Genomic DNA, 120,158 nt, shown 5'->3' with positions numbered 1-120,158 from the left:
ATTTTATTTAAAAACTATTTTAAAAATCAAAATTAAATATTATTGACATTAATTCAAATTTCTATACAAATTAAAAAAATGTCAATACAAAATTGCGACAGTGCTTTTATTTTTTTAATAATTTATAATAATAATTAAATATTTATAAATATGTTCATTATATTATAACTAAAAATTTTAATGAAACACTTTTAATATAATATTGTAATTTAAATTCATTTTATATTTCGTCTTTCTAATTTTATCTTTAATTATTATTTTAAAAATCATTTATTTTATAAATTATTTATTTTAATCGTTATTTTAAAAATTTCTTTTGTGTTTTACCTATTGTAAAAACTTTTTTGTGTACATATTTTACTTTTTCAATTTTACTTATTATTTTAAAAATTAATTATTTTATAAATAATTTACTCTTAACTATTATTTTAAAAACTTCTCTTACTTTTAACCATTATTTTATTTAACAACTATTTTTAAAATTGAAAGTAAATATTATTCATCTTAACTCAAATTTTTATAAAAATTAAAAAATCGAACACAAAGGCACGGCATTGGCTTTTATTTTCGCTAGTAATTTATGATAATAGTTAAATATTTATAAATATGTTAATTATATTATAACTAGAAATTTTAATGAAACATTTTTAAGAGTTAAATATGTTTTTGGTCCCTTAACTTTCAGTTAATTTTGGAATTAGTCAATTTTGAAACTTTGGACCAATTTAATCATGCATCTTTCGAAATACGTGAATTTAATTCTTTTAATCACATTTTGTTAAGTTTATTTGGCATTTCAAGCGTGTTTCATAATAGTATTTGACTTATCATTAAAGCAGAAATGTGTCAAACAATATAAACAACTCAACTACAATCATGAGATGCGTACGAAACATCAAATAAACCTAACAAAATTTGATTAAAAGGATCAAATTCACATATTTCGGAAGATGAAGGACTAAATTGGTTCAAAGTTTCGAAATAGACTAATTCCAAAATTCATTAAAGGTTAAGGGATTAAAAACATATTTAACCCCATTTTTAATATAAAAATTGTAATTTAAAATAATTTTGTGTCCACATATTCTTTTTCTAATTTTACCCTTAATTATTATTTTAAAAATTAATTATTTTATAAATAATTTACGTTAATTATTATTCTAAAAATTTCTTTTGTGTTTAACATTTATTTTAAAAACCTCTTTTGTGTACATATTTTATTTTTCCAATTTTACTTATTACTTTAAAAATTAATTAGGTTTCGGTTCTAATAACAACCAAAACATATATATGTTTAGGCTTCAGTTGTTTGAGAATCAATGCCTAAAAGTTCCTAAAGGAGGAGCCAAAGGTGGCGGACACGACAACAACGACGCCTCAATAAATGAGGAAAAGAAGAGAAAAGGAGGAAGAGGGAGAAGAAGAAAAAAAAAAGAAAAAAAGAAGAATAAGAGAAAAGGGAAGAAGAAGATCAAATCACGATATTTACTAATAACCAAAATTCGTCGATAATTACCAAATGATTCTTTGTTGTCGATAATTATCGATGAATTTTGTAAAACTCTAGAAAATAATAATTTGTAAGGGATAATGGTTTTAAAATAGTGAGACATTATTATTTTAATATTAAAATGTTTTAGTATAAATTGATTTGTTATAAATGAGTTTCTTTATTTTAAAACACACCATCTCTTTAGAAATCACTTTTTTAGAGTTCTCTAACTTCTCTATAGGGGTTCTCCTCCTTTGTTCGCTTGATTGAAGATATGAGACCATAGGAGTAATCTTCATGACGAGTTCTTCAATTTGGACTGATCAGTTTCTCCATTTATGTAAGTTAAGTTTCAACAGTTTTTCTTGGTCTTCTTTCGTTTAACGTTGCATGTGAGTCTTCTTTCACTTGCATGCACCTTTTTAGTCATCAATATGAATCTCTACTGATTAATGATCATAACAATATGTTCTGATCATTCTTGTGATGTTTCTATGTGTAGATAAAACATCCTGTAGAGTTAGTAGCGTTTTGGTGTTCTTAGAACGGTTTGAGTTTGTTGAGCCGCTTTGTCAAGTAAAGGAAACTAGTTTTTCTTTTCTGTATGAGTAAGTTTCATAGAGATTGATATTGACATGTTTGTGAATAAGTTAATTTGGTAATTGTTTCTTTAATTGTATGGATGATGTTGGTTTATGGAATGTTTAATGAATCTTGTATGAATTTGTTTTTAATAGTGAATGAATTTGGAAAAATGTAGAATTTGAGTCATTGATCAAATTGGTACCAACTCCTATGATTTAAAGGTTGTTTTAAACCAATACATAAAGGAGGAGTACCAATTTGAGCTATGAAATAGGTTCTAAATTCCCAAAAACCTTGAGCGTTGGCTTTTACTAGTCAATTGGTGTTGAGCGTTGACCAGGTGGCGTTGAGCGTTATAGACCTCTATAGGTTTGAGATCATTTTAGTTCCCTGATGCTGAGCATTGTATGTTGGCATTAAGCGCTCATTTTTATGAAACAAATGGCACTGAGATCTAGTGTTGAACGTCATATGCCCTATTTTACTTGTTTTGCTTGGTTTGACTAATTTTGGGTGTGCTTTGATTGTTGTGAATCATGCTTAAGGCCTTTATTATGTTAAACTGATTGAAGTATGTACGTGGTTTCATTATGATGGATTGAATATAATATGTGGTGGTGAGCATACACGATAAAGTTTGAAGGATTTCAAGGGAAATTCCTAGTGTAGTTATTGTTAGTGTATGCCTCTATGTAGGTGGATCTGGAAGGAGGTATCTTGCACTCTAATAATCATTTATACTCACATAGAGTAGAATGAGTTATGTGGTGAGAGTAGTAGGAGGTCCTAAACTTTGGAATTGTTCTTCGATCATAGGTTAGGATTAACCTTGTGTGGTTGGGTGATGACCCCATGTGTCTTTGTACTCTACGAAGTCTAGAAACCATCACAGGTGCGTACATTGAACCTTTTATCTATGACATGTATCAGAATAATTGATTTTAGTGTCAACTGCTTGTGATTATAAATATAGAAATGTTATATACCATGTTTGTAAGTTTTGTCATGATTTAAATATATGTATGAATATTTCTTTTGTACACTAGCTTACCCTGTTGTGTATTTTGTGTCTTGTTGTGTTATTCGTCTCCTCTTTTGTGATGATCACTTATTTTGTGGGAGTAGAAGAAATTGTAAGTGTAGAGGCACCTCTGATAGATAAGGATCTATCAGCTAGAGTAGCGGAAGGTCCTAAGGAATTTTAGTAAGTGGTTAGTTTTGCATAGGCTTGTTAGTTCAAATTAAGTGTATAAATGATATATTTTTATAGTTCTATCTTTTGTAAGACTATATTAAAATACTTTTACACTTGATTATCTATTTTGAACACTATGATGAAATATTCGATTTTATTAGTTTCAAATTGTTAAAATTGAGATGCTACAAATTTTCCTATTTGCTGATAAAATTTATCGACGAAAATTTTATTAATAAATTTTTGACCATCAATAATTTTAATTTATCAACGAATTTTGATAATTACAAACGAATTTTGTCTATTAGTAAATCTGTTTTTTGTAGAGTTTTGAAAGTTTAAAAAAACTTTTTGGTAATTATTCTTTTTGTAATAAAAAAATTTCAAAAAAAAATGGTGTACTTAATAAATTGATATGTGTAAATAGCAAAATTCTAAAAGTTTCTAGTGTTCCGATAAAATATGGGATATTGTAATTTGTAATATCCAATCCACAACAAACTAGGAAAAAAATTACAAAGTCATTTGAATTATTTTTATTTACACACAAGTTAATATAATCACCCCATTAATTTATCAAAAGTTTATCACATTGGAATTGGGTATATGCAATCTTAACAAAGAAAAAGTTTTTTGTTGGGAAAAATATTATTTTTCAAAAACATATTAAATTAAGTGATTACCAATTTTAAAATAAATATTAAACTAACCACAGGCTATAAATAAACTTTATACGCAATGTTTATGCAATAAAGTACTGCCTTCAATTTGAGAGTTAGTTTCACAACTTTATAATTAAGATTACTCAAGAGAAAGTGGAAAAGAACCTGTTTCTTAGACTGATATTACATGTTAATTTTAGAATTTATTTTAAACGTAAAAAGTAATAATATTATTTCAAATTAAATAAATTTCATATGATCAATTAATATTTTAAACAACATTGGGAGATATTAAATTCTGCTAAATAAAATAAAATTGTGAACACGAGGATAGCGATACTTTCTGAAATTTCAAAAAATTCAGGGTGTAATTTAAAGTGACGGAACTCTTTTTATTATAAATTTAATAGTAAAGTAGATATTGCAGCCCTTTTTTAATAAGCTCCCCAAATTGAGAAAAAGTCGAATATTTTAGAATTAATGTCAAATTATGTATTCTTCTAATAACTTTATAGAATTACTGCTTAACAGTATCAGATAAGTATATGGGTGATTTTACATTTTTGTAATATTTTAAAAAACTGAAAAAAATGTAAGATAAAAAAGTATTTTATTTTATTTTATAATGAAAGATATTAAAGAATAAGAAGAGTGTTTAACATTATAAATGCTTATTAGTATTTATTTAAATATTACAAAAATATAATATTAAACTAAATAACAAAATTAGTATATTGTATATGTAAATCTAATATAAACCTTTCGTTTTACACAGGATGTTCTGAGTATTTAAAGCGTGAGATGAACTTCCAGTGTACGCGTATAACAGAAACCAAATTTTATTAAGAAAATTAACAAATTATAAGAAGAATTTCATGAATACACAGGGAGTGAAAAGCAGATAGCGAAGGAGAATCATGATAAACTTTGGAGTTGAATTACCAAAGCAAAAACATATATAAAAGGATTATTCATGTAACAACAAATTGTAAAACATTTTTTTCAACGATGTGATTCTGGTGTAGGATTGTTCTAGCTTAATTTGGAGCAATAATAATTGTATTAAATGTTTGAATAATGTAATTTATTGTTTATAATTATTCTATCTGAGTTGGAGAATTTTTATTTTTAATCAGACTGGTTTGATCTATATTAAAAAGATAACGAAAATTGTTAATTATGGTTTTTGGTTGGGTATTAGCAATTATGGGTCAATTTCCCATACTTGTTCTTCATCAACCATTGCATTTTTCTCATCGATACCTTTGTCTCCGTTTCATGGGACTTCTCCATTCCCACGCGCCGCGTCCTCTTCATCTCCGATTCCGTACCCTTCAGATATTTTATGTACCCGGGAACCGAAGTAGATGGCGGCGCGTCACTCGAGCATCGACGGCGACGCATGCTGTCGCACTGCATGCCCCAGTTGCTCACGTAGCCATGACCCACATAATGGCCACATTCAATCTCCTCCATCTTTCTCAGCCCTCGCCGCCTTATTGAGGTATATCGACGGCGGTTACGACGGCGAGACAAGGCTGAGGAGGAGACGAGAGATGTTTTTTTAATTTTTTTTTCTGGGGTGAGGAATAATAGGTGTGTCTTGGGGTTTATATAGAGAGGAAGAAAATTCTAAAAATAACAATAAAAAACAAAGACAATTACGGCTTTAGGATGATTTAGTTATGATTGTGAAATGGTGAAGTTGATATTTTATAAATTTACGGGGAAAAGGGGTTAAGAAACCTTGTTTTAGAAAGACACAACAAATTTAGAATGGAAATAAGAGGGCCTTTGGAACTAGGGCAAGATAAGGGAAGGGTGGACCTTGAATTTCTATAGGTTCATTTCTTTAGTTTCATAAATATTTTGTTTCTATAATTTAAAATGGAAGACAGTTATTCTCTCTCTCTCTCTCTATATATATATATATATATAATATCTATATATATATATAATATGAGCCTTCCAACTGTATATTTTTATTTTATAATAATTAATTAATTAATTCTCGAATGAACTTCGAATGGATGAATTTGTTGAAGAAGCTTTCCAGCTTCTTGGTTTTGCTTGAGTGGATTGTTCTTCATGAAGCCTCTATCTTTGAAGCAAGGAGTTTGAGAAAAAATCGACAGTTTCTGATTTATTGACTATTGGATTTATTTATTTTATTACATTGGAGTATATTTACCCTCAAATTACGTAAATGGATAGATTTGAAAAATATGGGTTAAGTATGTTTTTAGTCCCTGAACTTTGATCCAAAATTGGAATTCGTTCCTGGTCGAAACTTTGATAAATTTTGGTCCCTAAACTTTAAAAATGAATGAATATAGTCCTTTTAATCTAATTTTGTTAACTTTTTTTTTTAGGTTTCAAACGCATTTCTTAGTATATATTGAGTCGAGAATGTGTCAAACGGCGTAAATAACTTCAATATTAACAAGAAACACACTCGACATGTTGAAAAAAGTCAACGTAATTAGGTTAAAAGGACTATATTCATTCATTTTTAAAGTTTAGGGACCAAAAATTTATCAAAGTTTCGACCAGAGACAAATTCCAATTTTTGACCAAAGTTCAGAGACTAAAAACATACTTAACCCGAAAAATATTAATAGTTAGGTAAGTCACGCCTAACATGAATGATTTAATAAGAGAAGACTGTACTTAATACATACAAATTATGGTGGTGAGTTAAAGTCGTGAATAGAAAGGATATGTATGACCTCTTCCCGTAAACCAAAACTGCAACTAGAATATCAATTCCTTTAGTACCCAAATCCTTGTGGGTATTTTATTATTAATCTTGGTTGATGCCTTTTTTGTTTTCATTTGACATTCGTGGATCCGGAATTACCATAATGATGACAAGCAATCCTAATATCATTTAGGCTTAAATACTTTTTTCGTTTTCATTTTGTATTGTTTGTTGCGGATGGTCCTCATTTTCGCAATCCGTGTTTAATTTGGTCCTTTTCTGTGATACTGTTTAAATCAGTAACGGAGCATTGTACTAGTGACACTGTTTGTATTACGTTGTATTAGGGTGTGTTACGTGTATTGTACATGTGGCTAATTAAGGTTAACTTTTCAATTTGGAGGAAATTTTACAATTAGAGCTTGAGTTGAATTGTAGTCGCGCTCTTCATCGTTGGAGGCGATTTCTTCATCTTCGTCTTTCTTGAGTTCGGATTTGTAGAGGAAACAACTAATACTTACCATTTCATCGTTGGATTGCAGTCGCACTCTTCATTTCAATTTTCCAGTTAATCATCATCAACAAGGTAAGTGAGTTTAGGGTTTTCTGGGTTGTGTTTGCTTGTGGGCTAGGATTTTTGTAATTATATTTTTGGGTTTGTTTGTGCTTGGATTATTGTGATGTTCTGCATGGTTTCTAAATAACTTCCATGATTTTGTGTAGTTTGTGTTTGTAGGTGGGGTTCAATGGGGTATTATTTTAGTTGGTTTGTTTGTCGGTTGTCGGTGCTGGTGTAATGGTCCCCATTACTTTATTTGTAATTGATTGTAGCAGTGGTCCCCCATTGCGTTAAAGTAGGCTTAATAATACATCTTTTTTGTCTGTTTAATTTACTTTAGGGCAATGAGTGATGATAGGTTCGATGTTGTTGTCCACCATAATGGTATTTTCGTACAAAATCGTGGGTTGCATTATATGAATGGGGAAAAATCAACGTGGTCATGCGATCCAGATAGATGGAGTTACTTTGAAGTTGTAAATGCAATTAAGGAGATTGGGTATGTTAACATTAAGGGGATGTGGTATGCTGTCGAAAGAGTGCTTCACCTATTGTTAGATGACAATGGTGCTATAAATATGGTTAATGTTGCTAGGCGTAATGGTGAGGTTTATTTATTCGTGGTTCATGGTGTGGATGAAGCAGAGATAGTAGATGGTGTTGATGAAGAAAAGGTAGGTAATAATATGGATGAAGATAAAATTTTATACCTCTGTGATGCACCAACTCTTGCTGAAAAGGTTGGGAAATGGATCCTTAGGTTGGAGAAGATGAAGTTCATGGTGCATATGAGGTTTATGAAGTGCAGGCTGAGATTTGTGAAGAGCAGATTCATGGTGAGGTTGGGGAAATGGATGGTGTGAGGGGAGGAATGAAGGTTGATGGTTGTGAAGAGGACCAGGTTGGAGAAATGGATGGTCATGTGGAAGGAATGGAGGCTGAGGAAAGTGAAGTGGAAGTTCATGTTTGTGAAGTGCAGGTTGAGGCTGTTGAAGTAGAGGTTGGGGATAAGGGTACTGAAGTAGAGGCCCATGAAGAGACTGCTGAAGTAGAGGTTGGGGATGCCAATGGTCTGAATAGGGACAGTGTTGAGGGTCTAGGGCATGTGGACATGGATTTGAATGCAACTAGTGATGTTGAAGTGGAAGGTGATACTGAAGTGGAAGTTATGTCTGAAAGTGATGATTCTAGCAGAGCTAAATTTGAAAATAGAGCACGTCATTTAACTGAGTTATCTGATGATGAATGACATTCAGAAGAGCAGCTGGTCAGGAGAAAAGCTGTTTGAAGTAAGGCATATATCCATGGTTGGAGATAAGTACATAGTGAATGTGGATGCTCAACATTGCAGCTGTAGGAAGCGACTTATGACTGCTATCCCTTGGTGCCATGCTATTGCAGCAATGAATTTCATCAATGTCAATGCTGAGGACTTCATACCAATCTGGTTCAGGAGATCCACCTACGAAGAAATATATCAATCCATCATCTTTTCAGTCAATGGTGAAGTCTTATGTTGAGGACTTCATACCAATCTGGTTTAGGAGATCCACCTACGAAGAAATATATCAATCCATCATCATCTTTTCAGTCAATGGTGAAGTCTTATGAGCAAAAACTCCCTCCACCACATAAGAGGATCTTACCAAGAAGACCCAAGAAAAAAAGAAGGTTGGAAAAGTGGGAGTTGAGAAAGGATAACACACAAATCAGCAAAGGAGGTCATAGAAAAAAAATGTAGCATATGTCGTCAGATTGGCCATAATAAGAACAATTGCCCAGATAAGCCTGTGGATGAGCAGATTGCACCACCTGCTGAAACTGCACCAGATGCCCAAACTGAACCACATGTTGACCATGCTAACCTTGATGAGGAACTGCAACACTTGCTGAGATTGCACCAGATGCCCAAACTGCTGAGAATGTTGAAACTACTGAGAATGCACCAACTGCTGAAACTCCAACAATTGAACCACCAAGGAATGAAGTGGAGAGTCAAGCAACACCACTATCAGCACCAGACGAACCATCTCAGCAGTTTAGGATGAAATTACAAATTAGGAGGAGGCAATGATAGCAGCTACAAACGTCTTTGTTAGTTTTTGAAATTTCTGATGTAGAATTCATTATTGATGTACTGCATTTTTGGAGGAGGTCATGTAGGCAATTATATGTATTTTAACTTTTCTTAAACTTCGTTCAATTTCACTTTTTCAAACATTGATGTACTGTATTTTGATGAGGATGAATTAATGTCATGAATTTAACTTCTTCCAGACTTAGATCAATTTATTTTTTTCCAAGCTTAGATCAATATCACTTACTTCAATGCTCAGATTAAGATGTCATTTTGAACAGGTTGAGACTAATATCAACATAATCAAACTAATTCATTTCTTCATTTAACAATAATACAAAACAAATTGGACTTTAAAAGATTACACACAACAACAGTACGAAAAATACAATAACAACACAAGTGAACCCTATTACTAATTACAGCCTCTTCTCAGCAACCTTCAATGACTTATCCAAATCATTAATCTACCTCCTTTGTGTCATGATGATGACATCCTTTTCATCAACATCTTCTTCACACCACCATTTGAAAAAGTTGCAACCTACATTATTGGAACCACCACTCTGTAAATCAATAAACCAAAAATTAAAACCAATTTATTATTAACACAAAAATAAAAACAAATTGTACACTTAATCTCACCTTGTAATTGGGACAACCCCAAAATTTTCTACCAATGCGAAGTGACGAAGTTCAATCTCTCCGAGATGAAGGTTTTGGTGACGACAAAGACGAAAGAGGAAGAGGAGGCATCATTGAGAGGACACATAAGCTTATTTTCTCGGTCCAATTGTGGAGACTACATTATGGTGTAGAGGTTCTTCAGGGAGAAGGGTTGAGGTTCGTGGAGATAAATGTGGACGTGTTCAACGAGTGGAAGAGGGAGTTGCGAGAGAGTGTAACATCCTAGTCGAATATTACTAATTTAAATAAAATAGAAATTATATAAATAATAAAGTCGCATTGAATAAAACCTTTTTCCCAAAACTGTAGGAAAATTTAAACTTTATTAAATGCATCAAAATTTAAAACCATAAATTCAACTCCATGTTTACATAGTTTAAAATTGATCACATTAATGTTAAAAAAATAATAAAATATAGTCCATAAAAATTCCCAAGCTAGTCCCTCTCCGGCTCTAAGTGACATCAGCTCCTCCTGAAATATCATCTACTCTCGTATAACGAATTACACGATCATTGCCAAATACAAACAAAAGGGTGAGCTCAAAGAATTAAACAATTATAATAATAGCATAAACCCCTCACCCAAAACATTCTTATTTAACAAAATACACGTTCTTAAACCCTTATTACCCAAGGAATCCTGAAATCATTGTCTTATAGCCCATACGAGACTAGACTATTCACTCATGTCATACTCACACTTGACCATGGCCTCAAGATATTTCATCCTTCCAAGAACATGCTCGCTCGTGGTCTCACCTCTACAAACCTCCCCGCTCGTAGTCCAATATGTGTGATTCATCTAATTACGAACCTCCTCATTCACAACAACTCTCAAGTGTGAGCATGAAATATGAAAACTTCCTCGCTTGTATCCTCACACGAAAGTATCATTAATATGAACCTCCCCACTCATATTAATCACTTGTTTCATCACTAATCACGAACCTACTCAGTCATGATAATGTCAAGCATATCTTGGCCCAAGGTCGTCATCTCCAAACATGCAGAACACTAAAAATCATTAACCTCACCTATATGAGATTAACACATACTCAACCATGGTCATAGGGATTTCATATGCTTCCACAAACCTGCCCACTCGTGATCCAACTCTACGAACCTCTCCGCTCATAGTCCAACATGCGTGAACACCTGCTATGAACCACCCCGCTCATAATGGCCTCAAGTGTGAGCACGGAACATATGAACCTCTCCGCTCGTATCCCCACACAAGAGTACATCTAATACAAACCTCCCCGTCCGTATCCATCATGTGTTTCCAACTCCATTATGAATCTCCCCGCTCGTAATTTATCCAAGCATATCCCAAACCAAAAACCATCACAAAGAGCCATGCAAAACACACCACAATGCAAACTGCCACAACACTATCGCCTGGCGCAACCACTACGCCACCAAGGAAAGTTACAACGTAGATCGCCTGGTAGTTCCCATACATCGTCGGGTGCCACATGCTTCAAAATCCCCCTGTTAGTAATTATCGCCTAGTGGTCCAATCCATACAACCAGGCACTACACCAGTAACACGAGTTTACTAAGTAAATTATTGCATAACCCATTTTTGCTATCCCAATTAATAAAAAGTATATTATTATTATACATCTTCGTAAACATATTGACCTTTTATTACACCTTTATTAAATAATTCAATGGCTTTAATTTATTTTTATACATCTAAAGTACGTATTAATATATACTATATATTATTCTTACAAACACCCATATGGTATAAATTATCAAATCTCTGTGCGATATAATATCCTAACCATTTAATAAATATTATAATCTACGTTATGTATAATAAATTAATTATATACGAATTTCTCTAATTGCATCGCACGTAATTACCTCTATAACATATGTATTTTTTTTCAAATATAATAATAATTTTCACCTTATTCATAATGCTACTCATACAATTTAATCTATATCATATGTAACGTATAAAATAATAGAAGTATTTTATACTTTCCACAAGCAATAGTTAATATTTATATAACAATACCTTTCCTTTTATATACACAATTAATTTAATATAAACAAATATCGTACTTACTAGATTTATAGTACAATATATATAAACATTATATTTTAGTATAACTTATATGATACACCTAATAGAATTATCCCGTAGCAAGACCCCTCCAAAAATTAAGCACAACCTAAAAATTTCATAATTGGAAAACTTGAAAATTCAGAAATCACCTCCTTACCATTATATATCATTTTAAATAAACCAAACTAGTGAAAGTGCCACTCTTTGGTGTTGCAACACTTCAACCACAAAATTTCCTTTTCATGCCCAAAACATTATAAAAATCAACTCGCTGTTATATATGAAGAAATCCCAATAACAATTGTCAACATTCTTTTATGGCATTTAATGTTGATTGATGTGACGTGGAAAAATACTAGCTCAAGTGGTTGAGAGTACTTAAATGTGTGAGAGGACATGGGTTTGAGTCCTATGTATATCATTTGTGTGTTATTTAATTATTATTGTTTTGATAATATGCTTGATCATGTGGAGTGATAATATAATCATAAAATTATATTAATCATCATGAAATTGAATTGGTTGTGCATTGATTTGATATTGGAATGGTTAAGGGTTCAAACCTTGGTAGAACCATATTAAGCTTTCTTTTTGCCAAAAAAATCCTTTATGATGTGAATGTGAAGGGACATGGAAACCCTAGCAGGCTTAGGAGCAGCCAAGGGTGCACATGAGGACATGAGGTAACCAGGTTAGGGGAGCTAACTCGATTTTGGGGTTTTATAGGACATTAAGCAATACCAATAATGTTCTCAATTATGTTTGTATTTAGGAACTAATTTAAATATATACACTATATATAATTTCTAACCAAGCCTTTTATTGTCTTTCAATGTAACCATAACAAAACCACAACCACTTCATCTTTATATATATATATATATATATATATATATATATATATATATATATATAGTATAAATTATAATACAGCTGTCACAATCTAAATTGTGCTAGCCAAGTTTCGAACCCATCACAACTCAATCAACAAAAAATTGTACACCATTCAAACAATTAATGTTTCATGATAATTTTTACACATCTAGAATTTTATTATCATGTACCATGGTCAAGCACATTATTAAATGATAGTCAATAATAGTCCTTTCATAATGGATAATGATATTTCAACAAAAGTATTTGACAAGTTTTTTACAAAGGTGACATGGTAGTGTTTTTTTTAAATTTTTATTACGAAAAGGTTAGTTAACACGTGCGGCGGAAAGAGAAAGGAAACTCAAATTAAATGTAAGTTAGAGAGAGAAAGTGAAGAAGAGAGAAAGGGGGAAAGTGAGGCTGGGGGGTTGCGAAGTGAGAAATCGAGAGAGAGAGTGAGGAAGTAAGGTCGCCGGAGTTTTTGGTTCAGTGAAAGCGAGATTCCGGCAAGCATTTCGCCGTCGTTAGTGGAGGATAGTTATCAGTGAAAGCGAAGACTCTCCCTATCATCCAGAAGACGAAGCTTTTGGAGTTGGTAGTGTTTTGCGAACTCTGGGTCCACCTTCCTTGGTTGGCGACAACCATTTGGTGGTCGTGTCCGTTGCATTGTAAGTTTCTTTTGGTCCCATTTGACATTTGCGTACTATGTTGGTTGATGATGAAGTTAATCTCGTTTTCATCAAGTTTTGACTTATTTTGCGAACAAGTTGGTTTGTACATGTTCATTTTTGATGGAGTTGGGGAAAAGTTATTTAGTGGTGTTATCGTTAATGTTTACTGAATTTTTGAGAACCCATTTTTCCTGTTCGGTGTTGTGTGTTATTGAATGAATGATTATTGATCGTAAAAGGATGATCATTGCCAAATGAATGGTCATTTGACAATCCATATGCAGTAATCATAATCATGAACTCTACTCCCCACATAATTTGTCCTAACTCCCCGCTTTGGTTTGAGGTTTTTATTTTGGTTCTTCTTTGGCTACAGTACCGACAAATTAATTGGGTTGGAATTGGATAATTGTAAGGAATATATGTCTGACTGAATCGAATATTAATGATGTATTTACTAAATTTAAAATCATTGTATTGGTTTTTTTTTCCAGCTTTCTTAGAAAATTTTGCCCAAACTCCCCATATATATATAATATATATATATATATATATATATATATATATATATATATATATATGCATAAGTCCCCACATCTGCGTGACATGTTTTAGACATTATTGTGGAGTTGAAAAAGCACAAAATTCAGTGAATGCAGTGTTAATTGGCGGTGTGGACTTCGTCAATAATTTGCATCATTGTTTATGCTCCAATAAGGAGATTTAAATAAAGTTGTATAGAATATGCAAGCAGTACTGATTAAGTTGAACTCCACTCCCCACGTAGGTGCACTTAACTCCCCACTTACCATTAAAGGTTTGAATTTTGGCTCTAGTAAGTCTACACTCCCACCAAATTACTTGAATTGGGATTGGATAATGGAAAGGAATATTTGTTGGGCTAAATCAAAGACGAATGATCTGTTTACACATATTATATTAATTGTGTTCGCTTTTTCTGCAGCTTTGTTAAAAAAGTTTCCCTTTACTCCCCACATATGTATGCATAAGTCCCCATATCTGCGTCAAATGTTTTTTACTGGTTTGTGTAGTTGAAAAAGCACAAAATTTTGTGAATGCAATATTAATTGGTCAACTGCACTTTGTGATTGAGTTACATGATGGTTAATGCTCGATAAAGGCAACTTAAGAATAGTTTTTATTCAATGTGGAAGCAGTATTGCAAAAGTTCAAGTGTACTCCCCATATAATTGTGACTTACTCCCCGCTTTTGTAACAGGTTGTTACTTGGGGTCCTGTGAGGCTACACTCCCACTAAATTAATTGAATTGGAATTGGCTTATGCAAAGGAATATTTTTGTTAAGGAATGAAATAGGAATAATGTTTTTACCACATTTAAATTAAGTTTTTTGGCTTGTCCTGCAACTTTGTTCACAAAACTTTGGTTCAACTCCCCATATACATCGTCCTTACTCCCCACATCGGAGTCAGCTGTTTATACAGTTTAGTGCACATATAAAATCCACATACTTCAGTTAATTCAATTTTAATTGGTCCATTGGGCTTCGTAATTGAGTTACATGATGGTCAATGCTCCAAAAATGAGAGTTAAACAAAGTTTTATACAATGTGGATGCAGTATTGGAAAAGTCGAAGTGTACTCCCCACATACTTGCGACTGACTCCCCGCTTTTGCATCAGGTTTATACTTGGGGTCCTGTGAGGCTACACTCCCACTTAATTAATTCAATTGGAATTGGATCACGCTTGAGTCATGTTTAGTAATTTTTTTCTTAAGGAATGAAATAGGAATAACGGATTTCGCACATTTAAATTATGTTTATTACGTGGTCCTGCAGCTTTGTTCAAAAAACTTTGGTTCAACTCCCCACATACAGCGTCCTTACTGTCCACATCGGAGTCAGCTGTTTATACAATTCAGTGCACATATAAAATCCACATACTTCAGTTAATTCAATTTTAATTGGTTCATTGGACTTCGTCATTGAGTTACATGATGGTCAATGCTCCAAAAACGAGAGTTAAACAAATTTTTATACAATGTGGCAAATGTGTTGGAAAAGTTCAAGTGTACTCCCCACATAGTTGCGACTTACTCCCCGCTTTTGTAACAGGTTGTTACTTGGAGTCCTGTGAGGCTACACTCCCACTAAATTAATTGAATTGGAATTGGATCACGCTTGGGTCATGCAAAGTAATTTTTTTATTAACGAATGAAATAGGAATAACGTATTTAGCACTTTTGAATTAAGTTTTTTGGCTTGTCCTGCAACTTTATTAAAAAAACTTTGCTCCAACTCCCCACATATAGCGTCCTTACTCCCCACATCGGCGTGAGCTGTTTATACAGTTGTGTGTACATATAAAAACCACATAATTCCTTTCATTCAATTTTAATTGGTCAACTGCACTTCGTGATTGAGTAACATGATGGTCAATGCTCGAAAAAAGCGACTTAAGAATAGTTTTTATTCAATGTGGAAACAATATTGCAAAAGTTCAAGTGTAGTCCCCACATAGGTGCGACTAACTCCCGTCTTTTGTAACAGGTTTTTATTTGGGATACTGTGAGGCTACACTTCCACTAAAATAATTGAATTGGAATTGGATCAGGCTTGGGCCATGAAAAGGAATATTTGTCTGATTTGTAAATTTAAGTTAAGTTTTTTGGTATCTTCTGCAGCTGTTATGAAAAAACTGTGCTTGAACTCCCCACATACACATGCGTTACTCCCCACATCGGCGTTACTTGTTTATACAGTATTGTGCAGAAACGAAGACCACATACTTCAGGTAATGTAGTTATAATTGTTGGATTGGACTTCGTTATTCAGTAACATGATGGTCAGTGCTAGAATCGGACAACCAAACACAGACATAAAATGCTCATTCACCAATCATATCTCTCAAAAGAACAAAAATCACCAACAACCACATCCACAGCCAACGAGATCAACTTTACAAACACATCCCCCAATTCATTCAAACTTGCAAAACTAAATTATATCATTCTATACACATCCTCTGTGTAATACGAACGAAATACGTTACCTTTGGGTTAAATAAATTAAATGGGCTCTGACAAAGGTTCGATTGTACGCTCGGGAAGACGAATTCCTTGTTGTCGACGACTTCTTCTACGACCTGTCTTCGGTAACCCACCCAAACGGCGACAATGACTGCAATTATCCACCACTAATCTGCAATGCTTAACTCCTCTCACTCTCTCATTCTCGTTCTCGCTTTATCCCTCTTTCTCTCTATGTTTCTCGCTTTCACTGATAACTATCCTCCACTAACGACGGCGAAATGCTTGTCGGAATCTCGCTTTCACTAAACTAGAAACTCCGACGACCTTACTTCCTCCCTCTCTCTCGATTTCTCACTTCGCAACCCCCCGGCCTCACTTTCCCCCTTTCTCTCTTCTTCACTTTCTCTCTCTAACTTACATTTAATTTCAGTTTCCTTTTTCTTTCCGCTGCACGTGTGAACTAACCTTTTCGTAATAAAAATTTAAAAAAATCGCTGCCACGTCACCTTTGTCAAAAACTTGTCAAATATTTTTGTTGAAATATCATTATCCTTTCATAATAGTCAAGTACCCTCAATCACTTGAACTAATATTATTCTTTATCTTCTCTTTTCATATTAATTGACATACAAATTTTTACCTCATATTTATTAAATAAATATTTATTTATTTAATTAATTTTCCCAAGTTTTACCGAGATACTAGAAACTATTTCTATGCTGCATATTTTATTCAACGAGAAACTGATCAGAAGGCTGATGACGTTGAACTCGTTGCGAAACAGTAGGGAGTTTGACTAGAGAGTGGCAGAGATGCTCAACGGGAAGGTGGTCGATGGAAATGCGTGGTGGCGGCCAGCGTACGAGTTTGATTGTGCAGAGGAGGATCACAAGGACAAGATGGTTGGAGTGGTTAGGGTTCTGCGTTTGAGGTTGTCCTTCAAGAAAGATTGCAAGTAATTTGTGATCGAGAATAAGAGTGCCAATAAATTTCAAAAATATTTTGAAACTAAGTGAAAAATATTAATCCATTAACAATAATAATATTTATTAGGACTTTAAGTACAAAAATTTATTTATAAAAATAAAAATATAATAATATTAGTTATATTATAAAATATGTGTGTATTATGATTTTTTGTTATTAACTTTTAAAAAATAATTTGTAATCTTCTTTTTGCAAAAAATAATTCCAAAAAAAAATTATTGATATACTCTGTGAAAAATATTTTACAATAAAAATTACAAGTATTTTTTGTAAATATATATATATATATATATATATATATATATATATATATATTAAATTTTATAACAAAGTCTGGAAGCACTAATATTAATTATTTGCAAATATTTTTTCACAAAAAAATTTGAAAAAAAAATTAACAATAATTCTAAACAATTCCATAAATATTTTTTATAAAAGATATTTTATAATAAAATTTGCCAATAGTTTTTATAGATAATTCTTTTTCCAGAAAAATTGCAAGTAATAGGTATTTTTCAATTAATATAAGTTTCATTTGTTAGTTATGGATTACAGAAAAAATTATTTCGCAGCTAAAAAAGTTGTTATTTGCGAGGAAATAGTGACGTAAAAACATACATTTATCAAATTATAGCTGATTTATACTTTTTTTTAGTGCTATTTCCTCGTTTGTGAGAAGCTATGTAAGTTTTTTTTATCCTTTGCTAACTAATAAAAAATTAGGAAAAAATATTTTTTATTGTACGTACATGGCCGAGTAGTACTCGGCCCAGTGAGAAGGAAATCTGGCCGGGATCATCCCGGTCCAGATAGGGGCATCAGGCTTGGTTCCAACGCAGCGCTGGCAGCCCACTAAGGACGCGGCCGTGTACTTCCCGTCCTGGTGGCCGAGTACATCCCGGCCTAAGGGGCAGCAGGCTGAATGCGTGTTACAGAGGGGCATCATGCCATCAAAAAAGGAAGGAGATGATACTGGAAAAGTACAGACGGTCAAGAAAGGAAGGAGATGATACTGGAAAAGTACAGACGGCCAAGAAAGGAAGGAATTGATATGTACAGATGAACAAACTCTGGAATGGAAAGAGCTGATACATGCAACCTCAATCAAAAAGGAAGGAATCGATCCTCAAATACAAACGGCCCACAAATATTAACAACAGGTCCATTAAGAAAATAGTATAAATTAAGGCCTAGTGAACAGGTAAAAAGATACTTTTCTAATTAACCTACTATCACTCATATCAAACACTCTCTAACTTGAGCGTCGGAGTGCCTGCAGGTACCCCCACCCTCGGAGTGCAGACGGCTGGGAGGCTCAGGAGGAGTTCAGGAAGGAGCAGGAGGAGGTTCGACACTGAGGATACTTGAGACGGTCTGGTCCCGTACCTAAATAGTACCGATCAGGTACATTTATCGTTACGAAAATTTTTTGTCGATGAAATAACAAGGAATTAGTGAGTTTCTCAATAATTTTCCTTTCAAATTAATTACAGAATCTTTTTGTGGTAATCCTTCACTAAAATATATAAATTAGTAAAAACTATTTTTTTTTATTAATTTTCCTCACAAATTAATAATTTTGTGGTGCAAAATAGTTTTAACACATTTTTTTAGAAATCTTTAATATTGATAAATCTTCATGATTATTGGAAGACACCCAAAAGACGTATTCCTCACAACTTAAAATAAAAATTTGTAATATTTGAGTTGAATACGAAATACTTAAGCGTATGTATCTCTATGATTTGTCTAAAACAATGTAATATTATAAAGGTGTTTTGCATTTGTTGGCGTGAGGCGAAACATTTCATCTATTAGATAAACTATTTGTAACTTTTCATAATTTGATGCTAAGATAAATACTAGTCTCACTTTTAATACTTTGTTTCATAACCCTAATCAAAATAACTTGGAGTGTAACTTTTATCTGATAAATAGTGTATCATATTTTTATTAAAAGTTATTTTATAAATGCATTTAAAATAAAAGGTATTTTAGATATATTTTAAAATATTGTACGTATTTAAATAAAATATGATTGTAATACCAAGTATTAAATTATATTTTAGATTATCATTTTATATATTATCTCTACTGATGATTAATTTAGCCAAATAGTTTAGAGTCCAATTTGCCAGAGCATTCAAAGTGTCTTTCTTCTTCTTCCTCGATATTCTCCTTTATGTCTATCTTTTTGACCAATTGGATTCTCCACCTATTCAATGCTCATCAAATTTCTCTATTTAATTAACGTCTTTTGCCATGTCTTAGACAATTACCTGAGTTATCAACATTAAACTCCTCATCAACCTTAGCCTAGCAATTGGATCGGGCTTTTGACAATTAAAGACCACATCAACCTTTTGGTAGTCAAAGACCAGATTGGACTCTGGGCATTTAAAGATTAGATCGACCTTTGGGCATTTAAAGATCATATCGACCCTAACACTACATAGCCCCAACCTTAGCTTTTATAAAGCTTAAGGCTAAATAAAAATATTCACCATCACACTTATATACTATTTATACTTGTTCTAGCCAAAAAGTACTAAGATTGATTAACTAGAAGCAATCAATATTGATCTCCCAATTTTTGATCTCTTCTTTATATTATGAAGTCTTCTTCGCATCTTGCTCACTTTTGATATGACCTTTCTTACTCATTGGTACTTGACTCGATGTCAACTTGACTTTTGGCCTAATAACACAATCGACATTAGGCCTAACACTACAATACCTGATAATTTTTTTTCCGATTAGATGAATCTTTCTCCTTTTGGATTATACTTGATCATCTTTTTATGCATTTGATTATACTTGATAATCTTAGGATGATACTTGATAATCTTTTTATGCATCTTACTAAACTTGATCATCTTAGAATGATACTAGATAATCATTTTATGGATTTGATGATACTTGATCATTTTAGGATGATACCTTGAATGGTCACTTTCGGGTATCTTCATGTTGCATTTCATCTTCTTCAAGCACTTTGAAAAGTGGCCATTATTTCTTAGGTGCCTTTAAAGGTCACCAATATTTTTCAATCCTTAATAGGTTAGGTGCCTTGAGAGGTCACCTTAATTTTTGGATTTAGTGTCTTGAAAGGTCACTAAGCACCTTGAAAAATTAAGTTCAATACATTAAAAGGTCACCTTAATTTTTTGGTCTAGTGTCTTGAAAGGTTACCTTAATTTTTTAAACGCCTTGATAAATTGCCTTTACTTCTTTTTTAGATGCCTTGATTTAAATTAGTTTCTTCAGCCTCTAGTTGATATAGGTTATTGATTTAAATTGACCTTAGATATGACTACAAGAAACCCATATATACCTAAAAATATATACAAAAAAGTAAAATAATTGTATCATTTATAATTTTCTTGCATTTTACATATGAGTGATCGACATTTTCCCTATTTGCGTTTACAAATAGGATATTCAATATTCTTCTCACATGCATTTTATAAGTAAGGGATCAACATTTTCCATATCTGTATTTACAGATAGAGCCTTTAATTTTCTTATCATATGCATTTTACAAGTAAGGGGTCAACATTAGGCTTTTTGACCCAACCAACATTGGACCTAACACCAATAAGCCATCATCACAAGGAAACATCATTCTTTAACATGCTTGATGATATAAATGACAAAACATCTTTCAAATATCACTACAAAGAAACATATAACATTGAGGATCATATTTGGTGATCAAATCCTGAGAAATCAAATAGAAGAAAAATGAGAGATTGGGAAAAAGGATAATTCGGGTTTAAGTTTTAATGCAACAAAATTGCTTTTACAAATCATTCTTTTAAATAATTAATTCATGGTCGATCTCCTTGAAGTTGATTTTTCTAAGGCTGATCTTCTTAAGGCTAAGTACTAAGGTCAATCTTCCTATAATTAACCTTTGTAGCCAATTTTTCTAAGGAAGATCTCCTTAAGATCGAGTACTATGGTCGACCTCCTTATGAGGGACCTTCCTATGCTCGACCTTTGTGCGTAATCCTGAGATCAATCTCTTAGAGGCTGGTCTTTTTATGTTGAGCTCCTTTTGGTTGAGCTGTATGACCAACCTCCTTAAGGTTGAGAACTGACTACGTTTAATCTCTCTAAAGTAGAACTAAGGAAAGTAGAGCACATGATGATATTGGGGAATAAATCAGGGCGAGAAATGGAAGCAACAAGACTAATCATAGCGGAAACATAATAACCAAGAAGATGTATGAATCAACACAAAACTCTTCTAAGATAGGTAGTAAATCGAATGGCATAGCCTTGCAAGGTGGAATAATGGTTGAAATCGAAGTAATCAAAGTTGGTGGTGTCAAATCCATATTGATCTCCACTAGGGAGAAACGGTGGAATAGATCGGACGTAAAGAGGACTTTGTGGTGATTGCTTGGTTGTTGGAAGCCACACTCCTTTTCTAGAAAATCTTGCCTAATCTCAATGTGGCGTGTCCATGGGAAGCAAAAACACAAAAGGCGTAGGGGCGATAGGATTTGAAAATGATGAGTAAGAGAGGATGGATTAGCAACACATGACAAGAGGGCGATGATAGGTGTTTTACCCCATTGTTTGCGATACTATGCCTTGAAAAATAAAAATCTTGGGCATTGGGAATTGTTTTACCAAAGCCTTACGGTGGACGCCAAAATGTTATAGCCAAAAGGTTCAAAGTCCGACCAGCTAGAGCATTCAAAGTGTCTTTCTTCTCCTCCCTCGAAGTTCTCCTTTATGCCTATTTTTTTGACACCTTGGATTTTCCTCCTATTAAATACTCATCAAATTTATCTATTTAATTTACGTCTCTTGCCATGTTTTGGACAGTTACCTAAGTTATTAATATTAAACTCCTCATTTACTACCTCATACTCTTGTCTTAGAAATTCCACTAGTATTGGTCTAACAACTAGATCGACCTTTTGATAGTTAAAGACTAGATCGAACTTTTGACAGTTAAAGACCAAATCGGCATCTGAACATTTAAAGATAAGATCAAACTTTAGACAGTTAAAGACTAAATCGATTCTAAGACTACAATAATCATATATAATAATATATATTTCAAAAGGAAGTTTGTGAATATTTTATTTTAACTATTATCATCTACCAATATTATTATTACTATTATTGGAAACTATTGTGTATATTTTCTTATAATAATTATTGTAATTAAAAAGTTAACTTTGTAATACTGTTTACAATTAAAAGGTAAAATAGAAAGAAAATGTCAATACTTAAATATTATTATTTATGTATTTATATGCGCGCGAGCGTTAGAAGGAAGAGGAAGCATTATAAACCGCGGGATGCATATAGCGGCAAGATTTGATTTAAGAACGAACTCTTTTTCTATAGAACAAGAGCATTTGCCTCACAGTTATTCGTTCATTCATTTTGTGTTTGTGCATTTTAGAAATCCTGATGGTAAATGAAGGTAGTTGTTTCCCCACGATGGATCTGCTACGGTCGGAGCCTATGCAAATGGCTCAATTGATCATTCCAACCGAATCAGCTCATCGAGCCATCTCTTACCTTGGCAATCTCGGCCTCTTCCAATTCATAGATGTGAGACTTATTTTCATTCCTCATTCTTGTTGTAGATTCCTTTACTATGAATTCTCAACCTACGTTGCCGTGACTCTTTTGATGCTCTCACTCAATTTTTTTTTTCAATTTTGTTTTGATGCCTTCATTTGTCCGCATGTTATTTGTTTCTTACATTGACAACTGTTTGTTTGGATTTATTCTCCAGCTCAATGTAGATAAAAGTCCATTCCAGCGAACTTATGCTTCTCAGGTGCATATCAAATCTCTACCTGTGCTTGCCTTTTGGTTACGTTTTAAAAAATAAAAATCCTTTGCGCATTTGTTGTGTGTTATCGAAGAGGTCGTAACTCTAATGCCGCGAGATTTCGATAAACTGCATAATAGTTTGATGTCCTTGCATTATGTGATGGCCTAATTGAGCTTGTTTTGTCTTCAGTTGACAGTAATTTTCACGATTCACATTTTTGTTGAAAACACGAACGGAATTGTATATATATTGTTTTCTAAATGAAGATATGTCATATTTTTTATTTTGTTTTATTTCAATAGGTTTTGGATGTTCAATTTATGCTATGGTAAGCCTGTAATGACAAATTGATTTCTATTGTTGCTATCTTAAGCACCTTAGAGAATTCCTTCAAAATATAGATTGGTAATCTTAGGACTTATTTATATTAAATTAAAATAGAGTGAAATTGATTCGGATAAAATCAATTTTGAATTGTTGAACTGATTGGGGATGTACTCAAATTGAAGTTGATCCATCTGGAAGGAAGTCACAATGAGACCCTTCTCTCTGCCCTTTCTATTTGTTCCAGAGGTATTGGTGAGGCTTAGTGACAGTGTATTATGTCTTTCAGGAAACTTTAAGCTCCTCCATTAATTTGGTTTTGTATGGTAATGCTAATTAGTGATTAATGTTGCTAAAATATCCCATCTTTGGTACTCCTTGTACTTTCAACAGTTTGAAAAAGTTCGTAAAAGCATACCCTTATTCTGATAAACCATATTTAATGGAAGTGATTTTGATTTACTGAAATGGAAAACTTATCATTTTATCATCTAGATTAAACGATGTGGGGAAATGGCGCGTAGGCTACGGTTGTTTAAGGACCAAATGTTGAAAGCAGGCGTGTCACCCTCAATGAGCACAGCAAGAGAGGATAATGTTGATCTGGAAAGTTTGGAGGTCATTACATTCTATGGAACTTTTGTCACGCGTTCTTCAGCTCATGAATACAGTATCAGGTAATAATATTTTTGTTCATGTTTAGGTTAAACTTGAAGAACTTGAAGCCGACCTCCTTGAGATAAATGCAAATAATGAGAAGTTGAAGCACACTTACAATGAGCTATCAGAGTATAAGCTTGTTCAAGAGAAGGTATGGTTTGCTACGTTCTTCACTGCCACAAATGCCATAATCACTTCTGATACTTTGGGTTGGTTTTCTGTTCATCTTTCTTGTGTTTAAACTCTAAATAGAAATGTATAAGCGTTAGTTTTTGGTATATTATTATGGTTTATTTCTGTCTACCTTTTTATGCATACTGTTAGTCCTTCTTCTTGGGTTTGTAGCGTGTATTTTATCAAATAGCTTGGTCTTTTCTTTCTTTTTCCTTGACTGGATAAGAAAACTGCAGTCAAAGTGGTAATGCCTTTTTTGATTTATCATTTCAGGTTGGTGAATTTTTCTCTTCAGCAAAAAATAATGCCGTAGCTCAACAGAGAAAGCTTGAAGTACAGATAACTGTTGAAAGGTCTATTGACAGCCCATTACTATTGGAACAGGTATACGCTGCAGCTTTGTTTTTTGTATTTGTTACTTTACAGATTTGTTCTCTTTCTGACGCTTGGTAAATTTATGCTCAGGAGGAGACGTCAGCAAAGCAAATTAAGCTGGGCTTCATCAGTGGACTTGTTTCAAGGGAAAAATCAGTTCCTTTCGAAAGAATTCTATTTCGTGCTACTAGGGGAAACGTGTTTCTCAAACAAGCTGTGGTTGATCATTCTGTTCTTGATCTTTCGTCAGAAGAGAAGGTTTAAATTCCGAAATTTAAGTCTCAAGAGTCTTGCAATTAGATATGTAATATATGTACTAGATATCTAAGTTCCTCCTTTTATTTAAAAACATATGAACTAACAGAGACGAACCTGCTTTGACATGATTGTATATATAATTACTTTTTTCTGATTATGGAAATGTACTCTTCTATTGCTACTACTTCTAGTCACTTCTATCTTCTTAGTTTTTTGGTCCATAAAGTCATAGCCTCCCTTTTTTTACAGGTTCATAAAAATGTATTTGTCGTCTTTTATTCTGGAGAGAGTGTTAAAAGTAAAATTCTGAAAATATGTGATGCTTTTGGAGCAAATCGTTATCCTTTCTCAGATGACTTGAGTAAACAACTTCAGACAATAACAGAGGTAAACTTAATCTTTAGTTTTAGATTTCCGCTTAGTTTTCAGTTGTCGTTAAGTTTAGATTTCTGCTTAGTTTTCAGTTGCCTTTTGTTCAGTTTTCAGCTTCAGATTGCTGCACGATAGGTTTAGTATAGTGTACAAAAGAGAGAAAAGATAAGGTAGTTAGTACAACTGTAATTAAACATCTGTAACGGACTGCTATAAATAGTCATAGGATTGAGAGAGGGGACAGGTTTTTCAGGATTAATGGGTAGAGGTTTTGTGTTGATTATAGGGATCTTAACAAAATTACAATTCCTAACAAGTTTCCTATTCTAGTCAAAGAGGAATTGTTAGATGAATTGACTGGAGCAACAATAGTTTTCAAGTTGGATTTGAAATCTGAATACCATCAAATCCTTATGAGGGAAGAGGATATTGAGAAAGCTGCTTTTAGGGCTCATGATGGTCATTACAAATTTCTAATCATGCCATTTGGGTCGACTAATTCTCTGGCCACATTTCAGTCACTATTGAATAAGGTACTCAGGCCTTCTTTAAAGAAGTTTGTGTTGGTATTTTTTGATGTTTTGGTTTATAGTCCATCCCTCGAAACTCATGTTCGACACTTGATGAAAGTTCTAACAGTGCTTCAAGAAAACCAACTGAAGATCAATAAAAAGAAGTGCAGCTTTGGTCAGCGTAGTTTGGGGTACTTGGGACATATTATCTCAAGTCAAGGAGTATCTGCTGATCCCAAAAAGGTGGAGTCAATGTGGAAATGGCTTGTTCCTAAAGATGTTAAAGCTTTGAGGGGATTCTTGGGGTTAATTGGATATTATAGAATAGTGCAGGGGTATGGCAAAATCGAAAAACCCCTCACACAGTTGTTAACAGAAGAAGGGTTTAAATGGACTATAACAGCACAACAAGCTTTTGACACTCTCAAAGGGGCAGTTTCTCAATTACCAATTCTAGCTGTTCCTCACTTTTATAAAACGTTTACCATTGAGACTGATGCATCAAGCAAAGGATTAGGAGTTGTATTGTTACAAGAGGGCAAACTTCTAGCTTTTTGAAGTCAGGTCTTATCTGAAAGGGGTCAAAATAAGTCTGTTTATGGAAGAGAATAATGGTAGTAGTCCAGGCAGTGCAAAAATGGAAACATTATTTGATGTGTGGTCATTTTATTATTGTTACTGATCAGAAAAGCTTGAGTTTCCTTACTGAACAACATTTACTAATTGAGGTACAATTCAAATGGGCTTCAAAACTTATTGGGTTTGATTTTCAGATACAATACAAACCTAAAAAGGAAAACAAGGCTGCAGATGCGTTAGATCCGAAGGAAATATTTTCAGCGATGTCTATCTTGCAACCTGATGAATGGAAGGGCTGGGAACACAAAAATTCAAAAGAATGGCAAATTAACTTCTTTAATACAGGACTAATTACCCGAGTCTAAAACTCATGCTAAATATTAGTTGGGGAGGGAGAGATTATATTATCAGGGAAAACTTGTGCTGCCAAGAAATTTTCATGAATCTCTCCTGTCATTAGAGAATTCAATGAGTTTCCTTTGGGGGACATAGTGGTTATTTCAGAACTTTTAAAAGGACAACAGGAGTTGTGTATTGGGAGGGCATGAAGAAAGATATCAAAGAGTTTGTGATCCAGTGTGACATTTACCAACAAAACTAGAATGAGACTTTATCTCCTGTCGGATTGCTGCAGTCGTTACCAATTCCCACACAAGTTTTATCAGATATATCAATGAACTTTATTGGTGGGTTACCGAAGGTGCAAGGAAAAGATATTATTTCTATAGTCGTGGACAAATTTTCCAAATATGCACACTTTTTGGCACTTGTGCATCCTTATATTGCAAGAGATGTGACTCAATTATTTGTTAGGAAAGTGGTAAATTTCCATGGATTTCCTTCTCCTTTAAGTATCTGATCAAGATTAACTCTTTTTGAGTAATTTTTAGCGGGAGTTATTTAAACAAGTTGAGACTAAATAAAAGTACAATACAACTTACAATTAAGATAAATAAAAGAGACTATATTTAAGAGTGATTGCTAGAGTTTAAAAACTCTCTTCATATGTTCTCATATTTATATTGATAGGATTCTGATACAATGTGGTAGGGAGGATAAGAGGTCAATCATAGATACTTAGGTACAAAGATAGGTACGGCTAATAGGTACTATCATTTTTCCAATACAGCTACTTACTAACTATATTTAATGCTTATTCTAACACTCCTCCTTAAGCTGAAGCAAACAAATTGTATTTACCAAGCTTTTATAAATAAAATTAATTTGAGACCCCTTTAATGATTTTGTTAACATATCTGCAAGTTGCTCATTGGATCCAACAAATTCACTACAAATTTCCTTGGACAACAACTTTTTCCACATAAATTGATAGTCAATCTCAATGTATTTAGTTATCTCATGGATCACTGGATTGGAAGTAATGTGTAGGGTAGCCTGGTTGTCACAATACATCTTCATTTGCTGAATCTCACTAAAAGTTAAGTTCTTGAAGGAAGTGTTTCACCCATATAAGTTCACAGGTAAGAGATGCCATTTTCCTATACTTAGCTTTAGCTGTATATCGAGCAAGTAGATTTTGTTTCTTACTTTTTCAAGAAAAAACATTTCCTCCAAGGAAAACACACCATAGTAGAATGTCTGTCCGTAGGGGATCTTGCCTGGTCAGCATCACAATAACTTGAGATTTGGGTTTTTCCTTTATCTTTATATAACAAACATTATCCTGGAGTCTTTTTGAGATATCTTATGATACACACGACAATATTCCAATGGCCAATGCAAGGAACCAAGGAACCTACATAAACTGACTAACTACAATTGCAAAAGGTAGATAAGGTCTATTGCTAGCAATGTTATTGATATCACATAACGGAAAATATCGGCGACCCCAAAAACCTTTATAAAGTTATAATAAAAACCATAACAGGTTATAGCGGAAGTATTGCGGTAAAAAAATATAATATCACCACATATAATTTTAATGAAAAAGTAATGATATTATGTATAAAAATTCAATTAAAATAATAACATGATATCAAAACACTACAAATTTAAAGTTTAAAACATAAAATAACAACAAATCATAAAATGTATGTATTAAGTTTCTTTCTAATCATCAAATTCTTCTTCAACTCCAACATAATTGTCTTCAATGTCATCATCCAATGGGGCATATCCCTCCTCCTCTTCCCTTCTGAGAGACTCTTGTCAAAGTTATGTAATTTTTCAAACTTGGAATCAGAGCTATCATGCAATTCCTTTTGAACTTGAATTTGAGTCCTCTCTTTACCCTTCTAAGGTTGTGTTAAAGTTGGAGTTGGAGTTGCACCTGGACCTTTCTTAGAAGCATGAGAAGATCCAATAACAATACCATTACTTAATGGTTGCTTTCTTTTATTAGTTGCTTGTCTCCTTATATAAACTACTGGTTTTCCAATACCTGAAGCTTCATAAACAGTTGCCCAATTAAGAGTGGGATCATCATGAAAAACCAAATCATTACCCCCCTCTTCATTATCGTTATCATCATCAACTTCTCCCACTAACCACTCATTACATTCATCAATATAATTCAATAGAATAGGGTCTATTTCATCCCTAATATTGTATCTTTGAGCAAGTTGTTGATTATACTTTATGTAAACCAAATCATGCAACCTTTTGTGGTCCAGTCTATTCCATTTCTTTGAATGAATCTACAATGTGAATAAGTAATATGTGAATTAATTTCTTTTTACGACTTACAACTAAGATAATAATGAAATGAGTCATGTCTTATTACTTGCTCAAAAACACTCCAATTGTGCTTACATCCCGATGAACTACATGTCAAGCTTAAAATCTTGATTGCTAGCTTTTGTAAGTTGGGAGGTGCATGCCCATAATTCTTCCACCATTGAGCTACACAAGCAAAGAAAGTAGCTTAGAATGTAACCATTATATCTTAGCACGATTTAAAAAGTGTTTAAGTGTCTCACCTGGGACTGTGGTTTTCCTTGATTCTTTGGCAAAATCATCACCAAAGAGTCCATTTGCACTCTTATAAAGAGGAAACTCAGTTAAAGTTTTTTGCTACACATCTTTACGTGACACCAACCTCTTGATGCAATCATATAATCCATTTGTAACTTCCAAATCATATTCCATGTTTAGGTTGGAATAAAAGAACTCTGGATTCAAAAAGTGACCAGCAACATGCAAGGGGCGATGAAGTTGACATGTCTATCTGTTATCAATGATTGTAAATACGCCATTGTATTTACTTTCATCGTTGTTGAATGACTTCATTATTGTTTTCTTGTCTTTCTCCATTGCTTCATATATATAACCCATAACTGCTTTTCTTTCCCTATCCACTAGACGAAGCACATGAACAAAAGGAGCCATGACTTTGAGAGTAAATACTACTTGATTCCAGAATGAAGGCATGAGAACAATTTTTGTATCCTCCCTCCCCTCGGCTTCCTTAGATAGCTTGTTATTGCTCCATTCATCAAAGGTGAACATTTTTCTCAAATTTCCCTTCTCTTGATGCAACCTTTGTAATGATAAATAAGAGGTAGCAAACCCTGTAATGATATGTCTTACTAATTCCCTCTTATTTGTAAATTGTCTCAACAAACTCAAGGTACTAGAATGGCTATAGATAAAGCCAACAAGACTAACTCTTCTTTGAATTGTCTTCTTTATCAAAGGAAGCTTTCTAATGTCTTCAAGCATTAAATCTATACAATGGGCAGCATAAGGAGTTCAATAGAGATGGGGTCTTTTCTCTTCTAACAACTTACCAGTCAACATATAATTGCTCGCTCCCATTATTTGTTATAACTTGAACAACATTTTCTTCTCCAATCTCCTCCACAAGGGAATCAAGCATCTCAAATAGTTTTTCACTGTTTTCACAAAGTTTGAACCATTAATGGACTTGACAAACATTGTCCCTGCAAGGGAGCTCACAAAAAAGTTAATCAAGCATCATTGCTTTCGATCAGTCCATGCATCTGACATAATAGAACAATCATGTTTGCTCCATTGCAATTTATGATCTTGCAACAACTTTTCAGTGTACTAACAACTTTTCAGTGTACCCAACTTCCTTGTTGAGAAGTGGAATTTTGATTTCATGATAACTAGGATCGGGTAAATTAGGTCCATAAGCACCTATGGCATCAATCATATCTTGAAAATTTTTTAACTTCACAAGGTTGAATGACAAGCCTGCTTGGGTACCAAAATCGAGCAATATATTGATGAACCAAGGCCTTTAAATTTTTGTCACATGCCTCTTTGATATTTGTAATAGGAGGGAACATGGCGGGCATGAAGGGCTTCTTTAAGATCATTCCAATACTCAATTTCATGTAGTCCTTTTCTCCTTCTTTGGAGGACTAAAAAGGTCCACCAATTAAGAGCATGCCCTTGAAAGCTAAGAGTAGCTAGAGACACATGCCTCTCTTCCTCCACAACATGACTTTCAAAAAGTTGTTCTACTTTTGCAACCCAATCAAGGAAAGCCTCAACATTATCCCTTCCATGGAAATGAGGCAAGTCAATTTTGACTTCTTATGGTGAGGAGGTATGCTCCTTTGCCTTCTCACATGAGGCGATTGTCTGATGTTAATGCGCTCATCTTCCTCCTCTTCAAAATCATACTCATGCCTTGAAGTAGCATGAGAAGGCCTAGGAGAGGCACGGGTATTATGGGTGGGAGGGGTAAGTTAATTGGCAATTAATTGAAGATTGGCTTGCATGGAAGCCATTTGATCTTTGAGGTCTTTAACCTCTTGAGAGAGGTTATTTAGAACTCTAGGATCAACCTCAACCTCCTCATCACCACTTGTGTGGAGGTTGGTTTCATCAACATGTTGTTGATGTTGGGTACTAGTACGAGTAGCCCTTCTAGTGCTCATGGTGATTGAAAGAACTTAGAAACTTTAACAAAGTGTGAAAGAAGAAACCAAGTACAAGTAGACCTCCAGGTTAGGTGAGGTGAGTCTTAAAGACTTCTTAAGTACCAAGGCCAATCCTTGCCAAGATGCACTTGCAAAAGGTTTCAAAGAGCACACAATTGTTTAAGTGCTAAGTAAATAGAATCACTTGAGGCACTAAGCACAAACAAACACAAACAAGACTCAAAGAAAAGAAAAAGACTAACACTAAAACATACCCCCTAAATGGAAAACTTTTAGGGACTTTGGTCTCACAATTTTAAGCCACTAAGCATCTAACTATGCGGCCTAAAAGCAAGGTGAAAAAAAACTTAGAACTTTCAACACACTCACTTACTAAAATGTTGCATTATTGGTATAAAAAGGTTCTACTTAGGAGATGAGATTGAACACCTTTGGCTCCCCAAGACACCTAAGTAGGCCACAAGTTACAATGGAGAACTTTAAAGCAATTTTGGTGCACTAATTTGGTACTCAAAATGAAGCAACCCAAAACCACTTAATATGCCAAATTTTGATGCTCAAAAGAAGCAATTTCTCAAGTAAAGGAAGCTTCAAAATGGTACCAAATAAGATGTCCCACAAAGATGTCAAAAGAAGAAAGAAATAAAGCCAAAATAACAAGCAATGCAACTCCAAAATGTGCTGCCAAATTGCACAAATCCGAGAGCCAATATCTTGGCTTGTAGCCTCCTTTTGAATGAGCAAAAATCACCACCAAGTAAGGCACTTGTAAAGCACCTTAGGCCACCAAATTGAGATGCAAAAACAGCAAAAAAACATTCACGGCTGAAGACAAAACAGTCACACAAACCTGTACCAAAAACAGCAAAGAAAAAAAACTATACCAATCCAAGACGTTAGCACTCACACTCACAATGAAATATGGCTCAAAGCTCACACGATTTAGAAGAAAAAAGGAGGAAGTACTTCAAGAATCAAGCAAACTAAAGTCTACCTTAAACTCCACCTCCTAAAATGCTACCACTAGAATATAAATCATTCATAGAGCTTAATCCCCACAATATCATAGTAAACATAAAGCCAACAAACTTGAATGAAGCAAAAAAATAAAGCAAGAAAAACTAATTAAGGAAGCTAAACTAAGTGGAATTAAAATGAAACATGACTAGAAAGAGAGCCAAGAAATGACAAGCAAGAAATTAAGGAAAGAAACAAAGGCTAGCACAATCAAAAGGAACCTAGAATAACACTAGAATGGAAGAAGAAAGTTTATAGCTCATTTTGTGTGATGTAGGACTTGGTTCTCATCAAGCAAATGCAGAATTCAGCCATATGAACAAAAATGAAGATTAAACAAAGTGCTTAAACATGACTTAAGACAAAACACAACACAATGAACTGAAAATTAAAAGATGTACTAATTAAAATGAAGAAAAACAGCTAGGAATCAAAGAACTAGTGCTGGAAACAAGAAAATGGAACCTAAAAACACATATACACCATTGAGTCAAGGAGTACTACAATTGGAATCAACAAGATTCATGTAGCCTCAATGTCAATCGGTAGAAAGCAAGAAAAACTTGAAGACAATGGAGAAGAAGAGAACAACACGGAAATGGAAGCAAAAGACAAGAATGGATCCAAAACCTTACCCAAACCAAGAGGATGGATGTACCAAGGCTTGGATGGCTCTGAAAACCACTTGATGGACCTTTATGCGCCAAAATGAAGAGGAAATTGTCCATGGTTGCAGCGGAATTGGAGCTGGAATGGAGGAGTGGGCTCAAGCTTGGAGGCTCTTGAAGCAATGACGATGAAGTGGAGATGAAGCCTAGAAAAGAAGTCTTTTCTAGGGAAGGGGGCTAGAGGAGTTTTGGGTAGAAACTAGTCTAGCAAGTGACCCTTGAAGGCAATAGGTGGAATACTCTTAACAACAATTCTATTACCATTCAAAAGTAACCAAATACAAGAGTAAGAAGGCCCCATTTATAGGATTCATGGCCGACCTAATGTAATGTAAATGTATCATGAAATGAATTGGAAATGTAGCTTGGAGAAGAAGCTCAATTTGTGGTCGTGAGATGCAAAGGAGTGAGGGATCAAGAGCCATGTGTCCGCTCACACTCTCCTTGCCTTGCTCCATGAAAAGCATGCGCACTAAGCAATGCACCAAGCTGAAAAATGCGCTCCAAAACTTGGCACAACCATGAAGTGTGCGCTCCAAATTTGTCCTCCCATGCTAGTCTCGGCCAAGTTATTTAATTGGGCTTGAATTAGCCCAATTTGAAGGCTAAATAACAAAGTACTTTAGCATTTTATTCTACAAAAACATGGCGTAACATTTGGCCCAAAATAATTCTACTCTAATGCTTCTACATGCATCCTATCATATTTTGATATCTTCTTTAGCCCATGAAAACAACATATGAAGCCTATGATGATTTTGATCCTCATGAGCAAAGCCCATTTGAATCTTTCTAAGCATCCCTCTTGTTATTGGGCCTTTGAGTGGGCTTGGGCTTTGAGATGCATGTGGGCCTAGAGTTGGGTCTATGATGGACTCATCAACCAAGGTCTTTAAATTTTTGTCACATGCCTCTTTGATGTTAGCTTGCCTTAGTTTTTTCCTTTTTTCTCTTCTCTATTGCAGCAGCTGGATTTCTACAAAACATATCCATTGGTCCTTTTCTTCCACCGCTATTTCTCCCTTTATCATTACTAGCCATGGATATTTCAACCTCCTCTTCGCTCATGGTTATCATTTGCTACACTATATCCAGGATTGACGAAGGAACTGTCTGCTTTTTCTATAAATAATTTCCGAAGTTCTTCTCTCTTATTTTTTGGAGTCTTGGTACAAGCAATAACATTTCCCTTCTTTGCTATTAGATGTTCTTTTGCTCTAGTAACTCCTTCTTTCATAACTTTTCCACAATAATTGCCAACAATTGTATTAAAATTTGATTCATCCATCAGATGACAATGTTTCCAACTCGGGTCACTACCATGAGATGTTCTTGAAGTATCCTTATCATGGGCCATTATTGTTGTTGGAAAATAGGAATATTTTTTGCAAAATAATTATAGTGAAAGTAGAGGAGTAGAAAAACAAAATTGAAAAAGAAAACAGACTTGGCGGTGACCAGTGGCGAAACTTGGACCAAAATTTTAACGGGGCCAAAATATATTTTTTACATATAAATTATTTTTTTTATATTAAAAAAACCTCACATTATTTTCTCTATTCAAAATAAGTACATGTGATAATAGAATCCAAAAAAAATATAATAATAATATACATGAAAGTGTAACATAAAGTTTATTATCAACAATCATATACTAAAAAAAACAAAAGTTATTATAGGTAACTTTTAAAAACTTAAATAATTAAACAAAAATGAAGTTTGTTGTAATATCCCTTGCAATATAAATTTTCTTATTGCTTGCTATAAAAACTTTTAAAACCTATAAAAAAACACTCAAAAAAAGATAAAATATGTTGATGACAATCAACACAATGCCAATTAGAATTCAATGAAAATCAACTCAATTACATGTAACAATGAAAACATTTGAGTTAGTTCACCTGTTTGGTTTTTTACTAAAAAGATAGCACGGTAAACAATATGTAACATCTTTTAATGACGAATACCGAATACTCTAACCATGAAGAAAATAAGCTAAATCATGTGTATTGAAATCTTCTTGGATAACCATCTTTACTAGACAACGAATAATTTTCTCGATGCATTTGATATGGACCCCATTTTAGATAAGTCCTCCGTACCTCATCAATTTGATTTGGTGGGTATTGCCAAATTTGAGGACGTTTACCCGGATCACGTTCTAAAGCATTTTCACATTCATTATATGTAACTCTAAGAACTTTAGAGAGTTGTTTTTCATTTTCTTCAATTTTTGGATTATCGTGAAGTTTTTCAAGTTTAGATGACATAAATGCATTTTTTTCATCTTCATCACAAACATTCCTCTTGTAAAAAGAATCAATTCTTCTACTCTTTATCATAATTTTTCTAATATAAATTTGTCACCTCTAACCTATTTAGGAAAAGATAAAATTATGAATACCCCAAATTAAATCTCAAAACCAAGACTCAATATTTTAAGAAAATTAACACCTTCTAAATAATTAGCTTCCCTTATCTTAAAGTAGATTCCTAATATTGTTCTTCTCTTATACAACTTCAAAAGCTAAAATAGTTCTATCTACACAAAGACAGTTTGATCAACAATTAGAGCATGATTTTATGATCATAAAGATATGCCTAGAGCGTAGAAAAGTCACATACAAGAGGAAAACATATTGTTTGAAAAAAAGGGTCCAACTTTAATGCCATAAACCCTTCAACATCCAATCTTCTTCCCAAGTGGAAGGGTAACTAACTCCCATGTGTTATTTTGATCAAAAGCTTGCATTTTTCTAATCATTAACAAACATGTAATACTTCTTGGTTTCAAGAGATTAATAACGATACCCCTTTTGTAGTCAAGAATATCCTAAGAAGACACATTTAATAACACGAACATAGAGTTTATCCAATCTTGGACATACATCATGAACAAAACATATACAATCAAGCACATGAAGAGTAACATGAAAGAGAATATCGTTTGGATAAATAATGGAATAAGGAACTTTATTGTTGAGAGAAGAGGATGACATTCTATTAATTAGAAAACAAGTAGTTAAGATAGCATCGATGGACCGGTACATTGACGCCAAGCAATAAGGTATGGTCAATCTCAACCAATTGCCTGTTCTTTCTCTCTGCAATACCATTTTGTTGAGGAGTGTGAGGACAAGTAGACTGATGTAAAGTGCCATGTAAACTTAAAATTCTAGAAAAATTAGAGAAGTAACAAGATAGCTAAAGCCAAAAGATGACACATGATCTGGTTCCCAAATATCATAATGAATAATAGAAAAACCAGAATTACACATTGATTCAAATCTTTCTAGAAAAGAAGATCTAACATGTTTACCTAACTAGCATGACTCACATTCTAATGTTTGAAGACTATTAAGTTCAAGGTCCATTTTTTTAATTTTGACAAGTGCAGATGTCCTATACGATCATGTAAAAGTTTAGCAAATGGGGAAGCAAAACTAGACACACATGAACTAGTTCCAAAATAGTACAAACCTCTAGATTCATATCCTTCTACAATCAGTTGTCTTGTATCGTATTCTATTTAACAAAGGAATTAACACCAAAGGTTATTAAATAATTTAAAGGATTCGTTAATGGACTCAAAGAAATAACATTGAAAGGACAAGAAGGAACAAAAAGAACCAATTTTTTGTTTAAGGAAGGAGAAAGTGAAACCTAACTTACTCCTTGTGAGGATATGTTAGAGTCATAGGCTAAGGTTATGAAATGAGGATTTTTTGGAAAAGAAACGGATGACAACATGAAGGTAATATGGTAAGAAGCACTTGAGTCAATTGTCCATGGACTTTGTCCTTCCATGGACTGTGAGATTCAAGCAATTGAGAAGCTGGGATTTATAAATGATTATGCCAAGCTATTAGATTTCAATCTCAAATATTCTTGGTATTCTTCATCAGAGAATTTTGGTTTAACAATTATGGCATTAGATACTGTTAGAAGTCCCACATCGATTAAATAAAACAATTTCATAGCATATAATTAGGGGGTTGCAAACCTCATCTTACAAGCCGATTTTGTGGGGTTGAATTAGGCATAAACTCCACTTCTAACAGGGTATCAGAGCCATACTTAAAAATGGCTGGTTTTGTGAGATTGAGTTAGGCTTAAACAGACCACCCATTAATTGATAGAGTATTTAGTAAGAATGAGTGGTATATTTATCACTATTCTATTATGTTTTATGTAGTGAAAAAGATCAAATTTATGCATTTTAAAGTTATTGAATATTTAGCTTGTATTCATATTACAGATAGAGATAAAGGTAGAAATAAATTTACTCTCAGATTAGAACCATTTTTATTGGTTAGGATAAAGATGTATTTAAACTTTAGGTTAACAAAAACAAAAAAATTTATTCACAGTAGAGATATGGTTTTTAATGGAAGAATAACATTTATGGATAAATATAATATAGTTATTAGCAATTCAAAACCCAATAAACAACTGTCTGTAAAGGTAAGTAATTTTTCAGAAACTCTTGTAATTGAGAGTCCTCAGCATGTCAGGGTATTCTATTCCAGTTCTTATATTATGTACGTGTTCTCGACCTCATATCCCTAATAGGAGATACATAAACTATATGTTATTTTCCGATGAAGGGAAAGCTTGAAACAGTGACGAAACATATAACAACTGGGAGCTTGTTATGAAAGATAAGTCGCTGATCTATAATGAAACTTGAGAATTAAATATGTTATCTGTGGGAAAAAAGAAACTTCACAACAAATGGGTTTATCGGGTGAGGGAAGATAATGATGATGGCTCCAATATAGAAAACAGACTAGTAATATTATTTCAGCAAAAGGAAGAATATTGAAGTATTTAATCCAATTGTGAAGCTAAACACTACCAAGTTTGTCTTGAGCATTGTGGCTAGTGAAAATTGCATTATTTTAATGGTGATTTAGATGAGGATATATATATATATATATATATATATATATATATATATATATATATATATATATATATATATATATATATATATATATATATATATATATATATATATATATATATATATATATATACCAACTTAGAGATTGCTAAGAGAATGGGTAGAAGAATATACTCTGTATATCAAAGAAGAGTTTGTATAACTTGAATCAAACACCAGGAAATAGTTAGGAAGTTTGATGGCTTCTGGCAGAAGGAAGGATTCCAAAAGTGCAATGTTGATTAATGTTGTTTCTTCAAAGATATATAAATTCAGTTATATCATTTTTGTTACTTTATATAGATCATATGCTGGTGGTAAGTTTGAACATATGTAAAATTAAAATGCTTGAAAGTGTAACTGTCAAAAGAATTTGATATGAAGGACTTAAGTACAGTGAAGAAGATTCTTAGAAAGCAAATGACGAGGGATAAATAAAGATGAGTTTTGCAGTTATCTCGGGATACATCAATCGTATTTTGCAAAGTTTTGACATGGAAGATATCAAGCTAATTAGCACATTTTTGTCTAGTCATTTTTTCCTATTCCAGGATAAGTTATCTTGAGAGAAAAAGAGAGTTCATGACTAAGGTTCAATATGCTTCCATCTTAGGAGGTTTGATGTACGCGCTAGCTTGTATAAGACCAAAAGTATTAGCCATCTAATGGGAGTTGTAAACAAGTTGATGTCAAATACAAATAAAGTTCATTGAGAAGTAGTGAAATGGATTTTGAGATATCCATAAAACACTAAAGAAGTGTTTTTATTTTTGTAAAGGAGAACTAAGAATACAAGACTATGCAAATGAAAACTTTGGAGGTGAAGTCAATCATCACAGAAGTACCACTAGTTAAATTTTTACGATTGATACTATAATTATTACTTGAATATTGCTTATAAATAAGATTGTTGTTAACAGAACTAGGATTCACTCAGAAGAAATATACCTTGCACAATGATAGTCAAAATGTAATACATGTGTAAAAAATTCGACATTTCATTCAATAACAAAGTACATTTGTTTTTGTTATCACTTCATCAAATATTTTCTGAAAAATGAGGTGCTAACATAGGAAAAGATTCAAGATAGTAACTATTGGCCTACTGAAGTGTTGGTATGCAAGAATAACGAACAAAAGATGATCGTTTATTGATCAAAGTATGAAGACAAATTAAAATAAGCGTGAGAGAAAAATTGTTGAAAGTGATCAACATTGTTTTAATGTTGAGAGAAATAAGGAGAACAACAAAAGGGAAATAATTAGCAAAGTATTAGGGGAAAAATGTGCATTCTCATAAATATCATCCATTTACTTTGTAAATTAATCAGTTTCATAAAAGAAAATAAAACAAAGAAAAAACATTAGTGAGAAAAAACATTATTTCGTGTATAACTATTCACCATATTAGAGATTTCGGATTTTATGATGCGAGCTTCTTCCCACTGCCCCAAGCCCAAGTGGTTGGTCTACTGTATCCACAGTAGCAGCTCTTCATAGACTGATTACACAAAATGTGCAGAAAATAATAACTGTGTACTATGTTGATAGGTTTCAGGAAGACTTTCAGAATTGAAGACTACAATAGATGCAGGATTGCTTCACCGGAGCACTCTGTTGCAGACAATTGCAGATCACTATGAGCAGTGGAGCCTTCAGGTTTGGTTCATTTTACATCTAGTATCTGTATGAGCAGAGCATAGCCAATATACTATTTTATTCAAGTTTTTTTTTTCCAGCTTTGTTGCTAAGCTTCTGCAATTAATTTTCGTTCCAATGCTAACTTTTCCTTTCTTCAATTTTAACTGATAGTTGAAGAAGGAAAAGTCAATTTATCACACTCTAAATATGCTTAGCATTAATGTGACAAAGAAATGTCTCCTTGCAGAAGGTTGGTGTCCTGTTTTTGCGACAAGCCAGGTCTGCCCTTGAACTATGAATTTAATTTCTGATGCGTTGTGCAGAAGCATATATGCAATGCCGTATTTACCGGTTGGCATAGCTAACTAATTTGATTCAATACTTGACAGATTCACAAAGTATTGCAGCAGGCAACTGTGGAATGCAGTTCTCAAGTTGAGGCCATATTTCAGGTCTTAGAGACAAAGGAATCACCGCCTACCTACTTCTGCACAAACAAATTCACTTCTGCTTTTCAAGAAATTGTAGATGCCTATGGGTAAGTTATGTGGCCCTGAGCATGAGCATTTCAAATTTCATTTCCCCTCTTATTAAAAATAATCCCTAGCAGGTAATGATGATCTGATTTGCACTTTTATCCTCTGGGTCGGTACAACTTCTACTCATCTGTTTATTTGTTTATTAAAGCTGAGAAAATATGTGGAAAGTGAAATCACTACAAAATTAACTTGTGTCATACTTGGTAGCTTGCTGACAGCAACATTTTGTCACTATTTATTCTTTAAATGTGACCGGTACAGATGCATAAAATAACTGGGTATTCATTTGAATTTTTCAGACATATTCTACAAACAGAAAGTTTAATCTATCAATGATTCTTAAAAATAATTTTTTTCAATTAAAAATGGACCTCTCCAATATATATATCACATATCACAACTTAAGCCTCCACAAACTTGTATTTCATCTAATTATTATATATAGTTTATTTTATACATAATAATTTTTGTAACTTTTCAAGACATTGGAACTGCATTATGAGTCTGGGGACTTGTGTAAGTTTATCAACTCTTGTAGCCAACACAAAAATACGCTGCCACCCGAAGTTGAAGTTAAATTTATAGTAGAACATACTTTCAGAAAATCTGGGGACTGGTGTAAGTTTATCAACTCTTGTAGCCAACACAATTTTTACAGACCTGATGAGAGTGGTGACAAATGGATTTGATATGATTAAATTAGGATTTATGTTTTCTTTTAGAGTGTGTTTGGTTAGCCGTTCTAGTAATATCTAATATTGCTGAAGTTTTTTTACCTCAGTTATCACGTTATCAAAGTTCAATAACCGATTCTTAGTTGCTTCTAGCTTTATTGATAATCGACCTGCAACTATAATAATCGTTATTACTTGACAGAATCGCCAAGTACCGGGAAGCGAATCCCGGTGTGTACACAATTATCACTTTTCCATTCCTTTTTGCTGTAATGTTTGGTGACTGGGGGCATGGCATATGCCTATTACTGGCGGCTTTGTATCTCGTAATCAGAGAGAAAAAATTTTCAAGTCAGGTACTTTACTAATGGTCGTGGATTTTTTGTATTCAATCTGAATGTTTCCTCCTATTATATTTTATGCCAGTATTAGTTTTGTTCAATGTTGTTAATAACGGCAGAAACTTGGAGACATAATGGAAATGGCTTTCGGTGGACGCTATATTATTATGATGATGGCACTCTTTTCAATCTATACCGGGTTGATATATAATGAGTTCTTCTCCGTTCCATTTGAATTATTTGCTCCATCTGCCTATGGATGTCGTGATTCTTCATGCGGGTGGTTATCAGTACAGTTTATTTAATATTATTAGATTTTACTTTTCTCTTATGTTATTACTAATTGGTTACATTATTTGTGTGTGCAATATTTATTACTCCATTTTTAGGGATGCTTCTACCATAGGTTTAATAAAAGTGCGTGACACATATCCGTTTGGTGTGGATCCCAAATGGCACGGTACTCGGAGTGAACTCCCATTTCTTAATTCTTTGAAGATGAAGATGTCAATTCTGCTGGGGGTATCCCAGATGAATCTTGGAATCATAATGAGTTACTATAATGCAAAATACTTCGAAAACGATATAAATATCTGGTAACAGCAAAAGACAATTTTAGTTTTTTTTTAGTCTGTAGTGTATGGTGTTCATTGTTTGATTTTCTGATAATGACTCAGGTACCAGTTCGTTCCCCAGATGATATTCTTAAATAGCATGTTTGGCTACCTTTCACTCCTCATAATTGTAAAATGGAGCACTGGATCACAGGCCGACCTGTATCATATACTTATATATATGTTCCTTAGCCCAACTGATGATTTAGGTGAAAACCAGCTTTTTTTTGGTCAACAGCTCCTTCAAGTAAGCAATTTCAGTTTGGATAAATTTGTTTTAGCCAGATACCTCGTCTGAACTTCCTACTGCTTCATTGATGTTAGCTTGTGTTACTACTGTTGGCACTTGTTGCCGTACCATGGATGCTAGTACCAAAGCCCTTTCTCCTGCAGAAGCAACATAGAGAAGTACACTCAACCACTATTTTGTTTCTTTCTTTATCATTTTTAGTAAATCACATTCTAATTTCCATTACCATGCTTCCTCAGAGGCATCAAGGTCAATCTTACTCTTTGTTGTTCAACAAGGATGATCCTGACGAATCAGAGTCACAAAGTGTTCCCTGTGACACTGACGATGAGTTTGATTTCAGCGAGGTTTTTGTGCACCAACTTATACATACAATCGAATTTGTGCTTGGAGCTGTGTCTAATACAGCTTCGTATCTACGTTTGTGGGCCCTCAGGTATGTAGCTGAAAGCATGTGACTCGGCTTTTTCTTCTTGCACCCCCTTTTTTTTTTCAAATGAGCATTTCACCCTCTGTAGAAGTGACTTCCCAATTACATGCGAAATTTTTTCAGAACAGGGACTTTCGGAATAGAATTTTCGGAATACATTCTTAAACAAAGAATAAGCTTTTCAGATATGATATTTTGTGGAATGAGTTTTCTTGAATAAACTTAAAGACATGGGCTTCGAAAATAGCTTTCCATAACGGGCTTTTTCTCTGCAATGTGTTTTTTTCTTTCTTCTTCCTCTCGAATGTTCTCCCTCTCTTTTTCTTCCTCTACAGAGGTGATGGCAGCAAATGTGCAACGACGGTGGCGGCAATGATGTGATACAGTGAGGGGGGTATTTTAGTCTTTTAATATTTACTAGGATGGATTTAGTAATGATGGGGTGGAGGTAAAACCCTATGATTCTAGTGTGTGAAATTTTCTTCCGGTGAATCAAAATTAAACTTGGACATGCAATTTGGGCTTTTTGATGAACTTCCAACTCGTGAATGGGATTTCTTCTTGCAGCCCCATAATCTTAGTGAAATAACTTAGTTACCCTTTATTAAAAAAATTTGCGCAACAAGTTGTCTTCCAAATTTGTATAAGGATTGTACAATTTGGAATTTATAATCTGAAATGTATTTTAAATACTAAATTGTCTGTAAATTTACACGAAGAAAACATGGGAGTGCAGGAAGAAATTTCCTGGCTAATGCAAAAAACTTTGAAATGACTTTGTATTCAAACAAGTATATAGGAAACCATCCTCTCATGATTATACAGATCAGTGCCCTCGTGAATTGAATGCATTGCCCTAAGGTTAGATTGGATCGAACCATTTGTGGTTGACCAGTTTCTGGAAATGAACCTATATCTAGTAAAACCATGAAAAACAGTAAAACCTTATATCTATTAACTCCCTAGTCAGTAAACCCACATTTTCATGGTTTGGTTCATATATATGTGCTATTGATTTGATAAAAAATATTATCAATACTTTGATAAAGAAACGTCGATATTAATTTCTTGTCCTTTGTACTGCACCAGCAAGTTTCAGGATCCAATCCGTTTTATGTAATTTCGAGGGTTGGTTGCTTAGCAATTCTAGTCAGGGTTGTTAAATGAAAAAAGAAAAAAAAAACTGATACGGTTTTATTATCATCCACGCATGAGTTGCAGCTACTTGTGTTCTACAAGATTTTCGTACCATTTTATTTCAATAGTAACTAGTGTCCTGTAAAAATGGAAAAAGTTTTATTAGATACGAAAATATTTAATATATTTGAAATATAATAAATGGCAATATCATTTCCATTAGATGAACTTGTATCTAACAAAAGAGATCTGACCAAGTCACATTCACATCAGATTTGTTTATTATAAAATGGTGAACTAAAGTTCGAATACTCATTTGGAAATGTCTATATGTAGTATTCGACAATGCTTCAATTGTTTCTAAACGAAGCTATTTGTGGGAAAAGTAAACACTTCGACGGTTTAATTAATCAGAAGCATTTAGTACATATTTGATGTTCCTCAACATTTAAGATACTTTTACCTCAACCCTTTGTTGTAAACCGTTCTACTTTAAATAAATCACATTCTTTGATTATAATTCTTTCTTTGGTTTCTTGTTTTGTTCAGCTTAGCTCATTCGGAGCTGTCCAGTGTTTTCTACGACAGAGTTCTGCTTTTGGCCTGGGGGTAAGTTCTTTAGTTGTGCTTTGGAAAGTGGCGAGCCATTAAGAAGGTTGGTTATTTGATGCATTAACCCTGAATGTTTCCGTGACAAATGCAGGTACAATAACACTGTTATTCTCGTTGTTGGCATTTTTGTTTTTATCTTTGCAACTGTTGGTGTGTTACTGTTAATGGAAACTCTAAGTGCTTTCTTGCATGCTTTGAGACTTCACTGGGTAGAGTTCCAGAACAAGTTTTACGAGGGAGATGGCTACAAGTTCTTTCCGTTTTCATTTACATTACTAACGGATGAGGATGATCTGTAAGGTGCCAAATACCAGATGATTTTCTAATAGATCTGCCCTGCACAATCAAGTGGTGTATAGTGTAAAGTGATTTTGATATTCAATTGTTTTGACTCGTTAATTCTAATTGTTTCCAGACCACATTAACATGTCAAATTAATGTAATACACAATTTATAACTGATGTTATGAGATGTTCAGCTTACCTATGCTCTTTTAACAGATATCTTTCGCAGTTTACTGCAAGACATTGGGATGTGACAGCGTTAATGGTGAGGACACAAATTCATTTCATTCAGGTTACGTGCAATAACTATTGGTAACGGTGGGTAATGTTTTGTAGCTAGCACACCGAATTACAGAAAAAGAAAATCGTAAACATGATCATACAGTTTCCTCTTCCATAAACTTATATCATCCAAATTATTTACGTACACACTATACGTGTGCCGCCATCATGGATAAGCATAAGAAGTTTGTCTGTTGTTCATCTGAAGTTTGTCCATCGTTTGATCGAAGTTTGTCCATTATTTCTTCGTAGTTTGTCTTTCGTTTTACCGACGTTTTCATTTGTAGTTTGTCTTTCGTTCTGCCAAAGTTTGTCCATTGTTTGTTCTAAAGTTCATTAGTCATTCTTCTAAAGTTGGTCCATTGTTGGTTCTAAAGTTCAAAGTTTGTCCATCATTCATCCACTATTTTGAAGTTCATCTTAAGCTTGTGGCATTCACCTAAAATTCATCCCTTGTTCATCTTAAGTTCATTCATGTTGGAAATTGAAGTGTGAATTCATTATTCGTTTGAAATTCATTTAATGTTCATTTACCTAAAGTTGGTAGTTCATTCGTCCGTTATTCATCTCAAGTCTGTCCATCATTCGATTGAAGTTCGTCTGTCATTTGTCTAAAGCTTGTCCATCATTCATTTAAACTTCCGTCGTTCATTCAAATTTTGTTTTTTGTACGTTCAAAGTTTGTTTATCATTCATATATAGTTTATCTAAAGTTCATAGTTCATTCGTCCAAAATTTGTCTGTTATTCATCCAAATGGCAATCTCTTAATTCTTCTACTCCATTTGCTCATTGGCCTCGTTCCTAGCCTTAACAGCCTCCTCGTTTTTTTGAAAAGCTCCTCCACAATCTTGTTCACGCGCTTGATGATGTTGTATGCCACCGTTGCCACGCTAGTGTACTTTTGTGACTGTGGAAGCGACATTGCATTGTGGGCGAAGTTGGTCACCTTTGCCGAGATCTTCTCAATGACCATGTGGCTCAAATTCCCAATCTCTAATCCCAGCACGTCGCGTTCCTTCACCGTTTCTTCTAATTGCTTCTTAATTTCTTCTAGTTGCTTCAACGTCTTCTCCTTTCTTCATTTACGTTTCTTTTTGGCCTCGCGCGCTAACACCTTTAATCGGATGAATGAAGTTGTATCGTCCCGTTGTCAGGGTGCGACCTGATACTCAGATGGATGGGATGCCAAACACCTATCTAAAGTTTATCGGCCCGGCCCATTTTAAAGATCATGGAACTTATATTTTGTATTGTATTCATAGACCATATGACATAGGTTAAACATCATTTTGTCTTGGGTGTGTCCTTTTCAATATGTTAAAAAATAGGTTAAAAGGCTTGTTACATATAGTTTTGGTATGAATGTATTCAAAGAGTTGAATTATTATTCAATCTACTTATTTCACTTAAGTCAAGTGAAATCAACAAATTGTACGGACAAATCTACATGTTGAATTCATTTATGACCAAGCTATATAAGCTGATTTTTCAGAGAGATGAGTAACATTTGAGATTTGTGAGCGCGAAAACAGTGATATAAATTTGGAAAACTCTCTCACTCTTTGGATTACACAATTTGTAGCTGGTATTTGAAGATCTTTGTTGGTCTTGGAGCAAAGTTTTGTTTGGTTGAAGCTAGAAGAACACATGTTTGGTTGGCTAGGGAGAGCTTTCATCAGGTTTGGTTGTTTTTGTTCTTTTGCGTTGTTCTTGGTGTGATTCCAAGTTTGTAAGTGGGAATTTTACAATGTTAGGGATAAAATTCTTGTGGGATTCAAGAATCTTGGTTTTTTGCTTTATTCAAAAGTATTATCTTTGAGAGATTTTGTAAAACTTTTGATATAGTACATTATTAGGCTCATGTTGTCTTGATAAATTAGATGTAGCTTAGTTTTGAGTGAACCAATATAAACATTTGTGTACTTATGCTTGTTTCTTGTTTTCTATCCTTGGTCCTTAACATAAAGTTTCAAGAATTTGGGGTTTAATAGTCTTTTAATGGTTCTTGAGTGATCTGACATTATTTGGGTTTGTTTCTGTATTAATTGTGTTGATTGAAATCAATCTTGATATGATTAGAACACTGGTTTTGAGTTCATCTTTAAATTCGTAATTATGCAGAATTCTCAGTATTTCACATGACTGTTTCTGTATTTTAATCTGTTGAAATTACATTACATGAAAAAATCAATCAACTATTTTTTGTTTTAATTGATTAAAAATGTACAGTTCTGCAATACTTGTATTATGATTTCAGGGTCCTTTTGATTAAAAAAAAAAGAGGTTTTAAGTTTCTAAAAGGTAAACAAAATCTTAAAAGGTCAATTCAAACCTTCCTTCTTAGCTAAACTATCCATTTCAATACTTACAACAAATTATCACATGGCTTAAAATCGACATACTAGCTCTAAAGTTTATAGGCTCAGTATATAACCAGTATATAACCAGTTTTAATTTAATTAACCAATCTTATAGTATAGGAGATATTTTAGTAAAAGATAAAGAAGTTTATATATTGTTATTATCTTTGTATTGTAACTGAAATATAATCTTTTTATTTAGAAGATAAATGATTTGTAACCAATTTATTTATAATTAGAAAGACCCACCCAAGAATAAGGCACTTGGATTTTTTGGCTTGAAACATTAGATTATTCAATTTCTATACTTGTCTCCGGTGTAGAGCTCCTAACTTCTGATTGGAATAAAAACCTAAACTTTTGACTTTGTATTTTTCACGGTACTACCCTATTGTCGCTCCTGATTGAGTTCAACAAGAACCTCCGTGAATTTCTAGATGGAGACATTAGTTGCAATAGAGTGTTACCCATAAACCTTATGCCCATCACCATGAGTAGGGCAAACACAACAACCTCTATAAAAAGGACACATTATCACTTGTACGATTGTAATTGAAGTACTCTGGACGAAATTTGTCCGTTTCCACCGAGCTGGTCGCAACCGAAATTTGGTAATATTCAGTTAAGTTGGTCCTAATCGAAATTGAGTCGAATTCAGTCGAGTCACCCTATCAAAATTTGACCGAGTCGATCTTAAACAAAATTTGACTGTATTCGCTTGACTCGACCGCGATTGAAATTTGGCAAAGTAAGTCCTGACCCAAATTTGGCCATATTCGGTCAAGTTAGTTCTCGCCAAAATTTGGTTATATTCGGTCGAGTTAGTTCTGACCAAAATTTGACCATATTAGAATAAGAATGTAGAAATAAAACCTAACATCATAAAAAAAATTGAACTACTGTAGGTGGGAATGCATCATAAAAAAATGAACTGATCTAGGTGGGATGAACCAGGTCCTTGGTGCAACGGAAAGCAAAGATAATACTTGAGAGTCACAGTAGCAAAGCACTGCACAGTTGTCCCTCTCAACACCGAAGTTCATAAATATTCTAAAACAAAAGCTAATAAAGTTTGTAAGCCAAACTAAATACTAGAGATACCAAAGTCAGAAAATTTTAAAGTTTAGTCTATTCAACAACTGATAGAAATATATATCCAATTTAATCTGACAAAAAGAGCATGTTGAACAAGTTTGTTAGACAATTTTATTTCACTTGACCGGTGCATGTGACTAAATCATAATATATTAAACTAAGCCATAAGCACAAATATCATGAAAAGTAATATCAATTATATAACGTATTGACATCACTCTTAACCTAAAACCTTAAAATGATGTGTTTATGGGTTTCTATCTTTATATAATACTCTACTTTCTCATTTCTAATTAATGTGGGACTTAGACTCACTTGAATTCCTAACGGTAAGTGTTAGAACATTTATATTCAGATTTCTATAACTTCTTATTGTTTCAAATTTGTTTGCTGAAGCCAGTCCTTTATAGCTTTCAGTTTTAAAGTATCCATAGCAACACCTAGACCCGACAGAATATGTCCTAAATACTCGATTTCATGCAGGAAAAATGAGGATATTGGAAATCGAGGACACAATTGCTATTGTTCAAGAATATGGAGAACCACTTCTAAACCATGTATATGCTCATTCTATAATGAACTATAAATTAAGATGTCATTGAAAAAATTGAGAACAAATTTCCTCAACATATCTTTAAAAATATCATTCATTAAGCTTTGAAACCATTTGTCATGCCAAAAAGCATGACAAGCCATTCAAAATGTCATGATGCGTGAAAAAACCAGTTTATTATTAGTATATTCATATTATCAATAGGAATATAGATTAGATATGGCATTATAAATATATAATGTGCTGTTTAGGCATCTAGTTCAATCTAAAACATGATCGAGTTGTCAATTTTTGCTTTTTGAAAAAGCTAAAAGAATATTATGAAGTATAAAAGGCTGCACTATAAATAACAGACTCACCACATACAATGTCTGCAAAACTCTACAAGCACATCATTGGAATATACAAGTAGAAGACACGTGCCTTTTATTCACGCATGAAAACATGAACACACGACCATGACACACTTCATGCAAGGGAAGGACAGAAGAAGAAAACAAAAGACAACTGAACGGACCACAATCCAATGAATGCTTATACTTCATATTTGGGAAACGACAATGAAAATCATGACAAATTTAAGACATTTACTTATTTCTCTAAGTTCTCTCTTTGTACTGTTTTCTTTTTGTGAGTGTTGCCTCTTTCTTTTTTGGTTCTCCAAACTCCTTGTTTCAATCTCACTCTATTGCCTTCCTTTAAAAACAATCACTTTTTCATGAGAAGTTGGAAACAAAAACGCAACTGCACCCAAATTGTGAATGTTGTTGGGAGAGCTTGTGCTATCTTTATGGATGAAACAGAGAATAATTGAATTAATCTAGAAAAAAGAGAATGGATCTTATACTTTATAGTCCTTAGATGTTTGTATTCTTTTGTTGAAGCTAACACAGCAAAATGAGTCTATTGGACTAGCTGTATCAGACAGTTTTGCTTGACATAAGTCTCTATGGCATAAACAAACATTCTGTGTAAACATATACAAATGGAAAGTAGTAGCAGAGTTTTGAGATTCCAATTTCATCATAAAAGAGTACATTAAATATATATATATATAGCCACATAAGGAATAGGTATCTCCTTGCTATGCTTTTAGAATGAGAACACATAAGGACTTAAAATGAAAAGACACATCACAATACTCAGCAATCATATAGCCACATAGTCATATATGATCAAATATATAAAAAACTGAACTAAATAGGAGGGATGCACCTAACCTTTGCAGTAGTGCAAAACAAAGGTGATGCCTAAGAGCCGCAGTAGCAAGCCACTGCAGGTGGCCCTCTCCCTTAAAAAATAAATTTAATATCGTGTGAACCAATGGTCCACATATCAGATATTAAACTGATAAGAACAGATACTACACTTGATCTTAGCCAAAAGGCCGAGAAAGGTATAATTTTAACATTGTAAGCGTGGAACATTTATATTAAGATTTCCATCTGATTGTCACAGTCTTGACTAATGTGGGACTTTATTACTAGATGTGCTTCTAGCTTGTCGTATGCTTTTATAAATCTAAATCGTCAATAATATCCACTTAACTCCAGAACTCCATCTAATTCTTTCACATTTGTTTGCTGAAGCCAGGCCTTTATAGTAGAATATGTCCTAAATGTTCAATCTCCTGCACTAAAAATGAGCATTTGGAAAATCGAGCATACAATTGTTATTGTTCAAGAATCTGGAATTCAAAAACATGCAAGTCATTCAAAGTGTCCATGATCCGTTCAAAAAACACTATAAATAACAGACCACATACAACCGCCAGATGTATGTATCAGAGCTACCAGCGTCTACAAAACTCAACAAACATGTCATTGGAATATTCAAGTAAAAGACATGTTTCTTTTATTAATGCATGAAAATACAAAGCCAAGTGGACAATTGCAGAGGATGCTAAGAGAACAAACACTTTGACCACTTGGGAGGATGCAATTCTGCACTTAAATAGAAAATCATTTGAGAGAACCATTGTTTGATTTTTAGCTTTAAAAACTGAATTGCATTTGTGTCAAACTGATTTCATTGGTTCCAATTCAAGTACTTGATTGCATTTCTCCTATCTTTCCGATGAAGTGTGAACTATAAATTTCTAAACCAACCATTATCAAATCTTTTTGAATCCATTCTGTCGAACTGTTTCAAGCTTTGCTTGACAAGCAAAGACTTAAAGTTGGGACATGTGATAAGTGTCAATTATTAGTTAAATTACATATCATTTAGACACTTATCTTGAACTAAATCAATGTAAAAATCATTAGAATTGCTCTAATTTTAATAATTACAGAATGAGATGATGAGAAAATAGAAAAAATAGAATTTAATACATTTTGTGCTATTTTGAAGGTAAAATGAAGTAAATTATAAAATTGGTGTTGAGCTCCAAAAGTTGAAGCTCAAGCCAAAAGATGATCTGAGAAAGTTAAATTTTAAGCTTGCAGCCGAGCAACGAAATTTGGTGCTTAAGCCACATTTTAAGAAAACTTCACTGCAATGAAACGTGAAGCTCTAGATTTGAAGCTTAGCACGAAAAGGAAACCTCCAATGCTGAACTTCAAAAGATGAATGCCGAAGTTTGAGAAGAAACCCGCCTTGGAAGGAAACCTCCATGACTAAACTTTCAACACTTTAAAATCTATAAATACAGGGCATGACCTCTGTTATTTTCATGCTGATTTTGGATGCTAACTTATATATTAGTTCTATAATATATTCTAGAGAGATATACACTTATATTAGTACAGTTTGTAGTAAATATCTTGTAAGGCTATGGAAGGAAGGATGCTTCTCCATGTTCATCTTGTATTCATCATCAGGAGCAAATTCCCCCATAGTTGAGATTAAATGTAACTTTTAAACTTTCTCTGTATTGCACTTGATTATATATCTATTGTGTTCTTGTTTTACATGTTGGTTACTTGGTTTGTATTTTACTCTGTGGTGATTTGGCTAATCATCGCACCTCATCAGCACTAGATGTAGAGACATCTAGTCTAGTGTTTAGATCCAATCAAGTATCCTGACCCTTAGCATATATCAGACATGGATATGTGGGCTCAATTTATGTAAAGAGTCTTGTTCTCAAAGCAAAGGTTCCTCCACCTAGATTGGGAAATCCTAAGTTTAACACCCTTAGGTTCTAACGCACAGACATGTGGTTAGTTCTACAAGTAAGCATACTTCCACGAACAATAAGATAAAGAACTTAATATATAGATAATTAAAGGGCAATATAGTTGAAGTTAAGAGGCTAAATTTAATCCCAACATCCTAATTGACATCACCTCTCTCATATTTATTTAGTTTATCCTTATTAATATAAATCAAAACACATCTATATAAAAAAGTGAACTAAAATAAGAGGGATGCACCTAAACTTTGCAGCAGTGCAAAACAAAGATGATGCTTAAGAGCCGCAGTAGCAAGCCACTGCAGTTGGCCCTCTCCCTTAAAAAATAAATTTAATATCGTGTGGACCAATGATCCACATATCAGATATTAAACTGATAAGAACAGATACTACACTTGATCTTAGCCAAAAGGCCGAGAAAGGTATGCTTTAAACTCACCAAATGTTGAACTTTTATATTCTGACCTTCAGCTTGTTGTCAGAGTCCTCACCAATGTGGGATCTGTCACTTAATTGATATGTTCCAGACGTTGTTCAACCATTATATTGTTCCCAAGTAGTTTACATTAGATTTTCTTCTCCGTTAGTCAAACTCCTTTTTCACACGTAGTTTACTTTTAATATATCATTAGATTTTCTTCTATAACTCTTTACAATTCATATTCATACATAACACCTGATCAATAAAATAACTTTCAAAAATGAAAAAGTTTGAAAACAAGGTTTAGCTATGCTATTGAATATTTTAGATAAAAACTTGTATTATTTTTATAAATCTAATTATACGTATACTTTTATATATATATATATATATATATATATATATATATATATTGCTATATTTTTTTTCTCTTAATGGAAGGGTATATGTATTGTTAGATGTTTTGACATTAAACTTCATGTTTATCTCTTTATAGTTAAGAATCCCTAGGAATAATTTTTTTAAGAGAGTATTTTTTTTTTCATTCAAAAAGGTTTTGAAAGAAAGAAATATTCGAAGAAGTTATAAAATTCTAATAAAGAAATAGTAAATATGAGAATTTTTTTAAATATATTTCGATTAAACGGTGTAAATCTTAAATATAGCCTTAGGTTTTTAACTCCTAATACCTGAATTCTTTTGGTTTGTGTTTTAGCCAAAAGGTTGAGAATGAGATCAATTAAAGCGCTTAAAGTGTTTTGTCCATCTCCTCCCTTAAGGTTCTCTTTTATGTTCATCTTTCTGACCCCTTGGATTCTCTTCCTCTTCAATGCTTATTAAATTTTTCTATTTAATTCACGTCTTTTGTCATGTTTTGGACAATTACTTGAGTTATCAACATTAAAGTCCTCATTTACTACCTCATACTTCTGTCTTAGCAATCCCACTAGTATTTTGGCAGTTAAAGACTAAATCAGACTTTGGATAGTTAAAGACAGTATCAGACTTTGGATAGTTAAAGACTAGATCGACCCTAACATTACATAGCTCCCCAACCTTAACCTTAACTTTTATAAAGCTTAAGGCTAAAAAACAATATTTAACATCACACTTATACAATATTTATACTTGTTATAGCAAAAAAGTACTAAGATTGATTAGCCATAAGCAATTAATAGTTGTCTCCCAATTTCGATCTCTTCCTTCTATTATGAAGTATTCTTCGTATCTTCCCCACTTCTGACCTAGCCTTTCACACTCATCAGTATTGGACTTGATGTCAAGTCGACTTTTGGCCTAATGACCCAATCAACATTGAGCTTAACACTACAATACATGATAATATTTTTTTCGATTAGATGAATCTTTCTCCTTTAAGATGATACATGATTTTCTTTTTATGAATATGATGATACTTGATCATCTTAGGGTGATACATGGTGATCTTTTTATGGATCCGATGATACTTGATCATATTAGGATGATACCTTGAAAGGTCTTTCTCGGGTATCTTTAAGTTGCCTTTCATTTTTTTTCAAGCGCATAATGTAACATCCCGACCGGATATTACAGATTTAAATAATAAAATAAAGAAGTAAATAATAAAACTTCATTTATTATAACTTATATTCCCAAAACGCGGGGAAAATAAAATCTTATAGTAGTAATAAATAATGTCAAAACCTCTACTATAACTCCAACATAAAATCCATAATAAAAACCAAGTTTAATAATATAAAATATTACAATTGTTCCAAAACAAAATAAAAACTCTGATAAAAGTTCTGATAAAATCTTCTCCCAATACTAGCCCTGCTCCGTCTCTAGGCCTCACCAGATCCACATGCATATCATCTGCTCCCGTGTACCGCGTAGATCATCACTAAACACAAGCAGATAGGGTGAGCTAACAAATTACATACACACATACACACACACACACACACACACACACATATATATATATATATATATATATATATATATATATATATAAATATTGCACAGTTATATATATCACACAATCACACCAAAGGAATCTCTTCCTTTGATCCCACACCACATGGCAACTACCATGATAATTGTGCTCTACGTCTTATAGCGTTTACCTCAAGATGTCTCGCTGCCATACCTATCGGCCACAACCGACAGAGCACGTGTGGGAAACCATGCTATGGATCACACACCGCAACGCTAGGTGGAGTTCCTAAATATGAACAAAGGTTGTAACGTCCTAAGACTACCAAACTCGTAAGTTAATCGCTGAGGAGGGCAATCTATCTGGACCTATCTGTACTGGCCACAACCAGCACACTCACACCAGCAACACTCGCCAACCCGAGCTCAACTCAAGGGTTCCTCGTGTTCATCCGCCATCCCGAGCTCAACTCGAGGGATGCCATTCCGAGCTCAACTCGAGGAATGCCACGTGCTTAACCCCTATCCCGAGCTCAACTCAAGGGATATGTTCCGAGCTCAACTCAAGGAACACCAGTAAGCCGACCTTTAAGGTATCACTAAAACTTTGTAGATCACGCACGTCAAGAGTAAGAAACCCAATACTGCTGCAGTACAATCGCCTGGCGGGGGACACGTACCACCCGGCGTTGCGCGCTTCCAGACCGCTTGGAAGGTATGATGAGTCGAACCTTGGCTCACATTCAATCATTAATTTTTGTGGAATTTAATATTATTTTTGCGCTTAAAAATTGTATTTAGTTGCATACTATATTATTGGATATTCTTGAATTTAATAATGCACTGTAATTTAATTTAAGTCCTTAAGAGTGTAAATAATGAATATTTTAATTCATAAATTAAGTTCCAAAAATAAGAATTTTGGAGAGGAATAGTTCAGATACTAAATACACCCCCAATTCTCATGTTTACACCTCTTTTCCCAATTAGATTATCTATTTCTGAAAAAGGACATTTCTAGAGCTAACTGCACCCCCTGTTTTCAGGTTTACACCCCTTCTACAATTGGACTTTCTATTTCTTTTCTGCACCCCTTCTTTTTACTAATTTCCACCCTTAATATCACTTAAACTCTCGTCCACCAGATTGTGCCACGTGGCAATCCTCCACTTACTAAATTAACTAATTAAAGCTTGCCACGTCCTCAATTCCCCACTCACTAAAATAACCATTCACAGTTTGCCACATCATCAATCCCCCACTAACTCAAATCACCAATCAAAACATGCCACCTTATCACTCTCTCTCTCCTTCACACAAACAAAACCCTAACCCTAATCACCTTCTCCCTCTCCATCACTCTTCCGCCCCCAGCATCCCCCATGGCCGCCATGACTACGTCCGGCCACCGCTGCTCACGCCGGAACGTAGCCACCTCGTCGCACCATCACCGAAAAACACCGTCTCCGTTGCTGCATGATAAGTGCCAAAATTCAGTAAAGATTCATAACAAAATCTGGCACTTATGCTTTTAATTTGTGTTCATTTCATATTGATTCTCCCTAAATCTAAGTTTCAATCAAATGCTTCCAAGTTTTGATTTAAAGAAATCATTTGTTCCTATTTTGTGTGTTTTCAGGAAATATTAAAGAGAACTCAAGAAGAGTGAAGGAGAAAGCAAGAAATAGAGAAGAAAAGGAGAAAAATCTGCAACAGGTCGCTCAGAGCTAAGGTGTTTCGCTCAAGCTAGGACAGGCTCGCCCAAAGTTAAAGTCTTCTCGCCTAAGCGAGACACTTGCCGCCTTTCTCGCTCAAGCGAGCTTGATCTTGCTTAAGCGAGATTTCGTGAAGAAGCCATGAGCAGTTTTTCAATTCTCGCCTAAGCAAGAACATGGTCGCCCAAGCGAGACCTTTCTTCAACCTGAAGAATTCTATCTCACCTAAGCGAGAATGAGTGGCCCAAGTGAGACCCTTCCTTCATGCTGAAGTACTCTATCTCGCCCAAGCGAGATTCAGTAGCCCAAGCGAGAGTTCGGGCTGTATATATATTTTGGAGGTTCAGATCTGCAGATGAGCTTGGAATTTTGGAGAAGAAACTCACACTTGAAGATCTGGAGAGCTGCAACCACGAAAGCATAACACAGTTTCTCATTTTCTTCTTCTTCTTCTTCTTAGCTCATAGGATTTTGTTGGCTACCATGGGTGGCTAATCTCTTTCCTTGGGATTGAATGTAATCTACTCAAACTTGGATGTAATATGGTGATATTTATATATAGCATTTCTGTTTTTACTCAATATTGGTATTATTGTTCTGTTCTTAATGTTTGATTCTATCTGATCAATAGATGTTTTGATTTAGATTTTTAGATCTGACTGGAAAGTATTTCTGAAAATCTGATTTGAACAATGATACTTGATATATGTGATGCTAGGAATAGATCTCAATATATCAATTGCTTTTAACACTCGACCGTAATGCTGGATAGTTTGCTGAATATGTGAGGAATCAATATTCAAGGAACTAATCTTATGAATTTGATACGCAAGGGATCGGTATAAATGATTTTTGAGTGTGCATCAATATTGGTATTTTCAGATGTTATATATTATATTCATCCAAATTACAGACAAGGGAGGTAGATGAAATTCAATCCCAGTTTCTTTTACTGTATTTTTCTAAACTTTTCTGCTTTTACTGAATTCATTTTATGCAATAGTTAATGTCAAATCAAATTAAAATCTTTGTACATATGATGATTGAGATAAGTATTAATTTTCACTGAATCCGTTCCTCGTGGGTTCGACACTCCTACTTTAAATCATTATACTACAGTTAACTTTTCGTACACTTGCCAAGAGACCAACACTGCACCAGTGGGCTCGCGATTGCATTGTCTTCTCCGCGCCTCCCGCAGCCACCACCACCATGCTCGAACCTGCAACTCCCGCACCACCGTGAACCACCACTGCGTCTTCTTCATCACGAAGCCACCACCAGCGCGCACACGCCAGAACCGCAGCCCCCTCCATCTTCGCATCACGCCGACATCACCGCACATGCACCATTCTTGCACACGTCAAGACCAAACACTGTTGCACCATGTCTGCTCGCGAGATCTGCAGTGGCCAACTCAAAGCTCCGTTGTGTTGCCTTCGCCACCATCGTCTTCGTTCAGCATATTGTTAGAACCACCATTGCAGCGACACTCGCGGGACCTGCAACAACCACGACCACTCATGGAACCATCACCAAACCTTTGTTGATCTCCTTCACCGTGAGGGAAACCACGATTCTGTGATGCAACGCAGAGCCTCCGCCATTCGCGGACCTCTGATCTGCGGCCATAAGCACCACCACTGCCCCTAGGATGCATGCCTCGTGCCGTCCGTACCGCAACAGCGGCGAAACGCGCCTCCGAACACGTCCTCCATCGAAAAACAGTGGCCAACCTCGAATCTGCGAAACGCACCTTGCGTCAACCCTCACGGCAGCCAAACCCTAAATGGGAGAGAGACTGCTCTGACACGTGGCAGCCTCTCGTTGGACAGTCAACGAGTCAGCACTGGTCAACCAGTCAAGTCTGGGCAAAGATTTGGTCAATAGTCCAACAGGCTATTTTACACTATATCTAGCAGGTGGTTCTTCTATAGGAACCCTAAATTTCCTAAAAGAGGAAAGAATCGTCTGGCGGCAGTTCATCGCCGACCAGACAATTTCTGGAAATTTCCCAGAACCACAACTTTAATTGGAATACAACAATTCATACATAATCATACCATACTTAGCATGCCAATCAGACTTAAAATAATCAACGCATGAAATTACTTTATTTCAAATGGAATTATCCTAATTTTGAACAAAACATCAATCCATGTTTAATTCGAATCTAAATTCAAATTGGATTTCAAATTTTTAATTTCTATTTTTTTTTCTTAAAGGAGTAATTTTAGCAGTCGACTCGCTTTTTTCAAATTGTTTTTCGTTATTAAGAAAAGGTAACGAAGATAAAATACGAGCTTGTTTTATAGCAACAGTAATTAATCGTTGTTGTTTTAAGGTCAATCTATTTACACGTCTAGATAATATTTTTCCTTGTTCACTAATAAATCGACAAATTAAACCCATGTTTTTATAATCAATTCGGTCCCCCGACATGCCAATCGAATTTAAAATAAAGGTAACACGTAAGGTTACTCTATTTAGCATGGCAATCAAAATTAAACATACAATTAATGCGTAAAGCTCCCCTAACCTGGTTTCCTTGCTTAAAACGCAAATGCTAGAGCTCCCCCTTTGATCACCAATGGTCTATTCTCTCAAACCCCTCTATTCTCTCACAATTTGTCTTTTAATGGTGTCTTAATTAACAATAATGAAGGAAAAACGAAAATGACTATAAAACTGATTTTAATTGTCATTCAAAGTCACTTATGGACTGTTTTCCCAGCCTCCCTTGGCTGCTCCTTCATCTAGGCTTTTCTCCACCCTTTCACCTTCATGTCAAAACTAATTTTAGCAAAAAGGAAGTTTAATTTAAATTTACCAAGGTTCGAACCCATAACCATGCCAATGCCAATTTAATGCACAACCATTCAACCAATTCATGTTTCATGATATTTAATATAATTCTATGATTATATTATCACTCAACATGATCAAGCATATTATTATTAAAAATAATAATAAATTAAATAACACACAATTGGCATACATAAGACTCAAACCCAAGTCCTCCTACATAAGAGAGTATTCTCAACCATTTGAGCTAGTACTTTTCCACATTATATAAATCAATAATTAATGTCTTAAAGGCTCCCACTACCCGCATTTATTAATTAATTATTTAATTTTCCTGGGACTTACACATAAAAAATTTGCCATTATTTCTTGGGTGCCTTAAAAGGTCACCAATATTTTTCAATGCCTTGATAAGCCAATATGTGCCTTGAGAGATCACCTTAATTTTTGGGTTTAGTGCCTTGAAAGGTAACTAGGCGCCTTGATTGAAGTTGGAAGAATTATGTTTGAATTTATTCATGTCTATACTATCAAGTATTATTCTAGCCAAAAGGTTTAGAGCCCGATCACCTAGAGCACTCAAAGTGTCTTGTCTTCCTCTTCCTTTCAGGTCCTCCTTTATGCCTATCTTCTAACCTCTGGGATTCTCCTTGTATTCAATGCCCATCAAATTTTTCCATTTAATTCACGTCCCTTACCATGCCTTGAACAGTTACTTGAGTTATGAGCTTTAATTTCCCCATTTACTATCTCATACTCGTGACCTAGTTTCCCCTTAATGTTGGTTCTATCAACTAGATCAGGGTTGTGCCTAACAATTAAATCAACCCTGGGCATTGCAACTAGATCGGTCTTTTGGCATACTAGATCGACCTTTTGGAAATTAAAGACTAGATCGACCTTTAGGCAATTAAACACCAGATCAACCCTAACACTACATAGCCCACCAGTCTTAACTTTTATAAAGCTTAGGGCTAAATAAAAATATTTAACATGTCAAACAACTACACCGGCCTTAGGCCTAGGAACTAGATCAATTTTTTGGCAATTAAAGACTAGATCGACCTTATGGCAGCTAAAGACCAAATCGACCTTTGGGCAGTTAAAGACCAAATTGGCCTTTGGGCAGTTAATGACTAGATCGACCCTTACACTACATAGCCTCCCAACCTTTGGTTTGAGAGACTAAAAAGGCTATAAAATGTGAAGAAATTACTCCTTTATCAATTGATATTGCGGCTAATGATGTGATCAGTATTTTGGCCTATCACCACATAACACCCTTCACAAAACGTTGAGAACTCCCTCTTTCTTGTCTTTACTTCTTGTCTCTCTAGTTCCTTAACACCACCTCTTTCAAGATAATTAATATTGATTATAATAAATGGGATCGACCACTAACCCATCCGTTTAGAAAGATGGCCTCTAGACCTATCCTACTAATGAGATTGGCCATTGGACCTATTGATGTGATCGATCATTGGACCTATCCAACTAATGATGTGACCGGTTATTGGATCTATCCAACTAATGATGTGGTCGGTATTTGGCCTATCACTACATAGCACCCTTCACAAAATGTTGTATATTATTTACTTTCTAAGCCTTACTTCTGATGACCAAGTATGTACTTTGTGTAAATATTACCATTGACTTTTTTGAATAGGCGCCTCCATCAATTGGTAATCATGTAAAATTATATTTAGATACTCAAGACTTGTCTTAATTATAGCTTAATCAGATCATATATTATCATCTTAAATTGATCATATGATACTTAATGGATGATACTTGATAATTTTTTTCCAATTATATGAATCTTTCACATTTAGGATGATACATGATCATCTTTTTATTAGATCAGATGATACTTGATCATTTTTCTCTTTTCGAATGATACTTGATCTTTTTTTTTAGGATGACACTTAATCACCTTTTCGCCGACCAAATGATGCTTAATCATCTTTTAATCGATGAGATGATTCTTGATCATCATTTAGGATGATATTTGATTGTACTCCTTGAAAGTAATAAGTACAAACTTTTTTGTCTAGCAGAACGGCGTCTTTTGACTATTCCCTGAACTTTAGTTGAATTTTGTAAAGTCAAGGATTTATGGACGGAGATTTAAACTATCTGGAAAGTGTAAAATAAAATATTTTAATGTGGATGCAACTTCAAATTCAGAATTGTCTGTTTTACTATCATTGAAAAATGCATACCAAATATTACCAAATTTACAGAAACTACCAGAAATAGCAGAATAAGCATCTCCTTGCTATGCTTTTAGAATGAGAACTCGAATGGACTTAAAATGAGAAGACACATCACATCACTCAGCAATGCAAACTTCATATTAATGAATCATATTATATGACACTAAATAATATAGTAATATACGATCAAATATATAAAAAAGTGAACTAAAATAAGAGGGATGCACCTAAACTTTGCAGCAGTGCAAAACAAAGATGATGCTTAAGAGCCGCAGTAGCAAGCCACTGCAATTGGCCCTCTCCCTTAAAAAATAAATTTAATATCGTGTGGACCAATGATCCACATATCAGATATTAAACTGATAAGAACAGATACTACACTTGATCTTAGCCAAAAGGCCGAGAAAGGTATGCTTTAATCTGACCAAATGTTGAAGTTTTATATTCTGACCTTCAGCTTGTTGTCAGAGTCCTCACCGATGTGGGATTTGTCACTTAATTGATATGTTCCAGACGTTGTTCAACCATTATATTATTCCCACGTAGTTTACATTAGATTTTCTTCTCAGTTTAGTCAAACTCCTTTTCAGACGTAGTTTACTTTTCATATATCATTATAGATTTTCTTCTATAACTCTTTACAATTGGTCCTAACCAAGGACTGTTTTCGAAAACACAATTCATATTCATACATAACACCTAATCAATAAAATAACTTTCAAAAATGAAAAAGTTTGAAAACAAGGTTTAGCTATGCTATTGAATATTTTAGACAAAAAACTTGTATTATTTTTATAAATCTAATTATTCGTATAGTTGTGATATATATATATATATATTGGTAAAATGATTGAAATAACAATTTTTATATTGGTAAAATGATTGAAATAGTTACCTATGCTCTTTTCCTCTTCCTCCCCAAAAATAGAAGGATAATGGGATAAACTCTTTTTCCCTTAAATTCAAATGTCATAATTAGTTGTTTCTCTAAAAAAAAAGAGACGAAAATATTAAAATAGTTTATTCTTTGTTCAACCTATTAAAATATTGGGACATAAGTATCGAAGAAGATGATCCGACCCACCTCAGAAGGAAAATAAAATGGTAAAGAAGATAAGGTTATATGGTGTAAACTGTTCTGTAGTTGTTGAACAGTCAAAAAGAAGGCTAGCATTTAACTGAATAATGATGTACATTAGCACCGAAACCTAGTATTACTCGATTTTTATTTTTCCTTTTCAAGACCATGTCTCCTTTTACCTTCCTTTGTCTACTTGTTAGGAAAATAGGATAAAATTGAAGGCTACAACTTTTTTTATCACAATAGTTCCGTCATATTTTTTATCACAATTATTCTGTCGCAAAATAAATTTTTTGTCACAACAGTTCAGTCGTATTTAGAATGTATTATATATTCTTATCGTCTATGATATTTATAAGATGGGTGATACTTCATTTTTCTCTTACATTTAAATGACAACTTCATAAAATTATTCTTATTATTACAATATTTTATTATGAAAAATAATTGTAAATTAAGTACAGATAAAAAATTGGGCGTGAAAGAATATTTTTGTTTATAAGAGCGGAAGATGGGAATAGTCTTCCTCTAATGTTATAAGAAAAAGAATTAAATTTGTGATGAAATGTGTATAAATATGAATGTTGATAATGGCTAAGTAGAGGGGTGTAAAAGAGGAGCTCGGACTTGCACGCTATGGGCAACCTTTTCTCTTGCTTTAAGGCTTCTGAGCGCCGAAATGAAGGCAACAACAACAACTACGGAAGACGGCAGCAAAACACCACTGGTGTAGCCAGTTTTAATAACGTTTCACACAACAACCAGAGTTCATACAATGCCTGGATTAATAACCGTTCAAACAACTAGTATTACCGAGGTAAGAAGCACAGCTTTAGTGTTTTAAGAACAAATGTTTATGTATAAATGAGCCTCCTGATTAATAAGTATAACATACTGTTTTTTAACAATATTTGTATTATATATATGAATCATGCAGACGCTGATGTAGTTTTACTGTTTCAACCAACATATGAAGGATGATGCTGACTTATCAGTCAAGGGAGTGCAGTGGTATTGTTCCTTGTTTCCTGGCTTAGCATGTGGTTTGTTTCAATATAAACCATCTTTTAACTTTTTCTTGTGAGAGTAAAGATGGTGTATGGTTTCCTTCTTTTGATTTTCGGTGGCTTCGATCTAGCGATAATTAAGGATGTATGTAAGCATAAACGCATAGTATGATCCTAATATAGATTCTAACAATCAATCATAAGTAATATCCCATATTGATAATCATGTTGTGAACACTAGACGGAAGCGTACCTGAATTAGCCATAACAATGTCCTTTAGAGCACTATTGATAAGTGATCTTCCTCCTCTAGAGCACCTTTATTTTCCTTTGGTTTTCTCTCCTCAAGGGATAGAGAGAAAGGAAGAGGAAGAGTACGTTATGACTCTGTGTGTCCTCTCAGAAGGGACCACGACCATATATAAACTGAATTACTTAAATTTTAGTATTTCTAATTTGGCCCCTCATCAAATTAGAAATTACTAACTGGTCTCTACACAATATTTATTTTCATGACATATGCTTTTAGCCAAATCTTTAATTTAGTCAAATCACTTTATTATTTGACTTTATAAATAATGACCCTAACACATTTAATTATATATATATATATATATATATATATATATATATATATATATATGCGTGACCCAAAATTACTAACAGGATAATCATGAATCAAATTTTTGAAGATCCAATCCAAATCCAGAAAATTGGATTTAATAAATCCAGATTTATTTTATTTGAAACCAGTTTGAATATTGTTAAATCCAGATGTAAATATTTTCATCAAGTTTTTTTCTTTTAAAATCGAAACCTATTAAAAAATTTCAAATGCATTTTCTACGTTAATATTAATCTATAGATTAAAATTTAAATTAATTTCTAACACTAACTACCAATATCTTAATCATAATTATACAAGTAAAATTTCTGTGATAAAGAAAGAAAAAGTACACGCATCACAAACTTGGTGTAGTCAATAAAGGTCAAAAAAGAAATGTAATAAAAAGATGGCAATGGAAGGTGACAAACAAAAGATAGAAAAGCTTTAATATATATAAGATCCTCTATACAAAATTAACATCTTTTAACAAAGAGAGTCGAGTCCGCAATCCTCGGCCATGTAGAAGTGGAGGAAAAATGACTTTGATGAGATGCCTACAAGTTATTTAATGCATCTATAAAAATAGGGCATGAATGTGTAGATTCCCTTCACATTCCTCCACTTCATTTTATTACTCCTTCTATCATTGATATAAAATATAAAACATAATTTAGAAAAGTTCTAAAATCTTTTAAAATTGTATTGTCATTGACCGTGCAAAGCATTTGTAAACCTTGAATACGTAAAGTAAGGTGAGAGCGTGTCTAATCCCACTCTGTGTTGTCTGGAAATAATGTTCACATTCTGACATTATAGCCATTCCACTTTCACTTCTCTAACACTTATTGGCCCATTTTGTACCTTTTTTACAACATATATGCAAACTAGAGGCTCACATGCTGCTTTTATTGCTTGAAAATGCAAAAAAAATAGTCTCAGGAGAATTCCGATCAAAGTTTTTGGGAAAGTAGCTGTTAAATTCATTTGAATTTTTTTTATCTAAATTATTGATATAAATTTCATTACAATAAATATGAATTAACATTGAATGACAACTTAGAACACTTAAGATGAGTATTTCTTTGTCTACCTAATTTATTTCATAATAAAAAATGAGGTGGTGAAGATATTTTTTTCTTGAAAAAAAGTTATGTAGGGAACTTAATGCCTTAAGTAACAGCATTTAAAGTGAGATAAAATGAGGTGACGGTGTTTATACCTACTTATTAATTAAGAACGATTAGTACTACTAATTCTTCGTGGAGAAAACCAGTTTTGCGTATTAAGGTATTTTGCATTTATGGAACTTTATCCTCAGGTTACCTTTATGAACATGAACCCGCCCAATTAGAAATATTTTTAAGATTAATCGCATTCGTATATTTATAAATATCGGACTTATATGGAGAAGTTTACTACCCAAAACAACTAATAAATAAAGACTTATAATAATTATTTTTCCGGTTCGAGATTTGAAGATGATTTGAATTTTCGGTGGTCTTATGTAACTCTAATTCAAATTTAGTTCTGGTTGAAATTGATTATATATACACAGTTGAATTTGATGTTTCCGGACTGCACATCTAAAGGTGGGTAATTATCGTACACAATAATGAGTTTTATTATTTGATGGTTTGTTTGGCAATTAGTTTTTATCAATTTCAAATTTTTTTTTATCAATTTTCAAGTTATATTGAGATGCTGATTATTTGAACTTTTCAACTATCAAGAAAAGTAAGATTGAAGATAGAAAGACGCACCAATTTATACTGGTTTCATTCTTCTAAAATCTACATCTAGTTTTCTTACATGTACACCTTAATAATTTTAAACCCCTAGACATAAAAAACTTGATACATTTATCGAGAACCACACTCTAAATGCAATGCTTCATATAATTGCAACAAGATTACCATCTACATAATGATGATAGTATAAAGAATTGAAAAATGCGAAAGTAAATGAAATGAATACACTTGGAAATGGAGATATTACAAAACAATCCTAATGCCAGTCATGAAGCTTTAAAACCAAACCCATCTTGATTGATTCTTGATGAAGTTAAAAGAAACTCAATAATGTTTTCTCCAAGAACTCAAGAAGGCTTCTATCTCACAATATCAACTCTTATATATCAAAATTCATAATTTCAACATGTGTAGGAAATTGGTTTTTAAAAAAAAATTTAGTCACTGATGATATTAATAAATTATGAAGCTAACTTAATTGATTAATGTACTTCAGGTTTGAAATCCTGTAAATGTGTTTTATTTTAATCGATTGGATTAGTGAACTAATCGATAAATACATATCAGTGGCATCATCTTCATAAGCATCATTTTCATCTCCAAAATGTTCTTTATCATTGTACTACCAATATTATGCTTGTAAGATCTGAAAAATTAATTAATTAAATAAATATTTATTTAATATAAATGCAATTGAAGAGATTTTTATAGTAATTTGATACGGAGATATTTAACAATGAGCAATGATAGCTCAAATGGTTGAGTGTATGGAGTGGTGTTGAGAGAATGTGGATTTGAGTCATATGTATGTCATTGGTGTGTTAATTGTATTATTTAATTGTTGATTTAAACTAGTATGTTTCTTGTTCTGATTGTTTATCCTAAAGGTGTAATGGCAATTGTATTATAATATACAAGTCTGGGAATTTTTGGGTGGGGTTGTTGTGGAAGAAAATTGAAGCATTTCAGGCTTAGTGATTGTTTTGGTTTAGGGCTGGATGAAGAGTACAAGCAGATGCTTTTTATATGAATATCGGACTTAAACCTATTTGAATTTTTTTTTTTATAAAACTATCGAAAAAGTTACGAGATTGGTGGTTAATCATAAGTGATTGTTTTATCATATGAAGTTGGTGTGATTCTATTAGCACACATGTCTTTTTTTTTTTTTTTTTTGGTTTTGATACGTGGTATAACCAAATTTTATGTGAGAAAGAAAATGGGTATTGTATTTGTTATATTTGTATATTTTATAAATTTATGAAACGCATCGAGAGAAAAAGGAGGTGAGGGATATAAGATCCCGTCAAAATATTATGGATTTTAAATAATAAATAAAGAAATATCACGTCAACCTCATTTATTAATGTATTATTTCCTAAAACATGTAAAATTTACAACTTTTAATACTTCTAATAATAATTCAAAATCCATAGTTTATAAAACTGGAAATAGTATATAAGCATTCTCATAAGAGTTCACAAATTATTTTAAAACCATAAAATAATAAAACTCCCATGTTATCCCTGTTTCGTCGCTAAGCTTCACCAGAACCACCTGCAACAACATCATCTGCTCACGTGTACTGCGTACACGATCATCCCCAATCACAAACAGATAGGGTGAGCATATATATATATATATATATATATATATATATATATATATATATATATATATATATATATATATATATATATATCATACAATCACATCAAAGGAATTTCCTCCTTTGACTCCATATCACATGGCCACAACCATGTTATCCGTGTTTTACATCTCTTAGTGAATACCTCAAGATGACTTGCTGCCATACCTATCGACCACAACCGATAGAGCACGTACGGGAAACCATTGCTACGGATCATACACCGTAACGCTAGGTGGAGTTCCCAAATACAAACATAGTTCGTAATGTCCCAAGACTACCAAACTCGTCAGCTAACTACTGAGGAGAGCAATCTATCTGTACCCATCAGTACTGGCCACAAGCAGCACACTCACACCGGCAACACTCGCCAATCCGAGCTCAACTCAAGGGTTCCTCGTGTTCATCCGCCATCCAGAGCTCAACTCGAGGGATGCCTTCTGAGCTCAACTCGAGGAATGCCACGTGCTTAACCCCTATCCCGAACTCAACTCAAGAGATATGTTCCGAGTTCAACTCAAGGAACACCAACAACCCACCTTTGAAGCATCACTAAAATCTTGTAGATCACGCATCCAAACATCAAAAACCCCAATACTGCTGCAGTAAAAATCGCTTGGCAGGAGACACATATCGTCAGGCGCAGCCGCTTGCAGACCGCCTGGTGGGAGATACGTAACCCAATATTGAGAATGTAATTTTTTAATATCTTTTACTTCTACATGCTTGTCTTCATTTTTAACATCTTTATCAGGGCTAGCTTCAATTTCTATATCTTTTGTGAGTTGTATTATGATTTTTTATTGTGGAGGATATTCTGATTCTATTATTTCATAATTTACAGTTTTCCAACTATTGGTTATCTTGTCTAATGGGCACATAGATTTATTACAGTTAAAAGGATATTCTAACTTATTATCTTTATTGTAATTTGAAAACTAATCAAAGAAGTATAAATTTATTTTGATTTAGATAATTATAAAATTATTCTCTAAAATGTTCAGTTTGTTATTTCGTAAATGCTTTAAAATACCACTCTCTTCTTTCTTTATTATATTCTGATTCAAAATCTTTTCTTATACAATTTTTATTTATTATGAAGGGCTCTTCTATGTTTAAAGTATTTAATATTTGAGAGGTTGTTGGAGAATTATGAGGGGATTCTGATTTCTTAAGATTCTTCATTATACAAGTTTTGTTAAAATTGGTATGGTATTATTTAATCCTCTTAAGTCTAAATTTATTGTGGATCCATCTATTGAATGTCTAAATTTATTGTTATCATTTCGAGATTTCTTATTTTTACAGATGATGACCTATTAATTTTTAATCTAATATATGTACCTTCTTGCACTATTTCTCTTATTTGAGTATTATAAATTTTTGGTTCTTCAATTATGTTTTCTAATATCCATTCTTCAAGGATTTTACTTACTAACTCCTCATGGCTTAGTCTTTTTGGAATTTGTACAAATGATTTTCTAAGATTAGCTTCCACAAGTATTGTCTCAAGTTTCGTTGAAGATCTTAAAGCTTTATAATTATAATCTATCTTTGTAACTTTATAATAAATTCTATAAATTATTTGTATTCGACCTGATAATTCATCTACATTCATTTGAAAATTGTACATATTTTGCATCACTTGTTTTATCATTTCTAAGATTCATAGAAAAAATTGGATAACAATTAAAGAAAAGCAGGATCATCACGTTAATTACTTTCTAATATTGCAATTATTGAATCATTAAATTTTTTAAGTCTTGTGTTTCTTAATATAATAAGTATTGGACTATTTATTTCAAGTCTATAGTTTAGCTTTGCTGCTACTTGAATTAATCCTAAGTGAATAAAATAATATCCATCTTTAGTATGCTGATCTAAAAGTTATAGTTCTAGAAGATTAATAATTTTGTTATTCTTAGTTCATGGATAACTATATTCCGCAATATGAATTTCTTCTTATTTTTTTACCGAAATTTATGTTATTTATATACTTCACATTTTCTAACTATTTGTATTGATCAATTATGTAAAGAGTTTTTTATTTCTGCAATTTGTAATTCTTATCTTTATTATATATCTATAACAATATATAAAAGGATATCCTCTTTTGTATCCACATTTTATTATTTCAGTTTTATCTTTAACTATTTTATAAATAATTTACTTTTAACTGTTATTTTAAAAAAAAATTATCTTAAACTATTATTTTAAAAACTTTTTTTAGATATTATTTTTTTTAATTTTATATTTAATAATTATTTTAAAATTTAATTATATATTTATTATTTATCTTAACTTAAATTTCTTAAAAATTAAAATATGCAAACACTTATGCGCGTAGATTTGATTAGTTTTATCATATTTCACATGTCTTCATACTTCACACTTCCTCAAATCTCTAACTGGAAAAAATAACTGCAATCACAACAGATGAACATTAAATTAAGCCTTTGCTATGAACCTTCCTCTATGTTTTATCTTATAAATGTAATAATTAGCCACATATGTGATGCTTTAAAAGTAATGATTAGTCGGAGACGTGATGTGATTACAATTCAAACTGGGTTTGGGGTCATTAGTGGGTGGGTGGGTGTTGAGTAGCAGCTTTACATTGGGGCATTAATACCCTTTATCAATATGTACTCATAATATATTAATACCCTTATAATATTATGCTCATGCTGGAATTGATGGTAAAACAACCATATGATAAATTAATTAGACGCGTCCTTCATTTGTATGCTCTCTTGTATGCTTTTTTTTTAATATACTTATTTAGCAATGCACATATAAATTTATATCGTTTTATGAGTCATAGATGTGATAGAAACACCTTCATTTGTTTATTTGGTAGGGATCTTTGATACCAAATATACATGTTATTAACCTTGATATATAAAGATAGAATGACCGGGAACACTTTATATATATTTTTTGTATGAGTTGGAGTACCTCAAATACTCAACTATACATATAAATACTTATACTTTGCCAGATAAAAAAATAGAAAAATTAGACGCGTCCTTAAAAGGTAGGTCAAAAGAAACACAAGTTAGGGTTTTGGTCTAAAACGATGAAGATAATGAAACTGTTTGTTGGGTGCGTGCGAAGTGGGACTTTGATTAATATATCCTCGTCCAAAAAATATTCAAAGGTTTTGCATTGATTCCAGGAAAGCTAGATTTTAGAATAATCTTTGTGTACGGGTGAGGTTAGGTGGGAAATATTCAGAAGAAAATAGATTCATTCATAATCCTATTTCTAGATTAAGAGAATTAAAAAACTAAAAGTAATCAACTCCAAATATAATTGTATAAAAGTATAAGAAATAAGTTTGTTAGTGTAAATAGAACGAATAAAATACTTATAGTTTAAATTACTTAAGCTTTATGATTTGTATTATTTACTCTAAGCTTGTATGTAATAAAAATTATACCAAGGTGCTCATTTTAAAAAAGATAAAAATAATTAGCTCTCTTTTTTCGGTTCGTATCACAAGATAATTCAAAACTTTCTAAAACTAACAAAAATCAAATAATGGAAGAGAAAATAAATAAAAATATTTAAAGTACAAATTCTTTAAAACTAAACTAGAATTCGTATCAAACAGTTAGGTTTAGGGTTTATATATATATATATATATATATATATATATATATATATATATATATATATATATATATATATATATATATATATATAAATAAGAATTATCAATTTAATTATGGTGTTGTAGTTATCCGCGGCGTATAGTTTTATAAAAAAATAAGTTCCCATATTAAAAGCAGTTCAAAACAATAATGAAAATTTTAATTTTTTTATTTAAATCCCAACACTATGTGTATCACCACTATAATTGTTAATTTATATTTTTTTATTTTCTACACAAGAAAATCATTTAATATAATAACCAATTTTACAAACTAAAATAACTAGTCTCTATATTATATACTATTTTAACTTACTATGATTCTAAATTAGTTTGTAATTTTGAATTAGAAACTAAATTAAACACTAATTTTATGGTTACTAAAATTTTGGTAATTAATGATAGAAATCAATTTGAATTATAATTCACAAATGAATTATTTTTTTATTTATAATAAAAACTATTTTAAATATTAATAATGATTAATTTATAAAATAGTATCTAAATTACTCAATATAATGGATATATTATTTTTGTTTAAAAATGATTGCTAAGTAATGATTTTTTTTAGTGATTTGATAATGACTTTTAGTTTTCAAGTTTCATTAATTGAACTTTAATTTTCCAATAATTTACAAAACAATCTTTCTGCTAGTTCGTTATGATTTTAATGAATATGAGATTTAAAAGTCTATTATATACAACACTAGAACCATTAGGCCGATGACTTTATCGGGTCTTTTTTATTCAGCAAAGGATTTTTTTTCTTTTTCTCGATCAGCAAAATATATTAATAGAATGATGGGAATATTCTAACCTTTTACAAAAAAATTACAAAAGTTAAATACAAAGTTCTTCATCTTCTTAAGAAAAGGTTTTCTCAAGATCTAAAACCCAACATAATTATTGAGTTTGAAACCAAGAAATAACATACACAAATATCCTATGTGTAGTGTTTAGTACTAGAAGGAAGGAACTCTTCAATCATATATGTACTATATAGCTATATTTATACTACAACAAAGATTACTTTAGGCTAAAACAATAAAATTATTGCCTAAAACATGAAAACCGTGATCTAATCTTTAGGTTATGGTTTTCCGGCGTGGACTAAGTTGATGTAGTTACACGATTTTATATATGACCACATTTTCAAAATCGTAAATTTAAATTTTTGGAATGATTACAGTTTTTAACATGTAGTTTTTAACCTGTTTTAGATCACATTTATTACATCATTAGAAATGGTTCCAACCGTTCATAACAATATTGATCCACAACAAGTTAAGATAACTTCTACAAGTTCAGTTCTTTTAATTAGCCCATGCTTGCTTATACCCAAAGTACCATACTATTTGCATCCCTTGCATTGCTCTTTTAATTTTTGTATTGGACCTATGTATGATTTAATACCTGCATAGAGTGTACAACCACACACACTGTTAGACTAAAATATTTTCAGCTTTGGATTAAATGAGCCTCCATTGGTCATCCAAGTCACAAAAAATTTAAACATAGTATATAGGACATTGATACCAATTTGAAAATGAAAATGTTAAATTGGATAATTTATATTTCATCCATGATCATGTATTTAATTGTGCCATGCAAAAGAGTTTTTCTAGGTTTACTTTTCTTTGTTTGAAAATAATCCTATTTATTTATTCCAAACGACTCATATAATTGTTATCCCTAGAACCTTCCAGGTTTTATTGTGTTTCCCATTTAGTTGTGGCTATATTAGGTTAAAACCAGGAATTTTATTGTACACAGCAAAAGAGCGCTTATAAGTTTACTCATATAGCCTTTTTAATTACAGAAAAGATATTAATTAATATTTATAAATTCGACTTTTTGTTTCACCATTTAAATATCGGCTTATATTTTGATTCATAAATGAGTCTTCAAAATTTGGTTTCTTTGAATTTGAGTTCAAATGGCAAAGTCTTCTAAACTCATAATTTAACATGGAATCGTTATTGCAAAAGAACGAATTGATTTTCAAATGATAGTGTTGTTACTATCATTATTGGTGGGTGAATGAAGGTATTTTTAAATTTTCTTTAATTATAAAATGATGATTGTTTTTAACTATGGTCATATATAGATCAAAATGGATCAATCTGGGGACTCCAACTCTAGGTACTTCCACTCAATTAACAATTGGAGATGAAGTAAAAATGATATTAGTGGATTAGATATTCTTGGGCATTACAGTGAGGAACCCAGCATAATAAAATGAAAAGTCTCTAATAGTAGGTTATGGATGTTCATGTACAAAATAGACAGTAATGTAATTGGATAACAATGAAAATAGTTTAATTATATATGCTCAACAATTATTTTACAAGTATATGAATAATTGTGTGTCTCTATCTCTAGACACAAATATAAGAGTTAAACGTATAATTTACATGAGTTTTTTTTTTTTTAAAAAAAAACTTGTGTTTTTATCACCAAAATTTTCCTTATTAATTATCCAGAGCACTCGAGCATTTCAATTAATCTATATACATGTACACTAACAGAGCGTGCGTGCATAAAAAATACATACAATTGTACACTCCGACCAGATAGTTCTTCTCACACCTTTCTTTCCTTTTCTCTTTCTCTTTTTCTCACTCCTCTCTTTCTCTCTTTCTCTCTTTCTCACTCCTTCTGCAAAGCTTCATGGAAATGGAGCAGAACTCAGTTAAGCTATGAATTTTTCAATTAACCTGATCATGTTTCATTTTCCTGTCATATCACTGTTACTAATGATTAGATCTGTTATATTTACTTCTATACTTTTATCTCTCTTTCTAATCAACCAAAAATAAACAAAATGTTTACTTCTCTACTTCTTTGGTTGTTCTAACGGTGAATCTAACTTTTTTTTGGAACTGAGACCAATTTTTCCCTTCTTGTCATCCAGTCATAAGGACGCATACCATGTACGCCTTTTCTTTTTCGTTTTTACACGTAGAACCTATTAGGAAAGTAGAAATAATTTTGTTGAGATGACAATTTTTTTTTCTGGTTATAAAATCTATATTTGTGTGTGGTTTTTTTTCTTCCTGTTCTATGTAAGATCTAAAAGGAGAACAAGAGTGGTAAATCAAATTCATGTTCCAAGTCTTCTTTTTTGGTTATGATTCTTTTTGGTTATGAAATCTATATTTGTGTGTGGTTTTTTTCTTATGATTCTATGCAAGATTCAAACTAACAAGAGTGGTAGGTCAAGTTCATGTTTAAGTTTTCTTTTTTGGCTATGCTTTTTTCTGGTTATGAAATCTATATTTATGTGTAATTTTTTTGCTTATGATTCTATACAAGATCCAAACTGAGAATAAGAGCGGTAGATCAAGTTCATGTTCCAAGTCTTCTTTTTTGGTTATGCTTTTTTCCAGTTATGAAATCTATATTTGTATGTGGTTTTATGCTTTCTATGCTAAATTCAAACTGATAACAAGAGTGGTAGATCAAGTTCATGTACCAAATCTTCTTTTCTTGTTATGCTTTTTTCTGTTATGAAATCTATATTTGTGTGTGGTTTTTTGCTTATGATACTTTGCAAGATCCGAACTACAACAAAAGTGTAGATCAAGTTCATGTTCCAACTTTTCTTTTATGGTTATGCTTTTTTCTGGTTATGAAATCTATATTTGTGTGTGCTTTTTTGCTTATGATTCTATGCAAGATCCAAACTGACAAGAAGAATGGTAGATCACATTCATGTTCCAAGTTTTCTTTTTTGGTTATGTTTTTTTTTCGTTATGAAATTTATATTTGTGTGGTTTTTTTCTTATGATTCTATGCAAGATCCAAACTGATAACAAGAGTGGTAGATCAAGTTCATATTCCAAGTCTTCTTTTTTGGTTATGCTTTTTTTTTTTGTAATTTGGTGAGCAATAATTATAGGTGAGAAAGATTTATGGTTTAATTTTATTTTTGATGATTTTTTTTTCTTCCTTCTTTGTCTTTGTCTTTTGTATCCTATTGCAAATATTAATATATTTCTTGGTAATAAAAAAACAAAAACATGGTTGATCCATCGATGCTGGGTTGATATTATCATCTGGATTATCATCAGTTACTTTGTGTATGTGTATCTTTTTTTTTTCCTCTCCTAATCAATGCTATATATATTGTTAATTTTTTTCTCTCTTTCTTTATTACAACCATTCTTCATTAAAATAAGTCATACTCCTAGATATAATACAAACAAAATGTGAAATCATGAAGCATATTATTCCATTTCCAACTAAACAAAGTGATACAACTAATATATATAACACACAAAAATTTGAAATCATATATATATGTATGAATTTCGTTAAATATAGTTATAACACTTTTGTTATGCATATATTTTATAATATCATTATATAGTACCCTATATCGTTCTTCTACCCACAAATTTATTTATTAATCTTTTAAGAACTCATGTTGTAGGCACCAATTTTGGAACCTGTAGATTCAACAACCATTAGCAAAACCAAGTCCGTGGAATATGCAGGTATATTAATTAGTATTTGAATATTCTCACTCTTCTGCTTTACTAGACTCCATTCTTCAACTTGATTCAAATTTGCTTTAGTAGAAGAAGAGTAATCTTTGATCACCTTTTGTTCTTCAAATTTGCAATACTTTGCAGAAGTCCCCTTGGACAAGCAAAATTTTGAAGCTTCTCCATTCGTCATCATTAGCGCAGTTCTATCTGTTATATCTGCGTTCATCGATATGCTCTTTTCAATTCTTGTATTGGCAGCTGGTTTCCTAACTGTTTATCTAAATGCTACAACCAATTGGCTAAAGAAAACCACGGAGAAATTAAACGCCAAGGGCAAGGAAATAGAGAGCCGCATGAATCGTGGAGAAACCAATAACCCTAACCAAGATGGCAACAGCAAAGAGGATCACAGATTGGTAACTTCCTCCATTAATCGCTGCGAAACTTCCAATTCTGCTGAAAAACGCTATGCACTTGATAACTGCTTTAACAACAAAGACAATGGGGACCAAGATTACAGCAATTGTGAGATTATCGGTTGTTCTATGGCTAAAGATTGCTACAACAACGAGGCATCAGGCTTACAAGATCTCAGCCAGGCAAACCTCAACATTTCTGAATCCGAAAATTGCTTTAACAACAAGAGCTCAAAATCACAAACTTACAGGAGGGCAAAGATTGGCAATCCTAACGACCCCGATTTCGCAATTCGTAATACCTACAACAATGAAAAGAACGGAGCCCAAAACCGGGATGATTACAAATATTTGCCCAGGGGAAACATTATGAATGAACACCAAACTCCTAATTAACATCCAAGAGAGAGAAAAGAGTATGGGTATGAAATAATGTTATATGTAGTATTCAAGACCGTTATTGTTTTCATGCAGTTTCTTTATCATGTATTTGGAGACTATGTTTATTTTGGTTTGCATGGGACACCATATAGAACTGTTTCAAGTTAATACCTATATGTCTACTCTTCTTTCGCTTATGATTTCATTCTTTTCAGTTTCACACATTTTTAAATGTGCATGACATGTTCTAAACCGAAAGTTCATTATAAGGATTCATCTAAATGTAATTAGTTTAGTTCAATTGAGATCACAACTGTTCTTTCATCAGTTGGAACTAGTGGGGTTGGGACCAAAAGTTAATTTACATTTATGAAAAACAATTTGTTGGAGTTAAAGTTTATTTTTTCTGTAGAAGGATTTAACTAACCTTATAGTTATATAATATATTTATGTAGCTGTTTAAAATAAACTCAGATCAAATCATGTTTAAGAGAATCAGTTTAAAGCACTATTGGTCTTTATGAAGTTTTATTTATTTATTTATTTATTTATTTTTTTAAATCAGCATTGCTCTTTGTAAGTACGGTACACTCATGATACTGATGGGAACTAATGAAGACGAACAGAATTTTATTATAGGAACTGATATTGATGTTGGAAAGTTGGTGACTATAATTTGATTTTAAATTTACCAAACCAATTTAAATTTTAAAATATCTGTCAATAATTTTGATTTTTTTCTCATAATTCACTATTTATTAATTTTATCTCTATTTTCATTTTCATTTCTAATAAACTGGTACAATAAAATTTTTACTAACGAACTTCTATCTCTCATTAAGTCATGCACCTGTTTACAATGCAAGAAATGAGAAATCACATGTTATATTTTTAACATGCACCTGATTAAGTCATGTTTGTTATATTTTGTATAAATATATTATACACCACACACACATACATACAAATAAGTTTGCTATTTATAATTTTTTATATATGAAAGAAATAACTGTCACTTACCTCAAATACAATTGTATAATTTTGTATCATTGCTTCTATAATGGTAAAAATACTAACCATTTCCTATTTACAAAAAGCATTTGCATCTTTATACATAATTTTATAATATATTGTTATGAAAATAGTATTGTTATTTTCTATAATAAAGAATATAAATTATAACAAGCATTTATAGTGCTCTAAAAAGGGACACTTTTATTTACTAGTAAAACAATTTATTTAAAGTTTATTTTTCAAATTTTTTATAATGCAAAATTATTTATTAAATTGTGCTAGTTAATTTCTTTTATTTTTTTAATAGATAATATTGTTAATCTTAAATAATTTTTTATTATTTTTAAGTGTGAATAACTTCTTTCGACATAAACAAGTGATTCTGATATGGTTAATATTATTCTACTAATATATATATATGCATTTGAAAAAATAATATATTATTTTTATATAATGAAGAATGTGAATTGATTTATCACTTTTCAATCTTATAACTTTGTTTAAGATATTTTATTATGAAAATAAATTAAATCCATTTAGATCCAACAAATTATCATGTTTCAAATATTTAAGCATTTTTCTTTCAAAACAATATAATGTAATGACTTTAATTTTTTAACACTAAATCAAAAATATCTTTATATATTTTATATTTCTCAAATCTAATTTGAAGTGTAGTAATTTTTTTATCTAAAATACATAAAAATGTAATCAATTTTAGATGATTCTTGAATAGATTTTACAAATACATTTGCTATTTATAATTTTTTTATTTAAAAAATAGGATAGGTGACTCTTATCTCAAATACATTTGTATAATTTTATATAATATATTATTTTGAGAATATCGTTTTTTTTATTTTGTAATAAAGAATATAAATCACAACAAGCATTTATAGTGCTCGGGCTTTAAGGAATATGAAATATCTACATACTGTAATACAAAATACATACATTTGCTAATTTTTTAACTTATATTTGGAGTAGAGTCATGTACGATTGAATGATAGTTTTGCATCCTTAATTTTTTTTTTATAATTTTTGTTTTGATTTCACCTGCTAACAAATTTATCAACTCATTTTATATATTATATGTCAAAGGTTGTGAATTTCATCATCTTTAATTCTAAGAATATGTTCTTGCATAGCTGGATTAAATGTTGTAATCATTTCGTTTAGATTCAAAAAATTTCATTAGCTTCTTGATGAATTTCATTGTTTTCACAGAAAGCTAAATTATTTTTACTAAGAGTTTTAGCAACTACAACAATTCCTAACAACATTTTTCTCTCAATCTCTATGTATTTGATCTTGAACATATTAGTCTATTGTTTTATTTTTTACAAATCTTATTTCCAAATCAATCCATGCATTATTTTAACAATATGTTCATTTGTTATTTCATGACTCTTCAACTGAACACTAAGATGTCTCCAATCTTTACTATACCTTTTAGTTTATTTGTAAAAGAAACAACATTGAATAATTTTGAAGCAAACACAAAAGACTTTATCCAAATCTCTAGACTAAATTATGTAATATGAAGAAAAATACCTAGCATATTTATCTCTTGGGAAATGTATATAGTGATGTTAATATAACCTTTTTTTCCTAATAAATGTCTCAACTTTGTATCAATATTCTTTTATTGGCTTGCATCATATATATTTTTAAGAGTATAGTTATCATTTAACTCTTCCTCACTATATATCACCAGTTTCAAAATCAAAATTTTTCCCATACTAACTACTTTTTCTCTATTGTTGTTATAACCTATTATTCAACTCTTTTTTTTTTGCTTTTTTTTTTCTAATAATTTTAATTGGCACATTCGTGACTAATTATTCCCTACAAAATTATAAAAATTTTCAAGTATTTTCTATAATTTTTTTTTTATGAAAAACACATTCTCATTGGATCTCTTATGGATCAATGTTAGTATCCTATTATGTTTTATGTGCGTGAATGTGTGAGAATCATGAATCTTAAGATTCTATAATAGTTTTCTATAATAAATTATTATTGCATGAAAACTACAAAATATCAAGCCAAGAAACCACAAACATCCTAAAACCCTAATAGAAGTTAGAGAAGTTTACGCATGGCTACAAGCCCTCATGGTTCAATGTTCCTTCAAAGTTCCAAGGTTTTACAATGCACCACCCACGAATAAGATAAAAAATTTACTAGAGTTATATGCCAGAAGAAAAAGGGAAATTGCTCTCAACGAAAACCAAAAACTGTTAGAATTAATTGAACAATTAATTTTATTGTGACTCATTTGAAATATTATGATTGGCCAATTTAGATTTAATAAAATATATAGACCTATTGGTTATCGTGAGAAGTTATAATAAAATAAAATAAAGAGAAAAACAAAGTTCGACCCAACTTGATGGACGTTGGTTTATAAAAGGATTAGGGTTTTGTCTCTCATCTATCGGTAAATTCGTCAATAAAAAAATTTAAATTATCGACAAATTTTAAGTTATGTAAGTACCGACGAAATAATTCGTCGGCAATACAAATTTAGGCGGGAAATTTTCTGCTCCTTTTACGGATGGATTTATTCATCGATAAATTGTCGATAAAAAAACTTAAATTATGGACAAATTTTACCAATAGATTTTAAGTTATGTAAGTACGACAGATTTTATCGACGAAATAATTCGTCAACAAATACAAATTTGGGTGGGAAATTTCCCGTTTCTTTTACCGACGGATTTATCCGTCGATAAATTCATCGGTAAAACAAATTTAAATTACCAACAGATTTACCAACGAATTTTTCCATTGATAAATGAAATTTTTTTTACGAATGAAAAAATTCGTTGACAATTCAACTTTACCGACTAAAACATATTTGTCGGTAAAATTCTGCCAGTAATTCCATTATTTTTTGTAGTGCTTATTTGTGGGTGGTGCATTGTAAAACCATGGAACTTTGAAGGAACGTTGAACCATGTGGGGTTGTAGCCATGCGTAAACTTCTGTAACTTCTATGAGGGTTTTAGGATGTTTGTGGTATCTTGGATTTATGATGTACACAACCTTGTTTTCTTTCTCTTCACAAAATCACAATCAATTGTTGTTTTTCTCTCCCTTTGAAATAGTTGTAGTTAGCTTTGGTCTCGTGAATGGTTTCATTGTTCACGTTAGTTTTGGGTCAATCTTTAGTGATAGGACGGGTAGTAGCATGTGGGTCAGCCTTGGGTTGTGTTTCTTCTTATTAGTAGCCTTAGTGGGTTCCTTTATTGCTCCACATACATACTAGTTTTTTTCTCTCACGCTTTGTGTGCATACGCATCTAAAAGCATGATTTTCCTTTCTTCCAAAACTTAGGACGTAAACCCCACACGTAAAGACATAACAAATTTAGGTTAGACTTTATGCTATTTATTTTACTTGGAGGGACCTATGGTTGCATGTGATTTTGTTTCCTTTTCCTTTAGTGCAATTTCACTTTCATGTTTTACGTTTTGGGTTGTAGGGCCATTCTTCCATAGCATATATTTTCTCTATATTATGTTTAGGTGGTTGTAGGAGACATGGTCCCACATAGTGAATTTACTTCTCTTTTTCTTAGCTTTGTCTTTTAATTACCACATGTAAGTTTAACTTTCTTTCCTAAGTTTTTGGTGGCTTTTCTTTCAAAATTGTTTGTGGTCTACATAGTATAGTCTTTCTTGATGTCACGTTAAAAAGAGGGTGTTACCTTTTAGACCTTTAGATTAATGCATTAAAGGATTTGATGGGATAGGGTTTGATTGCCTAGGGTATATGAGGGAGAATAACCATGAGTGGTTCAGGATTTGGTGAAAGCAAAGAATGGGTTGATACATTGGCATGTTTGAAGTGTATTTAAGTGAATGGTTTTGTTTAGAGTTGTCAAAATGGATAATCTGGCCCAACCCAGTTTGACCCATTACGGGTTGATCATTTAGTGGGCCAACCCAACCCAACTCACTTATTAGCGAGCCAAACAAATTTGAACCCGACCTGGTCCACCACGGGTTGGTGGGTTAAACGAGTTGGCTCATGGGTTCACTTAATTAAAAAAATACAATTTTTTATTTATTTTTAGTCAAAACTAAATTATAATTCTAATTAAAATCTAAATAAACTTTAATACAATCCAAATACAAACCAAAATCACAAAAATACAAATTATCTGTGTTGGCTAAAATAAACAAACTAACATGACCCAAATGCAAAGCCTAACTTAACAAAAAACACTTGTGTGATCCTTTATTTACGGGTTGGTGAGTCAACTTGGCTCACCACGGGTTGAACCTAGGTGAGCTGGGTTCTAGGTGAGCCGGGTCAAAAATCAACCTGTATTGAAATTTGTAAAAAAATTTCAACCCAACCAAGTCCAAACTCGTGGTGAGCCGGGTTGGCTCGCGGGTTCCAACCCATTTTGATAGCTCTACTTTTGTTGATATATCTCATGTGTTGATTGGTACATTGATGATTTTGATGGGACATTGTACTACTATATATGTGGACTCTTGGTTCTTTTCTCTTTTCTTTTGGTGTATTTGGGACTAGCTTTTGATTGTTCTTAGGTTTGGCGTGATAGTGTAACTTCGTTTGATCTAACTACCATTGGTTCAATTAGTTGCTTATGTGAATTATGTGTGAAATATGAATTTGGTTTTCGTATGGAACTTTATTATTATGCATGATGGGGTGGTATGCATTATGTTGGCAATCTATAACTTTGATGTGTTTCATGTTGGGAGTGTTTGGCTTCTTAAGTGCTGTGTGAGATTTTCCGTTCCTAGAGACTCAAAGATGACTCTTTCGCTTGTGTGAAGCAGTGAAAAGGGGTTCCCTTCGCCTATGTGAAGCAGTGGAAAAGGATTGGTTTGAGTACTGAACTCTCTCGCCTATGTGTAGTGGGGAGAGGAAAGATGCTTCGCCTTACTTCCTGCTCGTTGTTGAGTATAGTGTTAGGTGTGGTGGGGTAAGGGAGTATAGTGTTAGGTGTGGTGGAGTATAGTTTACTCATAAGTCCTTGAGGAATAAGAGAAATTTGTTTGTTGCTGCAATGGCCAAACGACTAGAACCGTCTGATTCTAGGAAACTAGATGTGTGGTGGGGTAAAAGATGGCAGAAAATCAAAGCTTTATTGTGATTACCATGTTTAAATGTTTTACTTGGATATGATGTTGAATATTATTTGCCATGTTTTGTTTTGCTAAAATTCTATTATATATCATTGGTTATGGTTAGCTTACCCCTATTTGTTTGTTTGTGTGTTTGTTGTATATGCAATGATCGGATAACGTGTGTGTTATATAGGAGCAGATGATATTGCATATGCTTTTGGCATGGTGTAGAATGATGAGAGGCTGGGGATGAACTTAGGATTTTATATTCTTTTATTAAGTTATTTTTCCACATAGGTTCAAGACGATGTAAATACCTTTACTTGTGTTCCTTATTTGAAATTTTTTAGACAATTTGAGGTTTTGAACTATGCAATTTACATTAAATTATAAGTTTTTTATTAGTACGTTTTCAACGATAATCATTTACCACCAAAAGTGTTCATTTTTTAACTATTTGTGACATCCCAAAATTGGGGTGTTACACCCACAAAGACACTTCATACCATAAACATGTCCAAAAACATTCCTTGAGATTATAAGGACGCAGATTAAGCACAAAATTCCACAGAATCCAACCAAATAGAGAGAACAGACCAAGTCCGCTCGCATGAGTCTCATGGCGGGCCAAGAACACTGCTAGACGGTTTTTTAGCAGAACCCCAAAAACACAAAAACAGTGAAAATAAAAGCAGACAAGAGGCAACTACGTATAAACACATCACACAATTACATATATTAATATTAAAACACGAATTGAAGCTCCCCTAACCTAGAATTCCTGCTCCCAACGTGCTCCTAGAGTGTTCCTTCTTACTTATCACGTGATTTCCCTTTGCCTCTACTAGAAGAACTCCCACAAGCCCTCAATGCTCTACTTAGGTTAGATTACGTGCTTTAAAAATTCTCACCAACCCTACTAGCTATATCACACACCTTTTGTTTTCCCTTTCCTAATTCACTCCCTCATCTCACTTTTCAACCTAATAAAATTGATTGAATAAAAAAAACGAAAATTAAAACCACAAGGTTAATGGCCATCAAATGCATTTAACATGGTGATTTCTCAACCCTTCTAGCTTCTTTTGTATGACGGCTAGGGTTTTTTTAGCATCTCCCATCATGGCCAAAATAATCCAAACGCAAAAAAAGAGAGACTATTTTGTGCTAGTCAAGGTTCAAACTCATATCCACCCAATTACCAAGCAATACCAAGCATATGCGCAACCATCAAGCCATTACATGTTTATGACATTTCATGCACACATATAATTGTAACACCATGCCACATGTTCATGCATGCACACAAAATAAATCAAATAATTCAAATATCACACTAATGGCACATATAGGACTCAAACACAAGTCCTCTCAACACCACCTAACACACTCAACCACTTGAGCTACCATTGCTCCTTGTTATAACTCTCCGCATTAATTACTATAGAGATCCCTTCAATTGCATTTATATTAAATAAATATTTAATTAATTAATTAATTATCCTAGGTCTTACAAAGTATATCTAATCTTGTGAGATGAGTGAGCCAAAAAAGTTGAGACGCATGGCACTTACACATTGTTGATTATACTTTTTAGCAGTGAGTCTTCCTTCTCTTGAAAAACAAAGTTCTTTTATAACCCAGCCACATTACAAGCCCAAAAGACCTTAGTGATCTTTTCCAATCATGTGTACATAGTTGTTAGGAATGAAAATACAAAGCCAAGTGGACAATTGCAAAGGATGCTAAGAGACCACTTGGGAGGATACAATTCTACACTTAAACAGAAAATCATTTGGGAGAACCTGTGTTTGATCTTTAGCTTTGAAAACTGAATTGCATTTGTGTCAAACTGATTTCATTGGTTCCAATTCAAGTACTTGATTGCATTTCTCTTATCTTTTCGATAAAGTGTGAACTATAAATTCCTAAACCAACCATTATCAAATCTTTTTGAACCCATTTTGTCGAACTGTTTCAAGCTTCGCTTGACAAGCAAAGAATTAAAGTTGGGGCATATGATAAGTGTCAATTATTAGTTAAATTGCATATCATTTAGACATTTATCTTGCACTAAATCAATGTAAAAATCATTAGAGTTGCCCTAATTTTACATAATTATAGAATGAGGTGATGAGAAAATAGAAAAAATGGAATTTAATACATTCTGTGTTTTTTACAGGTAAAATGAAGTCAATTATAAAGTTGGTGTTGAGCCCCAAAAGTTGCAGCTCAAGCCAAAAGATGAACTGAGAAAGTTAAATTTTAAGTCTGCGGTTGAGCAACGAAATTTGGCGCTTAAGCCACATTTTAAGAAAACTTCACTACAATGAAACGTGAAGCTCCAAATTTGAAGCTTATCACGAAAAGGAAACCTCCAATGCTGAATTACAAAAGATGAACGCCCAAGTTTGGGAAGAAACCCGCTTTGGAAGGAAACTTCCATGGCTAAACTTCAAGATTTGGAAGTTAGAGCAGCACTTTAAAATCTATAAATACAAGACGTAACCCCTGTTATTTTCATGCTGATTTTGGATGCCAACTTAAATATTAGTTCTATAATATATTCTAAAGAGAGATACACTTATATTAGTATAGTTCGTAGTAAATATATTGTAAGGCTATGGAAGGAAGGATGCTTCTCCATGTTCATCTTGTATTCATCATTATGAGCAGCTAACTCCCCCATAGTTGGGATTAAATGTAACTTTTAAAGTCTCTGTATTGCACTTGACTATATATCTATTGTGTTCTTGTTTTATATGTTGGTTACTTGGTTTGTATTTCACTCTGTGGTGATTTGGCCAATCATCGCACCTCATCATCACTAGATGCAAAGACATCTGATCTAATGTTTAGATCCAATCAAGTAACCTGACCCTTGGCATATACCCAGTGGCGGATCTTGACAAAAAATGTTGGAGGGGCTTAAGTAATATAATTTTGAGATTATTAAATTCGATCATTAGTATAATGTTTTAAGAAATGAATTCTCTAACTGAATTGATAATTAGTCTAATGCTTCAAAATATGTGAAGAAATAGAGTTTATCTTCTTTTCATCAATAGTTTCTTTTTTATCACTTTTAAAAAATGAATTTATTCTTTTATTTTTTATCGATATACTTTTCTTTTGTAAATGACATTAAAAGATAATTTATCATAGTATTTTTTTATAATTGAGACACATAATTATTAAAAAAAAATATTATAATCAAGTCATAATTAAAAATCAATCATGAAAAAACACATAATACATTATTTCTTTTTCTTCTATATTCATAAAAAAAATGAATATACAAAAAAACTCATGAGATAAAAAATAATATTTTTCGTTATTGAGACAAGAGACAAAAAAGGGATGTGATAAATGACAAATGAGAGCAAAAATAATGAGTTTGTTTCTAACTTTTTTTTCTTCAAGAACAGAAAGAAAACATATGAGAGTAAGAAATGATTATAATATTAGAGTGAGAAATTATTACAATTTATGAAGAACTAAAAGATAATGAGAAAGAAAATAAAAATTATCTTAAAAAATATTTGGCTTAATTACTCTTTTGATTCATGTTTTGGTTTAAAAATGTTAAATTGATCCTCTAGTTTTTAGTTTTAATTTGGTCCCAATTATTGAAAAATTGATACAATTTGATCTTTTACTATAAATTTCGTTAAATTTTTTAAAACAAATCAATGACTTTTTTTTTTATTAAAATTGAAACTCTTAATATATGGTTTGCTTTGTTGGTGTAATTAACATTATTGTAGGATCAATTTTTGAGAAAGAGAGGAACCAAAATAAAATTAAACCTAAATATTTCTATTCTTTATTATATTTAATTTTATGTTTTATTATCTATTAACACTAAATTTTGTACTTTATAAAATAAATAGAAAAATACAAAATTTAATTTTCATCAATTTTTAAAATATACTACCTACAATTTAATAAATTTTAAATATATATATATATATATATATATATATACATATATATATATATATATTATAAATTAAAAAAAAAATTGGGGGGGCCGGGGCACCTCCCTGCCCCATTAAAATCCGCCACTGCATATACCAAACATAGATATGCGGACTCAGTTGGTGTAAAGAGTCTTGTTCTCAAAGTAAGGGTTCCTTCACTAAATTGGGAAATCCTATGTTTAACATCCTTAGGTTCTAACACACAAACATGTGGTAAGTTCTACAAATAAGCATACTTCTATGAACAAACAGTAAGATAAAGAACTTAATATATAGATAATTAAAGAACTTAATATATAGATAATTAAAGGACAATACACTTGAAATTAAGAGGCTAAGTTTAATCCCAACGTCCATCTCCTCTTTCGTTTATTTAGTTTATCCTTATCAATATAAAAACCAAACATCTCCTGTTTAATTGTATTGGAAAAGTTGAACCCTAATTGGCGTCTCAACGGTGAAATATATTTGATTGTCCTCCTTGAAAGTAATAAGTATAAACTTTTTTGTCTAGCAGATTGGCGTCTTTTGGCTATTACCTGAACTTTGAATTTTGTAAAGTCTTATGCACGAAGATTTAAACTATCTGGAAAGTGTAAAATAGAATATTTTAATGTGGTTGCAACTTCAAATTCATTTACAAAAGTAACAGAAATAGCAGAATAGGCATCTCCTTGCCATGCTTTTGAAATGAGAACACTGCAAGGACTTAAAATGAAAAGGCACATCACATCACTCAGCAATGCAAACTTTATATTGATGGATCATATTATGTGATACTAAATAATATAGTAATATACGATCAAATATATAAAAAACTGAACTAAAATAGGAGGGATGCACCTAACCTTTGTAGTAGTGCAAAACAAAGATGATGCTTAAGAGCCGCAGTAGCAAGCCGCTGCAGTTGGCCCTCTCCCTTAAAAAATAAATTTAATATCGTGTGGACCAATGATCCACATATCAGATATTAAATTGATAAGAACAGATACTACACTTGATCTTAGCCAAAAGGCCGAGAAAGGTATGCTTTAAACTCACCAAATGTTGAACTTTTATATTCTGACTTTCAGGTTGTTGTCAGAGTCCTCACCGATGTGGGATTTGTCACTTAATTGATATGTTCCAGACGTTGTTCAACCATTATATTGTTCCCATGTAGCTTACATTAGATTTTCTTCTCAGTTTAGTCAAGCTTTTTTTTTTTTTTTTTTCACACGAAGTTTACTTTTAATATATCATCATTAGATTTTCTTCTATAACTCTTTACAATTGGTCCTAACCAAGGACTGCTTTGGAAAACACAATTCATATTCATACTAACACCTTATCAATAAAATAACTTTCGAAAATGAAAAAGTTTGAGAACAAGGTTTAGCTATGCTATTGAATATTTTAGATAAAAACTTGTATTATTTTAAATAAATCTAATTATATGTATACTTGTGATATATATATATATATATATATATATATATATATATATATATATATATATATATATATATATATTATTGTGAGATGTTTTTTCTCTTAGTGGAAGGGTATATGTATTGTTAGATGTTTTGACATTAAACTCCATGTTTATCTCATTATAGTTAAGAATCCGTAGGACTAATTTTTTTAAGAGTGTTTTTTTTCATTCAAAAAGGTTTTGAAAGAAATAAATATTCGAAGAAGTTATAAAATTTTAATAAAGAAATAGTAAATATGGGAAGTTTTTTTTTTAATATTATCATTTTGTTTACTAAATAGTGTAAATATTAAATACAGCCTTAGGTTTTTAACTCCTAATCCCTCAAATTCTTTTGGTTTGTGTTCTAACCAAAAGGTTCAGAGTTTGATCAACTAGAGCACTCTTGTACCTCTCCTTCCTCAGGGTTCTGTTTTATGTCCATCTTTTCGACTCCTTGGATTCTTTTCTTCTTCAATGCTTATCAATTTTTTCTATTTAATTCATGTATTTTGTCATGTTTTGGACAATTACTCGAGTTATCAACATTTAACTCCTCATTTACTACCTCACACTTCTATCTTAGCAATCCCACTAGTATTGGTCTAATCGGCCTTGGGCCTAGCAACTAGATCGGCCTTGTAGTAGTTAAAGACATCAGACTTTGGATAGCTAAATACCATATTAGACTTTGGGCAGTTAAAATTGTGGTTCTGCAAATCATCCTTTTAAATAATTAATTCATGGTCGATCTCCTTGATTTTCCTACAGTTGATCTTTATAAGGCTAAGTACTAAGGTTGATCTTCCCGTGGTCGACCTCTATAGCCAATTTTTCTAAGGACGATCTCCTTAAGACCGAGTACTATAACCTTCCTATGCTCGACCTTTGTGTACAACCCTGAGGTCAATCTCCTTGAGGCTAAGCTCATTTCAGTTGAGCTTTGTGGCCAACCTCCTTAAGGTTGAGAATTGACTACGATTGATCTCCCTAAAGTAGAACTAAGAAAATGGAGCGCATGATGATTTTGGCGAATAGATCATGGTGAGAAATGGAAGCAAGAGTACGAATCAAAGCGAAAACAAAATGACCAAGAAGATGTACTAATCAACACAAAACTCTTCTAAGACAAGTAGTAAATTTAAGGCATAGCCTTGCAAGGTGGAATAACAGTTGAAAATGAAGTAATTAGGGTTGGTAGTGTCGACTCCCATATTGATCTCTATTAGGGAGAAATCATTTCATAAATCGGACGCAAAGAGGAGTTTGTGGTGGTTGCTTGGTTGTTGGAAGCCACACTCTTCTTCTAGAAAATCTTACCTAATCTCGACATGGTGTGCCATGGGAAGCAAAAGCGTGGAAGATGTCAAGGCGACGAGTTTGAAAATGACGAGTAAGAGAGAGAGAGAGAGAGTCGATTAGCAACACATGACAAGAGGGTGATGCCTTGAAAAATAAAAATTTTAGGTGTCAGGAAGTGTTTTACTGAAGCCCTACGGTAGGCGCCAAAATATTCTAGCCAAAAGGTTTAGAGTCCAATCAGCTAGAGCACTCAAAGTGTCTTGTCCCTCTTCTCCCTCAAGGTTCTCCTTAATGCCCATCTTTCCGACCCCTTGGATTCTCCTTCTCTTCAATGCTCATAAAATTTCTCTATTTAATTCATGTCTTTTGTCATGTCTTAGACAATTACCTGAGTAATCAGCATTAAACTTCTCATTTACTATCTCATACTCCTGTCTTAGCAATCCCACTAGTATTGGTCTAACAACTAGATCGACCTTGACCCTAACAACTAGATCGGCCTTTTGATACCCTTTTGGAAGTTAAACCAGATCAGACGTTGGGAAATTAAAGACCAAATCAGTATTTGGGCAATTAAAAACCATATCGGCCTTTGAGCAATTAAAGAACAGATCGACACTAACACCACAGTTTGCAAATACTATCCCACTTAACACATTCAATCTTCCTACCTTCACATTCTCATCCCCATAAAAAAATCTCTTTGAATCCTCTCAATTTCTTTTTCGACAGATTTTGGTAATTTAAAAGTGATGACAAATTAAAGCAAGCAAGTTCTATCTGAAAAAGATAAGTGTTTACCTTTCCATTTGGCTTATCTCTACCTTATTTTCTCAACTACACCTTTCCACATGCCTTTATTTTCATAACACGATGTTAATTAACATGATCATTTAAAAGTATATTTGAGGTAATAAGCTGATATGTAAATTTATTTGGATCTTAGTTATTTATTTCTCCATCTTACAAAATTGTGATGTAAATGAGTTTAAGACTGATTATGATTGTTCTAGCCAAAAGGTACTGAGATCGATCACCTAGAAACACCATGGGGCCCTTTTGTCTTCCCATTTTGGATGTTTCAATGTCTTTGTGTCTTTATCTTACGATTTTTCAATTCCATAACGTCATGCCTCCTTTGATGAACATTAATTCTAATAATGGCCATGTCATTCGCTTATGTCCCCACGAGTCCTATTTGTAATGCCGCTTGGCAGGACTGGCCATTGGGCCAATGGCAAATCGGGCATTGGACCTATAACCATACAACCCCTCAAGCATTAACTTCTAGGGGTGCCTTAATCTGGCCATGCCTTAAACAGTTATCTGAGTTATGAGCTTTAATCTCCTCATTTACTATCTCATACGCCTCCTTACATGTAGGATAACTACACATATTTGGAAATTGTTTGATTTTGCGATTTTTGGAGAGGGATATCTTTTGAGTATCATAAGTACAAAGATACATTTTTGTCAATTTTAACACGTGTTTAAATAATTTTTTGACAATTTGATGTGAAAAATGTTATTGTCAAATATTGTTGGGTTATAAGTTTTTGGTTGGTATTGTGGTTATCAGGAAATCTTTGTGGATTTAAATTTTTGCGGGTGGTATTTGCTTTTGTTTGGTCTTGGGAGAGAGTCCATGAGGTGGGTATCGTTTGTTTCTTCATCTTTTTCCTCTTCTATTTATGTATTGCTGACTAAAAGAAAATACATAAATAATTATTTATGGGTCTCTTTAAAAATGATTTATTAGAGAAAAACAACAATAATAAGATATAAGTCCAATGCGTATAGAAGTTTGACACTATCTTCAATCCAAAGTTAAGATAATAAATTTACGAATTTTATTCTTTATATATTGTTTAATGTTCTTATGTTCAATCAATCTAAAATTTAAATTCTCCTACAAAACAAACAACAACTAACATTTGGCAATAAAAATAATAATATAAGATTTAAACTCATAGTTAAATTTTAACTGTAATCTTGAACATGATATTAAATAACTCACTTAGGAAACACCCTTATTCTGGAAAAGTATTCTCTGTCACTATATGTAGGTGGAAGAAGATGATCAACCACTCACTCCCCTATTTTAAAAGTCGATCTTTAAAGAGACTTCGTTGTTCATCTTCAACCTCGCCATTGCCCTATAATTGCATACAACTCCTCTCACGTTAGCGATGTGATGCCACGGGGTGGAAAGTTTTACATTTCCAGAATCATTTACAAACTCCCATATTTTTAAAATATTTAGTATCTCCTTCTAACATCACACATCATTTTTGTTTTGTTACATTACACATCCCTTTAAAGAAAATGATTGTAATGATGACAAAAAAATTTAAGTTTGTGCAAGTTGTTTGATAATACCTCGTACAAGTGTAATTTACTCTACTTGAGTAATAATCTAGCGAAATTGTCTCTCAGAAATTTTCAAACTTGATTTTAGGTTATCTTGTTTTGTTAATCTATTGTTCAACTACATGCATGTGTTTTATACTACCTTTCCTCTTTGTAGTAGACAAAGACCCGTTGTCATCGCCTAGTAAAACTCCACGTTGCACCATGATTAAGCATACAGTATCATGATTAATCTCTTATTTTAAGCATAAAACCATTCCCATTTATCCTAATTATATACGTTTCCCTTCCCAGGTAGCACAACCCTATGGTCGGAGATTATATAATCCAAGTCAATACTTATAACTGTAAACCTATGGCAAGAAAAAGTTGACCAGCATTGATTATTGCACGTGCCACTGCACTGCGCATATAATTAGCTAGAACGTCTTTATGTATAAATAACTGCTGATGGATCAAGAACAGATTTATTGGAAAAACACAGTATCAACGAGAACTTCATTCATTTTAACGGGACATGTTTGTTTGAATTTCAGCCTATTGGTCTTCAAGACAAACTTTCGATTCTAACTGATGAATCTTACCAGGAAATTCATCGTATAGGAACACAACATCATAATATATAAGTCTAATTCATATAATCGATGAGAGATTTAAATATTGTTTATTAAATATGCTGAATTTTTTTTTTATACAATCACAAACATTTGATAAAGAAATGTTGAAAATTGTTTACTGTAACATCTCTACAATGTGTTATGAGCCATTGTATCCATCACCTGGTATTTTCTTTATGTTCATAGAAAGAAAAAAAAAAGTGATAAAACAAATCCATAGTTATCTGTATCTAATATAATAGTTCGGCTTAATTAAAGTTAAAGCTAATCTGATCTGTGATACAAATCACGTTATAAAATTATATTATAGTCTGTTGCTGTTCTTCATTGCTGGTGCAACAAATGCACGTGAAGAGAAGAAAAAGATCATGTGCATCCCATGATGTCAGAAGCACTTCTCTATATAAACAACATTTCCTTTGCCATTTCATTCAACCAAAACTCTGCGTTTGAGATTGAAGAACTCATACTCTTCAATATCACAGTCAAAACCAAAAACAAATCAAGACCACCCTGTTATGGCACACCTGAACCAGCCATTCACAGTTACTTTCCTTTGTATCCTTTTATCTCTTGCTGCAGTTGATCCATCTTTGGCTCTGCATAAACCCTCAAACCAAAACCAAACAATGGCTTACATAGAGTCCTCTTGCCAAGGAACAAGGTTCCCTGATCTGTGTATACGTTGCCTAGCCAGATTTTCAAATTCCATCATTGATGGCCCTCAGCACTTGGCCCATCTTGCCCTTTCGGTGAGCCTCTTAAGGGCACTAAAAACTAGGGCATACTTGGCAAAAGTGGCAAAGGAACTTGAAGAGTTCAAGAAGGATAGAGTGTACCTTACTGTGCAAGATTGTGTGACCCAACTCAGTGATAGTGTTGACCAACTTTGCCAAGCCATCAAAGAACTTCGCAGGATGAACAAAAGCAGCATCATAGATGACAACTTCTTGTGGCACATAAGCAACGTTGAGACATGGGTAAGCACTGCCTTAACAGATGCTAGCTATTGTGTTCAATCTTTCCCTGGAAAAAGGATGAGTAAGAGGACTGCTACTATAAAGTTTAAGGCACAAAATGTTGCAGAGGTCACTAGTAATGCTCTGAATTTATTTCACAGATATGCTTCTAGTTACCATGTAGCAGCTGGAACCACCATCAAACCCTAATTAACATATGCTACTATTTTTTTATCAGTCACATAACATATGCTACTTAATCTCTTGTTTAGTCATGCGAATGTCACATGGTTTGTTTTCTTTAGGTTGGTTGACATGAATTGTCCTTAGCCAAGAATAATATGCATATGGACGTGTAAGTCAATGTATTCATTGCAATGAGGTTAAAACAAGTTTTGTTTGTTATACAATTTAATTGATTATTCAATGTAATTGCGACTGTTACAAGTCAGAAATAAAAGTTTTTAGTTTTTCTTTTATTTATCATAGTGATATAAAATATTTCAAAAAGTTTTGTTGATATATAATTAATCTTCACAAATATTTTGATTTACTATTTTTATTGTTGATAATGATCCTAATATTGAATAATAGTTTTGATGATGTAAATAATTGTAAAAAGTTCGGAATCCTTAGTGATATTTAAATATTTGGCTTGCTTTGTTGAATGATTGTGTCTGTGCAAGCATATGCATAGAATAGCTTGAGAGATTAGTTGTAATGCTTTAAATAAGTCAATAAAAGGTTAGTAATCAACTTAAATTAAATCTCAAATTTTAATCTCTTAAAGACATAAGTTTTGTTTAGAGAAAGAAAATAATCTATGTTAAGACAGAAAACTTAGTAATTATACTTCCATTCGGTTAACTATCTTATTCGAAAGCTATCGCAAATATTATTGATCAATTATTTACTGTTTTGAAAAACAAAAAAAGAGAGTTCCTCATGTTATCCATTAAGATCACTGGATTAATTAGAGTTAATTAGAGTTGAGATGTCATCGCAAATAGTCAACTGTTGCATCAAAACATTGATTAATTTGATCTTAAAATTTACCACGGTAATTTAATGAAAAATTATTTATTATCTCTTTCTTGGCTATATAACTAGAACATAAAAGCAAAAAAACATCATTATCTTTGTTAAGTAAACTTAATTGTGGGTAGTTGTATTTAATAATGTTGGTATAATTCATTAGTTATAGTTTTGGCAGTGGTGTTGTATTTAATGAATGTAGTTGAAAGTTCTTGTCAAAGGGTCAAATAGTCCTTGTACTAGTGGTCAATGTAAATACAAAAAGTTATGATATACTGAGTGTTTATCCATACATATGTTTGCCAACAAATTGGCATCAAAGCTAAAGAGCTTGATTGTCTAAGTGCTTAAGAAAGAGTGTTTGAGAGTTTGAGCGAGATGACCAACCTTGCAAACAGTATGCCCTTGTCTAAGTTAATAAAAGGCATCATCTATGACAATTGGAGTTTACAAATGAAAGCCCTCCTTGGTTCTCAAGAAATATATGGGAAGTACTTAAAAATGGGCACCAAGAACTAGTGGATATTGAAGAACAAACGATTGTCCAACTTGTTCCATTGAGAACAACGCAAGTAAAGGATAAAACATATCGAGTTGTCATTGAGTCTGACTTTGAGAGATAGCAAATGCTAAATCTTCAAAAGAAATGTGAGATATATTGGAGAAGGCTTATAATGGAGATAATCGTGTAAAGCAGGTTAGGCTTCAAACTCTTAGAAGCAACCTTGAAAGCATGAGGATCAAAGACGTCGTATGAGTTGTCAAGTAGTCTCTTGTGTTGAGACCATGGTGAACCTACTTGGAAGGAATGGAGAAGCGCTGCCCATTTGTCGAGTGGTGGAGAAAATCTTAAGGTCGTCAACTGACGACTTTGAGAATATTATATGCATAATTGAGGAGTCCAAGGACTTGTCAACTATCTTGGTTGAAGAGTTTGCAAGGTCACTTGAGGCACATGAGCAGTAAAGAAGGAAGAGTAATCTCTCAATCAAGCACTTGAAGCAAAGGCAACCATTAAAGATAAGAAGACTCCTTATACTTAGAACACTCAAGGTCATGGTTGTAGAGGTAAAGGAGGATATGAAAACGGTAAAAAGCAATTCGGTAAACAAAACTAGTGTGGCCGAGGACAAGGTAGGGGTCGTGGAGGTAGAGGCCGAGGAGGTTAGTCAAGCAACAAGGAGTTGAGTGCTTTAAATATGGGAAGTACAATCATTTTTTGCCAAAGATTGCTATAGTTATGGGAAGGTCGGGCATTTCGCGAAGGACGACTGGTCTACGAGCAAGAAGGAAAAAAACTTCCTCTTTGAAGATGTTGAGGAAGAAGAAGTATTGATGATGTTGAGGAGTTCAAGTGTTGACTCAAGTCCGAGTTGTTCTAATAACTCGGTTTGGTACCTTGACACAAGAGCAAGTAATCACATGTGCGGGACGAGAACCTTTTTAAGGTATTGACATGCGAAGCCTGGATGATTTGTTTCTTGAAGATTTGATGAAGCTTTGTTAAAGTAACTTGAAGTCATTGCTTTGGAATCATGCCTACATTGATGAAGTTATGAGGATTTGATGGTGCTCATGTTGAACAAGCCTTGAACGCGTGCCCTCCATATGGATAAATCATTAGGAAAACAAGCTTGAAGTTTGTAATTCTCTTTATAAACCATTTAGCATTTATTATATGTATAAGGCCTTTATTATGTCTTTTAATCTATTGAAATATTTTTCAATAGGTTAAAATGTGTCTTTTAATCTGTTGAATGGAGTTTTAATAGGTTAAAATGTTAGCTGCAGTAATCTTAAATTGTGAGTTATTCAATCAGTTGATTTATTTTTTAATCGACTGATTTTACTTAAGTTAAGTGAAATCAACTGATGGATTTGAAAATAACCTGTTGAATTTCATAACAATTTGACTATAAGAGTTGTATTTTTCGAAAGAGAGGTAAGAAGACTATTTTTAAGTGTGAAACTATTCTGGAAACTTGGGAATTCTCTCTCTTTCGTGATCATACAGATTGCAGCTGGTTAAAGTTGATCTTGGATCAATTCTTGGAGCATTTTGCTTAGTTTTGAAGCTTGGAGAAGGTGTTTGTGGTAGGCAAGGCTTTGCTACCACTAAGGTTTAATCTTTCTCAAGCTTTGTGTGTGTGCTTGGTGGTTTTTCAAGTCTGCAAGAGGTGTCTTGTTGTGCTGGTGTGATTCTTGTGTGATTCAAGAGTCTTTTATGTGTGTTTTTGCATATTTTGAAAGTGTAAGGGTGTAAACTTTGTAAATATTTTGAAATAGTGCAAAGTTAGGCTCAAGTTGCCTTGAAAAACTAGATGTAGCTCGAGTTTGAGTGAACCACAGTATAAAAATCTTGTGCACCAATGTTTTTCCTAACCCTTCTCTCTTGGATTATCATTTAAAGTTTAAACAAAACTTGGATTTAAACCATCTTTTTTTTATATTCTTAAGTGTTTTGTTGGCATCTACAGCATTGAGCATGTTTGTATAACTCATTGGAACTTGTCTTGATTGATCTTTTACATTGTTCGTGCTTTAAATCACAAATATGCATTTATATATTTTTCCCAATACTTATTTTAGGCGACTGTTTTTATGATTCAATCGATTGATTATACCAGTACATAATTTGTTTAGTAAAATCAATCGACTAACTCTATTTTTGATCGGTTGAAAGTGTACTGTCCAGAGGTGTTTGCATCCAAACTTGGTGATCGAATTGATTCAATTTAAAAAAGTTTTAAACCTTCAAAGACATCCTATTTTTTAACTAGCCAATTCAACCCCCCCCTTCTTGGCATTTCAACCATTTCAAAACTTACAATTGGTATCTAGAGCTAGGTACTTAAAATTAGCTCAAGTAAGATCCTACATAGACCCCCTATGTTTAGTGGCATTAATTACCAATTTTGAAAAATTAGGATGAAAATCTTTATTGAATCAATAGATCAAGAGATATGGGATGCAATCATAAATGGACCATATACTCCTAAGCATACTGTTGGAAATGTGTAGGTTGATAAGCCTTGGACTTGATGGACTGAGGAAGAAAGGAGAAAAGCTCAATATGATTGCAATGCTAAAATATCCTCACGTCATCTCTAAACATGAATGAGTTTTTTCCTGTCTCACAATGCAAGAATGCAAAAGAGATGTGGGAGGTTCTTGAAGTGACTCATGAAGGAATCAATGACGTGAAGAGAGCAAGGAAGCATGCCTTGATTCAAGAGTATGAGCTATTCAAAATGCAACAAGGAAAGTCTATAAGACTCAGGAAAATTAAATAGTTAATTAAATAATTATTTAATAAATGTGGATAATAGAAGCCTTTAAGGCATTTAATGCAGAAGGCTATAACGTGGAAAAGTACTAGCTTAAGTGGTTGAGAGTACTTAATTATGTGAAAGGACTTGGGTTCAAGTCTTATGTATGCCAATTGTGTATTATTTTAGATTATGCATTATTTTGATGATATACTTGAATGCTATACGTGATAATAAAATCCTAAAATTGTAGGAATTATCATAAATATGAATTGGTTGATTTGGTTGTGCATTTGACTTGGTAATTGATGGGTTGTGGGTTCAAACCTTGCTAAGAACTAATTAACTCTCTTTTTGCCAAATTTTCCTTTCGCATGAATATGAAAGGGTTAGAAACCCTAGCAGCCGAGGTAACCTAAGGGTTGGAAAACACTTGGTTATTTACCATTGATCAGCCTTAATCTCCATTTTAAATTAAAATTCGTTTTAATGACTTAAAGGGTAATTAAGAGAGAGTTAATTTTGAGAGAGAAAGGAATTAAAGAAAAAAGGGCTGGAATGTGTGTGTGAGGGTTTGGCAGAGCTTTTCCAGAAGCAATTCGCATTGTGTGGAGCAAAGAGTTGGAGTGTAAACCATCGTTGGAGAGGGAGCAAAGGCAAGGAAGTTTTGGATTAGAGACACACACTAATTCGAATTGGGAGCAAGGATTTCAGGTAAGGGGAGTTGTTTGTCTATGTTTTAAAATGCGCATATGCTGTTTGGACCTTGCCTGAGATAATTGTATAAAAACTCTATGAATTCGCGCTGATTTTCGAGGTTTCTAGGTTTCTGCCCAGAAACCGCCTGGCGGTAAAACCCGTGCCGCCAGGCGACACATATACTTTTAACTATGTTCTTGATTTTTGACATGAACCGCTTGGCAGGGATGAATGTCCGCCAGGCGGTGTAACACTATTGCATTTTTTTGTTGGCTTGCAGTTTGCGCAGGGGTCGTTGTGCTTTTTGAATGCGTTTTGTGAATGATGCTATGTGTTCATAATATAAAACTTTTAGAATTGGGGGTTTGATGGTGCTGTGAGAACTCTTTAGAGAATTATCATGGATAGTGGTGGGGTTTTGGAAGAGATGAACTCATATTTGAATTATCGTGGTCAGTGTATGGGTGGGTTAGATAGGCTAATATCATGGAACGTTGGGATGGTGAATCATGTGTGGATTATCGTGTTTTATTCAATTGATGATTTGGGTCGAGTTTTGGACAGTCTAGTTGTATCGCAGGGCAGCAACCTGGAGGTTATTTGGGTTCTGATAGACCGCCCGGCGGCGCTTAGCTTGCTGCCAGGCGATGACGAACACAGAAGCAAACTCTGTGGCAGGGATGAGCTGGTCGTGAGAGAAGCAGTGGCGAGTGGATTGGAAACAAAAAAAAAGGACTAGTGAACTAGAAAGAAATAGAATATTGAAATCTGGTGTAGTTGAGAGACTAAGAGAACTAAGAGGATGGGTTCATTAGAGGTAAACTGATTTGAAGTATTGATTTTGCATTGATGAGAGATAAGGTGTAAAATTGGTAGAGTATCATTTATGGCTTTTTGAGATTTTAGCTGAATCATAACAGGAGGAATATGATTAGAGGGATAGAGGTTAAAATGTGTATTGAGAAATCATTTAATTGATGGTGAATCCTAGACTCTCGGGGAAGTAATGATATAAGGATTTGAAGGACTCATTTCAAGGTAATACAAGATTATATGGAAACCAGTAGGTACTAAGTTGAGATGAACAGGGTTGTTGGGCATGTTGTACAGCAATGAGTTAGAATGGTCTAAAAATGCAAGTGTACGTATGTCAAGGAGGAATCACAAGGTTGATACTTATATCTATACGAGAGGGAATCATATGAAGTGTACATAGAACCATGAGGTTAGGCAGGAATGAAAGAATCATGATGTCTTGGATTGGAATGATGATTGGGGTAAATCAAAACGAGTTTTGGAGTGCATAACAGTTAGGGAAAGCTTCTGGTATATCGCCTAGTGTACCATCCCGTCCGGATATTACTAATTTTTAATAAAATAAAGAAAATAAATAATAACGTCGCATTTAAAAATACCTCATTTCCCAAAACGCGGGAAATTTAAACTTTTATAAATGCAAATGATAAAACCAAAATCCATAATTACAAAAGTGGAATAATCCAAAAATGTATCAAAAGAGTTGACAACTTATTTCCAATAACAGAAAATATATATAAAGGTAAAACTCCCAAGCTATCCCCTCTCCGCAACTAAGCTTCACCAGAACCACCTGCATCAACATCATCTGCTCACGTGTACCGCGTACACGATCATCGCCAATCACAAACAGATAGGGTGAGCTTAACAGATAAAGCATATAAAAATGGCATACACATATATAACACATATATATCGGCAACACGTTCATCCCCCAATGAATTCCATCTTTTAAATTCATACTACCTGGCTACAACCAGGTTATTCGTGTTCTACATCCTCTAGTGAATACTTCAAGATGACTTGTTGCCATACCTATCGGCCACAACCGATAGAGCACGTCGGGAACCATTGTTACGGATCATACACTGTAACGCCAGGTGGAGTTCCCAAATGCGAACATAGTTCGCAACGTCCCAAGACTACCAAACTCGTCAACAAACTACTGAGGAGGGCAATCTATCTGGACCCATCCGTACTGGCCACAACCAGCACATTCACACCGGCAACACTCGCCAACCCGAGCCACAACTCAAGGGTTCCTCGTGTTCATCTGCCATCCCGAGCCACAACTCAAGAGATGCGATTCCGAGCCACAACTCAAGGAATACCACGTGCTTAACCCCTATCCCGAGCCACAACTCAAGGGATACGTTCCGAGCCACAACTCAAGGAACACCAGCAATCCCACCTTTGAAGCATCACCAAAAAGCCTCGTAGATCACGCCTACAGAGTCAACAACACAAATATTGCTGTAGTAAAATCATCTAGCAGGGGACACGTATTGCTAGGCGCTGCCCGCTTCCAAACCGCTTGGAAGGTATAATGAGTCGAACCTTGGCTCACATTCAATAATTAAATTTTGGGAATTTAATATTATATTTGCGCTTAAAATTGTATTTAGTTGCATATTATATTATTGGATGTTCTTGAGTTTAATAATGCAACTGTAATTTAATTTAGTTCCTTAAAAGTGTAAATAATGAAACTTTTAATTCATAATTTAAGTCCCAAAATCATAATTTTGGAGAGGAATAGTTCAGGTACTAAATATACCCCCAATTCTCATGTTACACCCCCCCTTTTCAATTGGATTATCTATTTCTGAAAAAACATATTTCTGGAGCTAACTACACCCCCTGTTTTCAAGTTTACACCCCCTTCTGTAATTAGACTTCAATTTCTATTCTGCAGCCCTCCTTTTTACTAAGCTGCACCCCTATTGTCACTTAAGATCCAGTCCACCAGATTTTGCCACGTGCCAATCCTTCACTTAATAAAATAACCACTCATAGTTTGCCACATCGTCAATCCTCCACTAATTCAAATCACCAATCAAAACATGTCACCTCATCACTCTCTCTCCTTCACACAACCAAAACCCTAACTCTAATCTCCTTCTTCTCTCTCTTCCGAACCAACCCACTCCGCAGCCGCCACGACCACGTCCGGCCACCACTGCCCACGCTAGAAAGCCGCCATCTGTCGCGCCCTCGTCAGAAACCTCGCCACCGTTGCCGCACCAATGGTCTGCGACAGTTGCGTCTTCTCCGCATGTCCCGCAGCCACCACCACGCCAGGACTGCACTCGCCGAAACAGCGGATTGCGTCATCCTCTTCGCGCATCCTGCAGCCACCACCACGCCGTGACTGCACTCCTCGGAACAACGGACTGCATTTTTTAGCACGAAGCCGCCACACCATCTTCTTCCTCACGCCTCCCTCTCCGGCAAATCCCGCGCCTCAGAAGCGCCTCCATCTTCTGCGACTCCATGGCCTCCATCGCCTCCATCACTCCTCTATACTCGAGTTCGTGAAACCCGCATAAGTCGAGAATAGTGCAACACCATCGCGTCCATGAACGAACCAAAATTACCATTGCAGATTTGCCATTAATATCCTGCGACCTTCGAAACCCACCTCTACTCGTGACGCACACTACCTGCACTCGTTCGAACCATTCTCGCAACCATCCCCTCTACCTACCACGTTCACCAATACTGGAAAATAGCAATAGATCGATTACGCAGTCAAACCGGTGGCCATAATCGGAACCTACGAAAAGTCCCTTGCGGCAACCCTCACGGCAGCCAAACGCTAATTGCAGAAAGGGATTCTGATTTGGGAGAGAGACTGCTCTGACACGTGACAGCCTTTCGTTGGACAGTCCACGAGTCAGCAGTGTGGTCCAACAAGCTATTTTACACTATATCTGACATGTGGTTCCTCTATAGAATCCTAAATTGCCTAAAAGAGGAAAGAATCGTCTGGTGGTAGTTCATCACCGACAATTTCTGGAAATTCCCAGAACAATAAATTAAAAGGAATAAAATATCAATCATGAACATACTAAATTCAACATACCAATCAAAATTAAATTAATCGATGCATGAAATTACCCTATTTAGCATGCCAATCAAATTAAAATTAATCATGTTCATACCAATTCAGCATACCAATCAGAATTAAATTAATCGACGCATGAAGTTACCCTATTTAATATGCCAATCAAATTAAAATTAAAGTTAACGCGTAAAACTGCCCTAACTTGGATTCCTTTGCTAAAAATGGAGATTATTGGGAGTTCCTCTTTTATCACTCTCCAATTTCGTATTCCTCTGACTATGACACAAAGACAAGCACAAAAACCCTTCTTCTCACCTAAAATTTGTCTTTTAATGATACCTTAATTGTATATTAATGAACTAAAATGAAAATTGCCATTAACTAGAGTTTAATTACCATTCAAGGTCTATTTAGTGGCTGTTTTCCAACCTCCCTTGCCCATTGTCAACTAGGGTTTCTCTACCCTTTCACCTTCATGCCAAAATAATTTTAGCAAAAAGAAATTAAATTTGTATCTATCAAGGTTCGAACCCATACCCACACCAATGTTAATTTCCTACACAACCATTCAACCAATTCATGTTTCATGATATTTAATATAATTCTATGATTATATTATCACTCAACATGATCAAACATATTATTCAAAATAATAATAAATTAAATAACACACAATTGGCATACATAAGACTCAAACCTAAGTTCTCTCAAATAATTAAGTACTCTCAACCACTTGAGCTAGTACTTTTCCACGTCATATAAATCAATAATTAATACCTTAAAGGCTCCCACTACCCGCATTTATTAATTAATTATTTATTTAATTATTTAATTTTCACGGGTCTTACACCTAGCGACACGATTGTGTGTGCCAGGCGATTCGAGCAACTTGACACGTCCCTGTAACCATTGGCGACTAGCGACAAGGTATAACCTGCCAGGCGGGAGACCTGCAACAAGAGGTCTGGAAGGGGACTGGCGCCTGGCGGCAAGGACTGAACCGCCAAGCGGTCTAGACTGGTTTCGCCTAGCGGCGCTTGGGCTGCGCCAAGCGATGATGTTGCTGTTAATGACTTGTGTGTGTTGCGTTTTAAGCAATGATGCTATACTTGGATCAAGAGATGTTGTGCCATGAGCGGGTAGGTTCATGGATGGTGGTTAACATGTGATGATATGAGCGGGGAGGTTCATATCCAATTACTCTCGCGTGGGGATACGAGCGAGGTAGATTCATATGTTCCGTGCTCACGCTTGAGAGATGCCACGTGTGGGGAGGTACGGGACTGGTGGATCACATATGTTGGACTACAGGCAGGTAGGTCCGTAGACCAGGACTACGAGCGGGAAGGTTCGTAGAGCAGGACTACGAGTGGGGAGGTTTGTAGAGGCAGGACCACGAGCGGGCAGGTTCGTGTGAGCATCATATTCCCGAATCCAAGGCTAACCATTTGTGTGATTTGGAGACTAAGAAGTCTTGGGGTTAAGGTCTTGGCCAAGAACTAAGTAGATTGAATAAGATGGGTGTATGACTTATCTTGCATATTATATATGTTATTTTTATTTTCTCAGCTCACCCTTTCTATTTGTGTATGGCGATGATCGTGTGATTCGTTACATGGGAGCAGATGTTGATACAGGTGATGCTGAGGACGCTCAGGCGATGGAGTGAGGGCTAGCTGGGATTAAGCTAGGATTTTATTTATGTTGTCATTTATTTTTTTGGATTTTGGAAATTGTAAAGTTTTAAATACTACGATTTTAATAATTATGGCACGATGTTTAAATATTTTAACCGCGTTTTGGGAATAATAATATCTTGACTTTTTAAATTCTTTTCTTGAGATATTTATTTATTTAAGTAATATTCCTTAGGGGTGTTACAAAGTCTATAGTGGATGTACAAAAGAGATTCACTCACATAGTCAACCATCTCATAAGTTTGGGTAAGGAATTTGACAAAGAGGAGTTAAACATCAATGTGTTGAAGTGTCTTGATAGATCTTGGCTACCAAAGGTCACAGCTATTTCAATAACAAGAGACCTATCCACATTGACTACAATTGCATTGTTTGGCAAGCTAAGGGAGCATGAGATTGAGATGCAAATGCTAAATGAGCTAGAGTCAAGTGAGAAAAAGGTAAGGAACATAGCTTTGAAGACTAACACTAAGAAGAATGATGAACCCGAGGATGGGGTGACTGAATAAAGTGATAGTGAAAACTTGAATCTCCTTTCCAAAAGGTTTGGTAAGTATCTAAAAAAGAAAGGTAGCAAAGGTAATCTCAAGAGGTATACTTCCAAACGAAATGAGTCAACTTCTAATTTCACTTGTTATAATTGTGGAAACCAAGGACATATCAAGATTGAAAGTCCAAATGCTAACAAAGAAAAGGAGAAGAGTTTTGATAGGAAAAAGGAGAAGAAACCAAAGCAGAGACGTTCGTACATAGCATGACAAGACAATGATGACTCTACAAGTAGTTCTTCACAAGATAAGAGTGAAGAAGCCAATTTGTGCCTCATGACTGGTTATGAGTCATCCTCTTCATGTTAAGTAATTTCTTTAGACAAAAATGACTACAATCAATTGTTGCATGATTTTGAAGAGTTACATAATGAAGCAAACAAGATTTCTACATAAAACAATCGATTGAAAGGTTTAAACAACTGGTTTGAAAACATATTTTGAATATTTGGAAATGATTTACAGTAATTCAACCGATTGTTTTGGAAATCAATCGGCTGAAAAACCCTGTGAAAACTGCACAGTTTTAAAAAATTAATTAAAATACCTTTTGAAAACCTATGCTAAGTTCACAAGAGGGGAAACAAACTTAGAGGTTGTTCTTAGTTCTCAAAACTGTGTGTTTGGCAAAGCTGAACTTAGTTACAATTCTACTTTCCAAAAAAAACTAAGTTTTCTAGTTTCTTTTCAAAAAGTAAGCCAAATGAAATGTCATTCATTTCTTGCAACTATTGTATGCAAAAAGGTCATGTTATTAAGAACTACTATGCTAGAAAATATGATGTTCCTAAAAGGGTCATGAAATGGATCCCAAAAGGATCTAGAAAGGTATAACCATAATGGACCAAACCTATCAAAGGGTACCAAGTAATCCAAATTTATTTTGCATGTCATAAAAAGTGATAAGAAAGATTTGTGGTACCTTGATAGTGGTTGTTCGAGGCATATGACAGGTGATAAGACCAAGTTTACAAAGTTGGAGTTGAAAAAGGAAGGGTTTGTAACCTATGGAGACAACAACAAAAGGAGAATCCTTGGAAATGGAGTCATATGCAATGGAGACACATCCCTCTATAAATAGAGATGTTTCCCCCCTATTAAAACCACTTTGAGATGTATAATGCTATACTGCCAAAATTAATTTGTGCCATAAATTTGTCTCTTAGTCATTGCTAAAGCCTTCCATCAGGTTATTCTAGCCAACCTTCTCTAGTGTTGGTCCAACCTCTCTAAGAGCACCATTAACCACCTTCATCATACCACCATAACCTCCAAATCGAGAGCTTGACCCATCATTTACCTAGCTTTCATGCCATTTCCACCTTCATAGTCACCATCTTCTAGCTTTGGCCCAACCTAGCTTGAGGAAGAGGCTATCAGATACCATATTACAATATATAGAAAATAAAGACATGACAGTAATATTATTGAATTGGAGTGAAAGTTACAAAGAAAACTCACAAGAAAGGTTATTATATAATAGAGTAGAAAAGAAAACTTATAAGAAACTAAGAAAAGAAAAGGAATAATGACATAAATAACTGATCCAACAATTTTCAATGATATCTACACCATATCGAGACTAGTAGGTTGTCGGCTTAAGGCTTTGCCACCCTATTGGTGTAAGATTCGAGAAATTTAAATAATTAAACAAATAATTATTTAATAAATGTGGGTAGTGGAAGCCTTTATGGCAATTAATGGTAACTTTCATGATGTGGAAAAGTACTAGTCCAAATGGTTGAGAGTACTTGATTGTGTGAAAGGACATAGGTTCAAGTCCTATGTATGTGTCATTTGTGCGTTATTTAATTTTATTATTTTCTTATGATATGTTTGGGCGTGATACGAGAGTATAAACTTCTATATTTATAAATATTATCACAAAAGATGACTTGGTTGAGTTGGTTGTGCACTTAAATTGCAATTGTGTGGTAAGGGTTCAAACCTTGGCTTAGACAAAATAACTTTCTTTTTGCTAAAATCAATTTTGGGCATGAAGGTGAAAGGACACCAGAACCCTAACCTAAGGGAGGCATGTTGTCAATATCAAAAGAAAGGAGTTCTGAGCAATTCTTAATTGAGCAAGTAATATCCAAGTTATGGGAGTTCCACTTTGTGTTTTAATACTAATTAGATGATTGCGTGATATGTTTGATGATCATGATACATTGCCTACTGTTTTCGCTTGGGTTTTCTTCGTATTTCTGGAAATTCCCAGAAACCTCCTGGCGACGTCAAATGAACTGCCAGGCGACGCATGTCATAGAACCCATTTTTTGGTGTTTTCCTATGAACTACCTGGCGACGGTGCGTGTTTTGCCAAGCGACGCAAACTGGCTTGGCCAGTTGTTCCTGTCTTGCTTGCGTTCTAAGAATTTGTACTGCTTGAATTGGGTCCTTGCGTAAAAATATAAGATTGTTTATGTGCTTATGTGTTTATGGGACTGAGATTGGATGTATGCGTGACATGTTTATGAATCCGTGAATGAATTTGGGGATTTAGGGTTCACGTTGGGGTTGGTGATGAATAAGCATTGAATTTGTAATTTATGGATGTGTTGGTGTTATGGAAATAATGTTAATATGAATAAAGTATGAACCTTATATAATGTGTGCACTTGAAACTATATCAGTATGATGATGGGTACTATAAATGAGATTGTTTGGGGGTCACGACGGGTGTGGGGACATCTCGAGTTGATTCTCCAAGTTGCGTTCCTTTGGGTTTTGCGGATGATTTTTGCAGGACTTGGGTTATTTGGCAAGGGTTTTATTCCCTTGGAACAGGTGAGAAAGCAAATGGTAGTGATTATATGGGTGGGTTGAAGGGGATGAAATGCATGAAATAATTAAAGGATACTTAGACAAAATGTGATGAATTGTATGCTTTGAACTGTAATTTTGTGTTCGCTAGAATGTTGATCTATAATGGAGATCATAGGTATTCATTGGTAAAATAATGTAGACATGATTGTTCACTTTGACATGTCTAGTAAAATATTACTATAGTACAAAGCCCAATAATTGTTCTTATAAAATCTTGTAGGAAACTTGGAAAATTAGTGAAAAGATGGATTAGAAAAAAAAAGATTGAAGTTCCAGTATGCCAATATTGTATGGGGTTGTAGAACTCCAATTGACATGATTTTGGAACGGGGTGAAAGTTCACGTTCTGAAATATAATTTTGGCTTAAAAAACAATAATTTTGGATGAGTGGAACGAGAGTTATGACTATAAGATAAATCTGGGCAGAATGGGTTTTTTTTCTGAATTTAGGTTAAGAAAGAAGAAAAGGTGAAAATGAAAAGGTGGAAGGAAAGAATCACTATTTCCAAGAGAGGCTACACACAAATGATGAGGAAGTCCTTTGATACAGCCAAGGGTTCTTGAATCACCCAAGAATTTAGGAGAATCACTCTCACTAATAGATAGAAAAGATAATTTCTGAACAAAACTCAATCTGTTTTATTGATAAAAATGGTTCAGCTTATATAGGATCAGAATTACAAAAGACCCATTAATTGCAATTACATCCCACTTAAGCTAATAATAATCCACTCAAACTAGTAATGATCCACTACTTAATGAGTGATTGTAACTAAAATTGTCGCAACCAAAAGTCATCCAAAAGCATTCAGCAAATGTCCTCTTGGTCTTCTAAAGGCTGGTTCTTAAGTTGGCAAATAGGCCCTTATTACAACTTGAAAATAAAGCAAAACTAAAGCCCTTTAATTGGTTAACCCAAAACATAATTTGGTCAGCCAATTTTACAAAGCATTGGGTCCTTATTTAACCAAACTAATAAACTACAATAACTTGGTATATTAGTCATTCTCCATTTGGCCCATGATGCAATTCACAACCTTGGTCTTTTCTCCTTGAAACTTGTGCTTGTATTCAAATAATATGGACAACACTTTTTGTAGATCTTCTTTTTCTTTCCTTGCTCTAGCCATTATCATAGGTCCTCCAAGTTCTTCAAGTGAACCCTTGCTCTTGTTCATTGTCACATCTCCATCAGTAACTATGAGGAACATGGTGGGAGGAAGAGAAAGATCCTAGTCAAAAGTCGAGTAGTTGAATAACATGGTGCACTTAGAAATGATGCAAAAGCTGAGGAAGGTGTTTGAGTCAATGAAAAGGAAGAATGTTGAGAAACTAGAGGCCCTATAGGCAGAAAATGGCCCCTTAGCGGGTAGAGTCAAACCATTTTAATTCAAACAAGTGCGAAACGTGAACCCACCAAGTCTAATGTCAATACCACACTGCAAACTAAGGTTGACAACCACCTTCACTCTAACCCACAACCATTGACATCAAACACTACCTACGGAAGTCTCACACATCGCCCCCCCCCCCCCCCCCCCCCCGTCCCCACCGAGTAGAAGACCCTAACACTAGATCGATATCATAACATTGCCAACCCAAACGAGCATGTGGACATATACATGTTGTAAGTCATTTTGTACGCCTCATTGGATGTGATACTCTATCGTGTTTTCCCCATGTCATTGAAAGGACCTACAATAAGTTGGTTCACGCGATTGTCGTCCCTTTCCATAGACTCATTTAACACTTTAGTCACCATGTTTAGAGCATAGTTCGCTACGACCAGACCACATCACCTAACGTTAATTGTATTGGTCATTATAAGGTAGAAAAAGACCTAGTATCTCAAGTCATTCATGGAGAGATTCAGTAAAGTGACCCTTAATAGAAGGGGCCTCAATCCAGATGTGGCCATGCACCATATGGTCATAGCCTTAAGACTTGGACCCTTTTTGGAAAACTTATGCAAAAAGTTGGTTATGGACCTATACGAGCTATGGCAACGAGCAACCAACTTCATGCAGCTAGAAAAGCTAAGAGAGTTCTAAAGCCAAGTGAGAAACGAGGCACATGTAAAGAAGAAGTTGGTAAAGAAGAGTCGTTTGACACCCATCCTCGAGGAGGCCACACGACTTACCCAGAGGGCCTAGGTTCTCTAGCTACACCCCTCTGAATGCCAACCGAGCTAGGATATTAGAATGAATAAGTTCTTAGCACAAATCTTCTATCACTAGTGAGGCACACCCGACCCCTCTGGATGCAAACCAAATACAAGAAAAAATTGTTTTATGGAGGTTTGTGTTTACATTACCAAGGGTTAAAACCCCCACTAAGTCATTTACTTAGGGATACAGTTTCCTCCATTAAACCATTCCTTCGGAGTGTATTTGCTAAGGTTTTTTTGAACCCCCAAAAATTGTAATCATTTATCGAGATTTTTTATCCTTTAGTATTTAAGGCGGGCGGGGGGGGGGGGGGGGGGGGGGGGGAGGGGGTGTTAAAGCCCCTGTTTAATTATGTATGTTTAAAACTCTGGGCAACTACCATGAGTTTTGAAACCTCTGTAAAATACCATGAGTTTAAGAACATTTGTAAAATACAATAGGTTTCAAAACCTCTATAAAGTACCATAGATTTTAAAATATTAATATTAGTTTGTGTTACACATTTATCATTTATGCATTCATAAATATTTTTTTCAACCACAATTATTTATATTTCATGTACATAAATAGGTATAACACTCATCAAATTGACAAGTTATATATAGATAACTAAATTTAAATTTATACTAAAATATAACAAGTATACACACTAAAATTCAAATTCAAGTACAATATGAGTTAGGAGAAACTAACAAAAATTTTCATGAAATATTACAAATGAAAACCTAATATATGGTTCTCAAAGCACAAAATGGTTCAAATAACTTCCAGATTATATTAGATTCTTCAACTATCACATATGATCCTCTCGTGTCCAGAATTTGTTCTATTAGTTGGCACACTTCCTTCATTAGAAACCTACAACATAAATATGTACCATAATTAGAAATCTACATGGTTCAACCCAACAGATTTGAGCACACAATTCCAATTTGGTATGCAAACTTTAGAAATCTATCTAGGGTTTGAAATAAGCTCTAAGAGTCTGGTATGAGCGACTCATTTCCCCTCTTATAGGCTTTGGACCTGTATAAAGCAAATGTGATCCATCATTGTTGCTTTTTACCTTCGTTGAAGGGTGTATCTATGTTCTTATCTATATTAATGATATCATTCTCATAAGTTCTTCCTCTATTCTATTGCAATATGTTATTTGCAAACTACACCCAATTTTTGCTCTCAAATAACTTGGTGATCTTAACTTACTATGATATTGATTCTATGGATGATAACATCTACAATTGAACTTTTGATGATATTTCACTTATTTACATTCTTTTAAATTAACATATTATGAAGCCATATTAAGCACATTTAAAGTAACTATTCAAAAATACTTAAAAAGAATTTTCAAAAGGCTACAAAAGAGCTTGAAAGGCTTAAGAAACTTTAGATAAAGGAAAGAAAAATTAAGAATAGAATTTTGTATTTCTCCATAACATCAATAGTGGGGATACAATGTGTGTGTGTGTGTGTGTTTGTGTGTGTGTGTATCAAGGACAAAATAAAATTGTCCTTATATGCATAGAATGAGTCACCCTATTGTAACAAAATGCATATAGATAATAACAAAAAAACATAACACATATACAAATAAATCTAAACAGAAATATATTCCTAATAGTCCTGCTCAAACTTAAAGGTTATTGAAAGTAATCAATAACATTAAGTTTGTCACACAAAAGGCAAAAATGAGATTGAGGGGGGGTTAGTGAGAAGGTCAGCAATTTGATTAACAACAGGAAGATGAGTGACAATTGAGGATTGATTGAGGACTTTTTTCACGAACAAAGAAAATATCATGCTCCATATCGTGCTTTGATTATCATAAAAAATGACTAGTGTGGTATAACAAATGTGAATTTCCTTGAGAAAGGATTGTAACCAAAGAATTTAAAGGCAATCTATATTCAGACTTAACACTGGAATGGGCAACCAATGTTTGCTTTTTAGACTACCACAAAATCTAATTCTGTAAAAAACAAAGATACAAATATCTAAAGTGGACCTTCTATCATTGATAATTGAAGCCCAATCAGCATCACAATAAGCATGTAAGGTCTAACAACCTTTGTAAACCATGAGATATAGAACCTTTTTAGTAGTGTAGTATGTGTTTAAAATCTTTTCAATGATCTAATAGAGGTCGAGCCATGAATTGACACACTTTGTTGACACTATAACTGATTTCATGCCTTGTAATAATCATATTGTAAAGCACCAATAATAGAGCGATAAAGAGTAGGGTCATCCATATAATCTGAACCAAGCTTGGACAATTTGACTCCTCCTGGAAGACGAATAGAGACACCCTTAGGATCAGTCATGCCAACTTTATCTAGGAGATAACAGATATATTTTACTTGTGATAAAATAATAGAACTATTGAAAAATCGTTTTACCTCTTTGCCAAGAAAGTAGTCAAGATCACCAAGTTGTTTGAGAGTGAAAATTGGGTGCAGTTTGCAAATAACATATTGCAATAGAATAGAGGAAGAATCTTCTTTATCTATGTTTAAGCTAAAGGAGTCCAAATCCTCCCACGTAGGCATGAAGTTTTCCTTGTTATCATCATAATTTTTTCTTCTTATCCTTATTTTTGTTATCTTGTTTAGGACATTCTTATATGAAATAGTTTCTTGCGATCAGAGTATATTATATTTTCTTTGTACTCTATGATCTCAAGGTTTAAACTTCTTCTCTTTCCCATATCTTTCATGTTTCTTTAGCATGCTCTTGAATTTGTTGGTTAGGAAAAGCAACTCTTTATCATTGTTTGACTTTGAATCATCTTGTTCATCATCTATAACCTCAGAAACCTTGGCTAGGTTAACCCTTTTAGGTTTGTGAACCTTGAGAGCAAGATTCTTATTTTTATTCTCTAAGCAGCAACACCTATTCATGAATTATGAGAATTTCTACAAGCTCCTTCAATATATCACCTTCAAGTCCTTTGAAGATCATAGTGTAGTTTCTTAAGCCCTCCATTGAGTTGGAAGAGTACTTAGGACTTTTCTATGGCATCATATCTATCAACTTTGTGATCTAAGTCTGTTGATGATTATCTTAAACCTTTCAATCATGGATTGGATGGTCTTGTTCTCCTCTATAGAAATTATTTCATATTTACACTTTAGCAACATCAATTTGCTTATTCTTATTTCTTTAGAACTCTTTTGTGGGATAAAGCTAGACCATATCACATCTCTTTTAACACATGTCATGCAATGAAGTTTTGATCGTTCTTCTTCATATAAAGAATAAAATAAATGTGTCTAGTTTTTGCATTCAATCGGTGCTTGTATTCCTAATCAACATTGCATAATTCATGTGGCATGTGCTTACTACTAGCATCATAAGAGAATGACATACCATTCTAAACAACATCAAAGTGTTGTACTCAAGAAATACAGTCATCATAAGCTTTAAGTAGTTGTACTTCTCAATTGAATAAGGGTGGACAGTTTTTGGTTTATTCATTATTCTCCTTAGTGTTTATCAAAGGATTGTGTCTCTATGTTAAGAACTAACCATAAAGGCTAGTTATGATACCAATTGTTGAAACAACTGACTCTAGAAAGAGATTTGAATAGAGCATGAGACTCTTTTCTCATAAGACTAGACTAGATCATTTAGAGTATAAGAAACACAAATAATAGAACACAACTTTATACTAGTTCATCCAATTTCACAAGTTATATCTAGTACCCATTAAACCAATATCTTAAGAGATTCCACTAATCAAATAAATTATTACAGAAGCACACAAAATACCACTTCTAATTACAACAAATACATAAATCACTTTAACATGCCCCCTAAACAAAGACCACACTAAACAATATGTGAACAAACTCTTAAAGAGAGAGCAATCTAAGCTCATTAGGTTTCACGTGGTGAAGAATTACAAGATTTTTAGCCATCCAAAAAAAAACACTTAATATTTGTATGAATTGTATTCAATTGTTGTATGTTTTTTTTTCTTCTCTTTCATTCCTTTATATATAGCCTTCTTGAGATGATTGCATCCTTTTTTCTAATATACCCTCTTTGCTTCATCTTTGTCATGTATGTAAAATCTTCTACATGTAGGCTAGACTAGAAGCTTGATATAGAAGGCCTTGATCTTGTACAAGCTTTGTGCTTTCGAGATAAAAAATAGGCTTAAATATATATTTAGTCCCTATTTTTGTTAAAATTATTCAATTTGGTCCCTATTTTCGTTGTTTATTCAATTTGATCATCATTTTTGTAAAATCGCATTCAATCGAGTCCTTTTGGCAAACAGTGTTAAAATTGTTAACGGAACAGTGACACGGTGGAACTGTTTGGGTTACGTGTCAAATTTTTGAATATATGATGGCACACGTTGGCACAGTGTTTTCGTTGTAAAGAAATTGGAGAAAAAAGTTTGAATTACGTAAAAAGATAAAACATGGTAAAGTTAAAAAAATTAAAAAAATTGAATTGAAGGTTTACTGTAGCGAGAGTTCGAGAGGAAATTGGGCATTTGAGAGTTCGAGAGTTCGTTGAGTGAAAAATTGAAATTGGGCATTCGAGAGATCGAGAGATAGGGAAAAATTAGGATTGGTGAGAAAGAGGAAAATTAGGGTTCTTAGATGGTGGAGTTTCTTGTTCATCAATTAGGGTTCGCGAAGAGGGGAATTTGTGCTTGGAGAGTGATTTGTGATTGAAGCTTCGAGATTGCGCTTGGAGATTGTCAAGCAAGAGGAGACATACCTCTCAACCACGAATTCTGAATCACCAACTGGATTGTGCACAAGTTTCTTGATGGGCACAATTTTGCTCGAAACCTCTCAAACCCTAATTTCTTCCCAAAATCAATTTCAGTGACTTTTAAACCTACAATGACCATAAAATTTCACTATGCCAACTTCACTGTGCCAACGTCACTGCCAAAAATTTGACACGTAACCCAAACAGTTCCACCGTGTCACTATTTCGTTAACAATTTTAACACCGTTTGTCAAAAGGACTCGATTGAATGCGATTTTACAAAAATGAGGACCAAATTGAACAAACAACGAAAATAAGGACCAAATTGAATAATTTTAACAAAAATAGGGACCAAATATATATTTAAGTCTAAAAAATAATCCAAATAACTATAGCATTGATAACATAAGATAGTAACTGAAAGTGTACCGTGAACCATATCTGTATTCATAGAAGATTATTTTGACTTACTGTGATAAAAGCTTTTTATACTTTCATTTTAGCATTGAAGATATGAATCCTTATATTTATAACAACTCTCAAAGTATATGTTACAAAATCATTTGTTTATACGACTTGTTTATGTAATACTAAACTTAACGAAAGTTTGATATTGTAGCTGATTGTACCATTGGATGGTCTTAAACTCCTTTAACTAACAGAAGCATGTTCAAATAATAATAAAAATATTGTATCATCAATATTCTTTTTCACAAAACCTACAAATACAATTTTAATTTATATCAGCCAAATTGCAATTTAAGAATTTGTATACATTCTTAAATACAAACGACACATTTTATCTTGGGTTTAAGTATGTTCTTAGTTCCTAAATTTTCATACAAAACTAAAATTCATTTTTGTTCGAAACTAACACATTTTGATCTTCAAACTTTAAAAATGAATAGATATAGTCATTTCAACCCCAATACATTAAATTTTTTTTACATTTAAAACATATTTTCCAACAAACATCGAAGTGAACACATGTTTGACATGTAAAACAAATTTAAGGTAATTGGGTTGGAAAAAACTATATTAATTCATCTTTAAAGTTTAGGAATTAAAATATATCAAAATTTCAAATAAAAATAAATTTCAATTTCGTGTTAAAATTCAGAGAATAAAAACATAATTAATGGTATCTTTTACTTTTAAAATAAAAGTATAGCCGCTGTATCTTATTTGTTTATAGCGTGCTTCCTTGAAGCCAACCAATCTTGGTAATAAGGCATTCCAGGTAGAAGTTTGAATAGTAACATAAAAATAAACTAAAAGTCCAATGAGTAATCATATGCCTCGTAAAAACTGAGTGTAAAAACCAAATGGAAGTTTAATTAGTGTAAGCCAACCAGATTAGTACGAAACATCAAAAGAGCTGAAAAGGGTTAGAATTTAGAAACCAAATGCATAATTCATGTGGCATGTGCTTACTACTAGCATCATAAGAGAATGACATACCATTCTAAACAACATCAAAGTGTTGTACTCAAGGAATGCAATCATCATAAACTTTAAGTAGTCGCAATTGAATAAGGGTGGACAGTTTTTGGTTTATTCATTATTCTTCTTAGTGTTTATCAAAGGATTTGTCTCTATGTTAAGAACTAACCATAAAAGCTAGTTATGATACCAATTGTTGAAACAACTGATTCTAGAAAGAGATTTGAATAGAGCATGAGACTCTTTTCTCATAAGACTAGACTAGATCATTTAGAGTATAAGAAACACAAATAATAGAACACAACTTTATACTAGTTCATCCAAATTCACAAGTTACATCTAGTACTCCCTTAAGCCAATATCTTAAGAGATTTCACTAATCAAATAAATTATTACAGAAGCACACAAAACACCACTTCTAGTCACAACAAATACATAAATCGCTCGTAACTATTACATCTTAACCTACCCCCTAAAACGAAGACCTCACTAAACAATATACAAACAAACTCTTAAAGAGAAAGCAATCTAAGCTCATTAAGTTTCACGTGGTGAAGAATTACAAGATTTTTAGCCATCCAGAAAAAACACTTAATATTTGTATGAATTGTATTCAATTGTTATATTTTTTTTTTCTTCTTCTCTTTGATTCCTTTATATATAAGCTTCTTGAGATGATTGCATCCTTTTTCTAATATACACTCTTTGCTTCATCTTTGTCATGTATGTAAAATCTTCTACATGTAGGCTAGACTAGAAGCTTGATATAGAAGGCCTTGATCTTGTAAAAGCTTTGTGCTTTCGAGATAAAAAATAATCCAAATAACTATAGCATTATAACATAAGATAGTAACTGAAAGTGTACCGTGAACTATATCTGTATTCATAGAAGATTATTTGACTTACTGTGATAAAAGCTTTTTATACTTTCATTTTAGCATTGAAGATATGAATCCTTATACTTATAACAACTCTCAAAGTATATGTTACAAAATCATTTGTTTATAAGACTTTGTTTATGTAAGACTAAACTTAACCAAAGTTTGATATTGTAGACCATTTGATATGTAGCTGATTGTACCATTGGATGATCTTAAACTCCTTTAACTAACACAAGTATGTTCAAATAATAATAACAATATTGTATCATCAATATTTCTTTTTCACAATACCTACAAATACAATTTTAATTTATATCAGCCCAATTGCAATTTAAGAATTTGTATACATTCTTAAATACAAACGACATATTTTATTTTTTAGATTTAAATATGTTCTTAGTTCATAAATTTTCATACAAAATTAAAATTCATTTTTGTTCGAAACTAACACATTTTGATCTTCAAACTTTAAAAATAAATAAATATAGTCATTTCAACTCCAATACATTAAATTTTTTTTACATTTAAAACATATTTTCCAACAAACATCGATGTGAATACATGTTTGACATGTAAAACAAATTTAAGGTAATTGGGTTGGAAAAAATTATATTAATTCATCTTTAAAGTTTAAGAATCAAAATATATCAAAATTTCAAATAAAAACAAATTTCAATTTTGTGTTAAAATTCAGAGAATAAAAACATAATTAATGGTATCTTTTACTTTTAAAATAAAAGTATAACCGCCGTATCTTATATGTTTATAGCGTGCTTCCTTGAAGCCAACCAATCTTAGTAATAAGGCATTCCAGTAATAAGGCATTCCAGGTAGAAGTTTGAATAGTAACATAAAAACAAACTAAAAGTCCAATGAGTAATCATATGCCTCATAAAAACTGAGTGTAAAAACCAAATGGAAGTTTAATTAGTGTAAGCCAACCAGATTAGTACGAAACATGAAAAGAGCTGAAAAGGGTTAGAATTTAGAAACCAAATGGAAGTCTAATGTACTTTATAGATACATACAAAATTTCTCACAAAAATAAAAGGAAAAAGCAATTACCTCTGCATCACGTTTTCTTAGAAGCTGCAAAATAGAAGTCCAGTAGTTGTAGAAAGCAGGAATTGAAATAGGGATTAACATCTAAAGTAGATTCTGGGATGATGTAGCAGGTATTAAAATCTGAGTTATAAAAACCAAACTCTGCCGGTTAGCAGTACAATACAAGACAAGAGATGATGTTAGGTGCATGGTGGTGCCATTGTCAGCACTCAGAAGCATAGGCCGATGACAGAAGTGATTGGAACTGGAATTGATTCAACATCACAGAAGAGGAATTTGTACAGAAATATAAAGAACAAATTCAATGATCTAGTAAACTTGAGAAGATATTAGGATGGGGACAAATCAGAAGATTCAAAGATCCAAATAATTCAGTTGAAAATAATGAACATAATTAGAGACCTTGACAAGTGTATACTGATGACAAAAATATAATAGAAAAGTAACAAAGAAAAAGAAAAAAGTTATGAGTGCTACAACAAATCTCAGAGCCAAAACAAAGAATGTGGTCAGTCAGAACACAGCAGTTGCAAATTTCGATTTGAAATAAAGAACGATTCTTGACTAATCTTCCTCATATGGTAACTTATTACAACCAAAAAAAGGAGTAATAACTCTCACCTCTAAAACACAAGAAAATGAAGAGAGGACAAGTTATGTAGCTACAGTAGCTTTTCTCTTTCCTTCTCTATTCACAAGTCCTCCACCTGTTCCCTTGAACATCCTCGACAAAATATCTGCTTGCTTAGTGTTTCCCTCCAGATTAAGGCTCTTGATCAGCTCTTCACGGCTTCTCCAATCTGTTGATCCTCTTTTCTCCAGAATTTTACACAAAATGGAATACGCATTGAGGGTCTTCCCTGCTGCTAAGAGAGCATCCAAAACCTTATCATATATTGAAAAATCTATGATACAGTCTCTCTCAAGAACAAAATCCAACAGTTTGAGAGCAGCAATTGTCTTTTCTTTCTCACAAAGAACAGATAAAAGGTGGTCAAAATCTGGCTCACAACCATTGTGCATAAGCAAATCGATTCTTCCCAAAGCTTCTTCCACATGACCTCTCATTAGAAGGGCCTCCAATATCTTAGAAACCAAGTCCATATGCTCCTTCACCCCCTTCTCCACCATACTCTTCATTACTCTGCTTGCAGTTTGAACCCTGCCATCATCAAACAAACTCTCCATAACCAACCTGTACACTGACGATTCCGGATGATGCCCACTCTCAAGCATGCTATCCAAAGCTGTTTTAGCATCAGCGGGCTCTCCCTTTCTTAAGTAACTCTCAATAAGCAACCTGTAAGAATCTGCATCTCTGGGAACCCCTCTCCTTCCCATGATCTTCATAATCTCAAAGGCAGAATCCGGGTTGCCTTCCTTCGAATGTCCCCGGATCAAACTATTAAATGCAACCGAATCCTGCACACCCTTTTTCAATAACTGACGGAAGAACATTTCTGCCTTACTAGTTCGCCCATGATCACACAGATACTCAATCATCAAATTATAAGCACTGGCCTCCATTTCAAAGGCATTCTGCGGCCGCAACACAATTTCCTTCTCAATCAACTTGTCCAACAACTTCTCCGCCTTGTCATATTCATTCGCCTTGCAAAAGCTCTCAATCAACACACCATAGTGGCCAGCCTCGGTGGGAATGCTCAGCCTAATCATGGCCTTGAGCACATCTGCAGCCGCATCCAAATTCCCAGACTTACTCTGAACACTCAGCAGCTTCATAAACACAGAATTATCCTTCGGCGCAATGTACCTCTCCACCATCTCACCCAAAACATCCCTCGCCTCCACCGTCTTTTCAGCATCACATAGCCCCGGCAACAGCGTGGAGAACGTCACTGCATTCGGCTTAATCCCACAGTTCTTCATATCCTCGAAAACCTTCATGGCATCATCAATCCGCCCCGCTGCAACATACCCTTTCAACATGGTGGTAAAACTAATCACATTGGGTGCAATGTCCCTCTCCTTCATTTCCACAAACAACTTCTCGGCATCCTCCACCTTCTTAAACCGAAAATATCCATTAATCAGAGTGTTATAAGTCACAACATCAGGCAAAACACCCCTACTCTTCATTTCCTCATAAAACCTAACAGCAGTGTCCAATCTCAACGACAAAAACATACCCCAGAGCAGAATATTATACGTATGGCGAGTGGGCTCCACGCCCTCCCGCAGCATCGCGTTGTAGTACCTCTTGGCCATCATGTAGCGTCCGCGACGGAGAATGACCTTGAAAAGCGCGTCGTAGGACTTAACGGTGCGATCCACGCCGAGCTCCTTCATCTTCTGGAAGAGCTTCACGGACTCCTGCACGATCCCGGCGCGGCCATAGCTGTCTATGAGGGAGACGAATGCGTCCTCGGTGGCGACCTCGCCGATGCGCTTGTTGTCGAGGAGGATGCAGCGGGCGTGGTTGAGTTTGGAGTAGCGGCCGAGGATTTGGACGATCTTGAGGGTGGTGTCAGGGGTGTGGACGAAGAGGCCTGCGCGTTCAACCCAGCGGTAGAATTGGAGCGCGTGCTCCGGCGAGGTGGCGCCGTGGAGGACGTTGTAGACGAGTGAAGGATCGAAGCTCGGGACAAGAGAACGGATCGAGTTCTGCAAGCGAGTGGTCCAGGCGCGGTTCGCCATCATTCGGCAAATGACGAGTTCGAGATTGTTCTCGCGAGGGGGAACGGGTTGAGATACCGGTTGGGGTGACCCGTGAGAGGGTTCCGGGTCGGAAAGAACTTCGGCGGTGGAGAAGGTAGAGAAAGGGTTTGGTTGGAGAGAGGGTCTCCATCGGAGAAGCTTGGAATTGGAAAGCAGAGCCATGAAATTAATTTGTGATTTGAGAGGAGGCGGAGGTG

At 33.5% G+C, this 120,158-nt stretch overlaps 3 protein-coding genes, 4 non-coding genes and 2 pseudogenes across 8 annotated transcripts in view; 3 read left to right on the top strand and 6 right to left on the bottom strand.

Annotated features, from left to right (window-relative positions):
* Positions 1-22,888: 22,888 nt before the first annotated feature.
* LOC114177415 (V-type proton ATPase subunit a3-like) lies at positions 22,889-44,852 on the top strand. Of its 2 annotated transcripts, XM_028062743.2 has the most exons (18): positions 22,889-23,168; positions 23,356-23,400; positions 24,217-24,339; positions 24,425-24,532; positions 24,829-24,939; positions 25,021-25,188; positions 25,438-25,575; positions 39,707-39,814; positions 39,968-40,075; positions 40,186-40,334; positions 41,212-41,365; positions 41,470-41,630; positions 41,740-41,946; positions 42,028-42,211; positions 42,289-42,372; positions 42,454-42,650; positions 44,331-44,390; positions 44,485-44,852. In XM_028062743.2, exons 1-18 carry the CDS (start codon positions 23,025-23,027, stop codon positions 44,690-44,692), a joined length of 2,457 nt encoding a protein of 818 aa, XP_027918544.1. In that variant the 5' UTR covers positions 22,889-23,024; the 3' UTR covers positions 44,693-44,852. The 2 variants fall into 2 exon arrangements, with proteins under 2 accessions (XP_027918544.1, XP_027918545.1); XM_028062744.2 differs by lacking the exons at positions 44,331-44,390; positions 44,485-44,852 and adding an exon at positions 42,980-44,295.
* On the bottom strand, positions 28,710-31,291 carry LOC146887545 (uncharacterized; annotated as a pseudogene).
* Positions 44,853-50,173: 5,321 nt separating the features above from the next.
* On the bottom strand, positions 50,174-50,369 carry LOC114180009 (U2 spliceosomal RNA). Its single transcript, XR_003603587.1, has one exon. It is a non-coding gene; the product is annotated as a U2 spliceosomal RNA (small nuclear RNA).
* Positions 50,370-52,335: 1,966 nt separating this feature from the next.
* Positions 52,336-52,531, bottom strand: LOC114179996 (U2 spliceosomal RNA). The gene has a single exon (XR_003603576.1). It is a non-coding gene; the product is annotated as a U2 spliceosomal RNA (small nuclear RNA).
* An 8,864-nt stretch (positions 52,532-61,395) lies between these two features.
* LOC114179985 (U2 spliceosomal RNA) lies at positions 61,396-61,591 on the bottom strand. Its single transcript, XR_003603565.2, has one exon. It is a non-coding gene; the product is annotated as a U2 spliceosomal RNA (small nuclear RNA).
* An 11,868-nt stretch (positions 61,592-73,459) lies between these two features.
* LOC114175782 (uncharacterized) lies at positions 73,460-76,383 on the top strand. Its single transcript, XM_028060581.2, has 3 exons — positions 73,460-73,616; positions 75,361-75,424; positions 75,563-76,383. The coding sequence occupies exons 1-3, from the start codon at positions 73,596-73,598 to the stop codon at positions 76,228-76,230; spliced, it is 753 nt and encodes a 250-aa protein (XP_027916382.2). The 5' UTR covers positions 73,460-73,595; the 3' UTR covers positions 76,231-76,383.
* A 10,775-nt stretch (positions 76,384-87,158) lies between these two features.
* Positions 87,159-87,354, bottom strand: LOC114180018 (U2 spliceosomal RNA). Its single transcript, XR_003603595.2, has one exon. It is a non-coding gene; the product is annotated as a U2 spliceosomal RNA (small nuclear RNA).
* A 5,163-nt stretch (positions 87,355-92,517) lies between these two features.
* LOC114179837 (pectinesterase inhibitor 9 pseudogene) lies at positions 92,518-93,506 on the top strand (annotated as a pseudogene).
* A 24,191-nt stretch (positions 93,507-117,697) lies between these two features.
* The window catches only part of LOC114178361 (Tetratricopeptide repeat (TPR)-like superfamily protein), a 2,549-nt gene continuing 88 nt past the window's right edge, over positions 117,698-120,158 (bottom strand). The window contains exon 1 of the mRNA XM_028064206.2: positions 117,698-120,158. This exon is cut by the window's right edge and continues 88 nt beyond it. Coding sequence (XP_027920007.1) covers positions 117,937-120,123 — 2,187 coding nt within the window. The 5' untranslated portion in view covers positions 120,124-120,158 and the 3' untranslated portion in view covers positions 117,698-117,936.

Source organism: Vigna unguiculata, chromosome 3 (genome assembly GCF_037176805.1).
Source record: "Vigna unguiculata cultivar grain cowpea cultivar isolate G323 ecotype 2 chromosome 3, ASM3717680v1, whole genome shotgun sequence".
NCBI lineage: Eukaryota > Viridiplantae > Streptophyta > Magnoliopsida > Fabales > Fabaceae > Vigna > Vigna unguiculata.
Note: the sequence above shows the minus strand (reverse complement) of the source record. Positions and strands in the feature narration are given on the sequence as shown.

Coding starts and splice junctions, on each gene's coding strand:
- LOC114177415 (XM_028062743.2), top strand. CDS start 23,025: ATGGTAAATGAAGGTAGTTGTTTCCCCACGATGGATCTGCTACGGTCG. Junction 23,169..23,355: donor GCCTCTTCCAATTCATAGAT/GTGAGACTTATT, acceptor TTTATTCTCCAG/CTCAATGTAGATAAAAGTCC. Junction 24,340..24,424: donor TTGATCTGGAAAGTTTGGAG/GTCATTACATTC, acceptor GTTCATGTTTAG/GTTAAACTTGAAGAACTTGA.
- LOC114175782 (XM_028060581.2), top strand. CDS start 73,596: ATGGAAATGGAGCAGAACTCA. Junction 73,617..75,360: donor TGGAAATGGAGCAGAACTCA/GTTAAGCTATGA, acceptor CTCATGTTGTAG/GCACCAATTTTGGAACCTGT. Junction 75,425..75,562: donor CAAGTCCGTGGAATATGCAG/GTATATTAATTA, acceptor AATACTTTGCAG/AAGTCCCCTTGGACAAGCAA.